This window comes from Mesocricetus auratus, unplaced genomic scaffold (genome assembly GCF_017639785.1).
Source record: "Mesocricetus auratus isolate SY011 unplaced genomic scaffold, BCM_Maur_2.0 Super-Scaffold_100009, whole genome shotgun sequence".
In the NCBI taxonomy this organism is placed as follows: domain Eukaryota; kingdom Metazoa; phylum Chordata; class Mammalia; order Rodentia; family Cricetidae; genus Mesocricetus; species Mesocricetus auratus.
The window spans coordinates 61263080-61365321 of NW_024429193.1; the positions used below are offsets into that span (position 1 = coordinate 61263080).

The 102242-nt window shown below is 47.3% G+C and overlaps 4 protein-coding genes and 2 long non-coding RNA genes across 15 annotated transcripts in view; 4 read left to right on the plus strand and 2 right to left on the minus strand.

Annotated features, from left to right (window-relative positions):
- The window catches only part of Psmd4 (proteasome 26S subunit ubiquitin receptor, non-ATPase 4), an 8416-nt gene extending 1904 nt beyond the window's left edge, over positions 1-6512 (plus strand). Inside the window, exons 2-10 of one of the 2 annotated variants that reach the window (XM_040752261.1) lie at positions 2287-2427; positions 3595-3709; positions 4251-4337; positions 4515-4583; positions 4727-4942; positions 5238-5355; positions 5455-5586; positions 5672-5739; positions 6224-6512. In XM_040752261.1, coding sequence (XP_040608195.1) covers positions 2287-2427; positions 3595-3709; positions 4251-4337; positions 4515-4583; positions 4727-4942; positions 5238-5355; positions 5455-5586; positions 5672-5739; positions 6224-6394 — 1117 coding nt within the window. In that variant the 3' untranslated portion in view covers positions 6395-6512. The remainder of the gene's footprint in view (positions 1-2286; positions 2428-3594; positions 3710-4250; positions 4338-4514; positions 4584-4726; positions 4943-5237; positions 5356-5454; positions 5587-5671; positions 5740-6223) is intronic. The other variant, XM_040752262.1, reaches the window with a different exon arrangement.
- A 20746-nt stretch (positions 6513-27258) lies between these two features.
- Znf687 (zinc finger protein 687) lies at positions 27259-36159 on the plus strand. Of its 5 annotated transcripts, XM_013123794.3 has the most exons (10): positions 28169-28287; positions 29439-29534; positions 30725-32850; positions 32993-33171; positions 33496-33672; positions 33767-33929; positions 34088-34417; positions 34499-34611; positions 34796-34940; positions 35051-36159. In XM_013123794.3, exons 3-10 carry the CDS (start codon positions 30742-30744, stop codon positions 35543-35545), a joined length of 3711 nt encoding a protein of 1236 aa, XP_012979248.1. In that variant the 5' UTR covers positions 28169-28287; positions 29439-29534; positions 30725-30741; the 3' UTR covers positions 35546-36159. The 5 variants fall into 5 exon arrangements, with proteins under 5 accessions (XP_012979250.1, XP_012979249.1, XP_012979246.1 ...); XM_013123796.3 differs by lacking the exons at positions 28169-28287; positions 29439-29534 and adding an exon at positions 27259-27828; XM_013123795.3 differs by lacking the exons at positions 28169-28287; positions 29439-29534 and adding an exon at positions 27259-27794.
- Positions 36160-36369: 210 nt separating this feature from the next.
- Positions 36370-71065, minus strand: Pi4kb (phosphatidylinositol 4-kinase beta). Of its 4 annotated transcripts, XM_021235445.2 has the most exons (13): positions 70928-71065; positions 60405-61341; positions 55886-55930; positions 51883-52110; positions 50852-51079; positions 48469-48578; positions 47754-47858; positions 47485-47608; positions 45072-45337; positions 38570-38702; positions 38205-38325; positions 37586-37648; positions 36370-37206 (listed from the first exon to the last, which is right to left on the minus strand). In XM_021235445.2, the coding sequence occupies exons 2-13, from the start codon at positions 61311-61313 to the stop codon at positions 37025-37027; spliced, it is 2514 nt and encodes an 837-aa protein (XP_021091104.1). In that variant the 5' UTR covers positions 61314-61341; positions 70928-71065; the 3' UTR covers positions 36370-37024. The 4 variants fall into 4 exon arrangements, with proteins under 4 accessions (XP_021091104.1, XP_021091105.1, XP_005084351.1 ...); XM_021235446.2 differs by lacking the exon at positions 55886-55930; XM_005084294.4 differs by lacking the exon at positions 37586-37648.
- On the plus strand, positions 45216-51562 carry LOC121142408. Its single transcript, XR_005879425.1, has 3 exons — positions 45216-45355; positions 45570-45678; positions 47491-51562. It is a non-coding gene; the product is annotated as an uncharacterized LOC121142408 (long non-coding RNA).
- A 79-nt stretch (positions 71066-71144) lies between the features above and the next one.
- LOC121142407 lies at positions 71145-72411 on the plus strand. The gene is made up of 2 exons (XR_005879424.1): positions 71145-71276; positions 71607-72411. It is a non-coding gene; the product is annotated as an uncharacterized LOC121142407 (long non-coding RNA).
- An 11364-nt stretch (positions 72412-83775) lies between these two features.
- On the minus strand, positions 83776-91258 carry Rfx5 (regulatory factor X5). 2 transcript variants are annotated; one of them, XM_005084298.4, is made up of 11 exons: positions 91079-91255; positions 90444-90558; positions 90182-90313; positions 89955-89988; positions 89542-89624; positions 88860-88979; positions 88561-88680; positions 88356-88437; positions 87901-88102; positions 87312-87415; positions 83776-86935 (listed from the first exon to the last, which is right to left on the minus strand). In XM_005084298.4, exons 3-11 carry the CDS (start codon positions 90292-90294, stop codon positions 85754-85756), a joined length of 2040 nt encoding a protein of 679 aa, XP_005084355.1. In that variant the 5' UTR covers positions 90295-90313; positions 90444-90558; positions 91079-91255; the 3' UTR covers positions 83776-85753. The 2 variants fall into 2 exon arrangements, with proteins under 2 accessions (XP_005084355.1, XP_040608199.1); XM_040752265.1 differs by lacking the exon at positions 90444-90558 and having other exon boundaries at positions 91079-91258.
- Positions 91259-102242: the final 10984 nt, after the last annotated feature.

Sequence of the window (102242 nt, forward strand, 5' to 3'; positions counted from 1 at the left end):
CTCAATATGATGATTTTTTTAGTTCTGGCCTTTAACCTGCAAAGTTCATGAGTGAATTCACTTTACAGCCAAAAAGTATCCCACAGTGTGTATGTACTACATTTTCACTGTCCAGCCTGAAGGGCATTCAGGTCGTTTGCCTTTCCTAGCTGTTGTGAATAGAGCAGCAGTGTACATGGCTGAGCAAGGGCTGGTATAGCTGAGGCCTGTGGTAGATCTGCTTTTATCTTTTTTTTTTTTTTTTGGTTTTTCGAGACAGGGTTTCTCTGTATTGTCTTGGAGACTGTCCTGGAACTCACTCTGTAGACCAGGCTGGCCTCGAACTCACAGAGATCCGCCTGCCTCTGCCTCCCGAGTGCTGGGATTAAAGGCGTGCGCCACCAACGCCCGGCTCCAAATGTTGCTCTTAAAAGTTACTTGTTGGGCCGGGCGGTGGTGGCTCACACCTTTAACCCCAGCACTCGGGAGGCAGGGGCAGGTGGGTCTCTGTGGGTCTGGTGAGTCAGCTCAGAAGTTAAGAGCACTTGCTGTGCCTCAGAGAAACGGGAGTTCAGTTGACAGCACCCACATTGTAGTGTTCACAGCTGCCTTCTTGACAGGTTCAGAAGATCCAAGGCCTTTGACTTCTGTAGGCACACCCCCCCACACACACACAGTTAAAAACAATAAGAATATATCTTAAAAGTTACTTGTTGCCGGGCGGTGGTGGCACACGCCTTTAATCCCAACACTCGGGAGCCAGAGGCAGGCGGATCTCTGTGAGTTCGAGGCCAGGCTGGACCGACAGCCTCCAAAACAATACAGAGAAACCCTGTCTCGTAAAACCAAAAAAAAAAAAAAAAAAGTTACTTGTTAATCGTATGAAATTAAAATTTAATCTCAAGTCCTGTATTTTTGTTTTCTGAGTTTGTTCACGTCTAGGAGAGAGCATGTTAGAGTAGAGAGAAGACAGATTTGGAATCTTGTACATTCTGGGAGAATTGTAGTAACTTGTGTGTGTCTTGGAATAAGTGGGTAGGGTGGATACGGTGTGCACTGTGAAGTAGAGAGAGCTGTCGTGTCATGACGTGTGGGGAGTCCTCAGAAGTTAGGAGCTGTGAAGAGGCGGAGATGCTGAAGTGCCCCATGTTGGGGAAGTGCAGCTTTAACATAGATGGTTACTTTAAGGTAGAAGGGATCACTGTAGGAAGAAGTCACGACTGAAGAGCTTGCGTTCTGTCCTGTGTCTCGGAGAGTGATGGGGACAGCCCTTTATACAGACTGGCCTTGATTTAAAATGTTGCTCTTACCCGGTGTTGTGTTACACACCTGTCATGGCTCAGGAGAGGTGTGGATCATGAGTTTGAGGCCAGCTTGGAGTACGTAATAAGGTTCTGTTTCCACCCTCCTCCCCCCATACATACATACATAGATTGCTATGTAAAAGGAAAGGTTAGGACTACAGACATCAGCATCAGTGTAATTGCCCAGGCACAGAGTGATGAGAGCACTCCTGTTTTCCGCGGGGGCTCCCTCATTTCTGGGCATCAGTTTTCTGTAGGGGCTATTTAAAATGCACGTGTGTTGATGTTTGTCTTGTCAGACTCTATTCCCTCCCTTTCTGTGTTTTTTCTTTTTTCTTTTTTTGAGACAATGGTTTCTCTGTGTGGCTTTGGAGGCTGTCCTGGCACTCACTCTGTAGACCAGGCTGGCCTCGAACTCAGCTCTGCCTGCTTCTGCTTCCTGGGTGCTGGGATTGAAGGTGTGCGCTGCCACCACCCAGCTGCTCTGTTGTTTTTGTTGTGTTATCTCAAGCACAGGTAGTGTAACCGTCTGGAAGACCTCTCCTAGACCTTAAGGGTCTTCACGAGTTGGCCCCGGGCCAGGGATGGGGCTCAGTGGTAGATTGTGTGACTAGTCTCCTGCCCACACCCCAAAATGGAAAGGCAGAGAAGTTGACGTCTGTATTTCATATTATCTAGATTCTGGGTTTTTTGTTTTGTTTGGTTTTAGGTCTCATAGCCCAGGCTGGCTTAAACTTACTATGTAGTTGAGGCTGGCCCATTAACTCTTGATCCTCCTAGCTGGATCTCCAGAGTTTAGGATTATGGCTTTGTGCTTCCACACCTGACTTGTATACTCTATTGAGACAGAGGGAGTTCCTGGTGATTCTGTGTTTAAGCCTGGAACCTGTGCTGTTCCACAGCATGTCTGGTAGGGGGTGTTGAGGGTCCCCTATCTGTATGTTTCAGGGGAATCCTCCAGTGTTGGTTCCCCTTCCCCTCATCTCCTTTCCCAATCTGACAGCGTGGACAACAGCGAGTACATGCGGAATGGAGACTTCCTTCCCACCCGGCTGCAGGCCCAGCAGGATGCCGTCAATATCGTATGTCACTCAAAGACCCGAAGCAACCCTGAGAATAACGTGGGCCTCATCACACTGGCCAAGTACGTGGGACCCAGGAGTGGGGCTCTGAAGGTGGGTGGTGCCCCCTCTTGGGTTTTCAGGTGGCTGCCCTTGTCTTCATAGCGCAGGCTGTTTTACCTACCTGAGGTTCCCTTCCTTCAGCCGTCAGTGCAGCTGGTCAGGATTTGTTGACTTTTTTCTTCTCCACACAGGTTTTTCACGTTGCCCTGACTAACTTCAAACTTGCTATGTATCTCAGGCTGCCCTGGACTTGGGTAGACTCTCCTGCCCCTGTCTCCCACAGGCCCCACCACCATGCTCAACTTTTAACTGTTTCTTGTCCTTTCTGCTAAGGGTGACCCTGGGCCTCCTGTGTGTTAGGCGAGTGCTCTACCACTCAGCTCCAGCCCTGACCTTTTGGATTTTCTTTCTTTTTTAAACTTATTTTGCATTTCATTGTATGAATATTTTTCTTGCATCTATGTATGTATATGCAACATGGGCATGCATGGTGCCCACAGAGGTCAGGAAAGGGGTTCAGATCCTCTGGAACTGGAGTTACAGCTGATTGAGAGTCACCATGAAGCCAGGGCCTCTACAAGAGTAGTGAGTACCCTTCACCACTGAGCTCAACTCTTCAGCTCCCCTCTTTTTTTTTGAGACAGTCACATATAGCCTTGACTGGCATATTCAGATCTGCTACCTCTGCCTCCCCAGGGCAACTTAAAGGCTTGCACCATCTTGTCCTTTTTTTTTTTTTTATTTTTTTTATTTTTTTTTTTTTATTTTGAGGCATGGTTTCTCTGGCTTTGGAGGCAAACTGAAAAAAGTTGAACTGGGCGTTGGTGGCGCGCGGTGGTGGCGCACACCTTTAATCCCAGCACTCTGGAGGCAGAGGCAGGCGGATCTCTGTGAGTTCGAGGCCGGGCTGGACCGATAGCCTCCAAAACAATACAGAGAAACCCTGTCTCGAAAAACCAAAAAAAAAAAAAGAAAAGAAAAGAAAAGACGAATAGCCAGACAGTGGTGGTGCACACCTTTAATCAGTACTTGGGAGACAGAGGTCAGCCTCGTCTACAGAACAAGTTCTAGGACAGCCAGGGTTATACAGAAGAACCCTGTCGAATGCCCCCCCAAAAAGAGAAGATGAATGGGAGCGGTGGGGAGGCACTGGTGTGACCCGAACTCACTGCTTTCCTCACACCTAGTGACTGTGAAGTGCTGACCACACTCACCCCTGACACCGGCCGCATCCTCTCCAAGCTGCACACTGTCCAACCCAAGGGCAAGATCACCTTCTGCACCGGCATTCGAGTGGCCCATGTGAGTCCTGCTGGCTCCCTGCTGTGAGGACCAGTGATCTCTTTTTTTTTTCCCCAGAACTGTAATCTAGAGCTAGATAGGGCAAGACGAGAGTTGGCCGAGAGCAGTTGTTCTCAACCCTCCTAACACTGACCCTTTAATATACTTCTTGTGTTATGCTGACCCCCAATCATAAAATTGTTATTGTTGCTACTTCATAACTGTAATTTTGCTATTGTTATGAACTGTATTGTAAATAAGTGACCCCTGTGAAAGAGTTATTTGGCCCTCAAACCGTGTCATGACCCACAGGTTGAGAACCACTGACCTAGATAGAGGACGCTTACTCAGTATAGAAAGGATGGAACGGAGGAATGTGAGGGGAAAGGCCTTAGACTTGAGATTGGTCTCACGCTTGGATCTACTTGAGGCACAGCAGGAGTGGAGGGCATGTCTCTGAGCGTGGGGACTTGAGGTTCATAGATACGTAAGCAAGGGAAGGAGCGGGGTGGCCCAGGAGGAACATGGCGTTTCCTGGGGTTGACTTCTGTTCCTTTCCAAGCTGGCTCTGAAGCACCGGCAGGGCAAGAATCACAAGATGCGCATCATCGCCTTCGTGGGTAGCCCCGTGGAGGACAACGAGAAAGATGTGAGTCCACAGACAGCCCTCCAGGCAGAGCTGCATTTGGAAATGTCCTGAAGTACTTGGAACTGGGCAGAGGTGTTGGTCATCTGGGGGAAAGGGAATGTGTGATTTCAGTGTCTCTGTGAGCCTACTTAGTGCTTACTATATAGAGTCAATTTCTTGATATTTCTCCCTTCCTAGCTGGTAAAACTAGCCAAACGCCTCAAGAAAGAAAAAGTGAATGTTGACATCATCAATTTTGGGGAGGAGGTAAGTCAGGATTCCAGGCATGGGATCTGATCCATTTGGTTCTGAACAGGGCAGTCCTCTCCTAGAGCAGAGGCCCCCTGGCACTCGGAGGCAGCTTCAGCTGTAGACAGTGAAGGAGGGGTCTTGTGCTCTCTGCTCTGCAGGAGGTGAACACAGAGAAGCTGACGTCCTTTGTGAACACACTGAATGGCAAGGATGGAACCGGATCACATCTGGTGACAGTGCCTCCCGGGCCCAGCTTGGCTGATGCCCTCATCAGTTCTCCTATTCTGGCTGGTGAAGGCGGTGCCATGCTGGGTCTCGGTGCCAGTGACTTCGAGTTTGGAGTAGACCCCAGTGCTGATCCTGAATTGGCCCTAGTAAGTAAAGACTGACCCTGGGGTTCATTCTCTCTCCAGATATCAGCTGGTAGGACTGGACAATGCTAAACACTTCCATACCGTGGTTTTCTGAGCCCCTTTCTCTGTAGTTGTGTCTGCAGGACTCGAGCTTGTTCATTTCCCAGTTAAACACCAGACCCTGTCCGCTGCTTCCATTGCCCTTCCCACTCCTCAGCTCTGAAACTTCTTCCCCATTATGAAAACCAGAGGGTGCCCTCCTGTGCTCTCTGAGCCACGGCATCACCGGTAGTCCATCTTGTCTTGCTCTCACCAGGCTCTGCGTGTTTCTATGGAAGAGCAGCGGCAGCGGCAGGAGGAGGAGGCACGGCGGGCGGCGGCAGCCTCTGCAGCTGAGGCTGGGATTGCTGCGTCTGGGGCTGAAGGTGAAAGAGGTGGATTCTGAAGCCCGGCCTGGGGGTGGGGAAGGCTGGGCTGAGCTTGAGTAGTGGCATGGTCTTTTCTGCCTTCTGTCCTTTTTCTGTCCTTTCCAGACTCAGACGATGCCCTACTGAAGATGACCATCAGCCAGCAGGAGTTTGGCCGTGCTGGGCTTCCTGACCTAAGCAGCATGACTGAGGAGGAGCAGATTGCCTATGCCATGCAGATGTCCCTGCAGGGAGCAGGTGAGTGCCTGTGTGGCAGGGCGGGGCAGAGGGTGGGGTGAGGAGATAGATGGTACTGAGCACACTGCTGTTCTCCTTCCCTCAGAGTTTGGCCAAGCAGAGGCAGCTGACATGGATGCCAGCTCAGCTATGGACACATCTGAGCCAGTAAAGGTGAGAGCCAGCATGATCCTCTGGTGCATTCAGGGTTGAGATCCCTTTGGATTTAGATCCTCAGCCTTTTAGGGCTGGGGCCATTCCTCCCTAGCATTTCATAGATGAAGCCTCTGAGGGACAGAAGGACACACACAGATGTGTATTAATCTTCTCTGTAAACCTTGCCAGGGTAACAGTAAATTGAAGAAGTGTTGTATTCTGGAACTTTCTAGTGGGTCTGGGGGAAGGAGTGCTGAGTTTCCCAGCAGGAAAGCTGCACGTGGGGCTGTCTGGTTTTACCCTCTGAGCTCAGCCAGAGTTCTGTGTTATCAGCAAAGCTCACACGTTTTCGGGCACCCTTGCTTGTCCCTCCTCTTCCCTTGGTGGGACATCTCACCCCTGCAGGCAGGAGTGGGCAGCATCATATGCCTGTCCCTTACACTGCGCTCCCTGCTGCCCCACTCACTGCCCCATGTGCCCAGCTCATGCTGCCCTTTTTTAGGAGGAGGATGACTACGATGTGATGCAAGACCCAGAGTTCCTGCAGAGCGTCCTAGAGAACCTTCCGGGTGTGGATCCCAACAATGAAGCCATTCGAAATGCAATGGGCTCCCTAGCCTCCCAGGCCACCAAGGATGGCAAGAAGGACAAGAAAGACGAGGACAAGAAGTGAGACTGCGGGGGAGGGTGGCTGAGTCGGCCCAGGGAAGTGAAGACTGGGTTGGGTGTAGACTTGATGTGCTGTCTGCAGCTTTACAACCAAATAAAACTTGGCAAGTTTTTCCCCTTCACTTCAAATAGCGCGTGTAAGGAGCCGACCGGAAGGACTGGGGGGGGGGCGCGAGACACACACACACACACACACACACACACACACACACACACACACACACACACACACACACACACACACACACACACCGCACACCATGGTCTAGGGACAAGCTGATTATTAATGAACAGCCCATGTCATGCATTCATTCATTCATTCACTTACTTTGGTTTTTCAGAACGGGGTTTCTCTGTGTAGCTCTGGCTGTCCTGGCACCCGCTCTGTAGACCAGGCTGGCCTTGAACTCACAGAGATCCACCTGCCTCTGCCTCCCCCAAGTGCTGAGATTAAAGGCATGCTCCACCACTGCCCAGCGTGTTTATGTATTTCTGAGACAGGGTCTCACTATGTAGTCCTGGCTGGGCTGTACTCATTAAGTATACTAAATTGACCTCAAACTCACAGAGATCCATTAGTCTCTGCCTCCCCTTTGTGCGATTAAAGGTATGGACTCAAAACAGATGCTTATTTAAGAGAGAATTATGAGGGGTCTGGTAAGATGGCTGAGCAGGTAAGGGCACTTGCCATGAAAATCTGGTAAAAAAAAAATTTTTTTTTTTTTTTTTTTTTTTTTGGTTTTTCGAGACAGGGTTTCTCTGTATTACTTTGAAGCCTGTCCTGGAACTCGCTCTGTAGACCAGGCTGGCCTCAAACTCCCAGAGATCCCCCTGCCTCTGCCTCCCGAGAGCTGGAATTAAAGGCGTGCGCCCCCACTGCCAGGCTTAGACAGGGTTTTCCTATGCAGCTCTTGGGATTTGTTATGCTGGCGTCCAGGTTAGAGATATTACTGTCTATGCCTCTAACAAATGCTGGGATTAGTGGTTTTCTTTCCATATCATAAGAAATGCATACTACAGGAAGACTATAAAATGGTCTATACTATGAAAATATAGATTAAGCCTTTATATAAAGCCAGCCTCAAGTGCACTGTAAGTTTTGGAATCCTTACCTATTGTTAGCTTCTCAAAGAATCACAGGAGATAACCTAGGAGGAAATGATCACTTATGTATATTGTGTGTGTGAATGAGTACACTCTCATGGCAGTGATGCGAATGTGGGGCTCAGAACAATTTGTGAATGTTGGTTCTCTCCTACCGCATGGGTCCCAGGAAATGAACTCAGGTTGTTGGGCTTGGTAGCGGTGCCTTTACCAGCCAAATCATTTTTATCACCTGGCCCTGCAAAGATTAATTCTTGCCTAAATTAAATCACTATTGAAATTAGGTGTCTGGCCCACCTGGCCTTGAACTCGCTGCACCTGTTTTAGCCTTCCAAGGCTGAGGTATGAGCACAAGCCATCTGCTTCTTGAAATCCTAGAAGTAACCCTTTTTATGCACCAGGAGCTACTAGGAGGACATAACGTACTATCCTGAAAGAATAAATTCAATGTAGGATAAATGATTATGACTGGAAACAGTCATCCAGGATTTATTTTCAAATTTATTTCATTAATATGCTAAGAATTCACTGCTTGTTGTTTGTGACATCCTGGTTTGGTATATGAGGGATATGGTTAGGAAGCTGTCTATTGATTAACTGGTTGCCCAGGGTCTGTGTGCACCTGGCAAATGCTCTGCCACTGGTCTACATTCCCAGCCCAGGATCTGAACAGTCGTATTGTGGGCTGAGGCTTGGAAAGTGGGCCTTTTTAAACAGTGCCAAACCAGTCACTGGCTGCAGCTCAGGGAAGGTGTGTGATGTGGTGAGGTTTCCAGCGGAGGCAGTGCTGTGGGAGAGGCCTGGCAGCTTAGCCTCACACTCCCATCGGTGCCTACTCTAGTCCACGCCTGGTGCTGGGTACAGTTGGAGTGCTAGAAACACAACAGCAAGAGTAAAGGGAGAGGGGGCTGGAGAGATGGCTCAGAGGTTAAGAGCACTGACTGTTCTTCCAGAGGTCCTGAGTTCAATTCCTGGCAACCACATGGTGGCTCACAACCACCTTGAATGAGATCTGGTGCCCTCTGCTGGCATGCAGGCAGAAGGCTGTACACACAAAAAATAAATAAAATAAAAATTAAAAAAAGAGTAAAGGGAGAAACGATTGCTCTGGTGAGTGGGGCTCACGGGGCTCAAGAGGCCGTGGCTGAGCTTCTACCAAGGGAGGAGGAGGGCAGCTGGCTGGCTTAGCCGCTTGCCCCATGCACATTATATCTGGTCTTGGAGACCAAGGTGAGTTTCTGCTGCATTAACAGCCACACTGCTAACTACTGAACTACTGAGAAGTCATACTCTCTGTATAATTTTTTTAAGATTTATTTATTTATTACATATACAGTGTTCTGCCTACATGCCAGAAGGGAGCACCAGATTAAATTGTAGATGGTTGTGAGCCACCATGTGTTTGCTGGGAATTGAACTCATGACCTCTGGAAGAGCAGTCAGTGCTCTTAACTTCTGAGCCATCTCTCCAGCCCTCTCTGTGATAAAGCATTCTACACCCACTCTCTTTACCTTTTCTTCAGAAATGTACACCGCACAAATGGTTGCCTAGTTTCCACAGAGGCCAGAAGGGATTGGCTCCCTTGGAGCAGGATTCACAGGCAGTTGTGAGCCACCTTGTGTAATGCTGGGAACTGGACTAGGTCTGCTGGAAAAGCAGCTGCCGCTTTTTTTTTTATTTTTATTGCTTTAGTTTTCTTTTTTTGTTTTGTTTCTTTGAGACAGGGTTTCTCTGTGTAGCTTTGGAGCCTATCCTGGCACTCACTTAGTAAACCAGGCTGGCCTCGAACTCACGGAGATCCACCTGCCTCTGCCTCCCTAGTGCTGGGATTAAAGGCGTGTGCCACCAACGCCTGGCTGCAGCTGCCACTTTTAACCCTAACCCTGAGCTATCTCCCCAGTCCCCAAAACTGGCTTCTTTCTTTTCCCCAATAAATAAATAAGTATATTTATTTATTTTAAAAGATGGCATCTTGGGGCTGGAGAGATGGCTCAGTAGCTCAGGGCATTTGATGCCCTTGCAGAGGACTCAGGATCTTTCCCCAGTACCCTCATGGTGATTCACAAACATTTATGACTCCAGTTCCAGGGGATCTGATGCCCCTTCTGACTTCTGAGGATACCAGGCATGCACTTGGTACATAGACATATGTGAAGGTGAACACTCATATCATAAAAAATAAATGTTTAAGAGGACACAGTCAGGCCAGGATGGAAGTACATGGCTATAATCCCAGTTACTCGGTAGGTGGAGGCAGGAGGGTTGTTGAGACCAGGAGTTCAAGGCTACCTGGGTAACAGTCCTGGTGATGAATGCCTGCAACCCCAGCACTTACAAGGTGGAGGCAGGAGGCTCAGGAGCTCCAGGTCATCGTCAGATTCTAATGCTAGCCAGGCCCACATGACTCTGTGTCTCAGCTGAAGGGACGAGGCTGGGGGTTCAGCTCAGTAGGTGGGAGGGCGCCTCCTCCTATGCACAGACTTTTCAGTCCTGATGACTGGAGGAAGGAGAAGCAGCCTGTTTGCCAGAGCTCGACACTGGGCTGTTTCCCATAGGATTCCCTTGACCCTGGTTAGTAAATCACTGTGTTAAGTGTTTACTAAATCCAGACAAGGCCTACCCTGGTTTCTGATGAGAGAGAAGTCTTCCAGAAGATGCCTTCACCATCAGGAAGTGAAGACGCAGCAAGGCTTCATGGCACCCTGAGGTTACCCAGCAAAGGTGTGGTAGGCAGGCTCAAGTCAGAGGGTCACCTCTACTCAGCTGAAATGACTGACCCTGCCTGTCTCCAAAGGCCCAAAACCAGCTTCTTTTTTTTTTTTTTTTTTTTTTTTTTTCCGGTTTTTCGAGACAGGGTTTCTCTGTGGCTTTGGAGGCTGTCCTGGAACTCGCTCGGTAGTCCAGGCTGGTCTCGAACTCACAGAGATCCGCCTGCCTCTGCCTCCCGAGTGCTGGGATTAAAGGCGTGCGCCACCAACGCCCGGCTAAAACCAGCTTCTTAAGAACTACATTTGCTGGGTGTTGGTGGCGCACGCCTTTAATCCCAGCACTCGGGAGGCAGAGACAGGCGGATCTCTGTGAGTTCGAGACCAGCCTGGTCTACAGAGTGAGTTCCAGGACAGCCTCCAAAACAATACAAAGAAAACCTGTCTTCAAAAAACAAAAAAACCAACTACATTCAAGTTGCCTTTAATCCCAGCACTTGCAAGGCAAAGGTAGGTAGTCTCAGTTTAAGGCTTGCCTGGTCTACAGGTGGAGTTCCAGGACAGCCAGGAATACACAGAGAAACCACCACCTTGGAAAAACAACACAAAACTACATTCAAGCAGGGAGTGGTGACACATGTCTTTAATCCCAGTACTACAGATTCAGAGGCATGTAGATCTCCGAGTTCAAGGCTAGCCTCGTCTGTGAATTGTGTTCCAGGCTAGCTAGGGTGCCACAGTGATACACTGAACTTTTTTTTTTTTTAAAGATTTTATTTATTTATTACATATACACCAGATTGAATTGTAGATGGTTGTCAGCCACCATGTGGTTGCTGGGAATTGAACTCAAGACCTTTGGAAGAGCAGTCAGTGCTCTTAACCTCTGAGCCATCTCTCCAGCCCCTTTTCTTTTTTTTTTTTTTTTTTTTTGAGACAGGCCTTGAACTTAAATCTGCCTGCTTCTGCCACCTGAGCGCTAGGTTTAAAGACATTATCTTTGAGGAAAAAAAATCAGTTTGGCTGGAGAGATGGCTCTGAAAGTGTTGTGGGAATCTACCAGAGAACACTGCTTGAACATGGATTTAAGCTAACAGAAAGTCTATTAGCCAGCCAGTGACTACACTGTGTGTTTGGGATCTCAATGTAGCCATGAGCCTTTCTCAGGGTGAGATTTTAAGCACAAAAACCATGTCCTGATTTGACATACTTTAGTCAACAAGAGCAGTTAGACATAAGCACAACCACAGAAGGCAAAAAACAGGGTTAGTACATTGTCCAGAGCTGTGCACTTGATGGGTTAAGCCTTTGTTTTAGTTTTGGCAGTCCGAGTGGTACTTCCATCATGAAGTCCATAGTGCTAAGTTCTACACCACTGTCAAAAGAGGAGCATTTGATGTTCTTTTTTGTTGTTGTTGTTGTTGTTTGTTTTTCAAAACAGGGTTTCTCTGAAGCCGGGCGGTGGTGTCACACGCCTTTAATCCCAGCACTCGGGAGGCAGAGGCAGGCAGATCACTGTGAGTTCGAGACCAGCCTGGTCTACAGAGCTAGTTCCAGGACAGCCTCCAAAGCCACAGGGAAACCCTGTCTCGAAAAACAAAAACAAACAAACAAAAAAAAAAAAAAAAAAACAGGGTTTCTCTGTATTGTTTTGGAACCTGCTCGGTAGACTAGGCTGGCCTCGAACTCATAGAGATCTACCTGCCTCTGCCTCCTGAGTGCTGAGATTAAAGGTGTTCACCACCAATGCTCAGGTGCATTTGACGTTCTTACAGAGGACCTGAGTTCAGTTCCTAGCACCCATATGATAGTTCACAACCATCTGTAGGCCCTTATGTGATGCATGTGTAGGGTAAAACTCTCTCTCTCTCTCTCTCTCAATATATTTATCCTTTACCTCCCTAATATATTTTCTGTTTTTTCATCCCTTTAAGTAAAATGTGTTTACTGTAGGTTTCTTTTTCTTTCTTTCTCTTTCCTTCTCTCTCATTCATTCATTATTTAGCGTATGTATGTGTACCTGAATGAGTTTTTGTGTACCACACATGTGCAGGAACCAGACTGCTCAGTAGTTAAGAGCACTAACTGCTTTTCCCCAGGGTCTGATACTTTCTTCTGTTGGCTCCAGGCATCATGCGGGACACAGATAAACGTGCTTTACAAGAACCTCCCCAAGGCACCCAACAATAAGCAGTTGTTGGGTGAGAAACAGCTGCCCTGTAGCCTGTGGAGCATGCGGCATGCATGCTAGCTCCAGAGAGGCAGACTCTGTGAGGTAGCTTCGTCTCAAACGGGCTTTCTGTACCTCTGTAAGTAACTCCAATAAAGTCATTGAATCTTTAAGCTAGACTTTGGATGGAATCATTTCTGTGATCTATGGTTGGTGTCTTTAAAAAAATGTTTGTATGTATGGGTGTTTTGTGTGTACGTCTGTGCACAGAGTGCATATACTGTGCCTACAGAGGCCCAAAGGCATCGGATCCTCTGGGATGAGATCACAAAGCCATTGGTTTGCTGTTTCTTAGGCTGGCAGGGAGAAGAAAGTACAAATAAAGCTGCTGTCTTGTTAACCCTTCCCGGGACGCTGAGCGTTGGCACCCACAGAAGAGTCAGATACAGCCTCAGATGCTGGTTTGCACAGCTGCGTATGGACAGCCGTGCTCACTGAAGTGAACATGCAACAAGAACCAAGTGGATGACGTCAAGGAGGCTTGAGACAAGCTGGAGACTCGTAAAAGTAGCTCTGAGAACACCAGGTTAGGGTCAGGGTAATGCTGCAGGCTTTGATGAAGTCAAGGCGGGGCTCATGGAGCCCCGCCCCTCCTTGATGATCTGTAGTTAGTGTAGGCTGGGAGGGGACATTTTTCTTCAGTGGTGTAGCAATTGGTAAGGTGCTGTGTTCCTGTAAATATCCTCGTATTTAATGCAGCTTGAAATTCATTGAGGCACAACAAACAAACAAAAAAGGGAAAACAGACACGAATGTTATTGCAGCCTGGGAGGAACCAGCCTTTAGGCTGCACAGGGCTCAAAGGGAAAATCTACAGCATTGGCACCAACTGAGACTTTTCTATGTTTTTCTACAGCTTATATACCCCAACAGAATGTTTCAGGCAATACAGGAGTCACAAAGGGGCTACATTCCATTTCTCAAGTGAATTATTGTAGGTAAAAACATGATTAAAAACAGTCATCCCAACAACCCACATGTAATACATCTAGATCATGAGCAAGCAAGGAGCATTTTTCTCAACAACTCTTTTGTTGGCAGGCTGCAAATTGTGGTTACAAAGGAAGAATCAATCACTAAATTATCTGTCTTGAAAGGTAATCTTAGAAGGATTTTTTTTTTGGGTTTACGAGACAGGGTTTCTCTGTATTGTTTTGGAGGCTGTGGGTTCAGCCCAGCCTCAACTCACAGAGATCCTCCTGCCTCTGCCTCCGGAGTGCTGGGATTAAAGGCGTGTGCCACCACCGCCCGGCTTCTTAGAAGGAATTTTAAGGGAGTCATAAACTTCAATTTTTATACATAAAAAACAGCTGAACTTTGAATCCTTAGAGTATACACCCATTCATCAATAGTTTCTTGTATCAGAAAGTTGATGTCATAAACAGGTGTGAGGAAGTAATCATTACTTTTGATTATCAACCAGACCTAGCAAACAAAGCTAGGAACAATCAGGCTGTTTTGCCTTCTTGACCCTTAATGAAGCAGGCAGCTCAACGATGTGTCCTTGTGACCTTTAGATCGTTTTCTGGGGTTATTTATCTTAAAACCATTAGGAAGGCATCTGGTTAAACCTGAGGTTATTTTTGCCCAAGTTGCAAAAGTCCCCAGAGACCACCAGGAAGACAGACCCACCAAACTGTAAAAGTAAGGTTTTAATTGTATTGATTGTTCATCCAACCATGACAGGGACCTCGTCTAGCAAGCTAACACAGCAGCCTCCAGAGGGAGTGAAGTTCCCTCCCTACTTTTAGGTTTTAAAAACAAAAGTTACGGGATTATATCAGTAGGTACAGGTTGGTTTCTGATTGGTTGACATTTGGGAACAATTGGGAGAATTTCTCAAAGTCCTACCCTTTTCAATTTTGAAGCTTTGTTTCAGGTAATGGTGCATGTAAAACCTGTGACTGCACTTTTTCTGCATTAAGAGAACTAGAGCCAGCCTGGTCCTGGACTCAAATGTTTTCCTTAATCACCAACCTGAGCAACTAAGGTGAACTCATAGGCCTTGGCTGTGAAACAGATCCTTGTATTTATTTTTATTCATCAAAACTCTGTATAAGCTATCATTATTATTATCAATCTAGACAGTATAGTTTAGGGACAATCCACAGATAAAATGCCCAGAAGATCAGTGTGTATTCATGAGATGAATACGCCACATTACAGGCCGTGGAGATCTCCCCACATCCACTCATACCATGCTAAACACCAGAGAAATATTTTAGTAGCAAACATTTAAAGGTACATCAGAAGCAAAAAACATTCCTGGGTCTAGCTGAGATTGACCCATCAGAGAGTTTCCTCCTGGTGGGCTGACACCTTGAATTTCAATTGCTACCTGCTGCTCTGACATGGCCACCGGCCAGAAAGTAAAAGGAAATCAGTTGGGAAGAGAAAATACGTACTTGTATGTGGTGATATACTATTTATGATTTAGTAAAGCTTGCCTGAGGGTACAGAAAACAAAGCCAGCCATAAGTCATAGAGTCAGGCATTGGTGATACTCACCTTTAATCCCAGCAGGCATATTAGCTAGCCATAGAGCCAAGCAGTGGTGGCACCAGCCTTTAAACCCAGGACTCAAGAGATAAGCAGATGGATCCCTGTTAGTTCAAGGGCACACTGAGCTACATGAAATTTATCCAGTCCTAAAGAGAAATAGCTCACACAAAGGCAATCTCAGCACTTGGGATCACATGCCTTTAATCCCAGGATTTGGGAGGCATAAAAGGAAGAGGCAGCGGTCTGGGATTGTTTGTGGGAGATGACAAGCCACTTGTTTTCACCCCCCTAAATAAGTTTGTTTGACCCATTTGCAGCAGATGTGCTTGATGGCGTATGGGTGGGAGGTATGGTGGGCAGGGAATATGTCAGGATGTGCCCTTGTCCCTGATTGGACCTCATGGGATATGTGGTTAATTCTGAAGCCCCTGTAAAATGTGACTCGGGGCCATTTCCTGGGAACTCTAGACTGGACCTGGCCAGAGCCCATCCACCTGGCCAGTGTTTTATTAAAGCTTGCTTCAAATTTAGTTTTAAACTGTGGTAGTGGTCTTATCTTCACCACTGGGATTAGCAACACTACAAGGTTAGGAAGCCACAGTAGAGACCCCACTCCCAGTACTAATTTTCTGCGTTAGTTATTTTTCTTGTTGCTATAATGAAATGCCTGAAAGAAGCAACTTGAGACTGGTTTGGCTTGCCTTGTGGCTCAGGGCATGCAGCCCATACTGGTGGGGAAGGCATGGGAGCAGAAGACTGTTGGCTCCTGTCTCAGAGATCAGAAAGCAGAGGAAAGGCAATGGTGCACTCAGTTGGCTTCTTTCTCCCTTTTTCTTCAGCCCAGAGCCCCGTCCCCACTGGATGAGATGCTGCCTTACACATCCCTCAGTTCTCTCTGGATGCCCCACCCACTCATCCAAAGGCCTGCATCACTGACGCCCCAGGGCTTTCCTAATCTAGGTATACTGACAGTCAAAGGAACTCATCTACTAGACAGCTGGGTTACATCTCGAGTACCTGTGACACATCTGAAAACGACGTGTGGATAAAGTGCATGGAAACTCACAACTCAGTGGCAGAAAACCAAGCATCTCAAGCCAGGACATGACACACACCTGTGTCTCCAGGGCTTGGGAAGCTGAGGCAGGTAAACTGAGTTCCAGGCTAGCCTGGACTACATTACCAAAAACCAAAAACCAAATCAAAACCTTGGTTTTCTTAGCTTGTTTCTTATAAAACCCAAGACCACCTTCCCGGGGTAGCACCACCCACAGTGAGCTAGGTACCACCACATCAACCATTAACTCAAGGAAACATCTCGCAGACAGGCCCACAATACAGGAAATCCCTCAACTGAGGCCCCTCTTCCCAGGTAAGTTTTGCTTGTGCCAAGCAGACAAAATCTAACCAGTGCAGTGTGTGTGTGTGTGTTTACATGAACATACACCATGGTTCAGGTATCTCTTCCATCTACCATATGAGTCCTGGGATTTGAACTCAGATCATCAGTCTTGGCAGCAGTTTTTTGCCCACTAAGCCATCTTACCAGCCCAATAATAACACATACACACACAAAGAAACTTATTTTTTCATATGTGTGTATGTGTATATAAAATGATTCTGATTATAAAACATTCTCAAAGGACAAAATCATGTAACCAGAGAACAGGTTAATGGTTGCCAGGGGTTAAGGGTAACATCGGGTATACTGTGGTGATGACTCTTCAGTCTCACGACCTAAGTGGTGGTCACACAAATCTACCATGTGATAAAAATCACAGAGATCTAAATATGAACGCACAAATGAGCATGTGTAAAACTGGTGAAATCTAGATAAGTTTGGCTGTTGTGTCGGTGCCAATTTCCTGTTTATATTGTACTATGGTTATGTGAGATGTGCCAGTGAGTAAAATGGGCTGAAGGGCACATGAAAGCTTTCTGGATTATTGCTCACAACTGTATATGAACCTACGATTCTCTCAAAATAAAGAGTAATGCAAGTGACAGCTTGAAAGAGCATCCACTGGAACCCTGAGTGCAATCCAGAGAGACGGCTCAGCGGGTAAAGCCACCAAGCAAGCATAATGGCCTGAGTCAGATTCCAGGACCCATAGGGTGAGAGGAGAGAACCGACTCCAGCAAGTTGTCCTCTGACCGTCACCCAAGTGCTGTGACTTGTGTGCATGCGCACACACACTGTTTAAGTTCTTTGCATCTTCATGGCTTCATCTTGGGAGATGATGGGAGGTGAGGAAATTTCCTCTGAGTTGTCCAGCATTTCAGAGTACAGTTGTTCACAGTAATTTCTAATACACTCTGATTTCAGTGCGACACCCTTGACCTCTAATTTTATTAACTTCTGTCTTCTTGTCACATTAGCTAAAATTTGTCTGTCTCACTAACTTTCAAAGAACAACTCTTTGATTTTGTACTGTCATTTAAAAAAATTTATTTATTATGTATATAGTATTATGTCTACATGTATCCCTGCAGGTCAGAAGAGGGCACCAGATCTCATTACAAATGGTTGTGAGCCATCATGTGGTTGCTGGGAATTGAACTCAGGACCTCTGGAAGATCAGCCAGTGCTCTTAACCTCTGAGCCATCTCTCCAGCCCCTTGTACTGTCATTTTAATCTCAGTTTCATTACTTTCTCCCCTGATCTGTATTACTTCTTGATGTCTACTATGTTTAGGGGTGGCTGCTTGTTTTCTGACGGTTCATCATTACATTATTTCATATCTCTTGAGTTTGTTTGATTTGGTTTTTGTTTGTTTTTTTGGGGGGGGGGTCAGGGTTTCTCTGTATTGTTTTGGAGGCTGTCCTGGAACTCTCTCTGTAGACCAGGCTGGCCTGGAACTCACAGAGATCCTCCTGCCTCTGCCTCCCAAATGCTGGGACTAAAGGTGTGTGCCACCAACGCCCTGCTTTTTTTTGTTTTTTTTAAGACAGGGTTTGTCTGTAGCTTTGGAGTCTGTCCTGCACTAGGGAGGCAGAGGCAGGTGGATCTCTGTGTAGAGGCTAGCCTGGTCTACAGAGTGAGTTCCAGGACAGCCAGGACTACAGAAAAACTGACTGAAAAGAAACAAACAAAAATTTACATTCATTGATTAATCGGTGTGTCTGTATGTGTATGTTCTAGTGGTACATGTGGAGGTCAGAGGTCAACTTGTGGGAGTCATTTCTCTCCCTCCATCATGTAGGTGCCACAGTTAAAATTCAGCTTGTCAGGCTTGATTTTAAGCTCCTACTTGCTGAGCCATCGCTCTGGTCCTTAATATAATTTTCTAGTCAAGGAAATATACATAAAACAATGAGAGCCCCAAAATATCTACTTGAAGATCTAAAGAGCCCAAATAGAAGTAGCCAATGTTGGTGTGGATCCTGGAACTCAGATAGCTTCTTCTATCAAAATATATGTGTCTGTTGTTGTTTACTCTTAAAATTATCCCACGTCAGTAACAAACAACAAGTTATTGTCAAGGAACTGTTAGCTCTTACAAATAAAATGGTGAAAGAGGCTAGACACACAAAAACTCATACCCTGTATGATTCTTCATATGAACCTCAAAATGGTAAACAGTGGTAACTATTGCCTGAGAGGAGGAAAAGGGACACACACACACCCACAGACATAACCACAGACACACACACAGACACAGACACATACAGACACACACACATCCACAGACACACACTCCACACAGACACAGACACACACAGACATAACCACATCCACAGACACACACTCACACAGACACTCACAGACATAACCACATCCACAGACACACACTCACACAGACACAGACACACACAGACATAACCACATCCACAGACACACACTCACAGACACACACACACACAGACATAACCACATCCACAGACACACACTCACACAGACACAGACATAACCACATCCACAGACACACACTCACACAGACACAGACACACACACATACCCACATTCACAGACGCGCGCGTTCACACACACACACAGACACACACACACAGACACACACAGACATAACCACATCCACAGACACACACTCACACAGACACAGACACACACACACTCACACAGACATAACCACATCCACAGACACACACTCACACAGACACAGACACAGACAACACACACACACACACACACACACACGTTCTAACTCTCCCTTATCTTTCCTTGTTTTGGTTGTCCACTTGCTTCTACTGGCCCTGTCGTTCCTGTGGTAACCAGAGTACCGCCTGCTTCACAGTGCTTTCTGGGAGCTGGCAGTCTGAGAAGGCAGTGGATTAACACCCTAACGATGTGTATTCTCAATGATCCGAACTCCTGGAACCCAGCTGCAGAGAGGGAGGAGTGATGAGCAAAGGGGTCAAGACCAGGCTGGAGAAACCCATAGAAGCAGCTGACCTGAACAAGGGGGAGCTCATGGACCTCAAACTGATGACTGAGAGGCCAGAATGGGACTGATCCAGACTCCCTAAATTTGAGTGTCAGTGAGGAAGCCTTGGCATTCTTTGGAGCCTTGGGTAGTAGATCAGTATTTATCCCTGGCATCCAAATGAACTTTGGGGGCTCATCTCAAGTGGAGGGATGCTCTCTCATCCTGGACACATGGGGGAGGGCCTAGGCCCTGCCACAGATGAAATGACAGACTCTGGAGATCTCCCATGGGCCTCAACCCCTGGGGAGCAAAGTGGGGACTGGGTGGGAGGTTGAGGGAATTGGAGGGGGGGAAGGGGATGAGGGGAGGGAGAGGGAGCTGGGACTAACATGTGAAGCAAGTTTGTTTCTAACTTAAAATTAAAAAAAAAAAGATGTATATTTTGTCTCAGCTCCAGTCAGCAGATAAATTAGACAGGGAAATGGGAACTAAGGCAGCAGTCACCCTGGAGCTCAGTCTTGTCCCTCTAGTCAGGTGGTGATCATTATCAAGCCCAGCACTCCCTCCTGTGGCTCTCAGGGCTCAGGCCCTTCCTGAAGTGCCAAGTCTTATTAGTTTCTGCTGGGATCAAGGTGGCGGTCCTCCAGGAGTAGGAGGGGTTTACTAAGAACACCAACCATCACCGGTGTGTTCCGCTAAGTTGTTAGCAATGTGAAGGAGCAGATCCTTACGATATGGAGTGCAAACGTCTTCACAATACAAATAGAAGAGTGCTCCTGTCTGTCCCAGAGACTGTCTTCTTCTGAGAGACAGTCTGGCCTCTAATTCTCTGTCCCCCTGCTTCAATCTCTTAAGTGCTGGAATCGTAGGTACAAGTCACCATGCCCAATGATTTCTTTCCTTCCTTGTTAAATTAAAAACAAAAACAATTAATTAAAATTTAATCATCTTATTCCCATCTTCCTCCAACCTTCCCCATACCCATTTAAAATTCATGGCCTCTTTTGTTATTGTTACACACACACACACACACACACACACACACACACACGTAAATAAATTTATAAATGCAACCTGCTGGGTCCTTGTAGTGTTGCTTGTATGCATATTTTCTAGTGCTGACCACTGGGATTGGATAACTATTTTTAGGGAGCTCATCTCATTGCTTGTAACTCTCCATGTAGGGGTGAGGCCTCATGACATTACCCCACACCTGTTGTCCTAGCAACCGGTGTTTTGTTCAGGTCCTGTTTAAGCAGTCTGCTGCTGAGATCTCATGGGTGTAATTTTCCCCATCACATCTAGAAGACAGTCTTATAGCAGTCTTCCTGGTCCCCTGGCTTTCCCAGTCCTTCTGCCCTCTTCTGAGATGCTCCCTGAGCTTACATAGGGTTATACTGTAGATTTATTTACTCTTGCACTGGCAGTTGAACCCTCAGCTTGGGGAGTGCCAGGGAAGCACTCCCTCTACCAGCTGAGTCCTGTCCCCAGCCCCCCCCTTTTTTTTTGGTTTTTTGAGACAGGGTTTCTCTGTATTGTTTTGGAGGCTGTCCTGGAACTCACTCTGTAGACCAGGCTGGCCTCGAACTCACAGAGATCCACCTGCCTCTGCCTCCTGAGTGCTGGGATTAAAGGCGTGCGCCACCAACGCCCTGCACATGTAAATAACTTTTTTAAAGTTATATTTTAGGTTGTGGATATAGCTCAGTGGTAATGTATGTGTCTAATCTGTGAGGACCTGAAGTCAGTCTACAGCATTGCAAACAGTCCCTCATCGTCCAAAAACTGCTTCTTCATCGTTCTTTATCGTTTGGGTACCTGTTCTCTCTCCTGGTCAACGTCCTTATTTGCTTTCTGCCTCCAATCTTTAAAAGTAAGTGTGTGTGTGTGTGTGTGTGTGTGTGTGTGTGTGTGTGTGTGTGTAATCACCCATGTGCCACAGAGCATATGTGGTAAGAGAAAAGCTCTTTTTTTTTTTTTTTTTTTGGTTTTTCAAGACAGGGTTTCTCTGTGGCTTTGGAGCCTGTCCTGGAACTCACTTGGTAGTCCAGGCTGGTCTCGAACTCACAGAGATCCGCCTGCCTCTGCCTCCCGAGTGCTGGGATTAAAGGCGTGCGCCACCAACGCCCGGCCAGAGAAAAGCTCTTAGTTGGTTCTCTCCTGCTACCTTGTGGGATTACAGGATTTATCAGAGCTATCTTGACAGACCTTTCTCCATTTGTTTTGTTTTGTTTTGTTTTTGAGGCAGGGCCTCATTATGTAGACCAGGTTGGCATGGCCTCACAAATACTGGTTTTTTTTTAAAGATTTATTTATTTATTACATATACACTGTTCTGCCTACATGACAGAAGAGGGCATCAGATCTCATTACAGATGGTTGTGAGCCACCATGTGGTTGCTGGGAATTGAATTCAGGACACCCTGGAAGAGCAGTCAGTACTTTTAACCTCTGAGCCATCTCTCCAGCTCCCAAATACTGGGATTACAGGGTTATGCACCATGCCCCAGTATCCCTCCTCCATTTCCCACCAGTGCCGTGTGTGTGTGTGTGTGTGTGTGTGTGTGTGTGTGTGTGTGTGTGTGTGTGTGTGTGTGTAGCCCTGGCTGTCCTAGAACTCACTTTGTACACCAGACCAGGCTGACCTTGAACTCAAAGATCCTCCTGCCTGCCTCCCAAGTGCTGGGATCAAAGTCAAGCTCCGCCACTGCCCAGCCTCCACTTCACTCTTCACTTTTTATTAACCCCCCATCTACCCCTCTCCCCATCCACCACTCCTCCTCTGTCTCCATCCAGAAAGAGGCAGGCTTCCCATGGGCTTGAGCATAGCACAGCACATCGAGATGAGGTAGGACCAAGCTCTTCCAGCTGGACAAGGAGGATGGAGAGATGGCTCAGCAGTCAAGAGCACTGCTCTTCCAGAGGACCTGGGTTCAATTCCTAGCAACCACATGGCAGCTCACAACTGTCTGTAACTCTAAGATCTGACACCCTCACACAGACACACATGCAGGCAGAACACCAATGTACATAAAATAAGAATAAATAAACTCTTCATTATTGTCTACATCTTCTGAGACGAGGTCTAATGCAACCCAGGCTGTCCTAGAACTCACTTCTTTTTTTTTGTTTGTTTGTTTTTTTTTGTTTTTTGAGACAAGGTTTCTCTATATTGTTTTGGAGGCTGTCCTGGAGCTAGCTCTGTAGACCAGGCTGGCCTCGAACTCACAGAGATCCGCCTGTCTCTGCCTCCCAGTGCTGGGATTAAAGGCGTGCTCCACCAACGCCGGCTGGAACTCACTTCTGATCCTCCTGCAGCCTCCTTCCATGCACTGGGAAAACAGGCATCTACTGCTATATTCAGCTCCCTTTTCTTCTTACGGTGCAGAATTGAAGCCAGGGCCTTTTACGTACTCAGGAAAGCTCCACTGCCGAGCTACATGTCCGTATCAATCTATCTCTGCGTATGTCTCTTTTTAAAATTTATTATTAGCTTTGAGTGTTTTGTCTGCAAGTGTGCATGTGCACTGTATGTGTGTCTGGTGCATGAGGTCAGAAGAGGGTGCTGAATCCCCGGAACTGGAACTACAGACAGTTGCGAGCCACCATGTAGGTGCTGGGAACCAAACCTGGGTCCTCTACAAAAGCAGCAAGTGCTCTTAAGCACTGAGCCATCTCTCCAGCTCTTTTTTAAACTTAAGAGACAGGGTTTCACTGGATAGCCCAGGCTAGACTAAACCTTGCGATTTTCCTTCCTCAGCCTTTCCAGTGTGGGCTTACAGGTGTGTGCCACCACATTCATCTCCTCTGCTTTTAGCTTTCCCAGGCAGGGTGTCTCCGTGTAGCCCTGGCTGTCCTGGAACTCTCTGTGGCCTCTGCCTCCTGAGAGCTGGGATTAAAGGTGTGTACCACCACATCCGGCAGGCAGGAAAGACCCTTCAAACAGCCTTCAAATCCCACCTGACTCATCCCTCCTATCTGCTGACCCCTCTGTTTCACACTCCCACCTAAGAGCCTTCTATACTTCCTTCCTGGAATGTTCTTGACCCAGATAGCTGCACAGTTAGTCTGGGGACCATTTAATTGCAATCTTATCAGAAAAGTCTTCACTCATCTATCCTATCCAGAGCTACAACCCTCAAACATTTCCTGGCTTCTTTCCATGCTTTAAAATTTTGTTTTTGAATTAAAAATGTTCCTGGTTTTAATTTTTTAAAAATGGTTTATTGATAGCCAGGCATTGTTGGCATATGCCTTTAATCCCAGCACTCGGGAGGCAGAGGCAGAGGCAAAAGCAGGTAGACCTGTGAATTCGAGACCAGCCTGGTCTACAAGAGCGAGTTCCAGGACAGCCTCCAAAGCCACAGAGAAACCCTGTCTCGAAAAAAACAAAACAAAAAAAAGTTTATTGAGACAGGGTTTTTCTATGTAGCCCTGGCCATGCTGTAACTTGCTCTGTAGACCAGGCTGGCTCCAAACTCAAGAGATTCTTCTGCCTCTACTTCTGGGATTAAAAGGTGTGTGTCACTACTGCACAGCTGAAATTTTTAAATATACTTTACTTAGAGATGTTTATAGAAAAACTAGGCAAAAAAATACAGATAGTATCCATCCGTATAGTCCCTGTCATGAATTTTCCATATTATCCTGAATCATTGTATATTTCTTTTAACTGACCAACCACATTGGTGCATTACTATTATAATGAATTATTTATTGTATTATATTTATTGGTGTTTTGCCTGTATGTATGTCTGTGTCAAGTTGTCAGATCCCCTGGAACAGGAGTTGCAGACAGTTGTGAGCTGCCATGTGGTTGCTGGGAATTGAACCCAGGAACTCTGGAAGAGTAGCCAGTGCTCTTCACTGCTGAGCCATTTCTCTTGCCCCATATATCAATGCATTATTATTAACTAGAATTAGCTAATTAATTTCTATTAACCTTCACCTATGGATTTTGACAAATGCAGAATGTCATGTGTCATTATAGTGTCTTACCTAGAAGTCTCAGTGCCCTGTGCACTATCTAGTCATCTGTCCCTGCACCTAACCCTTGGCAACCACTGATTTATTGGTGTTTCTGTTGTTTTGCCTTGTCTAGAGTCTCATATAGTTTGAACTATACAGCGGGTACCTTCAGATTGGTTCAATTATTAATGGCAATATGCATTTAAAGGAAACACACTAATGTTCACTGCTTTGACACCCCCCTTCTCCTGACAAATATTGTTTCTAATATGTTTCTATCTATTTTACTTATTATTCAACCTCACTGTGTTGACCAGGCTGGATAGGACAACTGGGTCCAAGTGAGCCTGCCTGTCTCAGCCTTTGGAGGAGTTGAGACCTCGGATTTGTAAGAGTGCCTAGGTCATACCAGGGGTTCTATTTTTTCTTTCATTTTATGTTTATGGATGTTTGTCTGCATGTATATCTATGTACCACATGTACAGTGCCCATGGAGACCAGAAGAAGGTGTTAGAACCCCTGGGTTTGCAGTTATAGATGGTTGTGAGCTTCCATGTGGATGCTGGGAACTGAACTTGGTCTTCAGCAAAAGCAGCCTGTGCTCTTAACTGCTGAGCTATCTCTCCAGCTCCAACACACCAGAGACTCTTGTCCACCATGTTCCCTGCTGAAGCTCTAGTGCCCTAATTAGTGCTTAACTCACAAATGGTGCTTATGAAATATTAGCTGAATTAAAATATTTTTCTCGCCGGGCGGTGGTGATGCATGCCTTTAATCCCAGCACTTGGGAGGCAGAGGCAGGCGGATCTCTGTGAATTTGAGGCTGGGCTGGACCGACAGCCTCCAAAACAATACAGAGAAACCCTGTCTCGTAAAAACCAATATATGTATGTATATATATATATATACACACACACACACACATATATATATTTTTCCTTCTCTTTCTCTCTCATTTTGGTCACAGGATCTCATGCGAGTCTCAGGCACTTAAATATTTGATTCCCCATTTGAAGAGATGTTTGGGAGGTCCAGGAAGTGTGGTCTTGCTGGATTAAGTATTCACTGGGGGTAGGATTTGAGGGTTTAAAGACTCCTACCATTCCCAGTTCCCTTTCTGCTTCCTGTCTGTAGATGAATGTGAACTTTCAGTTTCTGTGCCTGACACTTGCTGCTGTCAGATGCTAACTCTGAAACTGTAAACCAAATAAACTCTCTGTAAGCTGTCATGATCATGGCGTTTTACCACAGCAACAGAAAGTAACTAACACAATCTGGGACTTGCTATGTAGCCTTGACCTCTGGCTCCTCCTGCCTCTGCCTCCCAGATGTTGGGATTACAAGGTTTCTCCTACTACACCTAGTTTGGAAAGTATTTCCTAAACATATGATTAATACATCTAATTGAAGAGCAAACTTCTAAGCAGAACTCTCTTGGCAAGGCAATCTGTAATTCAGCGCTTACCTTTCTGGGCTCTCAAAATTTCACTTCCACTGCTTTTGACTTTGTGTGAGTCAGTTAATCTAGCCTGTGTGTGCTTGTTTCCCTCTCAATAAAATGGACATAACAATACTTTCCTCTAGAGCTGTGGTAAGGATTAGATGAGTTGACATAAAATTCTAATTACAATCCACGTATGTGAGTAGTAATTATTAAACCTACAGGGAGACCCAGAGGAGGGTGTGAGAATGGAATGCAGGTTGGCGACATCCAGTAGGGGACTTCTTTTTCCTGTTGGACTCAAGTGTTGCAAGCACTCCGCAGACTCCCTAAGTAGCAGCGGCAAGCTTTGATACCTCTGCCTCCACCTCCCAAGTGCTGGGATTGTAAGTATGAGCCACGATGCTGGGCTTATAAAGTACAAGCACTTTGTATTTATAAAGCACCAACTGAGCCACATCCTTAGCTCTCCAGTAGAGAACTCTCAGTTGTTACTCAGAGAGGTGAGCTGTGGCACCTGCAGAGAAAGATGGCCGGTGAGGTGGGGGCTGGATTCGTCTGCTTGCTATCATTTCACAAATAGTACTTCTGCATCCTAAGCTTTTCATCCTTGCAAAACTAATCTTGGCCGGTGGATATTATAATTTCCATTTTATTCATGAGACAATAGGCTCAGGGAAGTAGAAGGGCTTGCCTAATGCCATCATGTGGAATGTGGTGGTTCCAAGATTCCCGTTGTAGCCTTAATAGTCACAAGCAGCTCCCAGGCGGCGCCTGAGATTTCTAGGACCAATGCTTCGAGACCCAAGGGCAGGTAATAGTCTCCTTTTAAAAGCTTTACCAAACTCTGGGCCTGGCGGCGCAGCAGTGTACCCCAGTTACTAGGCAGGTAGGACATCCCTGGTGAAAAGCCTATCTCAAAAAGTGAGAGACGGGGTACAGATTCCGTATTAGTGCATTTGCCGAGCATGTGCGACTCTCTAGGTTCATTCCTCGGCATCGCTAAAACGAACAAAAAACTTGACACGTTGCTAAGTTGGTGGGTTGCTCGCATGGGATGGGTGAAGACGCGGGTTAAAATAACACACACTCTTTAGAAACCCTCGCCGTCTGGAGCGGCTGCGCTCGCGGTGGGCGGTGGCGGCGCGTGGCCAGGCTAGAGTGCGCGCCAGGTGGCACACGGGGCTCGCAGACGGACCCAGCGAAAGCGTGCAGATGGGAGGGCGGCGAGGCAATCCGTCTCCCCAGCAACTCCACCCCTTCCCCGCCCCCGGGGGCGGGGCGGCAAAGCGCGGGAAAGCTCAACCTGAACGGCAGCGCCAGCTCGTGCCGGGGCGGGGAGAAAGAGCGTCTCTTAAATGGGAAACCGATCTGGGCTCCCTCCTCCTCTCGTCTGCGGGACCTATCAGCGTACTACCTTAAGCTCTCTGGCTGCGGCCCAGGCCACGCCAGCACTCCCAACGTCACCTCCCCCACTTCCGGTCCGCAGCGCGTCTCAGGTCCCTGGTCCCGGGTTCCGGTTTCTTCTGCACTCGGAATCCCACGGCCTGTCCGGCTCTCCCGGAGCGGGAGGAGCTGTGCGTGGCGCGCACGCCCAGAGGCCGAGCCACGCGAGCGCCACTTCCACCCGGATTAGATAAAGCAGTTTAGACACTGCCAGGACCGCGAGGGAAGGGTCACCCCGATGACGTAATGTTTGGGGGTGGCGCCCCATTTTGCGAACCCTACACCGCATCCCTGAGGTCGCGGCTTAGCCTGAGGGAACGGCGCGAACGCTTGAAGCACGCACGTTCCACACGGAGCGCCGCCACACAGCTAGGGTTCCTAAGTTTGCACACAGGCGGCGCGGCGTGCAGCCGCGAGCGAGCGAGCGATAGCGAGGGGACCGCCGCGCTCCCGGGCTAGTCTCCCCTCGCGTCCCAAAGCGGAGCCTGAGGCAGGCGTCCTGCTTAAGCGACAGCGGCGGCGCCCAATGGCTTTCGAGCTACGCAGACGGGGCAGGTGGACTCCGAGACAGCCAATGAGGAGAGGCTTCGCCACAGAGCCCGGGGCCTTCGTCCAATGGCGGTGAGAAGACTATGAGGGGCCAGTTCCGAGCTGGGTACGGAGGGCCAACCCCGTGCGGGGCTGGGTGGGGCTCAGGGCTGATGGACGGGGCCACTGGCCAATGGCGAGTATGAAAGCGGGCAGCCCGGTCCAGGAGCGCGGAGGGAGCTGAGGGAGAGGGGAGGCCGAAGCGGAGAGAAGCAGGAAGTAGTGGCGGCCGCGGGGAGGGCGGCGGCGACGGCAGCAGCGGTGGCGCCTGGAACCGGGTGGAGGCCGCGGGGGTCTCAGCCCGCACTAGGATCGGAACAAGTAAGCGTGCTCGCTGCAAATACCCGCCCTTGGCTCCGCCCCCCGGGGGGGCGGGTAGATGCCCCTGCCCCTCCCCCACTTGGTCAACTACCCCCTTCTCCGCGCCGCCCCCCTGGGGCGGCTGCTTGCCCGGCGGGGTCGCAGCCTGCATCCTCGAGGACCGCTGTGGGAACTCAAGTCTGTTGAAAGCACTGCCCCTAGCCTGGTAACGTGGGAGGGGGGTCCGGGACCCCTAAGTCCTGGCTCCCCTAGACCGAGAGGCAATCGGAGTGCGACCGGGGGACTGGAGGCTGCGGGATGTCGCGACCTAAAATGGTGTCCGTGCTGGGCGGTGGGGGCGGGGGACTGGGGCCCAGCCACAGCGGAGCCTACCTCCCGACCGGGTGCGGGTCAGCGTCCGGGGCCCTGCAGGACTCAGGCCGGCGCCCCGAGCCCGCTGCGCGCCTTGCAGGCACTCGGGTCTCGAGAGGGCATCTGAGGATCGGAGCCGGGGCAGGCTGCGCGCTGCGCAGAGGGGAAGGGGACCGGGTGCGAGTGGGGTATGACCTGGCTGCAGCGCTTAGAGTCTCAGGGACCGCCCCCTCTCGTGTCTCCACTCCCCTCGTGCCACTCCCCACTGCCGGGGAGCCCTGGCCCCCGAGGCGCAGCGCCGCAGATCCAAGAGGGCCTGGCCTGGCCAAGGCCCTGCCGTGAGTTCATAGCCGATGAAAGTGAAAGAAGCACCGCTCGCCTCAGTTTACCCTCCAGTTTTTTAATGTACTTCTTGTCCCCTACCCGAAACCCCGGACTTGCTTCCCGTGCCAGACCCTGGCAGATGGCAGGCACTTAATGCAGCCCGCTGCCCAGCTTGGCCGCAACCTAATCGCCCCCGGCGCAGCAGGCCTTGGGCAAAGGGCAGTGGAGCCCCCACCCGACCCGGCTCTGTTCACCGTCTTCTGATTAAGCCCCTTCCTTTTGCTTTTTGGGAACAGAGGGAAAAGGGGGTAGGGAGACGGTAGCTCCGGAGGCCTGGCGGCTGAGCGGAGGATCTTCATCGGCGTTAAGCCTCTCTGCGTGGCCCACTGTCTGCTCCAGGTGGCTATCGGATGACCTCCAAGTCACTTGCAGGCCCGAGGGAGGAGGTTGGGAGAGGCCAGCTCGCAGGTGTTTCCCAAGTCCCCGTAGGTTTGCACTCCACCTACCCACTCTGCTGGGAGGTTGAGTGGGAAGGTGCCCAGGTCTCCCCACCTGAGGCAGTCGAATTGAAGAGGGACCTGGCAGTTCATCTGGGCGGAACTAAGGGCTTCGTTAAACCCAGAAGGTGCAGAATTAAGTAAAGGGGTGAAGTGCTAGGAGGCCTCCCCTTTCTTCCTCTAGTGGGTACCCTTGCCCCCCACCCCCACCCTGGTCCGCGCAATGCCAGCCGCCACCTGCTGGGACCATCTCCACTTACAGTCTGAAGGCTGGAAAGAGGTGAGAGAATTGGCCCTGGGAAATGGCTTGCATCCTGGGCAGGGAGCATGTGAGGGGGAGCGAATTTGGCCTTCTTCCTACAGAAATACTATGGTTAGGAACTGATGGAGGTTAGAGCTTGGGTCTCCACAGCCTCTGAGCTGGCCTTGTTGCCCCCCCCACATCTCTTCTGAGCCTGGTTAAGGTTGGGGGAGACTTCCTAGGCTACTGTTGCCCAGGAAGTTGGAGTTTGAGTTAGGAGACAGCGTCGGTGAGGAGCTCAGTGGAAATGACAGTGGGAAGGAGGAGCTTTTCCCCATTGTGTCAGCTATGTGATCAGCGTGTACCCTGGAGTTTTAGCCCTGGGAGAGCAAGGTGGAGGAGAGAGGAGGAAGGCTCTGGGGAAGGGAGGCCAGCCAGCAGCAGGTGTTTGTGACAGTCGCGGACCCAGCTGGGGCCCTGTGGCTGTGCCCCTCCCTTTCTTGGCCTCTTTCTGCATCCTACTCTCTCTCCCTTGACTCTGTTTCTCCCTGCTGACCATGCTGGAGCTCCAGGTGCCAGGAGTGGCTCCGGGTCTTGGCATGTGACTTTAGATGACCTCTGACCCTGGCTCTAGGTGGCCAGTGCATATGCCTTCCCAGTCCTCCTTGCCCTCGCATGTCCTTAATTTGGCCCAGCTGCAGTAACAAATTGTCTTCTGGGTTGGACACTCGTGCATACAATTTTATGTTTCTAGAACTTTGATAAATGGGTTACTTGTTCCCTCTTTGAAACAGCAGAAGTGAGGCAGTGAAGTAACTTGCTTGAACAGCAGTGATAACGCTGAAGGTAGAGCAGTTTAAGTCTTAGCTTTCATCACCGCTCCTTTGTGTAATGGCCTTGCAGATCTCTGTGGACCCCCAATTGGTATTCCATGAAGAATACTGATCCCATCCTGACACAAATAAGCCCAGACACCTATAGCACTGTGTCTGTCGCCCTTAATATTCCTGTTGGTTAACTGGTTCCGTGCCCGATGTGGTCTCATCCAAGATGCTCTCTGAGAACCCTTGACTCTTTGTGTTTCTGAGAGTCTCTTTCTGGTTTTCTCTACATTTTTATGGTGGAGATTACCAAAGTTGGAGGAGATCAGCACAGTTACTGAGAGAAGGAGGTTCAATGTCTCGATTTCAGATACCCCAGTTTCTCCTCACTCTTACTGTTTTTATTAGGTCTGGGACCTGTCGCTATGGGGGACATGAAAACCCCTGATTTTGATGACCTACTTGCTGCTTTTGACATCCCTGACATTGATGCAAATGAAGCCATTCACTCTGGGCCAGAAGGAAACGAGGGACCAGGAGGCCCTGGGAAGCCGGAACCCAGTGTAGGAGGTGACTCTGGAGACAGAGCAGCGACAGCAACTGCTGAGCATGACCCTGAGAGTCCAGCCGAGGCCTCTGAACATGGCCTTCCACCACCAGACACTTCCACGGTCAGCGTCATCGTCAAGAACACAGTGTGTCCGGAGCAGTCTGAGACCCTGCCTGGAAACTCAGGAGAAGAAGAGCCCAAGGCTGGGCTTGTGACTAAGGAAAGATCTGTGGGGTCTTGTCTGATGCAAAATGGATTTGGGGGTCCTGAGCCTTCTCTCTCAGAAACCCCCCATTCACCAGCTCCTGCCAATGGGGATGCCTGGAAAGAAAAAGCTTTGGAAGGCAAAACACCCTTGGACCTCTTTGCTCATTTTGGGTCTGAACCAGGGGAGCACCCAGGTCCCTTACCTCCTGGACCTTCCCCACCTCAGGGTGGGGACATGATCCCACCGCCTCTCTCCACTCCTTTTGAGCTGGCCCCAGAAAACAGCTCAACCCTGCTGCCTCCTGGTTCTCTCCTGCCAGAAGGGGCCTTGAAACAGGAAAACTGCAGTCCCCCCCATTCCCAGGGCCTAACTCAGAGAAGCTCAGGTTCCAGCCCTGAGGCGGCAGGCGTTCCTGCCAGCGCCTCACCTCCCCAGGTGGCTGGGATGTCCTTCAAGCAGTCTCCAGGGCACCAGAGCCCTCCTGCTTCCCCTGAGAAGGCACCCAGCGGTAAGCCTCTCAAGGAAGAGAATGAGGGAACAGTGGACAAGTCTCCCCCAGGAAGTCCCCAAAGCCCTTCTAGTGGAGCTGAGGCTGCAGACGAGGACAGCAATGACTCCCCTACCTCCTCCAGCTCGTCTAGGCCCCTCAAGGTGCGGATCAAGACTATTAAAACATCTTGTGGGAATATCACAAGAACTGTAACCAGGGTTCCCTCAGAACCCGATCCCCCTGCCCCTTTGCCAGAGGGAGCTTTCCTGGCTGAGGCTAGCTTCCTGAAACTGTCTCCTGTAACTCCAACCCCTGAGGGTCCAAAGGTGGTGAGTGTCCAACTGGGCGATGGCACAAGGCTGAAGGGCACAGTGTTGCCTGTGGCTACCATCCAGAATGCTAGCACTGCCATGCTAATGGCGGCTAGTGTTGCCCGCAAAGCTGTGGTTCTACCAGGGGGGAGTGCCACCAGCCCTAAGACTGTGACTAAGAGCGTGTTAGGTCTGGTACCCCAAACTCTTCCCAAGGCTGAGGTGCGGACAGGGCTAGGTCTTGGGGGACAGAAGGTAAATGGTGCCTCAGTGGTGATGGTACAGCCTTCTAAGTCTGCTACTGGGCCAGGCACAGCAGGTGGATCAGTGATCTCTCGGACCCAGTCCAGCCTGGTAGAGGCCTTCAACAAGATCCTCAACAGCAAGAACCTGCTGCCTGCTTATCGACCGAACCTGAGTCCACCGGCCGAAGCAGGGCTGGCCCTGCCGCCCACAGGCTACCGCTGCCTTGAGTGTGGGGATGCCTTTTCCCTGGAGAAGAGCCTGGCACGGCACTATGACCGCAGAAGCATGCGCATAGAGGTCACCTGTAACCACTGTGCCCGTCGCCTGGTCTTCTTCAACAAGTGTAGCCTACTCTTGCATGCCCGTGAGCACAAGGACAAGGGGCTTGTCATGCAGTGCTCACATTTGGTCATGCGGCCTGTAGCCCTTGACCAGATGGTGGGGCAGCCAGACATCACACCCCTGCTGCCTGTGGCTGTCCCACCTGTCCCTGGAACTCTGGCCTTGCCTATTTTGGGCAAGGGGGAGGGGGCTGTCACCTCTACCATTACTACAGTCGCCACTGAAGCCCCTGTGCTACCACTCCCGACAGAGCCCCCCACTCCCCCCACTGCCTCTGTTTACACGTGCTTCCGCTGTCTGGAGTGTAAGGAGCAGTGCCGGGACAAGGCCGGCATGGCAGCCCACTTTCAACAGCTGGGCCCTCCCGCGCTTGGGTCTACCAGCAACGTGAGTTGTCGTTCATTTCTCTTGGGGAAGGGACCACCAGACACTGGAGGTGAAGTCCAGGAAGGTACTGGCAGCTTGCTTAGGCAAATAATGGGGTGCAGGGCACCCCTTATCCACTTAACCTTGCTTAACCTCTTGACAGGTGTGCCCATCCTGCCCCATGATGCTCCCCAATCGTTGCAGCTTCAGTGCCCACCAGCGCACACATAAGAACCGACCCCCCCATGTCTGTCCTGAGTGTGGGGGCAACTTTCTACAAGCCAGTTTTCAGACCCATCTTCGAGAGGCCTGTCTGCATTTCTCTCGCCGTGTGGGATACAGGTGCCTCATACTCATCTCCCCATAGACCCTGAGGATCTCTTTCTTAGCAGCACCCTTGTAGATGGCTCTCAAGGAGAACCATCATTTTTCTTGTCCCTCTCAGCGCTATTGTATTGACACATGTCATGCCCTGCCGTCAAGCCACGTACTGTGAGAGCAGTGGAGAGCAGGGCTCTGTGGAACTCCAACTCTGCCTCCTCAGGCCTCCCCCCCTCGCTTATGCCCCTTTGCTGATGTCCTTTTGAAGTCCACCCAGTCCTCAAGAGTAAGCGGGGTGCTGGAGATCCCCCTACCTCACTGCGGTACCTCCCACTCCTCTCCTAGGTGCCCCAGCTGTGCAGTGGTGTTTGGGGGTGTGAACTCCATCAAGTCCCACATACAGGCATCACACTGCGAAGTTTTCCACAAGTGCCCCATCTGCCCCATGGCCTTCAAGTCAGCACCCAGCGCCCATGCCCACCTCTACTCCCAGCATCCCAGCTTCCTCAGCCAGCAAGCCAAGTGAGACCTGGGGAGGCAGGGGTGGACTGGGGTGGCTGCAGGGTAGGGTTTCGCTGCCCTAGCATGGTGTTTGCACTGACCTTTCTGCACCCAGGCTGATCTACAAGTGTGCCATGTGTGACACGGTCTTCACTCACAAACCTCTCCTCTCCTCACACTTCGACCAGCACTTGCTGCCCCAGCGAGTCAGCGTCTTCAAGTGTCCATCTTGTCCTCTGCTTTTTGCCCAAAAAAGGACCATGCTGGAACATCTCAAGGTACAGAAGGAGCAGAGTGCTGGGGAGTAGAAACTTGGCTAGCTGTGTGGACCCGAACTAGAGCCCCATAGCCCTCTGGCAGTGGGAGCAGAGGGAAGCGAGGCCTTTGGCAAAGCCAGGCTCTCCTCACAGAGCCTCCTCTTGTCTTCCTCCTGTAGAACACTCACCAGTCTGGACGCCTGGGGGAGGAGGCAGGTGGCAAAGGGGTTGGAGGTGCCCTTCTGACCCCCAAGACTGAGCCTGAGGAGCTGGCTGTGTCTCGGGCGGAGGCAGCCCCTGCTACTGAGGAATCTTCCTCATCCGAAGAGGAGCTGCCCAGCTCCCCTGAGCCTCCCCGCCCAAGCAAACGACCCCCCCGACGGGACCTGGGAAGCAAAGGCATCAAAGGTGGGGGTGGGGGGCCTGGGGGCTGGACCTGTGGCCTTTGCCATTCCTGGTTTCCTGAGCGTGATGATTATGTGACTCACATGAAGAAGGAACATGGCAAGGTGAGCTAGCCTTCCTCTGGGAAAGGTAGGCTGGAGGGTTGACCTGTGTGACTGAAATTTCCCTTGCTCCTTGCTCTCTAGTCAGTGAAAAAGTTCCCCTGTCGTCTATGTGAGCGGTCCTTCTGCTCTGCCCCCAGCCTGAGACGCCATGTGAGGGTCAACCATGAGGGAATCAAGAGAGTTTACCCATGCAGGTAACCCCGACTCATTCCCTCTTCCTACCTGCTGGATGACCCTTCCTCCCAGGGTACCTGTCACCTGCTCCTGCTTGAGGGATCCAAAGGTTGAGGCCTCTGTCTGCTCTGGCAGCCTCCTCTCAGGAGCTGTGGGCTGTGGTCTTTTCCTCCTGTGCTACCCTGCCCGCTTTACCTCTGCTAGGTATTGCACAGAGGGAAAGCGCACCTTCAGTAGTCGCCTGATCCTGGAGAAGCATGTCCAAGTCCGGCATGGCTTGCCCCTGGGGACCCAGTCCCCTTCTGGCAGAGGAGGCACTCTGGTGCGAGGCTCTGGTGGCAGATCCCAGGTGAGAAGGGGCCCTCCTGATACTATGTCACGGGAGTGAGAAACTAGTGAGCCCCTGGTCTCAGGAAGCCAGGGTGATGGTGAGGCCCAGTTTCTTGCACTTTTCTCCAGGGGCCAGGACGGAAACGCCGCCAGTCTTCTGACTCATGCAGTGAGGAGCCAGACAGCACGACACCCCCAGCCAAGTCCCTGAGGGGTGGCCCTGGGTCAGGAGGCCACGGTCCTCTTCACTGTAGGAGCAGTGGCTCGGCGGAACAGAGCATTGTGGTGGGGCTGAGGGTGGATGGTGGCACGCAGCAGTGCCTCGACTGTGGCTTGTGCTTTGCTTCCCCTGGCTCCTTGAGCCGCCACCGCTTCATTAGCCACAAGAAGAGACGGGCCGGGGGTAAAGCCAGTGCTCTGGGGATGGGGGATGGGGAAGAAGACGTTCCTCCATTTCGGTCTGACCCAGAGGGTGGAGAGTCACCTTTGCCTGTTTCTGGAGGCCCCCTGACTTGTAAGGTCTGTGGCAAGAGCTGTGATAGCCCTCTGAATCTCAAGACCCATTTTCGCACACATGGCATGGCATTCATCAGGGCCCGGCAGGGAGGCAGTGGGGACAACTAGGTCCCAGGCCTAGGATTAGCCAGTCCTCTTCCCTGGAACTTGGGTTTCACTGCTGCTGTCACCTCCCTGGGCTGGGAAGTTTAACACTTACTTTGTTTGATTCTTCTCTTTTTGGCCCCAAGGGAAAGCTTTTTTTGGATTCTAGTGACTTGCACCCCACTCCCTCTTGGGTTTGGTCCTTGGGTCCTGCTTAAGCGGGCTCTCCTTCCTTTCTGAACCCAACACTAATGTTCCTGCTGCAGGCCCCAGTGTGTAGCTGTGGGAGGACAGAAGTCTGCTAGACAGGCACTGGGGAGACCTAGGACGTACAGGGTCCAGCTTCTGCCCCTCTGCTAGATGGCTTCCTCTGGGCTGGGTGCTGCCCTAGTATTCCCTCCTCTAACACTCATCGCACTAACACCCCGCCCCAATCCCTGCAGTGCCTTCCATTCGTCTTTTCCTCCAGAAATCTAGGGGTGGGGGGGCTGGTGGGGATGAGTCCTGTCAAATGGGGTCCAGGGAGAGGAGAGGACAGGCTCTCAGGAATCCTTTATTCTTGTAGTAATAATACTAACAGTGGGAGAAACAAGAGGGAGAAAGCCAGACCATTAAAACTGCTTGTGGTTTAATCCCCACTCAGGCTTTTCTCTTTATGTGAGTTGGACAATGTATACTGCTAGGGAGGGGGAGTCAGAACTGGGGGAAGCCCTTCTCAGGGAAGAGGCAGTGTTGACCAAGACAGATGGAAAAGTCAGCTTTGTCTTGTGTGTTTGGTGCCTTTTGTATGCTGGATTTAGCCTCTTCTTCCACCCACCCCCACCCCCAGAAGCAACTCAAACAAGACAGATGGCTAACTAAGGACTTTATTTCAAACAAAAATTAAAAATAAAAAAATTGAGAGCTATTTCCCTGGGTGTCAGGAAAGGAATTCCCCATGGCTAGGCCATTGCCCTCAATGCATTAGAGGGCTTGTGGCAGTTCCCTTCCTTAGCCCATGATGGGGAACCTCAGCAAGTGCAGGGCCCTGTGGCAGGGAATGTGGGCTAGGGGTCAGCCCCTGGGAGGGTAGAGTTGGGCAGCAGCATGGTCAGACATAGGATTACATCCTAAGTACCAAGAACCCACTCCTTCCCATCTTGCTGGGACCCAGAGAAACCAAGACTGTAGAAAGAACCTCTGAGACTCTGGAGAGGGGAAAAAGGCCCCCATCCTTGCGTTCATCACTTCTCTGGAGGGCAGCGAGTCCTGGGATCTGTCAGGTGGTAATACTGACACAGCAGGAGGTGGGGAAGCCCCAGCAAGTCTGGACCCCATGGTTGGCTCTCCTACTCTCTGGCAGCTCTCATGGTTACCACATGATCCTTTGTATTTCTTGCCTTCCGTTTCCCTTGGGTAGGTGGTTAGGTAGGTAGGGTTTTGTGATTTGGGGTTTCTTAGGCAAGGGTCCTCCAAGGGAGGAGGGTGCCTTCAATCCCACCACTTGTAGGCCCGAGCAGGGTATCACATGATGCCATTGGTGAGGTACTGGAAGCCGTCGTAGAGTTTGGTGGTGATAGACCTCATGCTGCCATCCACCATCTGCTCCACCAGCAGCTGTAGCTGCTCCTCGGTCATGCTCATGTGGAACCTCTCTTTGAGGTTGCGAATGGTGCTGGAGCCATGGAAGCAAGGGAGCTGAGAACCTGGGGGAAAGCAGTAGCAATTAAGGCTCGTGGGCAGTTAGGAAAGCAGGCTAGTAGTCAGTAGTCAAAGGGAAGAGAGCTGGAAGTATATATAGAGCCCACCTTCCCTCCAGCCACAGGGACCCATGGGAGGTATAGAACAACTCTGCTTGTGCAGAGAAAGGCAGTCTGGAGGCCTTCAGTCCATCCTCACCCCATATTCCTTAGTTCCTCTATATGTGGGAGTATGTGGGCAGAGCAGGGAAAGGAAGCCCACAGTACCCCCAGAAGCCTCGGAGAGAAGTCTCAGAGCCCAGAGGGGAGGCTGGGGAAAGTTCTGGGAATGGGCCCTGCACTTATCTGGTTGCAGGCCTCTGCCTACGCTAGGTCTGACACTCACAGATGACCTGGGCCACCGTCACCACGGGGCCAGACAGAGATGCTCCTGAGCAACGGCGGCAACCTGTGGGTATGGGCAAGGATGGGGAGGAGACTGGCAGCTTAGGTAGGGTAAATGTTTGGAGGTTTTTTTGGGGAGGGGTAAGAGGGGGCCCAGAGGAATTGTGTGAGGGAGGATCCTGTGCAAAGGACCGGGGAAGCAGCAGAGTGAAAGGTAAAGGAGGCAGGAAGAACTCCATTCAGAGCTAAGGATTAGTTAGTAGGGAAAGGAAGGTGGCTTGAGGTGGTGGCCAAGGCCAGGGCAGTCAGTCAAGTGTGGTGGGAGAGAAGTGGGTAGAAGCACCAGAGTTAGCAGAGGAGACTGAGAAATAAGAGTGGATGACCAGGAGGCTGAAGATGGGTGTTTTCCCCATGAGGGTACCCAAGTGCTTTCTGCTGCTCCTTTAGTCTTGCGTCCCCCACCCCCTGTGTTAGGGTGAAGAAGAGTGTTCTAAAGGGAAAATGGAACCCCGTAAGAAACCCTCCCCAGCCTGAGTTGACATGGGATTCACCTCCTAAAAGTTCTAAGTTCTGGGCAACCCAACCCAAGGCAGCCCAAGCCCTGGGGTCCGCAGCCGCACCTTGCTGCATGATCTCCACGATCTGCACCACCTTGTCCATATGCTTCCGGGCAGCAATCAGTCCCTGCAGCATGAGCATCTTGTAATAGTTGAACATGTCACCATTCAGGCCACCCATTACCTGGAAGCGAGGAGAGGGTATGCATAAAGGGATTCTGGTGGGTCCTTTCCCATGGGCCTCCCACAACTTCGTTAAGGCAATCACGGTAGATTTCACCATTTGCACAAGAATGCTCCTAAGAAATCCTGCCTCATCCTGATTTACTGCATTTCTGTTCTGTTCCTTCCTGATTTGGGGGAGCCCATCACCTCTTCCTATCAGGAAGAGCACGATGACCCTTGGAGGCACCTCTTTTTTGACTTACATCCACAAATTCAGTGGTCAGCTTAAAGGCTGATGTCTCAAAGCCCAGGTTTCGGGGTGAGCTGGAGAGGATGAAGCCAAAGTCGATGTGGATGATGTGACCTTCTGCATCCAGAAGGATGTTCCCATTGTGCCTGAGGAAGGGCAAGAGGAAGAGGCAACACTAAGTTTGGCTTAGGTGGATCTCAAGCTGCAACAGTGGCCTCACCATACCGGACAGGGGAGGCCCCAGCCATGTTTCCTGTTGCTTACAAGTCTGGGTCAATTTCCTAGGACCTAAAACTTGCAACGAAAAGGAAGTCTGAAAACTACAAAGACTGGGGTATAAAATTCAATTATGAGCTTAATAAAAATAGTTTAAAGATTATCACAGGGCTAGGATGTAGCTTGGTTGGTAGAGTGCTTGCCTGTCATGCAGGAAGCCCTGGGTTCTTAGCTTTGTTCCCTAATACAACATAAACTGAATGTGAATAATAGCAATTGTCTGTAATTCTAGAACTTGGGAGATGGAGGCTGGAGGATCCTAAATTGAGGGTAATCCTCAAATACAAAGAGTTTGAGGTCAGACTGCAAATACATGTTCATTTCCCAAAAATTGTACTTCTAGTACCCAAGCTTGAGCTTGATTTAGTAGTAAACACGGATGTAAAGAAAGAAGGTGCCTGAGTCTCCAGTAGCTAGCTGTCTAAATGTGGGGGATGGGGTGGGGAGGGACCCTCATTCAGCATCAATTTACCTATACCTATTTTTTTTTTTTGAGATAGGGTCTCACTGTGTAGCTCCAGCTGGTACTATGTAGACCAAGTTGGCCTCAAACCCTCACAGTCACCTGCCTCTGTCTCCTGAGTGCTGGGATTATTTTAATTTTTAATCACCCCACTGTAGAACCAAAGCCCTATCAGTATAGAACAACAATTAGAAGCAAGCAGACTGAGCATAATTATTTTGTATTGTGTGTATCAATATTCATGCACTCTCAGGTCAACTTAAGGCATTGTTCCTTAGAAACTGTCTACTTTTTTTTTTTTTGGTTTTGTTTTTGTTTTTTCGAGACAGGGTTTCTCTGTGTAGCTTTGGAGCCTGTCCTGGACCTCTGTAGACCAGGCTGGTCTCGAACTCACAGAGATCCACCTGTCTCTGCCTCCCGAGTGCTGGGATTAAAGGTGTGCACCACCAAAGCCCAGCTCCGTCTACTTTTTTTTTTTTAAGTGAAAGATGGAGGTCTTACTATGTAGCCCCTGACCGACCTCAAACTTTTCAGACTCACTTGCCTCTGCCTCCTGAATACTGGGCTTCCTAGAGCAGCTTGCCTAGGGAATCCTTTGGTTTCTGCTTGTGCTACCACACCTGGCTTTTTAATGTGGGTTCTGGGGATTGAACCCAGGTCCTCATGGTTTTATAGCAGTAACTTTATGGACTGAACTATCTCCCCAGCCTCCACCCCCATCCTCCTTAAAGATATGTTACACTGTAGCCTAGCTGGCCTGTGGCCCAAGTCAGTTCAAACTCATGGCAGTCCTTCTGCCTCCCAAGTGCTAAGATTATGTGAGTGAGCCATCATATCTGGCTGAGAAGAGTTTAAGTATACACTCACATAAACAAACAAACAAAGAAACCTTAGGAGAGGTATAATACAGGAAGATAGGAAGGAGAGTTACAGGGAAGTAAATCCAGGTCCTTGTGATTCCCACATTAATGGCTACGAAGAACAATTAACATGCTAAGCATGTGAGGTCTGGCCTATTCAGCACAACTAGCCTTTTCACTGTTAATAGAAGCTTTATTAGGCTGAGCACTCATGCCCCATCTGAGAGCCACCTTGTCTGAGCTGGTCAGGCTGGCTGAAAGAGGATGCATGCAGACAGCAAGACCTACTTCCAGTTGTGGAAAAGCACTAATGTAGTAGTGCCTGCACAATCTAGAGTCAGAGCCGAAAAATGACCACCCCCAGCCCCAGTGTCCTGAAGCCAGTGATAGGCATTTTCATTCTTTTAACTAACTACCCAGGATAGCTTCTACCTGGAAAGCTGCCTTAGGACTCTTTTTTTTTTTTAAATGGGGTTTTGTTTTTAATTGTCCTAATTTACTGTTTTCTTTTTTTTTAAATATTTTATTATGTATACAATCTTCTGCCATCATGCCAGCAGAGGGCATCAGATCTCATTCAAGGTGGTTGTAAGCCACCATGTGGTTGCCGGGAATTGAACTCAGGACCTTTGGAAGAACAGTCAGTGCTCTTAGCGGCTGAGCCATCTCTCCAGCCCACTGTTTTCTTATTTGTCTTTACAGTGACATTATTGGGGATAAATTAAAAAAATATATTCATATTTCACCTTTTAAAACTCAGAACATGACAAATTGCACTTACTGGAAATTCACACTATTAGAAATCCCTGAAGTGTACTTCATAAAAGAAGGTAAGTTTCTTGGTTGTACCAGTGCAATGGACATGCTCTTTTTAGTTCCCCCAAGTGACAGTTTTGTCAGATTTCCCTCAAGACCTTCTACTAAGATATTAATGCAGAGATACCAGAGTGAATGTTTTCTATAAACAAAAAGGAAGGAGTAAATCTTAACATTGGATCTGTCCAAGTAATAATAAATAAAAATTATTTTGTCCCAAAATATTTGGGTCCCATCTTTGTCAAGCTAACTTTCCCCTGATAAGCAGAGAGAGACCCACACAGTGCACCCGTGCCAAAAGCTGGTTATCCCTTTGTAGTCCCAGCTATGAACGAGAAAAACTTGAGTCCATATGCCTTTGCTAGTTTTTGTTTTTCTGAGACAATCTCATGTACCCCAAGCTGGCTTAGAACATATGAGGGTAACCTTGAACTTGTGGTCTTCTTTCTGCTATCTCCCTAGTGTGTGTCAGTATAAGCAATGGTCATATCGGATGTTGGAGACTGATTCTAGATAAACTCCACCCACTGAGCTATATCCTCAGTCTTTCCCACCCCACCCCCTTTTTAAAAAGCAGTGTTGGGGAGATGGCTCAGCAGTAAAGAACACTGGTTGCTCTTCCAAAGGACCAAGGTTTGATTCCCAGCACCCACATGGCAGAACTTCAGTTCTGGGGTATTTGATACCTTCTTCTGGCCTTTGTGGATGTCAAACACAAACATGGTGTGCAGACACACTTGCAAGCAAAACATACACATAAAAATGCAATAAAAAAATCAGCTCCAGCAAATTCTGTTAAAAAATTTGAATGATTTACTCTTCCTGGGCTTGTTCTAGTGTTAAAATCTGATCATGACAGCACACATACTCTGTAGCATATCCTGAATGCTGTGCTATTTGATATTATTGCCACTGTAGTGGCAGGCAACAGTTTTGACCAACATGACACACTCCTCTATTTCAGACTTGTTTAAAGCAGGATAGTTGTTGGTGAGGATAACGAATTTTACTTGGCCTTACGTGACCATGATGAGTGTGTGACTTTTTTTTTTTTTTTTTTTTGGTTTTTATGAGACAGGGTTTCTCTGTATTGTTTTGGAGGCTATTGGTCCAGCCCAGCCTCGAACTCACAGAGATCTGCCTGCCTCTGCCTCACGAGTGCTGGGATTAAAGGTGTATGCCACCACCGCCCGGCGATTTTTTTTTTTGAGACAGGGTTTCTCTGTGTCCTGGAACTCACTTTGTAGACCAGGCTAGCCTCAAATTCATAGAGATCTGCTTGCCTCTGCCTCCCAAATACTGGGATTAAAGGTGTACACCACCGCTGCCTGGCAAGTATATGTGATTTTATAACAAGTTGGAGCCTAGACCTACAGGTGATCAACATCAACAACTTTCTTTTCTTTGTAGCCAACATCTTGTGAAATGGTTCCCAGTAGTCTTTTACTGTTTTTTTTTTTTTTTGAGAGCATGAGCCATAGTTTATTATAGCGAGACCAAAAAGGGGTGGGGGCTGGGGGACGGGGGACAACAACAGACATGACAGAGAAGATGAGAGACGATGAGATAGAAAGACGAGAGTAAGAGGATGAGGTGATGAGAGGAAGACGAGAGTAAAAAAGTTACTTTTTTTTTTTTTTAATTTCCTATGTAGCTAGGATGATCTTGGACTTCCTGCCTCTACCTCCCAGTGTTAATAGGGAGCATTGTGCATGGTAAGGAAAGCACTCTTCAAACAGCTGCATCATCAACTCACATCTATTCTTTAAGTTATCAGGACTATTTCATCAGGGGCTGGAGAGATGGCTCAGCAGTGAAGAGCACTGGTTGTTCTTCTGGAAGACCCAGGTTCAGTTTGCAGCACCACACAGTGGCTCACAACCATCTGTAACTACTCCCAAGGGATCTGGTGCTATCTGGGTCTGTTGGGCACACTATGCAGGTGGTGCGCACAGACAAACATGCAGGTAAAACTCATATATTAAAAAAAAATGGCAGACAGCTCCTTGCCACACCAAAAAGGACAGACTTTCATCTTCTAAATATTTTCTTTTGGTAGTTTCATATATTACCCATTTTAATATTTTTACATATCAGTTTCTCAAATAAAATTCCTGGGGTTTAACTAGTACTAGCCTCCCCATTTCTCATTCACTCAATCATGTAGCTGAGCTGTGTTTGAAAACCCTGAAGCTCAGGGACAGTCTAAAGCTTGCAATCAAGACCCTTACAGTAGCTGGGCATTGGTGGTGCACACCTTTAGTCCCAGCACTCGGGAGGCAGAGGCAGGTGGATCTCTGTGAGTTTGAGACCAGCCTGGTCTACAGAGTGAATTATAGGACAGCCTCCAAAGCCACAGAGAAACCCTGTCTGGAAAAACAACAACAACAAAAAGACCCTTAACAGTTGCTCTCCCACAAAGAGAGAGCCCTTGCTATTGTGGTAGGCCTGGCAGGGAGGAATGACCATAGGCTCCTAAAGCTACTACTGAACCTTACCTTCCTCAAGAGGGAGCACTCACTTGACAGGGTTTTCACTTGATGTAGTGATGCCATATGAATATGTGGTACATAGTCACTACACTAAATAGATGATGCTGGATTCTGAGAAGCTGCTAGACTGACTAATGTTAATGGGTTGTCATGTCACTGGGAGCCCTGGAAGCATAGGCTATCACATTTCTTCTTAAAAATCTATTTTTTAGTGTTACTACCTGTATATGTATATGCGTACATATACTACAGCACGTGCCGGGGGTGTGTGGAGGTTAGATGATAACTGAACAATAGCTTTGATCTCCTGAGCCAACTTGCCACGCCCCAGCCACTGTATGTTCAGGAAGAGGAGCAACCAACAGGAGCATTCAAGCTACAGATCTCAAGCCACTTGCCTGAGATGTGCTTAAGATGGCAGGGCATAGGCGACGCCATCACCAGTGCTTCACGTATGTGAAGTTAGGCTCCATAAAATCATGTGATATTGAGAAAAGTGACACTCTAGGCAACAAAAGACTTAAAATTTGTGGAAACTGCCAGGTGTTGGTGGCGCACGCCTTTAATCCCATCACTCGGGAGGCAGAGGCAGGCGGATCTCTGAGTTCGAGGCCAGCCTGGTCTACAAAGTGAGTTCTAGGACAGCCTCCAAAGCTACAGAGAAACCCTGTCTTGAAAAACCAAAAAAAAAAAAAAAAAAGAAAAGAAAGGAGTCCTAGCTACTCTTCCAGATGATGAGGAGCTACTTTTTAGGACATATGGAGGCTTACAGCTGCCTACAACCCCAGTCCTAGAGGACCCAATGTCTTCTTAAGCCTCCACTGGCACTAGGCACACACAGACATACAGGCAGGAAAAGACAGCCATACACATTAAAAACAAACATTTGGGAAATCATGTTGGAATGAGAAGAAAGGAAAGCTTGTGACTGGGAATTTCAAGTTGATCTCCATGGTAACCCTTATCCACTTCCTTTCCTTTCTGTTTTCAGTCACTGACACTGCCTTGGTGTCAGGCTCCATTATCTCTTGCTTTCTTGCTAAGGACTCAAGTCACACTCACCTACACCTGTGGAACCACATGGCATCTACAGATCAGAACATATCATTCCTATCCTGCAAAATACAATTCTTGCTGATTGTGGTGGCAAAGGCCTTTAATCCTAGCACTCAGGAGGCAGAGGCAGAGGCAGGAAGACCTCTGTGAGTTTGAGGCCAGCCTGGTTTACAGAGTGAGTTCCAGGACAGTCAGGGTCACATTAAAAAAAAACCCTCAAAAAACAAAAACAAAGTCTACAAACTCTTCAGCCTCATAATAAAGGACTGATGTGCTACCCACGTTTTGATCCCAATGGAACATCTCATCTTTGTCCCACAGCTTTATCTGTCCTCACTCTGCTTTATTCTCTCAGCTTTCCTCATTCAAATCCTTACCTGTGTGTCCTGTTTCTGTCCTTATTTCCTCCAGCATGTGTCAAGCTGCCTCTCTGGCTTAATGTCACACAAGCAAATCTTTCCTAAAAACACGTTGTTTCATCAACTGAGAACTATGTGAAGGGACACAGAAGACCCTTGTGAAAGATTAGGATGAAGGGCATAAGTCACTTACCTGTCCTTTACTTGCAATAGGTAGCAGACCAAGCAGTAGCCAGCACAACTTTGCACAAAATTGCGCTGGGCACTGAGGAATGCCTCAGTGGTATAACTGCCATGTTCCTGTAGGAAGTAATCGAGCAAGGAGAGCTGTGACTGTTTCTTCACCTGATGAATGGACACAGCGTTGACTACTGGTTCAATCATGCCACTGTCGGCAGAAATCACAAGAATCTTATATGGCTTGATCCAAAGAGGCACTCGTTCCTGCTCCCAAATGGACTGTGAAGAGACACAAAGGTACCGAGAGTGGCTCATCTTTCTCCAAACTAGAGAGTAATAAAACTTCCCTCTTCTCAACCTCTCTCCCTTGGTATCTTGGATTGAAGGACATTAAACAAACACGACTCACTGACCTATTAAGAACCAGGAAATTTTCTGTTTGAGACAGGGACTCATAAAGCTCAGGCTAGGCTTGAATTCCTGAACCCTGTCTCCATTTTTCAAATTCTAGGATTACATGTGTATACAATCACGAATAACAGAACCAGGAAGTTTGAAAAGGAAGTCCAAGCTGGGCAGTGGTGGTACACGTCTTTAATCCCAGCACTCGGGAGGCAGAGGTAAGTGGATCTCTGTGAGTTTGAGACCAGCCTGGTCTACAGAGGTCCAGGACAGACTCCAAAGCCACAGAGAAACCCTGTCTGGAGAAACCAAAAAAAGAAAAAAAAAGAAAAAAAAAAAAAAAAGAAAAAGGAAGCCTAAGGCCTGGCAAAGGGAGGAAACTGCATAATGCAGAGGTAGGAAAAAGCAGAAAGAACAGGAAATTTTATTGATTGTCACTTCCTAAGTAGGAAGAGCAGGAGCTATTAATGTAAGTTTGGATAATAAAAAGTCAGGGTTTTAGGGGTTGGAGAGATGGCCTAGTGATGAAGAGCACGGCTGCTCTTCTACAGCACCCAGCACCCACAGGGCAGCTCACACCTGTCTGTAACTACAGTTCCAGAGCTTCTGACCCCCACCCCACATGCAGGCAAAGCACCAATGAACAAAATAAAAGTAAATTATAAAAAGAAAATGAAAATACTACTGGATGTGACAGCATAAGCCTATATTCCCAGCATGTAGAAGTAAGAGGCAGGAGGACCAGGAATTTGAAGCCAACATTGTTTGCAAGCAAAAGTCAGAGGTCAGCCTGAGCTACAAGAGATCCTGTCTCAAAACCAAAACCAAATGCAAGTCCTTAAGCCACGAGTCACACATTCTAACCCTGGAGTTTGGGCAGCCGAGGGGGGAAGTAGTGGCGTGTGGCACCAGGACAGCACTGACACTGACAGTGCAGAGGGTATAATCAAGCAACATGTGGCCGAGGCTACTGAGTGCGGTCTTTCTACAACCCAAAACAAAAACAGAGTTCAAGCCACCTCTACACCTAAAAACCTACAAACAAGCTAGTCAGTGGTGGTGGTGCACACCTTTAATCCCAGCACTTGGGAGGCAGAGGCAGGTGGATCTCTGTGAGTTCAAGGCCAGCCTGATCTACAGAGCGAGTTCCAGGACAGCCAAGGCTGTGTAGAGAAACCCTGTCTCGAAAAACCAAAACAAACAAACCAAAAAATAACCAAAGCAAAAATACAAACAAATATTATAAAGCGCTGGACTGAACAGGTGAAGCCTCTTGCAGGCCACCAACCCAGGGAGATGATGTGGCCAATATCTCAGCACAGTACAGCCAGGGACAGCAGTTCACACCTGCAGTCCTAGTACCCAAGCTGAGGCATGAGGACTGCCATGGATTCAAGGCTAGCCTGAACTACAGAGTGACACTCTGTCTCAGAAAGACAAAGTAAGAGCTAGATAGCTTAGGGTTAAGAGCACTTTCTGCTCTTGCACAGGATTTGGATTAGATCCTAACACTCACAACTATAACTCCAGTTCCAGGGGATCTGATACCCTTTTCTGTCCTCTTATGGACACTGTACATATACATGCACAGAAAACACCCATACACATAAATAAAAATGAATAAATCTTTAAAAACAAAGCTAAACCCCAAATACTTCAGTACAGAGTAAACCCATCTACCTCAGGTCATTTAGGAAGCTCTGATTTAAAGGACAAACCCAAAGCCAGGTGGTGCACACGTACAATCCTAGCACGTGGGAGGTGAGGGCAGAAGATTAGGAGTGCAAGACTACCTTTGGTTATAACGGTTTAAGGCTAGACCCTGTGTGAAATCACACTCTTCAATCATTCAGCAGTCAGCCTAGGGCAGATGTAGTTCCACAAAGGACCAACAGAGTCCACCATAGAGCTGCTCTCACGTGGCTGTCTAACCTCTCCACTGAACCCTGGTAGCAGGCCCCGCAGAGCTCCCGAAGAGAGCTGGTGTGGCCCCTTTCCCCATGTGCTCTGCTCCCTTTCCTCACCTGCAGCTGCTTCAACACCTGGAAAGCCAGCAGCTCCTGCCGAAGGTCATCTCCACACTTGACAATGACTGACAGGAGTCGCCAATTGGGAAGATGGCCATAGGGGGAGCCCTCTCTGATCCTCCTGTGAAGAAAGAAGTCATGTGGTGATGCCCTAGGGCTAAGGACTCCAGACAGCAATGGAAGTCTGATGAAGTGAGCACCTCAAAATGCCTTGGAGCTCTGAGGGGAGAGCCAAGACCACCCTCCTCCCCCTCTACACTCCTCACCGCACTTTCTCCTGCCAGGGCTCTTTGAGGGCGACTGCAGAAGGGTCTTCAGGGTCTCGTTTGAAGGCTGTGGGCGTGTGAGCCAGCTGTTCTGAAAGGCGCCGTCTAGCAGGAAGAAATGTTGCAAGAGTTATCTCAGAGCATCAATGGCTGTGCCCCCTCTTGCCACTGCACCTAGATTCTGGCCCTAGGAAAGCCAGAGGAAAAAGCATCATCAATGGCACTATTTAGCTAACCTGGCAGTTTGTGACCATGCAAAGAACCTGGCTTTCCTCACTCCTCTATCCCAATATTGATTTGGAATGGGTATGATTCTGGAATCTGCACATCCAACAAGGTCTCCTCTCTCCCCTCAAAGTGAAGGATACAATTCTGAGATCTCACTTTGATTCTTGGTTTTGGGTTCGCTCATGGTGCTGGGAACTGAACCCAGGGCCTTGCACATGCTAGTCAAGTGCACCTTTGAGAAATGATGCTCAAATGCCCTCTGAGGCATTTCTTCTTGTTGGAACTCCCTTAAAATGGCATTTCTTTCTGTAGTAGCTCGAGCTATTGCACCTTCACTGTCTCATGTATGGTGACCTCAGGACAGAATATGAGATAAAGGAAAAAGACACAAGACTGACAGATGGTGACTAGGCACAGGAAAGGGATAAAGAGGCAGGCAAAGTCTGGAAAAGAGATGGAAATTAGGGATGATGTGATCTGGCCATACCGGATGTCCCCTGCTGCAATGAACACAGGCTCCTTGCTCTCCTGGCTGGTGATGCTGTCCACCGAGAACTGGGAGATGTTGTCACAGCTGTTGGTGTGCACTTCAGGGAGCTGAGGAGAGCAGGTCAGAGGTGCTAAACACAGATCTCCCTCTTTCCCCCTGCTCACTTGCCACTACCTGTGGCATGCTGGCCTACCACTTCCAGACTGCTCCAAAGCCACCATGGCTACACACCAGTGTGGCCTTCTTGAGTTATGGATCCCACAGTGGTGTTCTTAAAGTATGAACTACTCCATCAGAATTCATGGAGATGCGTAGGAAATGCAGATTCTCAGATCTCACCATCAGTCTAAGATGGAACTGCTGGACATGAAAACTAGAAGCTAAATTTTAGAAAACTTTCCAGAATACCCCCACACCTTAAAGTTTGTACATCACTGACCTCATATTGAAAGCCCCCTATGATTAGGGATGTATTATTCTCCCCTAGATCCTTCCAGACTAGATTTCTTTGACTATATCTTTAATTTTTTTGTTTTGTTTTTTCAAGGCAGGGTTTCTCTGGTTGTCCTGGAACTTGCTCTGTAGACAAGGCTGGCCTGTAACTCTGATGTACATCAGGCTGGCTTGGAACTTACAGATTTCCTGCCTCTGCCTCCCAAGTGCTGGGATTAAAGTTGTGTACTATTAACACCTGGCTTTTTCTTTCTTTTCTTTTCTGTTTGTTTGTTTGAGACGGGGACTCATGTATCTCAGCCTGACCTCAAGTGTACTCGGTAGCTGAGAATGGCCTTAACTTCCTGCTCTCCCTGCTTCCATTTGAGTGCGGGCGCCATAGGTGAGCTGCCACATCCAGCTTCACCTCTTCCGTTTAACCCTCCTCATTTGTCACTAACAGACTCTGGTCTCCTGACCTTCCTTGTAGCAAAGCCGCCTCAGCTCCATCTAACGCACACCGACTTGTGCATCTCCCATTTTCTTCTTAAATGGCGATTTCTAGCCTCAACTTGACTGTAAATAAGATAGAGATCTATCTTTTTCACCAAATGCTGCTACATAAGATCCTGCTTGAGCTTTTTCCCCAGAGCTAGCAGGACTGAATGAGTGCATGGCCTGTCTGTCAGTCAGGGCGTGCCAACCTCTCCAGCCTCATCTGTCACTGCTTCTCACCTCACACGTGCATTCAATGCACAAAGATTTCTTTCACTTCCTGTCACAGGCCATGTTCCGTTTCTCTTCCAGTCTTTGTACACAGTCCTCTGAATGTTCTTTGTTCTGCTAATTCCAGCCATGCTTCAGGCCTTGGCTGAAAGATTACTTCCTCCAGGAAATCTTTTGACTCCCACCCCAAGTCTGGAGTAAATACCAACTTTGGGTGCTTCCATAATGTCCCATGTCCCCACCACAATGTAGGTCACACCATACTACAGCTGCCAGCTGTTTGGTCTGATTCTCTGTTAGGTCGTAAATTCCTTGCAGGTATAAGCCAAGTGTTGTTCACCAGCATACAGTACTCAGGTGTGACACACAGAAAGCCCTCCATGAACATTTTTTTTTTAGTTTTTCAAGAAAGGTACAGACTGGCCTCAAATTCTCTATATAGCTGAGGCTGACCTTGAACCCCAAATCCTGCTTCAACCATTCATGTGCTGGGATTAGAGCTGTGAGTCACTACACACAGACATTAATATTTCTTTTTATATTTATTTTATATATATGAGTGTTTGCCTGTATGTGCACCACGTACATACAATATCGGAAGAGGCCATAAAAGGGCAGCAAGTTTCTCTAAAATTGGAGTTACAGACAGGTGCTGGGGAACTGACCCAATTCTCTACAGGGGGGGGCCAGTGCTCATACTGTGAGCCATGTATCCAGCCCCTTTATGTATATAATTTACTTTTGGTTTTTCAGACAGGGTTTCTCTGTATTGTTTTGGAGGCTGTCCTGGAACTCACTCTGTAGGTCAGGTTGGCCTAGAACTCACAGAGATCCACCTGCCTCTGCCTCCTGAGTGCTGGGATTAAAGGTTTGAGTCACCACCACTCCTTTATTTATTTATTTGACTGAATGCATGCATGGCTTATCAGTCTCTGCTGTCCTAAATGAACTTTACATAGCAGATGTTCCATATATTTTTTATTACATTTCCCTCCTCCTCCTCTAGTCTAGATATTCCTCTTTACATTCCATCTGAATCTCTGTTGCAGGAGAGCAAGCTTGAGCCTATTCCAACCAGCTGTTCAGAGCTGCTCCTTCTCATAACCCTCACTACCTACAATACTCATCTGGGTGCTTGTCACCCTCTGCTACTTATTCCAAGTATTAAAGCTCCCAGAGAACAGGTGCTGCACCCCAGCACGGTGTCCTTGGTGTCCCTCACCTCCACCTGTAGCTCGCCTATATCATCCACCGACCAGGCTTCATCATCATTGTCATAATTGGGCACTGTGCTGAAGCTGCCAGCCCGCTGCTCGTGAGTCATGCCACATTCAGGAAGGTTCTCCACGGACCGTGTGCTCCGAATTCGGTTCTCAGGAATCCGGGCAGGAACGCTAGTTGTGTCGAAGTTTTCACATTCAAGAACTTCCACGTAGATCAGGTAGGGAGCCTGGGGGGGAGTGGGGGAAGAGACAGCTACGACCGCCTCCTAAGTTCCACTGACACAGTTCTTCTGTTCCATCCCTCAACAGCAGCCCTTATTACCGTGAGTGACATGCACAAGTAGGAACATGTGCTATCACCCGCATAAAACATTTGCGGAGGGGCAGAGGCTTCCAAGCTGTCATCAGGGCTTCAAACGTATACATGCAACTGGGAAAAACTATTCCAACTATCAACGGCAGTTGAGGGTCTGTGGGCTTATGCTAAAGTCAGGGCCCAGGGACATAGACACAAACTGGATAAAGCAAGACATGTCCCACGGAGAATCCTAATTTCCAATTTCCTGAGAGGAGAATCTGAACCATGAGGACAATCATTCCTATAAACATACAAACAGTTTCTTTTCTCTAGTGTGTACTGGGCATATTTCTTCCCTTTCTTCCCACTTTGATCAAAAAAGTCTTAATAAAAGTGTCCCTTTACTCACTCACATGGTGCTTGTACCTGGATAGCCTGAAAGTCAGAGGAAGGCCACAAGAGTCACCCAAGGAGGGTGAGTAGTGGGTGGAAAGCCACTTTCCTTAAGTACGGCACAAGGTAAACTGAAATTATTAGGCTACTTTGGCCCATAAAAGCAAAACCCAAGAAAGTCAGGCAGGAGGTTTCTCAGGTTCTGAGCACTGTAAGAGCAATGAGGAGGCAGAGTAAGGGTGAACACATGTGCCATAAACTACATGCTGGCAGGGAACAGCCTGAGTAATCATGGAATGCAGTCAGATGAGGGAAGGGACTGGGCCAGAGCTCACTTACCTTGTCCTTGGAATTGAGGACAACAGCTTGTGTGTGGGGCACACGGACCACGTGGTGGTCAAAGCCAGCAGTGGGCAGCCAGACTCGGGCAGGGAGTTTATGGTTGAGCAGGGAGAGCTCTGAGATCAGCCTTTGTGTTTTCTGTTCCTTAGTGGGGAGCGTGGCCAGTCGTTTGCCAATGGCCATCAAGGACTTGATGAATTCTCGCTCAGGGGCCAGCCGGACAGGCTACAGAGGGTTGGGATGAAACAAAAGACGGTAAAGAAGACATTGAAAAATGTAGCCTATCCCTCTTCTTTGCTCCTGGCCAGGGCCTCAGTATTTGAAGAACCTCAGGAAAGAGACTACCTTTGGCCATGGTAGGAGTTTCCACCCTACCTCTCTCAGCTTGAACTGGGAAGGACCAACAACACATGCCTTCTCTGAAAGCTGCTTCCTGGGGACTCAAGATGGCCTGAACTCAGCTCACTGGGACAGAACTCTTTTCTTCTTGGACCTGACCTCAAAGACTGCCCCAAGTCCTTAGTATGATCTAGAAAGGCCACCCAGGACCTCAGACATTAGAGCTCACACCTTTACTTATCTCAAGAACAGGGTTATCCCTTCTCTTATCTGGGCCCTCAGGTTGGCTCTATGCTGAAGGGCTCTGCCAGGCCCCACAAGACTAGGGGAAGAGGCTTGCATTAGTATTTCCCCTTTCAAAGAAGGAAGATGCTCATCTCCAAACTTCTGTTGTTCTCCATGGCACACCCCTGACTGCTCCCCATTCTCGTATGGGCTAAGTACACAAGCAGGAGATGAGAAGAGAATGAGCAAACTATATACAGTGAGCACATAACCATGGAGAAAAGGCAGGTAGAGGGCAGTGCACAGGGGTGGATGGAGAAGCAATAGCCTCTTTTAGCCTTTAGCCCTCTGAAGGCCTGTCTCTAGCAAGCCCTCCGTGGGTCCTCTTCCCCTGCCTTCTAGAGACTAGACTCCCCATTTTAGTTCCCCGTGGTAAGCTTGGTTCCGTATGCCAGGTATTTGAGCAGTTCCCAGAAAGGGCAAGGTAGGATGGGGAGAAGGATGGACTCAGACATGATTAAGAGCTCTACTAGTCTAAGCCTGCCTACCACAGGGAGCCTGTGTCAAGACAGCCACAAAGCTGGGCAGAGAGGCGAACATCTCTAATCCTAGCACCTTGAAAGGCACGGCAAGGAAGATTACAAGTTGGAGGCCAGCTTGGGCTATAGCAAAGAACCTGACTCAAACAAAACTTCCATATGCTGGGCATAGTGACTCACATTCTAGCACTTGGGAGGCTTAGGTAGGAGGATTGTCACAGATTCCAAGCCAGCCTGGGTTAGTGATTACTAGGTCAGCCAGGACTATATACCAAGATCCTGAAAAATGAAGATATTTACTACACAATTCCATATCTCATGTCTCCTCACCTGTGCAAAACAATCTTTCTTCTTATTGGAATAGGATTTCATTTACCAGGCTCCCCCACCCCTTGCTTTTTTTTTTTTTTCCAAGATAGGGCTTCTCTGAGTAATAGCTCTTGCTGTCCTAGAACTCTCTCTGTAGACCAGGTTGGCTTCAAACTCACACAGATCCGCCTGCCTCTGCCTCCCAAGTGCTGGGACTAAAGGCGTGCGCCACCACTGCCTGGCTTCTCTCCCTTTCTATTTGCTTTTTTATTTTTGGAGATGGTCTTGCTCTGTAGCCCTGTCTGGCCTGGCGCTCACTATAGACCAGGCTGGCTTTCAGCTTACAGAAACCCTCCTGCTTCTACCTTCTCAGTCTGGGATTAAAGATGTGCACCACTATACCATGCCTGCTTATTTTTCTGATTGGCAATTCTACCCTTACTGCTCATACCACAAGAAAGAAAAAGAAAAAAAAAAAAGAAAAAGAAAGAACAACATATTTTGTTTCTTTTCTTTTTTTTTACAAAATTTATTTGAGCCTTCTTTTGTTAATGAAAAAAATGTTTTGAGAATTTCATACATGAATATAGTATACTTATATCATTTCTACCCTTCTCATGTCCCTCCTACTCTTTTTGAATTCATGATCTCTTCTATAATGAAAATTATTTTTTGAAAGTAGATTTATTCAGAGTTTGGAAACACTGGGAGCAGAAAGACCCAGTTTCTTTCCACCTTTTCTGTAATAGTGTTACAATATTATAAAAAAGATGAAACTACTGGGCATGGAAATTAATTTTGTTTTTGAGACAAGGTCTAACTGTGTACAGTTGGCCTACACCTTTGCTCTGTAGATCAGGTTGGCCTCAAACTCACAGAGATCCGCCTGCCTCTGCCTTCCAAGTGCTGGGACTAAAGGCGCACATCACCACACCTAACTAATGGTTTAGGGAATTACTTTATGTGTGTGGATGTTCTGTCTACATGCCTGTGCACCATACGTGTGCCTTGCCCATGGAGGACAGAAGAACACCGGTATCAGTCCTCTGAGACTGGACTTACAGGTGGTTAGGAGTCATCATGTAGGTGTTGGAAGAGCTCTCAACCACTGAGCCATTTTCCCAGACTCTTCCTATTGTTTATCCACCTTTTACTAAGTCCAATTAGTGTTGTACATACATAAAAGTTTTCATGGCTGACAATTTAGGATTGGGAGACCTGTCATGGGGCTCATTCCTAGCGAAAATGGATTCTCTCTTCCCTAGCAGCTACTGATGGCTGTAGCATTTCATCTAGGGATGGGGCCTGGTGAAGTTTTCCCCGTCCAGAAACTTCTTGAGAACTGGGCAACACCATGTTCACCTGCACGTGTGGGGAGTCAGGCCCAAAGGAGCCACACAGCCTCTGCTTCATGATGGGAGGAGGAGCACTGGCTTAGCGCCCTGCACAGCAGCAAGGAAGGGAGCTTTAGGGCAGGGTTCAGGGAGAAAAAGAAAAGGGAATTGAACTTCAAGGACCTCTAAAATATCCTGGGGGCCTAACACACCAAAAAAAAGAATGAGGCCGGTGGGTGGGGGATTGAGATCTGGAGACTCATGCCTCTATCCTGATCCCTGAATTCATCCACTCAGGTGGCAGAGGGTCACTGTCCAAAGGACCCTCCACCCAACCAATTCAGCCGTCTCATGTTAGCAAAGGCAGGACGCTTTTCCAGCCTCCAGCCAGCCTTCCAGTTGTAGACCCCTATGTTACCTAACCACACTGGATACGACCCCAGGCCTCCAAAAACGAGGCTCTGCCACATGGGAGGAGAAGGGATCATGATTAAAAGGAGATCAGCACAGAAAATAGAAAACAGAGTGGGTAGGTAGACAAAGAATAAAATGTAAAAAAAGTTTTTTTTTAATTATCCAAACTCCCAGAGGGTCCAGCATTTCCTCTCACGTCTTTGCCCAGGAACAAGGTCTAAGACCCTGCAGCACCAGAGGGTCGTGGGTTAGTCCAGAGGGAATAAGAAAGGAGAACAGGGATGAAGGGACATCCTGGGCCGTGGGCTGGGGAAAGGAAGAACTCAGACTTGGAAGAAATGAAGTTAAAAAGCACAACCAGTTGTGGGAAGGTGACACTTTCCCTCAGGCTAGCTCCTGTTTGGTTTTGGAGTTGGCTCAGCCAGCATAGAGCCTAACTTTTAGAACCCTGAAAAAGTATTTGATGGGCTGTTGGCAGAAGTCGTGGGGAAAGGTTTCTCGGTGGGAGAAATGGGATCCTGGAGGTTTCTGCCCAGCAGTCCTTGGCTCTAATCCAGGAATAAATTCTACCTGTCCCAGCTGTTTGCTCCAGAGACTAGGAGCAGAGTAACATTCCAGCTGCTGTCTTTGAGTAAAGAATCAGCTGAGCCTGTCTGGGCCAGAGCTCAGGGCACTGGCAGCAAAGCTCAGAGGGAGTGCCTCCAGGTCTGGAAGCCTGGTAAGGAGAGGCAAATCTCCTGGAATTAAAGGGGCCTTCACTGGTCATAGAAGACATGGGACGGAGAGGAAATGCGGCCACATGGGGAGCCTGCCACCCAGTCCCAGCCTGGCCCCACTTACGGAACTGAATGAATTATCAATACTCTCGGTGCTGGAGGAGAGCTCCTGGGAAAGGGCCAGAGGGCAAGGGGAAAAAGGGGTGGGGTTGGGGGGAAGGGAAAGAGACAAAGGCAAAGAATTTAGCTCCAACTTGGATCATAACTGCTTCTCTTGTGCAGCTATATCTTTCTGCTTTAGTGAGAGATGGTCAGCCTGGAAATGCCACTTGCCAGAGTCTATCTGTGGGATGCTGGAAGGCTAGCTCAGACCTTGAGATCAAGCGTTGAAGGCCAAGACACCTTGTTTTCTATTTTATCTCCTATTCTAGCCTGAACAAACCTTCCTTTTAGATCAAAACCCTAGAGCTGGCTCCCTAGTGCAATGACTGCCTGGCCAAGGTTCATTTCTTTCCTATCACCCACTCACATTCTCTTAACCCCTTCTCCACAGGAGCAACCACTAGCTGCATGACCCCTGTACTAGAAAGTCTGTTCCCCTAGTTTCTTGGCAATCTCAGGAAGAGCTAACCTTTCAGGTGTACTGAAAGGGATCAAGATAGAGGCATCTTAGTCAGCCTCATGATCACCCTAGGAAGCCTAATCCCAACCTTGAACCTGTGTGGCAAAGGGCATCCCAGACCCATGAACCTGAAACCTGTGACCTGGACGGATGCTCACATATGTGTTAGTTTCATAAACATCCAACCTCCCGCTTCCAGTCACTGAATACATTATGATTTTGGATGATGTTGGGACAATTAGGTCCTAGCTAAATCTATCCAAGAGAGCTAATTAGCAGGGCAGTAGCAGTCTTGATACCAGCCCAAAGTCTGGATCCTAGTAATCTAAACTTTACCCCTGTTGAGTACAGTGACACACACCTGTAATCTCAGTACTTGGGAAGTCGAGGCAGAAAGCTCAAGAAAGAGTTCAAGGCTGACCCAGGCTACATACTGAGAGTTTTTCTTAGGAAACAAACAGAAAACTAAAAAAAAATACACTTCACCCTTCCCTTTCAGTCAGTCGATATCTAGGAAAAAGGAGGGGCAGCTCACTCAGCAGTTGAGGAGCAGTGTTCATACACTGGTCTTCCTGGGTTCTGTCCAACACAGTCTACCAGGACAGGCAGCAGATACAGAACGTGTGCATAACGCAGGACGGGAGGGGAATGGACTAAGAGGCAGTCTTAGCGTTTCCAGAGCGAGAAGGCAGCGGGCACTGTACTTCTTCTCTACAGTCAGCATTTCAAACATCTGCTTAATTCAGTTCAATGGCTGAAGTTCTTCTCGCTAAGGTGCTACTGCTGGGTTTTCCTTTATGAGACTGGGCAGGAGAGCATTTACAGTATATAGCTGCACTTGGAAACACCCCACTGAGATCACAACTCTTCTACTTTGGGTAGAAGTAGGAGGGAGGGTTGAGACAGCGAGGATGGCAGAATGTGTTATAACCTACAGGCTCAATTCTACACCTAAGCTAGTTGGGGAAGAGTAACAGGCAGGAGGATGGCTCTAGTTGATCCTCTCCCAGACAGGACCGACTGGACTCATTAATGTCCATGGCAGGCAGGAGGATATCATGATCTGTTTCTCCTCCTACTCCCTAGGCCTGAGTCACTTGTACTGAGTCAGCTTCAGGGAGTAAAGCTGAAGCCAAGAGCTGACATCACACCCTTATCAGGCTGGAAGGGCTTCCATGTGACGTGCAGCAGATTTCTCTGTACAAAGGCTACACCCCTGAAAAGACAAAGCTATCTATTTGGAATGACATTATGTAGGGAGATGGAACTAGGGGGTGGTACCTAAACTACTCTCTGATCCTTGTGCTCCACCCCCCACTCTATGCCAAAATATTTATCATTTGGCTACAAATAGGAAGGAAAATTGACTGACAAGGAGTGCTCTGAAGGTTGGGCTTGGGTGTGTGTGTGGCAGATGTGAGAAATCAATGCTGGAACCCTTTATGGGAAGCATGAAGGAATCCTCATAAGAAATGGAAACTTCTGAGATCTGACCAGTGAAAAAGAGCTTTGTAGGGAGGCTCCAGACAGAAAGTAGCCCTGGGCCTCTTCCCTAAGGTCTCACCTCACTTCTCTGGAGCTTCTCCACAGTGGGGATGGGGGGAGCATGGGGATTAACTAGAACCCAAAGGAAAACAGACTGTGAACAGAGTGTGTCAGGCCCCACCCAGAAACTCTCCTTCTTTACAAGGTCTTGCTTGGGCTCTAGAAAAATTTGTGGTTTACTTTTAATAAGATATGTATATACTTAGTGCTTCTGGAAAGAACTTTTCAAGAAAGACACACACTGACTAGTTCCTCATATTGGAGCTTTGGTATTAAACGTTATCAGTTCCTAGTCTAAGGACAGTGTTTTATCCTCCATTTTCTGCTGCCTTTGGGACAGAACTCTGCACATTGCACAAGCAACCAGTTATTTAGTGAACCAATGTTTCATGACAAGGGAGGAAGACCAATTCCCCTGGTACCTCAAGCATAAAAGGACTGGCAGAAACTCCACACCTAGAAACCTAGTGGTATTTATGTTTGTGTTTTGTGTTCTCTGTTTCTCTTTCATGCTCACACGTTTCCCAAGGAGCCTCAGTGGATTCAAGTGTCTCACTCTACCAGTATCAGATAACCCAGGAGGGCCTGGGGAAATGCTATCGCCTTTCTTCCCTGGATCCAGTGACCCACGATGAGCCAGGTGGGGAAGAATGGCAACTGGAAAACCCACCCTAGAGATTTAAACACTCACAGAATACCTGCCTCTCAGAGCCATCCATAATCCTGCAGCAGAAGTTAGATGCATAGAAGAGGGACCCCAGACCAGCATAGGGTAAGAGAAACCCTAAGGCCTCTGCTTTTCTGGTCCTAAGATGCAGACTAAAAAATAGATACAGGGAAAAGTCAAGCTAGACAAGAGGCACCAATGAATTCCCTCCCAGATGTTCACACTCACTCTGACCAGATCTGATCTTAGACGAGGCATCTCTCTCAGATAAGCTCAAGCCCTTCAGGACCTCAGTTCTACCAAAATCTGGAGGATTCTTTTTGCTCTGCAATGCCCTCCCTTCCTAGACCCTGGACTCTGCTTCAGAGCAAAACAGAAATGAAGACAGTCCACTCAGTTCCCATAATAGCTTGGGCTTTGGCTATACATGGGTGTGGAAATGTAGACCGACACATCCTGGGCTCCTCCCCGTTAACTTTCTTACAGCTGGATCTAGGGAACTAGAGGCAGCTCAGGTGAGTGACTATGAGCATGAACTATGGACTGGGTTCCTGGCCTAACAGTCACTAGTTGAGTGACCTTAGTAAAGTTATTTAACTTCTCTAATCCCAGTTTCTCACGGGTAAAATCACACCAGTTAGAGTTGTGAGGATTCTACATACATTACTTAGCATGCTGTCTACCATATCAATGGTCAATTAACATTGGCACATTTAACTTCAGTATTGAAACACATTTCCAGGGAGAGCAGGCTCTGAATTTCCCTTGCCTACTGCTTTTCCATTCTCTAGTCACTCTGACTTCCCTCCACTTGAAAGAAACTTTACTGTAGCAAAAATGTGGGTGGTTTGCACTCTACAGAGTCAGATGCCAAGACTATGGGCATATATATTCCAACAGTGCAAATTCTTCGTTTTTTTTAATACCTTCTTTTCTAGGCTTGGCTAGCAGCCAGGATGGGAGCTTGCCAACAGTGAATCAGAGATGAAAACTGGAGTACCATTAGTCTGAAAGGGACACCAGGCCATGGAACTTGGTCATCCACTGGGCACCTTTCCCCACTATCTGCCCAGATGTATAGTAGATGGTGGCACTAAGCTACTGACCACTCTCTTCCTGCTCAGTATCAACATTAGACAGCCTGATGCTGCTGAGTTTCCTTTTCTCAGCTCCAGCTCCTCAACCAGGCATTAGACTTACTCTGCCAAGCTTATTTCTCTCATCCCTTTTTGTTGATCTCAAATGAAGGCAGTATATTCTGCTGAGGCCCCACTGATAGAGAATAAACTTTACCCTATGTTAACAAAAAGTAGAATCTTTGGGGAGTGAGGGAAAGGAATTATGAGGAACGGCCAGGAGAAGCAGCTAACGTGCTAGTGAGCATCCTTTCTCTTCCAGCAAGAAGAGCACAGCCTGTTCCTTCTCTGTGGCTGGCTACTGCGACCTCAGCTAGGTCAGGTCTCAAGCAGGGTCATCAGACCTGTGTCACAGTTCTTAGTATGTGGCTAATGGAATGACAACACAGTAGTGAAAGCCAACTCTCGGACAAAGTCAAGAGTATCAGCCCTACCATTAGCTAGATGACCTGTGGCAAGTCACTTTATCTCTTCTAGTCTCTGTGTTTTTCCTCTGTAAGATGAGGCCATTGGAATACATGAATTCTAAGGTCTTTTTCCATTCTAACATTCCATGCTTCTATCAGTGAAATGAAGCAGAAGGGAGGACAGAAAGTAGAGTAACCCCACGTAAGACATCCTGTCTCCATGCAACCCTCAGACACCTTGCCAATCTGCCCCTCTCCCAATTTACCTCATCCTCATTCTCCACTTTAGGGTTGCTGGCTGTTCGTTTCAGGTTGCTGCTGAGACTTATGCTGGCCGTAGCATCTGATTTAGAGCGCTGGTGAGTCCTTTTGGAGGGAGACAGCCCTGTGTCAGGGGCTGGGCTCAAAGACGGCAGTTCCCTCTTTCGGTGAGCTGGCTTCAGCTCATCTGAGAGGATTAGCTTCCGTAACTTGGTCCCTCGAGAGTGTCGTTGAGTGGAAATGTGCATGTCTGAAGAGTAGGCCCCAAGCAACAGGGCACACTGGAGGGAAAAGTTGATGCTCTGGCGACATCGGTGGACTATGTAGGGTTTAATGGCATCACCCACGTCCTCATCCATGTGAATATACATATTTAGCAACTGGGGCAAATAGAAGTCCACATCCTCATTGCGAAAGCAGAAGAGGCGGTTGCCAATGTAGGCTTGCACTCCAGGCTCCTTGGAGTTATACAAGTATGAAATGGCCATAGAGATGTCAAATAGTTTTGACTCAAACAGTCTCAGGAGCCAAGACTGTTTGGCTGAGTTGTTCTGTCGTCGTCTTCTTGCTCCTTTGGCTGTGCCAGAGGCCACAGTGGCCCCCATCTCATCTTCTTCCTCCCTGATCTGGGCTGGTGGATCATCTAGGCAACGGATCTCATTGTCCACACCATCCCCATTAACCAACTCCAGCGAGGTGCCTTTGCTAGAGATGGCTACACCCCCATGCAAAAGCTTGACTTTCTCCAGCACCTCCTGGCAGGCCTTCTGGGCCACCTCAGGGTCAATCACTGATAGTTCCCCGACCCCCTCCGTGATGACGCTTAGCAAGGTGCCCCCGTTATTCCCTGATGGACTAGGAGTAGGGTCAGAAGTTGGTTTCAGGGTGGCAGGCTCCACTACCATGTCTCCCATGGCTACAGCCAGACTTGGAGCTTCCAAGCTAGAGGAGGGGGAGACAAGAACAGAAAGGGACACACACACACACTGGTTAGTGGTGCCACATTCGGGTCTTCCTGAAGCTTGCCCAAGCACCTCCTCCTCCTGTCTTCCTGCACTCAACAGAAATTTGCCCTCACTACCTCCAATTCTGATCACTGCACACTCTTCATTCCTTCTGTACTTACTCAAACTAGCCTTGGTGCTTAGCTTATATGTGCAAAATGCTGTTTCACATGTGATATGGTTATACAGTCTTATACATTTTTCAGTATACTGGGGAGCAACTCGGGTCTTATTCCCTTTAACTCTAAATACTTTTTACTTGTTCTTCCTGTATCACCTTCAGATGCCTGTGGTGATACTTTTCCCTTTCCTATTTAAACTATTATCTCTTTATTCATAACATATTTCACACACAAGTTCTCTGCCTCTCTGTTTAGTATCAAAGCTGTTACTGTCTTCTGAGATAATCTTACACTATAGCCCAGGCTGGCCTTAAACTTGTAACAATCCTCTGGCCCCAGCCTTCCAAGTACTGGAATTACAGGCACTAGTTACCACTCCTGCCTTTGGTTACAGAAACTCTTCCTTTCAGACACGTAGTGCCCGGGGAATAAGAGCCAGCAATACTATACTATGCTTCACTTAGTGGAGAACACCTCTCAAACAGCCATCATCAACCTTGCAGAAGCTGCACCATTTTTCTGCGTGTCTGCTTCCTGACACCATACCCTTGCTCTATGTTTATAAGCCATAAAAATTTAAATACACCATGTATCTTCTGTTTCAGTTTCTTCAACTGCAAATTGAGAAAAAAAATAATTACTTCACATTGCTGCTGAATAGAAGAAAAACATAAACTTATGTGGATGAAATGATTTAATAGTTCCTGGCACGAGGTAGTATTCAATAATGCTAGCTGAATTCTAACCCTGAAAAAAGTTACTAAACAGTGTATGCATATATACTATTATTTTATAAAGGATGTGAATTGCATTAGTCATTTGGGATTCTTTAAAAATTTATGACCACCTTTCCCTACCCCTTACCATGTAACTTCCCCACTATTATGTACAAACTCTAGGACTGGAAGGCTGTAATAAGACAAGAAGAAATCAGGGTTCATGGGTCTATGATTTCTAAAAAAAAAAAAAAAAAACAGGGATACACAGGAATTGAAACCCAGATCCCTCTGAATGGACTTGTGGACATAGTCAGAGAACAATGATGGTAAAAATCATTGCCTCCAAGCCTTGAGTATCACCAAACCAGATGAGGAGAGTCAGCAAAAAGCAGAAGGGATTTCAGGGTGATACAGATTAGGAGAGGTAAGTCTAGAATATTTTGTCAGATGATTCTGGTTTCAGAATCTGGAGACAGCCATCAGTAGACTCAGAGGCCTCTTCCTAAATAAAGAGAGCATCTAATGTACGCTCTAGCTGGGCATGGTGGTGCACACCTTTGATTCCAGCACTCAGGAGGCAGAGGCAGGTGGATCTCTGTGAGTTGGAGGTCAGCCTAGTCCACAGAGCAAATTCCAGGACAGCCAGAGCTACACAAGAGAAATCCTGTCTCCAAATAAACAAAGAACAACAACAAAAAAAGGGAAAGTAAGTCATTTCCAAGTGTTTTAGAACATTAATCTTTGTTCTAATGAGGGTAGAAAAACAGGTCCCTGGTATATGTTTTTCTGGTCACTCTGAAGAACTTTTATTTCTTTTTTCCCCAGACAGGAGTTTCATAAATTTCACTATATAGCTCAGGATGGTTTAAACTTTTGATACTTTTGCCTTCATATCCCAAGTGCTAGGGTTAGAGGCATGGGCCACTATGCCTGGTTGGACTGAACCCAGGGCTTCATACATGTTAGTCATGCAGTCTACCACTTAAGCTACATCTCCAGCTGCAGAAGGCCTAACTTTCTACCACCTTCCTTCCATTGATGCTTTCACCTCTCAAGTGTTAAGTGTTAAGATTACTTTCATTTGCCCAATATCACACAGTCCAGTATTTTGCCTCCCAGCAGTTAGTACCAAAGCTTTGCAGAGACTCTTAGATACCAACAAAAAGGGATGCTGTAGTTAGTGCATCTTTCTCCCAACTCCATTGAGTAAGAAAAAATCCCTGCACTTCCTGATGAAGTCTGGGCTTGGTATCGGTGGCAAAGTGGCAGCCTTTCTTTCCCTCTGCTCTCCTGAGCAGCAGAACCAGCATAGCTGCCTCTGTGGGTCTGCCTCTAATGGCAGCTGTGCACTGCACAGGATAGTAACACAGCAGCTCTGATCACTCCCTGCCACACCTCTGTAGGGCATTCTCATGATTGGGACCTTTGCCTTTTGGGTCTTCTAGCCTCCACCAACTCTGTTCATGCCCGACTCATCCTTTTCTTTCCTATCCCAAAGGCTTCTAAGCCACAGAGCTCCTAAAAGTCTGCTTTTCAAAGCCTTAAAGGGGATGTGGTATAGGGTGCAGAGCTGTAACCCTGAGAGGCAGAGGCAGGAGGATCAAGAACACACGGCCATCCTCAGTTATATATCAAGTCCAAAGCCCAGATTACATGGATAATCTAAAAAGGAAGCAAAAAAATTTAAAGGGATACTGAGAGTATAAGCTTGGAAGCAGAGGAGTGTTTAACAAAGCCCTGTGTTTGATCCCAGGCACCATTAAAACAAAGACAACCACTGGCCTGTTTAATCGAGAGGCAGAGTTCAAGGCCAGCCTAGTCTACAAAGTGAGTTCTAGGACAGTCAGAGCTCAAAAAACAAAGCAAAACAAGCCGGGCGTTGGTGGCGCACGCCTTTAATCCCAGCACTCGGGAGGCAGAGACAGGCGGATCACTGTGGGTTCGAGACCAGCCTGGTCTACCGAGTGAGTTCCAGGACAGGCTCCAAAACAATACAGAGAAACCCTGTCTCGAAAAACCAAAAAAACAAAACAAAAACAAAAAAAACAAAGCAAAACAAAACAAAAACACCATCCCCCCAAACTTCCAAGGAAGATGAAGTTCAGTCACCCTCATACATGGGAGCATTTTGGACTTCAAAGGAAATAATTTTCCTGTCCCAATTAATTGGAATTGTGTTCATTGCTGGCACCAGGAAGGCAGGTAAAGATACCATTATCCCATAAGCAAAAGAAGATGATCTTTCATGGCTCAACAAGGAATCCCACAGTGAGCAGACTCCCCCACCTGCCCAAGAAACCAGATGCTATCAACAGGAGCAGAAAAAGCCAAGCACAGGGCAGGTAATAGGCTCAAGGGATAGAAGCACTTTCCACACAAGCCTGGTGGCCTGAGTTCCATCCCCTGAACCTAAGGCAGAAGGAAAGAGTCAAGTCATCAAAGTTTTCCTCTCACCTTCACACGCATGATGTGGTGTGTGTGCACCTCCCTCCCCACCACACACGTATTTTTTTTTAAAGGCAGGGCATGGTGTTGTATGCCTGTAATCTCAGCCCTTGGGGAGTAGAGGTAAGAGGATCAAGAGTTCAAAGTCATCTTCAGCTACTTAGTTGAGTTGAGCCCAGCTTGGGCTTTAAGAGACTACTGTCAAAACCAAACTATATATATATATAAATAAAACAAGCCGGGTGTTTGTGGTGCACGCCTTTAAAAAATCCCAGCACTCAGGAGGCAGAGGCAGGTGGATCTTTGTGAGTTCAAGGCCAGCCTGGTCTACAGAGCGAGTGTCAGGATAGGCTCCAAAGTTACACAGGGAAACCCTGTCTCGAAAAAAACCAAACCAAACCAACCCCTCTCCCAAACTAAACCAAATAAAAAAATCAGGGCAGATAAGCCCAACTTCTGTTTATATAAAAGCATCTCTACTTGGCTATATAAGCATACCACCTGGCTCGTGGGTACTCAGGGACCACAAGTCAGAATAGAGTTAGATCATATCGGCAATTAAGATAATAGAAACAGAGACTGAAAAGATTATCCAGATGGGAAAATGCATGTTCTTCAAGCACAAGGACCTGAGTTTGATCTCCAGAACCTATGTCAAAATGCCTAGCAGAGTAGCATACACTTGTGATCTCCAGTGCTGGGGAAACAAAGACAGGCAGATCCCTAGGATTTGCTGTCCAGTCAGTTTATTGTACTTAGCCAGGTGCAAGCTAAGGAACTCCTGTCTTTTAGAAAAAGTTGTTGGGGTGGTGGTGGTGGTGCACGCTTTTAATCCCAGCATTCAGGAGGTAGAGGCAGGAGGATCTCTGTGAGTTCGAGTCCAGTCTGTTCTACAGAGATAGTTCTAGGACACCCAGGGCTATAAAGAAACTCTGTCCCTGAGAAAAAAAAAGAAAAGTTGTTGGTCAGCATTTGATGAACAACCTGAAGTTGTCTTCTGGCCTCCACATATATGTACGTACACACAAATAAGCATATATGGACAGAGACACATATACATGAGTAGCAGAAATAAGGTATTCTCCAAAATCTAATTCAAATATTATTTCCAACATTAATTTCTTCATCTATAACTGCAATAAAAGTAAACCTTGGAACATGAACTATTCTGAAGAAAGTAAAAGGATTAACATAGAGCAACAAAAAAAGGAGGAGAAAAAAAGTCTTGCATTTATCACTCTTCTTCCTACAAGCCATAGCATCCATACAGCTGAGGATCTACGTCACACTGGGAGTCTAAACTCTGTTAAGATAGACTGGAGGGAAAAAGAAGAGGCCTCCTTGTCTGAGCCTCGCAGCCTGGCTACTAGGAAAGGAGGAGAGGCCTGTGTTGGCAACTGTGCCCCATGGAACAGGTCAAGGTAAGCATGATGGGTAATCTTAAATCAACTTCATAGGATTTAGAGTTACCATGGAAACAGCTTGTCTTGAGGGACTTTCTAGATGAGGTTAATTGAGGTGGGAAGACCCAAAATATTGGAGGTTGCATTCCATGGGCTGTGGCCCCAGACTGGATCAAAGGCAGACAGTAAGCTACCTCTGACCATTCATGGCTTTCTCTGTCCTTACTGCAGACACAAAGTAACCAGCCGACTCACTGCTGATGGCTCCACCCACTGTGAGGGACGGCAACCTCAAACTGTAAGCCCAAAGGAACTCTCCTAGAAGGTGCTTTTGTCAGGCATTTTGTACTAGCAATGAGAAAAGTAACTAATACAGTAGAGAAAGTCTAAATACCAGGGTACAGAGCACCTTCTGAAGCGGCAGAGAGGGTAGACACATATGTGCTTGTGGGCCTGAGCAGTTATGTCTACAGAGGACTCTAGAGGGGACATTATCTCTTTTTTTTTTTTTTTAAGATTTTATTTATTTATTATGAATACAACATCCTGCCTCCATGTATGTCTGCACACCAGAAGAGGGCACCAGATCTCATTATGGATGGTTGTGAGCCACCATGTGGTTGCTGGGAATTGAACTCAGGACCTCTGGAAGAGCAGTCGGTGCTCTTAACCTCTGAGCCATCTCTCCAGCCCGGGACATTATCTCTTAACCAGGCTGTCTTCAACAGAGTGCCTCAAAAACTCTGTGCAGGCAACTTTCCAAAAGTTAATGAAGAAGGTCTTCATGAAAAGACTTACTGGACTGGCCTTTCAAGAAAGATGGCACCAAGCCAGGTGGTGGTGGTGCACGCCTTTAATCCCAGCACTTGGGAAGCAGAGGCAGGCGGATCTCTGTGAGTTCGAGACCAGCCTGGTCTACAAAGCGAGTTCCAGGACAGCCTCCAAAGCCACAGAAAAACCCTGTCTCGAAAAACAAAACAGAAATTAAGGCAGGCAGGCAGGCAGGCAGGCAGGCAGGCAGGCAGGCAGACACCAAGTCCCAAATCAGTTCCTTACTCAGTCACCATTACTTCTTCAAATCTTTTACTATGCATGATAAATGTGAACTGCTTCACACCAATCCTGATGCTTTAACATACTCAGAATTTTCACAGAATGACTTGCTATGTTTTGTTTGTTTGTTTGTTTGAGACAGGGTTTCTCTGTGTAACAGCTCTGGCTGTCCTGGTATTCACTCTGTAGCCGGGCTGGCCTCGAATTCATCTGCCTGCCTCTATCTTCCGAGTGTGGGATTAAAGGTGAGCACCACCACCACCTGGCACACAGAATGACTTCTTAGAACTCATCTTGTGTAGGGCTCTTCTTCCAGGCATGCAGGCCAGCTCAATTTCCTTTCTTTTAAGATCCTCTGAGATGGGTCACCAAAGTGGAAAAGAAGATAAAGGAGCTAATATCTTACTGTATGAGGTGTAGTTAAAGTTCATGGAAAAAGAAGGTTTACCTAACATGAGTAAGATTCTGGGTTTCAATCCCCAGCAAACCCAATCCAAGTTACTGGAAAAAGAAAGGCTCAGATGGAAACAAAAATAATGTCATAATTACCCAAACAAGTATAAATCCTCTATAATCAAACCTCTAGAGTTAAGAAACAAGCATTTAAGTGCTACGATAATAAGCTCTGAATAGAACTTTATGCTGAGACAATTAAAGAGGCTAGCTCTGATTTGAGGGAGTATGAGTACAGATGAAGGGAAAGGGACTGTAAGTTTTGATCATAAATTCCTACACTCCTATTGAATATTACCAAGTACATGTACTCCTTTAACGGCAATTTTTAAAAATAGGCTGCTCTTCAAAAGGGGCCCTATCTCATCCTAGGCTGTTTGTTCTGCTGTTAAGAAGTTCCTTGCTGGGACTGGAGAGGCGGCTAAGCAGTTACAAGCAGTACGTGCTCTTGCAGATGACCTGGGTTGAGTCCCAGCACCCACATGGTGGCTTACAACAATCTTTAACTCCAGTTCTAAGGGAACAAACATCCTCTTCTGGCCTTCACAGGCAATAGGTACATATGTGGTCCATGGACACACAGGCAGGCAAAACATCCATCAAATAAAAGTTTCCCCCCCAAAAAGTTCCTTTCCATGTCTTAAGGTCTATTATAATCTTTAAGGACTCAGGCTCATCTTTCCCCTTTGACCTTAATGGTCTACTTTTTTTTTTTTTTTTTTTTTTGCAGACACTCTGGATTGAGCAGTCTAGCAAGCTCAAGCCCCACCAGGATCCAAGTATGCTTGCCCAAGGTCTCAAAGAGGGTGGCATCAGGGAAGAGGGCATTCTCAACTACAGCCTTGGGGGAAGGGCAGTGGTCTCACAGTAGTTAGGTCAATATTGATCAAGCTGAGAACTCTGTACAAGGCCAGAGAGCAGGTATAAGCAGATTCCAGCCAGACAGCCCAAGCCTGCTCCAGGAGCCCCTGATGAGACTGACAGACGGGAAAGGAAGCACCCTGTATTGCTCACCTGTCTCTGAACCAGTCCTCCTTGTTTAAGTCCCAAATGTGCTTTAGACTTTGTACTCTTTTATCCCATGCCAATTATTAAAGGATCCTCCCAAACCTCTTTCCCAAACCAAAGCAGCTCTCAGTTTGCTATGTGAGTGTTCAGCAAACATGCTCTTATGCAGTGTGGAACAGATGAGAAGCAAGGAAAACTAGAGGTATGATTTCTGGTTAAGGGTGCATCTAAGGAGGGATGGTCTCCCATAAATGGGGAACATTACCAGATTGTACTTCAAGTAACTTCGAGGTAAGAAGTGGGTCAATATGGTATAACCATTTTCTTTTCTTTTTTTTGGGGGGGGGGCGCAGTTTGAGACAGGGTTTCTCTATATAACAGCTCTGGCTGTCCTGAAACTCCATTTGTAGACCAGGTTGGCCTGGAACTCAGATCCAAATTCTGCCTCGAGTGCTAGCATTACAGGCATGCACCGCCACTGCCTAGCTTGTGTAACTATTTTCAGACCTGAGCAGTCTAGAGTTGGAAGAGGAATGGAGTGCCTGTGCTGTCTTCATTATCTCAGGCCGGAAGAGATGTGGAAGACAAAGCAGCATCTAGTTAGCTGCTAAGTCCAGCATGCTCCTACCTTCCTAGGGCTTTTCTACAAACACATTTTCTGACCACAAAACTTGGAGTTATGGATCAGGTACAGAAGGAAAGGCACAGGTGGTCAACGACAATGTGGTGGAAGGAAAAAAAAGGCAGGATTGAAAAGTAGCAGGCCAGGAGCTTGTGTTTCAAACTGACTTTAGAGATCAGAGAGGTCAAAAGAAAGGGAAATTCTCAAGATGACAAAATCATTAGCAATAAATACCTTCTGCCTGAGAACCTGCAGTGTTTTATAAATTTAAAAAGCATAATTCTCTCCCAACAGACATTCTGCTACTAGCCTATATTGCACTGGTGCTTACCAAATGGGCCATTTTTCTCCAAAGAGAATTTTCAAGTTAAGTGAGGCAGTTCCACGTAGAACCAAGGGCCCTGAACATGCCAGCGCCCTACACCATCTCATGTTCCTTTCCCAGACACACACAACTTCACCCCTCAGGCCAGTGCTTATGAAACTAACCAACACTATTCCACTAGACTTCAGCCAGTAATGATTTGGTCTAGACAGTAGTAGATACTAGATACTATCCTGTGACCTAACCAAGTCCAAAATAAATAATCTGAGGCAAAATTTCTCACAACCTCATTCAGCTTCCACGAAGGCCTGCTCATCTCTGCTAGTGGTTGCTCCTAAACAGTCAACGAAATGTAACATGATTGACAGGGACTTCTTTAAAAGTTGCTCCATCTTTCAGAAACACATCTGTCCACAAAAGCCCGAGACAGCTGAGGCTCCCCTCCTCCCAGCCTTTTCTTCTTAGTTCAATGTTTAGTTGATCTGAAATAAGCGATGTGTGTAGATAAAGAATGAGATAGAGAACACAGGGAAAACAGAACTCAGGGAGACAAAGATCGGCAAAATCCTGGAAAGAGGGTTTGTGTGTGTGTGTGTGTGTGTGTGTGTGTGTGTGTGTGTGTGTGTGTCAAAAGTTGGAAATCCCTACTCCGAAGGGCTGTTCACATCAGCTGTCTCTCCTACAGGAACCATCCTCCGGAGGATTGAGAAGGGGTACAGGGAAGCCAAGGACAGCTCCACGTATCATCAGGCACCCCAGAGAAGGGCTGAGCACTAAGGTCAAAGTAGATGGGATCTTGGACTTGATGACAACGGTTTGAGATCCTTTAAGAAGGGAATAGGAAACTCTTGGAAGCCAGCAGCTGGGGGAGTGGGTTACGGTGAGGTAATGGAATCGGAAGCACAAGAGAGGGATAGGATCTCTAGCTGAGGGGATGGGAACTCTGTGCTGAGGTTGCACAGACTACGAGGAGTGGGGAAAAATAGGAAAAGGGATACAGCGGACTCCCTGGGAAAGATTTGGGCGCAGAAACACCAACGGCGGATGGACATTGTAGAAGGGGTCTAATGTGGAAAGGGTTCAGGCTTAGAGAAATAGTTAAGGGACAGAGGCAACAGGGGTAAGAAGTGTGTGTGGTGGTGGGGGGAGGTGGAATCCACGGGACAGAGGGAGGGGCTAAACAGAAGAGGAAGCCAGAAAGCAGAGAAGACGACCCGGGCCCGAGAGGAAGGAGTGAAGGACCCCAGGGTGCAGCTCCCACTGGGAGGGCAGTTTTGTAGTCGAACCCGGGTCGCGGTAGGCTGTGCGGGACAGGGTGGCAGAAGGACCCTCCCCCCCCAGGCAAAGGCGACTCATGGGGGAGGAGTCGCTTACCTCTGGGGGACCCTCGCGGAGAGGGTGCAGGCGGTCGGGGTCGGACTGCCGACACCGCCGCCTCAGCAGCAGCGGCCGCTCCCGGGTTCCATTGGCCGCCTTGCGCTTCCCTGACAGCGGCCGCGGCGTCTGCACCAGGCCCCGGCTGCGGGGCTGCCCGCGGCGCCGCCTGAAGGGGCCTTCACGCTGCCTCAAGTTGGAGCGGACCTCACAAGCAGGACCCAAAATAACAATTCTTCTGCGGAGGTCGATGTAAGAGTCTCCTGGGCCCGAGTTCTTCTTCCCGGGATTTGGCTTCCTACTTCCCGGACTGTCAGGACACTACCGATGCCATAGTAATCTGAGCCGGGTGAGCTGCCCGAGTCACGCCTGTTCAGAAATAAAAAGGGGGCGGGGAAGGGCTATTTGGAAGCGAGGGAAGGGGCGGGGGAGCAGGGAGGAGCTTCTCTGCGGAAGGAGGGCCCAGGGTTTGAGGGCCGATCCAAGAGGCAGGCTTGCTAAGGAAGCCGAGAGGGAAGTGCTGTGGGCTGGATAAGTGGCGCGATGTGGATGGACTGATATTTTATGTACTTCCACAAGTACACCAACATGCAAATTATATGCAAATTATTCGTTTGTATAAGCCACTGAGTTACTGTAATTGCCATCAGTGACTTTTTCTCCTTCTCCTGCCTTGCAGGATATCCCTTCTTAAATCAGCCGGTGGGACCCATGATGGAAGGCCAGAAAACAGATGAGAAGGGACCAGAGAGGACAGTCGTCCTCACTTTCCTTTTCCTACTCATCTTTAAGGACGACGCCAAAAGTATGCCCCTGTAGCGTCAGGAATGGCGCAGTCCAACCGCCTCAGTCTTGCACCGTTAGCAGCAACACTCTGGGCCAAGGTTCTGCTTCCGAGGTCACCCCCGCTTGGGCAGCCTCTGGCCTCCGGCGTCCAGTCACCTAAACCTCAAACAGGCTGGACTAGCCAGGTTAGGAGAGGTGAGTGAAATGACAAAAGCTTAGAGGACATATTACTTTTTCTAAACAAAACCACGAGAGACTAAACAGACATAAGCAGGCATTGTAGATAGGCCTCCGGTGTTGGTTTTGTGTTGTTTGTTCGTTACTATTATTGAAAGCCCTCCCCTTCCTCAGAATCTCTGCCCCAACTCAGTCTTTTACTGAGACTTTTCCTAGTATCCAAGGCCCCTACTAGGAGTAAGGATCTTAAAATTCTACTGGAAGCTGGTTGACCCTACATCTTGGATGCCATCTTCACTGTACTTACGAGTTGATTTCAGATCGTTTTGTTCCCTTCTTATCTTTCTTCCCCTTTCCCCCCTTTTTTGAGACAGTATATTTTTTCCCTGGCCGCTGTTATATTCCTTGGTTCAAGCCACTGGCCTGTGGAGTAAGTAGGAATATATCCATGTGCCCTCCATGCTAGACTAAACCTCAGCTTCTGTATAATAATGACTATTATTATAATAATATAGTAACAATAATGTCTGATGTAATATCATTTTCCAAGGTTTGGGAGGTTGGGGAATATCACGAAAGCGCTATAATACTACATGTCTGTTGTTAGAACATTAATACAAGTGATGAATGTCCCTGCTTCAGTATTCAGCTGGGAGGCAGAGAAAAAGCTGTAGCTTGAGGAGGCTGAAAAGATGGCTCAGCAGTTTCGAGCACTTGTTACTCTTTCAGAGGACCCAGGTTCAATTCTCAGCACCTACAGGGTGGCTCACACCATCCATGACTCCGCTTCCAAGGGGTTCAATGCCCTCTTCTACCCTTGTGGGCACCAGATACATACATACATAATATATACATAATACATACATACAAGCAAAACATTCATACAGATTAGAGCTATAGCTTGAAATGCCTGCTTAACACCTGCAGCAGGTACAAAAGTAGGACGATGGAGTTCTTACTTGCTGTAGACACAGGACAGAACCTTGTTAAGCTGACACAGAAGGTCTGGCTGCATACTATATGGTGAGTGAATGGAAGGCTTCTTATGAATACTGCAAGGCAGAGCTTAGGAGAGATACTAGATAGTATCCAGTGGGATAGAAAAGAAAGAACATTCTAAGAGTAGAAAAATTGCACACTGAACAGTAGGAATGGGAATTTTTTCAGATTACAAGGACAGGACAAGCATAAACTAGGCTCAAGGGGGGCATAGTAATGGAAGATAAGCACAGCAGAGTAACAGGGTGCCAAGGCCAGCTCAGATCTGCCACTGCAGTGGGTAGTCACCGTTCCACCTGTCAGGACCCATCATCAGCTGTATCAAGAGGTGGTGAGCCTGTGCTAGCCTGGAGTTTAAATGCAACACATTCCTTAAGGACTGGGATTCCATGGGGGTGGCAACACAAGTCTTTATTTTATTTGGTTTTTGGAGATGGTCTCTCTACATAGCCATGGCTGTCCTGGAACTCACTATGTAAACCAGGCTGGCCTCAAACTCAGAGATCTGCCTGTCTCTGCCTCCTAAATGCTTGGATTAAAGATATGTGCCACCATCCTGGGCTAAAATTATTCTTTAAATATTGTAAAAAGAGGTATGGCAGGCTGGATAAACAATACAAAGTGAGGTATGAAAGCCCTTTTGTTTTAATTTAAATTAGAAACAAGGTTGCTTACATGCCAATCCCAGCTCCCTCTCCCTCCCCTCCTTTTTGTTTTTTTGTCTTGTTTTTTGGGACAGGGTTTCTCTGTGTAGTCCTGGCTGTCCTGGAACTCTATTTCTAGACCCGGCTGGCCTTGAACTCAGAGATTCACCTGCCTCTTCACCCCAAATGCTGGGATTAGACGTGTGCATCACCACAGCCAGGCTGAAAGCCCTTTTTATAGTAGGGTTTTTCTTAACTTGTGTTTGTTTTCTGAATTGGGGTCTCACTATAGCCTGGGTTAGTCTTTAACTATATATATCCCATATTGACTCTAAACTTGCATCCAGTTCAACCTTGCAAATGCTAGGATAATAGGCCTGAACCAGTACTTTTGGCAGGAAATTTTGTTTTTTTAATACAGGTCTCACTATATAGCACTGCATGATCTGGAACTCACTGTGTAGACCAGGATAGTCTCAAGCTCACAGAGCTCGACCTGCCTATTCCTCCAAGTGCTGGGATTAAAGGTGTGTACCACCCTACACAGGTGAGTTATGTTTTGTTTTTAGTAATGTATTTGTTACATTTTAGTATACAAAATAATGGGTTTATTTATGAGAGTTTAGTTTTGTTGCTTGTTTTGGTTTTTTGAGACAGGTTTCTCTATGTAGCCCTGGCTGTTCTGGAACTCCATCTGTAGACCAGGCTGGCCTCAAACTCACAGAGATCCACCTGCCCCTGTGCCCTGCCCACCTATGACATTTTTATGAACACGCAGAGACACAAGCACATGTGTGCGCACGTTTACAGTTTTACTCTGCTCATGCTCCCATGGCCGCCCCTCCTTTTCACTTGCCTGCTTTTGAGACAGGGCCTCGTGTGTCTGGCATTGGCCCAAACTCCCGTTTCCTTTCTTTGCCTCCTTAGGACTGAAATTAGAGCCACATGCCACCACAACCAGCTTGCACCTCCCTTTATCATTTGTTTTTTGAGGGACTTAGGTAGACCAGACTATGTGTATAGTGATCCTCCTTCCTCAACCTCCTGGGATTTTTCCACTGACAGAAAAACAAGACTTCAGGAATAGAATATCTCTGTTCAAACTGAGGATTTTATTTCAAAGGTTGCAACTTTTTTGAGCTGGCGAGTGGCTCGGTGGGCAGAGTGCTTGCTATCAACTCTGATTGCCTGAGTGGGTACCAGACTTATATGGTGGGAGGAGAGGAACTGACTCCTGGAAGTTGTCCTCTGACTTCATTGTGTGCTCTGTAGCAGAGACACACACACACACACACACACACACACACACACACACACACACACACACACACACACACACACACTGACTCCTGGAAGTTGTCCTCTGACCTCATTGTGTGCTCTGTAGCAGACAGACAGACAGACAGCACACACACACACACACACACACACACACGTGCGCATACGTAAAAAGATGTAGCACTTGTTTATAGCTATAGTCAGTGGTAAATTCTTAACCAAATGAGACCATTCTCTCATGTACATACATACTCACATAGAATTTAGTCATGAGTAAGTAGAAAGTGTGCGACATGTTTTCTGTTTAGCTCTACAGGCTCAGAGTTGTCAGTTTGTTTGCATTTATACCTTTGTCTTTCTGCTTTTATCTGGAGAGTTTGGATTTTTTGTTGTTTTGTTTTCTTTCTGCTCATATATTCTAGCCTTGTTTCTGCCTATATTTTGACACTTTTATTTATTTATGCAGTATTGGGGATTGAATCTAGAGTCTCTTGCATGCTAAGCAAGTGCTCTACCACTGGGCTGTATCCCCAGCCCTGCTCCCTTTTGGAGTTAGGTTCTCAATAAGTTGCCCAGGCACGCATTGAACCTACAACCCTGTTTCAGCCTCCCAGGTAGCTAGGATTACAGGCCTAATTTTCAGTCAGTCCTTAGTATCTTCAAGTCTGAGCTCCTAAAGCAGTGCATCTCAATCTTCCTAATACCACGACCCTTTAATACAGTTCTTCATGTTCGGGGACCACTAGCCATAGCTATGTTTGTTGTTACTTCATTACTGTAATTTGCTACTGTTATGAATTGTAATGTAAATATTTTTGGAGACAGTGTTGTCTAAGGGGTCATGAACCACAGGTTGATAACTGCTGTCCTATAGGAAAGGAAAGATTTGCCTTTGCATTCTAAGCATCAATGTTTCACCACAGGAACAGTTTGTATTTGTTGATTGATTTTAGAAGCAGACATAGAATTCAGTAGTGCATAAAGGAGACTTATGAAATTGTAAAACAAAGTGAAGTGTCTCACTGGTGTTTTATTTGGAAAACTATATTTTTTCAAAAGTGAGTTTAAAGGCAAGGCAGTGGTGGCGCATGCCTTTAATCCCAGCACTCTGGAGGCAGAGGCAGGCGGATCTCTGTGAGTTCGAGACCAACCTGGTCTATAGAGTGAGTGCCAGGATAGGCTCCAAAGCTACACAGAGAAACCCTGTCTCGAAAAACCAAACCAATCCAAAATAAGAAACCAAATCAAAAGTGAATTTAAAATATTTTAAATCCATAGGTCTGACTAAATTTTCTATATTCATATTTTTCTTTATTTTTAAAGCCTTAGTCTTATTTTGTTCTATTTGGGGAAAAAATAAACAAGATTTCAGCTGGGTATGGTACCCTCCCAGCAGAGGCAGGCAGATTTTTGTGAGTTCAAGGCCATTCTGGTCTTTATGAGTTTCAGGATAGGCAGAGTTACATAAAGAGACCCTGTCTCAACAAAACAGGATCTTATTGTGTATGTAGCTTAGCCTGGCCTCAAACCTAAGACCCTCCTACCCCTGCCTCCTGAATGCCAGAATCATAGGCAGGCTGCTGCTTAGCTTCCCCACAGTCTCTAAGTGTCAATCATAAAACCATGAAAAGCATAGTACATTATATTCAAATAGCAAAACCACTGAAGTATCATGTTGCACTAGTCTCTAAATCCCTCATCGCTGAACCGCTTTTGTGTGCATGTGTTTGCTAGTGTGCAAGTATATGTGTGTACATGTACAAGCTTGTAGCGGCTAGAGGATAACTTTTGGTGGTATTGCCTCAGGTGCCATCCACTTTGGGTTTTGTTATATATATTTTTGAGACAAGATTTCACTGTCCTGGCTGGCCAGCTTGCCCCAGGGATCCTCTTGTCTTTGCCTCCCCAGTATTGGGGTTATAAACAATACCATGTACCTGGCTTTTTACACTTTATTTGCTTTTCTTTCTTTCTTTTTAAAGATTTATTTATTATGTACAGTATCCTACCTGCCTATATGCCTGAATGCCAGAAGAGGGCACCAGATCTCATTATGGATTTGTGTATTGCTGGGAATTGAACTCTTAACCTCTGAGCTATCTCTCCAGCTCTGAACCTGGCTTTTTAAATGTGGATTCTGGATCTGGAGAGATAGATTAGTGGTTAAGAGCACTCAATGCTATTATAAAGGACCCAGGTTCAATTCCCACTATCCACATAGTGGCTCACAACTGCAAGTAACTCTAGTGCCAGGGGAATCTGATGTCCTCTTCTGGCACTTGCACACACACAGTACACATAAATATGTACAGGCAAAACACACATAACATTTAAAACAACCTTTTTAAAAAAGCAAATGCATTTTATTCTGTGATCACTGAAAAACAAATGAGCATTATTTAATACGCAGTAAGACTTTCGTGAACTAATACCTAACTGTATGCAGCACTCTCATACTTTGGGGCTTATTTTATTTCCCTTTTAGAAACAATGTTTTGCATTCTTCTAAATAGATTTCATACTTCACTAATGGGTTGCAATATAAAATTTGAAAAAACCAGACAGTAAATGTTCAAAATCCTATGGTGGAGCTGGACAGATGGCTCAGCAGTTAAGAGCACAGGCTACTCTTTGGTTTTTTATGAGACAAGGTTTCTTTGTATTGTTTTGGAGGCTGTTGGTCCAGCCCAACCTCGAACTCACAGAGATCCGCCTGCCTCTGCCTTCCCGAGTGCTGGGATTAAAGGTGTGTGCCACCACCGCCCGGCTACCCTTTTTTTTTGGTTGTTTTTTCTGTATTGTTTTATAGGCTGGCCTGGAATTTGCTTTGTAGACCAGGCTGACCTCAAACTCACAGAGATCCTCCTGCCTCTGCCTCCCGAGTGCTGGGATTAAAGGCATGTGCCACCATTGCCCGGCGCAGGCTACTCTTTCAAAGGATCTGGGTTCAATTTCCAGAACCTGTAGGGCAGCTCATAAGTCTTTGTAACTCCAGTCCCAGGGGATTCAGTACCTTCTGGCTTCTGCAGGCAACAGCATGCATACTGTGCACAAACATACAGACAGACACAACATCCTTGTTCACGAAACAAAACAAAACACAAACAAAAAAACACCATGTGCTGAGGATCTGGAGAGTCAGCTCAGTGGTTGAAAGTTCTTGCTATTCTTATGGTGGACCAGAATTCAGTTCCTATCACTGACTTCAGATGTCAGGTGGCTTAAAAGCACATGCAACTTCAACTCCAGAGGGAATCTGACATCCTTGTTTTGCATCCACAGTCACCTGCACACACACACACACACACACACACACACACACACACACACACACACACACACACACACACGAAATCCATATGGTAAGTGGTAAAACTAAGGTTGGCATTCATGATCTTTTCAGTAAACAAGTATCTCATTTTACTAAGTAAATGTGCCACCACCGTCTGACACATCTATCTTTGAGACAGGATCTATGTCAGTCCTGGAACTCACTTGGTAGTATGCTAGTATTTTTGAGTAACTTCTATACTGATTTACACAGTGGTAGTTTCCCCTTTACTTTTTTTTTGTGGTATTAGGGCCTGTGCAAATCATGTAAGTGCTCTCCCACCACCACTAAGCTGTATTTCAGCCCTACCCTCCATTCTTAAGAGATATTGTTGGAGATAGGTGGGATCTCTCTATCGAATCTCTTCCCTCAAACCTCAGGACTCTATGCAGAAGATGGGGCAGAAAGACTGTAAGAACCAGAGGTGGCGGGTGACTTTTGGGATGCACAAACAAACTCAGAGAGTGTGGCAGTACACACAAGACCTGCCCAGCCAGAGGCGATGACAGCATGGAGGTGGGGAAGTAGGCAAAGTCTCATTCTTAGCCAAGAAGCCGTTCTCAAGTGGTAGCTGTTGGCAGAGGGAGAGTCTGTTTTCCTCAAAGGAGTGACACTGATTATCAGCTGCACTTCTGGACGGGCCCTATCCTCAGCAGTAATCAGTCAAAACAAACTGGGCCGCCATGTGGCTTTGTTTATGAAAGGACGTGAAGTTGGGTGAGTAGCAAGGTATGGGAGGAGCTAAGGGCAAAGAGTAGTATATTATATGAAATTAACAAAGAATAAAAACATTTGTTTAAAACAAAGCTGGTCAACAGTGGTGGCACATGCCTTTAATCCCAGCCCTCGGGAGACAGGTGGCTCTCTGAGTTCAAGGCCAGCCTAGTCTCAGAAAGTTCCAGGACAGCTAAGGCTACACAGAGAAACGCTGTTGCGAGAGAGAGAGAAGAAATACTGTCAGGACACAGATGGCTCAGTGGGTCGCATTTGATACCATGCCTGGTTATTAAGTTTGATTCCTAGGACCCACATGGTGAAAGGGGAGAACTGATTCCACCAAGTTTCCCCCTGACCTGAACTCAAGCACTGTGGTATGCATGCACAGACACATAACTAAAATACAATTTAAAAAATAATATGGAGCGGGGCATTGGTGGCGCACGCCTTTAATCCCAGCACTGGGGAGGTAGAGGCAGGCAGATCTCTGTGAGTTCAAGACCAGCTTGGTCTACAGAGTGAGTTCCAGGACAGCTTCCAAAACAATACAGAGAAACCCTGTCTCGAAAAACCAAAAACACATAAATAAATATAGTGTCCCAGCACTTGGGAGGTGGGGGCAGGCAGATCTCTGTGAATTTGAGGCCAGCCTGCTCTACAGAGCGAGTTCAATGGCAGAAGTCCACTTTGGGTTTGTTTCTCAATTGCTTTCCTTCTCACTTATGAAGGTGGTCTCTAATTGAACCAGGTGGTCACCAATCCAGCTAGGCTGGCCAGCCAGTGAGCTTCTCTTACCTTTGCCCAATGTCCTAGCAGTGAAGTTAGAGGTAGGCTACATTGCCTGGCTTCTAGGTAGATGCTGGGGATCTAAACACAGGCCCTTATGCTGTACCATGAGCACTTTACTGAATGAACCATCTCTCCAGCCCCCAAGTTACATCTGAAAATAGGATAGACAAAGCTATTTTTAATAATCCACACAGATTAGGCTAGTAAGCTGGCTCAGTGGGTAAAGGCACTTGCCACCAAGTCTAATGACCTTAATTCATAACCTCTTGTGGTTTCACTCCCAGGCTATACTGCCATGCCACACACCCACAACTTTGCCTCTCCTGGAATGCTTCCGGGTTCTCACCTCTTCACCTTTATAGACTTGAATAGCTCATGCTTGCTTGCCCTTTCCACGCTGCCTCCCAGATTACTCAGCCCCACTGACATCCCTATACCTGCCATCAGGAGCTTGGTTTCTGGTCCCACTATGCTTCATGCTGTCCATGCGGTCCCTGCTTGGTGAATTAGAATCATCTCACTGTTTCCTGCTGACCTCTTCTAGGAAGTCCCCTCTGACCTGTCTGATCTACATGTGCTGCTTGGGCTTTTAGGGTTCTCTGTGCTAACCATTCAGAAAATGACTGACACTGTGCTGTTGAGATAATTATTTGTCTGAAGACAGTCTAGATGACCAGCACTGTGAGTGCCTAGCACTTCGAGAAACAAGGGGAAATAGCAGAATCATATTTGTAGACACATACATGATAGCATAGATAAAATCAAGAGCTCTCTCACCAAAAGGCAGTGAGATCTGGGTCTGTTATAGTTATCATATAATTTTTGAATGTTGTCCAGTTCATTAGAAAGTAAGGGAGAACACTAAAGGAGAAACATGTAAGACATTATGCTGAAAGGTACATAACATATGAGCAACATGCAGGAGAACCAGACACCCAAATTACCATTGTGAACTGATGTGGAATAATGCTCTTGTACTGTAAAGATTTGTTACTCATATTGATGTAATAAAACGCTGATTGGCCAGTAGCCAGACAGGAAGTATAGGTGGGACTAGCAGACTAGGAGGATTCTGAGAAGAAGAAGGCAGAGATAGAGTTGCCAGCTAGACACAGGGGAAGCAAGATGAGAATGCCACACTGAGAAAAGGTACCCAGTCATGTGGCTAAACACAGATATGGGTTAATTATGGGTTAATTTAAGTTGTAAGAGTTAGTTAGTAATAAGCCTGAGCAATAGGCCAAACAGTTTATAATTAATATAAGCCTCTGTGTGTTTATTTGGGACTGAAGGGCTGCAGGATGCGGCAAGACAGAAATTTCTGTCTACAAGGAACAGTTATAACCATTGGTCTAAGCCAGGCAGTGGTGGCACACACCTTTAATCCCAACACTCGGGAGGCAGAGGCAGGCAGATCTCTGTGAGTTCAATCAAGATCATCCTGGTCTACAAGAGCTAGTTCTAGGACAGCCTCCAAAGCCACAGAGAAACCCTGTCTCGAAACCTCCTCCCCCCAAAAATAAAACCATAGGTCTAGTTAAAGACCGGGACTACAAGTAAGCCTCACTTGAACCCTGAGCCTCCCACGTATCACAGATTTAGATACCCAAGTAAAGTCAGAAAACAAAAATCCCAAGAAATTTCTAAGAATTGATACCAAAGACACTGTGTGTGTGTGTGAGAAGAGGTTGTGTTTTTAAAATTATATATCAGATTATTCTCTTAAATACTCTTATTTTTAATTACGTGTGTGTGCATATGCAGATACCTAAAGGGCCTAGAGGTGTTGGATCCTCTGGAGCTAGATTTAAGCCAGTTGTGAACCACCGATGTGGGTGCTGGGAACTGAACTTACTCCTGAAACATCCCTCTGTCACTCACCTTGCACCGTCCCCAAACCCTTGCTTTGTGTGTGTACAGGTTCTCTTCTAGCTCCGGCTGGCCTAAAATTCACCATGTGGCCGAGACTGGCCTTAAATTTCTGATCTTTCTGTTTCTACATCCTAAGCATGGGATTACAGGCCTGGACCCATACCTGGCTTTGTTTGGTTAGTTTTCTCAAGTGGTCTCACACCTGCAACTTTTGATATAGCCCATAGGAGTTTGTACCACTCCTGCCTTGACTTCCCCAGTGCTGGGGTTACAGGCATGAAGGCATTATATATACTCTGCTTAGAGATATATTATTTGAATACTAATGACAACGTTGAAAACCAGTATCAAAAAAGATTTTAAAAATGTAAATTGTTGGTTATTTGGAAACTTATAAAATTTTTTAAATAACTTATAAAGTGTGAGGGTTATAGCTAGTGGTAGAGCATTCACAAAGTCTTGGGTTTGATTGCCCCCACCACAGACACCAAAAAACAAGTCATAAAGGGCGCTGTAGAGATGGGGGAAGTGCTTGTTTGTGAGAACTGGAGTAATCAAAGCTTGGTGGGCATGACAGCCTGCCTGTAATGTAGGAGGCAGAGTCAGGGATTCCTAGGCTAGCTCAAACAGGGAATGCTGGGTTCAACAGATACTCTTCTTTGATATATATGTATGTATGTATATATATATGGTGAGAGCCATTGAGGAAGACACCTAATTTCAAACTCAGCCCTCTACATGTGTCTACATATAAAATACATATACATACATAATATACAAAGTCATGAAGGCAATTTAAATATTTTTAAAAGTAAATAATGATGAAAATATTATATAATCTAGAAAGCCTCATGGGTTGTGGAAAAGTAGAGTTAGTTTGATTTGTGACATATACCTATAATCCCAGCACTTTAGAGGCTGAGGCAAGAGGATCTCAAGTTAGAGGCTAGTCTGGGCTATAGACTTTCAAGGTCATCCTGAGATATGTACCATCCCCAGACCCTGTCTGAAAACAAAACAAAGCCTGAGCATGTACTCCAGCACTCTGAGTGCCTGCCTACCATGTGACCTTAGCTAAGGGTGGAGGTCTATAACATAGAAGCCAGAAGCCACACCTGCAGTTTCAACACTCAGGAAGCTCATGACGGAAGACTGGCTTGAGTTCTCTCAAAAACCCTGCAGCTATAACCAGCTGTCTAATTAGGATACGATAAAAGGCAGGGTACGTAGCTCAGTTGGTAGAGTGTTTGCCTAGCATGCAGGAAGCCCTGAGTTCCAGCCCAGCACCGCATAGGTGGGGCATGGCGACACATGTCTGTAATCCTAGGACTTGGAACGCAGAGCAGGTGGATCAGAAGCTCAAGGTGATTTTCAGCACAGAGTGATTTAGAGGCAGCCTGGGCTACTAAAAGCAAACAAGAATATAAATGTTTCTTTAAAAAGAAGAAGAGAGCCGGGCGTTGGTGGCGCTCGCCTTTAATCCCAGCACTCGGGAGGCAGAGACAGGCGGATCACTGTGAGTTCGAGACCAGCCTGGTTCTACCGAGTGAGTTCCAGGACAGGCTCCAAAACAATACAGAGAAACCCTGTCTCGAAAAACCAAAAAAATAAAAAAAAATAAAAAGAAGAAGAGAATACTAACTATATGGAAACACAAAATCAAACCTTAAGAAAGTAGGAATCAGTATGGATAATTAATGAAATGGAAAACAAATGAGAAGGTCAACAAAGCCCATGGTAGCATCTGAAAATTTACAACTAAAATCTCTGGTTCATTGATCACGGGGCAGTGGTGTTACACAAGTAAATAGCAGACATGAAAATGAAAGTAGAATACATTAACTTCATGTTTGAAAAGAACAATGAGCTGGGCATGGTGGTGCTACCTTCAATCCCAGCACTTGGAGATCTGTAGGAGGATCTCTGTGAATTTGAGGCCAACCTTATCTGCATAGTGAGTTCCAGGCCAGCCAGGGCTATATAGTGAGATTCTGTTCCAAAAAAAGAAAAAGATATGAAATGCACATTAAGCTGGAAAAATGACTCAGGAGCCCAAATAGTTTATAGTTACTAAATAGCTGGAACCAGCAGTTAAAATTATGTCTACAAAGAGTTGGGCACAGTGGTGCACATCTTTAATCGCAGCAGTGTGGAGGCAGAGGCAGGCGGTCTACACAGTGAGCAGGGCAGCAGAGCTATGTAGTAGACCCTGTCTTGTACAAAAGATATGCCCACAAAAAAACAGAAGGCTCAGATGGCTTTATAGGTGAGTTTTATCAAACATTCAAGAACAGTTCATTTCAATACGATGTAAACTCTTCCATAAAGTAAGACAAGAGGCAACAGTCCCCTACTCGGAGGGTACACAGACCAAAAGGACTGTCTAGGACCATCTTAGAAACCTCTTTAGAAATCTTACTGAAAACAAAGGCACTCATATACAAGAATGTTCATAGCAGCATTGTGTATAATAACAAAAACTGGAAACAGCCCAATGTTATTCAATAGGTGAATGGCTAGATAACTTGTGTTCTATGTGCTTGCCGCAGTATTATACAGATGAAAATGAATGAACCATAGCTATTACAACATAGGTGAATCTTAGAAACAATGGTAAGTGCAAAAGAGCAAACCTCAAGGGCTAACAGCACAGTTTTGTAAAGCTAAAACACAAGCAAAAGAAATAATACATTCTTAAAGAATATATACACACATGGCCAGTATACATAAACAAACGATTAATGAGCATAAAATTAAAGACAGTGGTTACCTCTAAGCAGAGGCAGGGAAGGGAGGCATAAACCTAATAGTATTTTTAATGTATAAATTGAATGATGGGTCATAGGTACTCATTCCATTTCATAATTTATAGTACATATTTTTATAGATATCAAATACTATAATTTAAAAAAAATCTGCTCTCATGGAAATAAATGGAGAAATGGGTGATATCTCCCTGAAAAAAAAATCTGTATTTCTTGGGGGAAAAAAACCAAGATTCCCTGACAAGAAGCTATCCTGTGGAGAGGACAAAGTAGGAGGTCCTCAGTTAATATGGGTTTGTTTCCTGCTGTCCCCAAGGATACATCTTGAGTGTCTGGATCCTTCCTGCTGGTGCTCCCTGACTTGCAGAATCGGTACCACCTCCTCTGTTAATCTAGCCCAACCCCCACAGTCCTGGCTAGGACCTGACACATGCATGACAAGAGACTGACACCTGGTGGATGCAGAATGAATATAATGAATGACTACCGGGGTATCTCATATACTCCAAGAAAGTGGTACTAGATTTGTGGCAGGATTGAGAAAGTAAAATTCAGACCTTTAAAGGAGCTGTGTATGAGGCAGAGGTGGGAAAGTTGTCGTGTGAGATTAAAGAGACTCTAAAGAGAATGGCTTCCTTCTCTGTCCTTCCCAGGCTACAACAATAATAAGTTACAGCTGTAGTGAGAGAAATGTCACACTTGGGGAGCCTTAAGGCAGCAGTCTAGCTCACCTCAGCCTACCAAACTAAAACACACTTCTGGCTGCTCCCCACCCTCCACCCCAAGTCTCCCATCTGTGGAGTCTGTGGTGTGAGAAGGCCAATTCCAATTCCGCCCTTTGTTCCAAAGCTGGTCCATGGTGTATAGTAAACACATTATATAAACATCTTCCTGGCTACACTAGTTGGTCAAGGATAGACGTGACCCAGGCTGGTTAATCACAGTAACTCTTTGGGCTTTGGCTAGGATTCCTTTCTGCTTGGATATAATGGTCACACACAACCCTGGGAGTGCTGGCAGCTGTGCAGGGGTCTAAACTAAGGATGCCTGCACGTTCGGTGAAGCAGTGACAAACACTGGGCAATCGAGCAAGTCTCACCCGGAGCCAGCACCGCCTCAACTTCCCAATTTCAGAAGCCAATGAATAGCTTTTATGTTAAGTGTGAGTTCTAAATTTTCTATGAGTAGAAGCCAGAATATCCCTAACCTATATTCACGTTTACCCTATCTCTGTTTCCCCCAGGAGAGCACAGGGATCTAGGTGGGAAGGCCATTACAGATTTACGGGTTGTATTAAAGCCAAGGTGTTGGACTGGAAGCGTCTGAAGCAGCCACCAGGCACTATAGAAGCCAAGCAATGGGCTCCTTTAGGGACAGACTGGCTGAATGCAAAGCGGGTGCAGTGAGGGGCCTCTACCAGGCAGGCAGGTGAGCTAGCAGCCATTCTTCCCACAGACCTGTCTGTCTATCATGGGGGCGTTGCTTTGGGGTCCTTATGCTCATAGGTTAGAGAACTTTGAAGTACACGCCCCTTTAACCCTTTGTTACCCTGTGTTGCAGCGTCAACCTCTCCCCTTACCAATGGTGGAGCCTCCCTTTGAATTCTGCCCTTGATCACACTCACTTTTGAGGCGATGAGAGGAATTTTATCTTCTGCTTCTTTGGCTTGCTGGGAACTCAGGCTCCTTTCTCCTTTGGAAACAGCACACTCTTTCTGACCTTCAGTAGGCACCGGTTCCTGCTCGGCTTCACCCATTGGCCCTAGTCTTTCTCTTCTCCCAGCTAAGTTGTTTTCCCCCTTTGAGCCCCAAGTCTCCCAGAGTACCCTGGGGCATCGGGGAGAGTTCACAGCAGCTGCGGCTGCAGCCTTCTCGGGAGCAGTGTGCCGCTCCCCACTCGCACCTGGCTTTTTCCGAGGACGTCCCCGCTTCCTCTTGGCTTCGCTGACAGTGTCCTCTGTGTCTTGTTTCACTTCTTTAGCTGGGGGGTCCTGCCCACTGGCCTCACTCAGAGGCCCTTCAGCTGTCCTTTTCATACCCTTGTCATGAGGTCGTGGGTCACCACTTATGCCTGCCTCCCTGATCTCTGTGCCTCTAGGCAGAATGAGTGCCCTAGGTGGAACTCGCCCAGGCCCAGCCCCAGCCCCAGCCCCAGGCCCAGGCCCAGGCCCAGCCCCAGTCCCAGCCCCAGGTCCAGGCCCAGGCCCAGCTCCAGCCCCAGCCCCAGGCCCAGCTCCAGCCCCAGGCCCAGCCCCAGCCCCAGGCCCAACTCCAGCCCCAGGCCCAACTCCAGGCCCTGGCCCAAGCCCAGGCCCAACTCCAGCCCCAGGCCCGAGTCCAGCCCCAGGACCTGATAAAGTAGGAACAGGTGGTAAGATCATGTTAATGATGGGCACAGCTGCCTGGGGTCCCCCAACCCTAGTGGGCAGAGGCAACGTAGCTACTTTCAGAGTGCCTGAAGGAAGCTTAGGGGCCAGAATAGGTGGCATAAGTGATCGTGGTGCTCGGGGAAGGAGCACAGGCAGCCGGGCCACAAGGGCATTAACTTGTGGCTTACTGGCTGCTGGACCTGAGCTGTCAATTATACTCTTCTTCCGTTCTCCATGTCCTGCAAGGTCAGTTCCAGCTCGGGCTTCCAGCTCCTTAGGAGGCTAAAAGGCAAACACAGTCATAATAAGGCACAGGGGCTGGAGAGATGGCTCAGGGATGAAAAGGATTTGTTGTTCTGCAGAGGATCCAGGTTCAGTTCCCAGTACCCACATGGTGGCTCCCAGTAGTAAGTCTAGTTCCAGGGGATCTGAAGTTCTCTTCTCCCCTTAGGCACCAGGTACCTATGTGGTACACATACATGCATCCAAGCAAACCATTCATACACATAAAATGAACCTAAAAATAACTAATAAAGATTGAATACAGGAGGAAAAGAAGGAGCTGGTGTACCGGAAGTGAAAAAGCAGGAGGTTCACTGCTGGAAGGGTACCCTAAAACCCAAGCCCTAGGCCACAAAGTCAGAGGCACCAGCCTAACCTGGACAGGTCTCTCAGGCTTCTTAGGGCCGCCACCTTCCAGGTTCTCTACACCATTCTTGGATTTACACGATGGCCGTTCTCGAGGGCTTCTTTCATCTTCCTCTGCAAAGGTACCCAACAGTAATGACACAAGAGTGAGCAGAAAGCAAGGTATGGAGAGTGAAGCGAACCTGCCTGCCTAACTGCCGGGGACAGACGGGAGTGCCCGTGTTTAAAGCATGTCTAAGAAGCAGCTCCAGGAGGGGCTGGGCTGATAATTCACTTGTTACATGCTTGCCACAAAAGCATGACTTGAGTTCCACCTGGCCTGCACACCTGTCCACCCACACAAGAAGGATCATTGGGAAGAGAAGGAAACCCAAGGTGTGTCTACTCTTGTATTCACAAGGCCTGTAGAGCTGAAAAGGGAATCAGTGTACGACGGTGTGTGTCTGTCTGTTGGGACGTTGAGGCAGGAGGACTACTAGAGCCCAGGAGTTCTAGTCCATCTTTGACAACATAGTGAGACTCTGCACCTCCCTTCCCCCAAAAAAAGCTAAGCTAAAAGTGTCTGAAGATTTCTCGGACATAAGAGCGGGTCCACCCACCAGCAAGGCCCCCAGCCTTAAGCACATGAGCATGTGCAGAGCGGGCAGAGATGAGATGCTGCTGCAGCAGGTAGCGGGCCACCTGCACAATGGAGCTGAAGGACCGCTTCAGGATCCGCTCTGCCCAGTCACAAGTCAGGGCACAGGCTGCCTCCACTAGTTCATCCCGAGGTGCTGGGCTTACTTCCGGGCCCATCTCTGGCTGCAGTGGAGAAAGACAAGCTCAGTCAGATTATCAAGTAAATTACTTGTCACTCCTCTGTTACTGACTAGAAAGACAGAAGTAGCTCCTACCCATTAAGACCCAGAAAGTCAAATACACCCCCCCCCCGTGCTTCTGCCACAGAGAAGGCAGACAGTCCGCCAGAAGCAATGTATGAATGACTGGTTTTCACAGCCATCGAAACAAGTCCTGAAGACCTGTCTTTTACGTGGGAGAGAGAATCATTACTTACACTCTCAGATCCCTTCAGGTCAAGTCCAGGCAATGGTGGCATAGATACCAAGGTCTTCCTTCGGATGCCACTGTAGCAGTATCTGATGCAAGTTAAGGAGCAGCCAAAATCTGGGGCTCTTCCAGCCTCGTAGGCAGGTTAGGCTGTTTCTATATCACACCTTTTCCTCCCGGTCCTCCAGTCCTAATCTTTCAGTCAAGGATACTTGGATTGGCCCCGACCACCCAGTCTTCGGGCCTTGATGTCAGGGAAGATCTCTCTGATGATTTTACCAAAGTTGGCTGTGCTGAGTGGGCGGCAACAGGCAAGACTCTCGCAGTACTTTCTGTGAGGAGGGTAGGGTGAGAAGACATTCAGAGAAGGCTACTGGTGGGCTCAGAGGGCTCCTAGGGACCAAGTATGGGGAACCCTTTAAGAGGTCACACTCTAGCAAGGCAGGATGAAGTTGAGGGGTAAGGATCTAGTCCTGTACCCAACAACCCGTGCAGCACCTTCGTTACATACCGATAGGCATCATAGACGCTCTGTTTTGGTAGACAGGTATCCATGTGCTCTTCCAGGTGGTTTCGGATCCACCTATAGGCATACATATACTCCTCATTGCTGAGTATACTTGGCTCTGAGCTGTAAGACACGAAAAAGGGACACACATACTTCAATGGTGCTGGACCATATCACTTAGTCCCAAACCCATCTTTCTCTGCTAAACCAAGCCTGGGCAGGACACCAGCTATGCATCTCCTACTTTTTTTTTTTTTTGGTTTTTCGAGGCAGGGTTTCTCTGTGGCTTTGGAGGCTGTCCTGGAACTCGCTTGGTAGTCCAGGCTGGTCTCGAACTCACAGAGATCCGCCTGCCTCTGCCTCCCGAGTGCTGGGATTAAAGGTGTGCGCCACCAACGCCCGGCTCCTTTTTTTTTTAAAGATTGTGTGTATGTGTGTTTTGTCTGCGCATGTGTGTCTGGTGCCCTTGGAGGTCAGAAAGCAGTGTCACAGTTCCCAGAACTGGAGTTACAGATGGTTGTGAGCTACCATGGGGGTCCTGGGAACTGAACCTGGGTCCTATGCAAGAGCAGTCAGTGCTCTTAACCCCTGAGCTATCTCTCCAACCCCTCCCTCCACCTTTTGACTCATCACAATGAGACTGAAAATCAGAACCTGTGACATTCAAAACACCACCACTAAGTACCTTTTGTCTCCAATGCTGGGCCCTGAAGGGAGCTGGAGGTAGAGATACAGCTTGTCATTGTCCGAGAACTTCTGTACTTCTTGCTGAGGCAGAAGGGAACAGAGGTAGGAGAAATGAAGCCAAGGCCCCAGTGAGCAATCTTTTGATCTTGACCATAAAGTCCTACTGACTCTACGTCAGGCTGTCAGAATGAAACGGGACCTGAGAGATGGCTTGAGGTGCAGGGTTTGCTGTGCTGAGGAACCTTATGGGCTTCCATGGAGAGAGAGGGAGACAGGGGAGGGGACTGGGTCTGATTTTACCTCTTTCTACAATGGCCACAGAAGGATGAAGCCTCTCCCACATAACCCTTTATTACTTTCTCCCCCATCAGCACCACCCCCAGGTCTGTTGTCCCTTCCCAACATGCTTACCAGAATTCCCTCTACTTTGTTCTGCACGGCCTTGCTGTGGAGAAGAAGAAAAGCTGGAGGTCACAAGGTTTCCCCATCCCTTTGTCTGATTGCTAGATACAGAAAAAGGACTGAACTGCTACCCAGACCACAGACCTCGGCCTGCTCTTGAACACTTGCCTGAGGGGGGAGTGAAGGGCAACCAGGACCTGCAGGCGGTTTAGAGGCAGAGCAGATGGAGTACTTACGAAATGGTACCTCGGAGCCTCTGAAGAAGGGTGGTGGGCTCCCCAGCCTCAGCACCACCTTGGGGCCTTGCCCCAGCCTTGGGGCTCTTAGCATCAGGGTTATCTTCTGCCATCCCAGCATGAGGGCTGAAGCTGAGAGGAGACAGGACGCCAGGATTTAACTCCCACCAAGCCTCCTTTCCCCAGACCCCAGGGCAATCCTGCTTCCACCAGAAATACAACAGAAGCAAAGCTTCCCCCAGTGGTTTTCCTCACCACTTGCCTTCTCTAAAATTAGAATTATTCCGTTACTTTGTCAGGCCCTTCTAGACCCAAAGAGATCTCTGACATCTCCATTCTAGATGTCCCAGCTTTTGAAGTCTCTCAAATCTGGAAAACTGTTATGGGAAGCGATAGGGGTAGGGAAATTCACGGTTTACGGTTAGAAAGAAACATTATTTCTCACAGTGCTGTAACCGCCCCCCCGGAAAAAAAAACCGATAACGACAAATCAAAGTTCTCCGATATTCTAATAGGTTCCCCGCTATTGATTTTGCCTGGGAGGTCGGAAGGGATACGAACAGACTCAGCCCTTCCAGGTTTGAAAAAAAAAATGGGCCCAAGTTCTCATTACTGAGTCTCGCCACGGCTTCCCCCCCGCTGCCCCCCTCGCCGCGGCGCGGACCCTACGTCATCCCATGACATCCCACCCCGTGGCGTCCCCACTCCCCTCGGTGCCCTCCACCCCATCCCTTGGTGCTGGCCCCGGGCGGGGGGCGGGGGTCGGTCTCCGAACTCCGGAGACTAGGCGCAGAAAACGCTGCGGGGAACCGGGTCCCAGATTCGGGCACGTGCGCATGGGTGAGGAGCTGCGGAAAGCTGGCCCTGCTGGCACCCGAGTCCTGTCGCCCCTCCTACCTCGGAATCGTCACCTTCCAGCACGGACATTAGAAAGGTAAGAGAGAAAGAGAAACTAGCCCCTTGGCTACCTCCGCTTCAGCCCAGCCCCACGGTGCCCGGCCGGCGGGCTCGTGCGTTGCTTTTATTTTCCTTTTTCTGAATGGTTGTGCCAGCCGCGATCTGCCTGGATACAAGCACAGCCTACTCTGTGATTGGTCGTTGCTGCCACCAAGACGAAGGCAGTGAAAGTCTGCCTGGTAACAGAATCTGATTGGTCGAGAGGGGAGGGAAAATCCAAAGTTAGTCTTATTTGAGTCAAGAAGGGGAAGTCCAGGTTAGGTTTCGGTTAAAACTGGGGTCGGTTGGGCCTGCGGGTCCCGAGAGGGTTCTTTTCTTAAAGGGGCCGCAGGGTGAAAGCCCGAGCGCCCCGCTGCCTCGGGAGCGTCTGCTCTTTTGCCCTCTGATCCTGTGCTATAAGGTCATCGAGAAGGCGATGAGGAAACGAACCCGGGCTTTACCCTGGGAAAGACCTGCATAGGTGCCCTGTAGGGTCCGAGAACCACCGAAGGGAGTTGCGGGGTAGGAAAGTGCTTGTCTAGGGGTAGCTGGGAAATAAGGTGAGTTTAAAATGTCAGGAGGTTGATAAACATCCTCATTACTGGGGGGTCGATAGGACGTGGAGGGCAAGAATCTGGAAAAGCAAGTTACTTTGGTTGTGGGCACTAAATTTCTTTGGTTTCAGGAATTCACATTATTTTACCAAAATGGGGGAGCTTTACAAAATAGAGCGGCCACAGCTACCGTGTTTGGTTTTTGCTTTGGTTGTTAGAGCTGCCCAAAGGAAAGAACAGTGGGTGACTTTTTGTCTAAAGAACTAGAAAACAATGGCTAGTGATGCAAGTCATTATAAAATCCCGTAACTCCTATTCGGTGTAAAGCAAGCTGAACCATTCCACCTTTGCCTCTTTTTTCCCCATCCCCTGTGGCCAAAAACCTCTCAACAGCAGGCTCCCTTTCCTTCCACAAATAAGCTTCAAATCCTTAGCAGCTGTACCACATTAAGTGAAAAATTCTCAATTGCTAGCCATGCTCATGCCATTTTATAAAGTGCCTCCATTTTACTTAAGCAATGACAACTCCCAGAACTAAAGTAACTTAATGCCAACTCACTTTCCAGATTCTTGCCTCATCACCCCATCTACCCAGTACCCCATAAGAGATGTTTATTGGCTGTCTGACTCACCCACTACACACCCTGCCCCCCTAGCTACCCTAGTAACTACTGACCATTGGCCACAAAAGGAAACTGTATCGGCCCTTCCTCCTTTCCATTTTCTCTCCTGTAATTGGTTCTGTCCTTACACTAGAGACGCCTCACCCGAGACGCCTCACCCTACCCCTTTGTGGTCGTTCCAGAATAAAGTCTGTGGAGGCACTGCTCCTTTCTGTGTTCCCTCCATGCTCTTTCCCTCTGCCTCTTCCTACCCTGGTCTCCTGTGTACCTCAACTCCTTCCTAGGAGCTGCATTCCTGTAGTTCCCTACTTGGTGAACCTGGGGACCTTAACTGGGTCCCACATGAATAAATTTGGTAGTGTGGCAACTTTTCCCTTCAGAGAAGATTGTATTTGATAGGTTACGGGTGCTTAACCCCCTTCAGGTTTGTGGAGACCCTGATGAAAGATGCCCCTGCTAAGTTCTGCACCTGTCTTATGTGGTCATGGACTCCTGCTCAACAGTCTCTTAAACAGATGCATTTTGTTCTGCACAGCAGAGATGTGGCACTCCAAGAATTATTTCCAGTCCTGACCTGAGTGTTTTGTAAAGGAGGTGGTGCTTTTGGTCTCATCCCCAGAGTCCTATGAGGCCCCCGCTTCCCCACTGTGGGAAATGGGGATGAAATAATCTTTTGTATGGAAGAAGTCTTGAGACCTAGTCAATTCTGTCTTTGAAGGAATTGGTAAAGGTGCCATCAGACAGAACCCCTCCCCGTCAGTATCGTCCTAAGACTGAAGTAATGTACTGAGGATTGCTCTCTCTGTTAAAGGTTGACTCGGATCCTGTGTTCAGAAGTTGCATTTTGCTAATCAACTGTTCTGCCAGCCACTAAGTCCATGAGGCAGGCACAGGACTCTTTAGGGATAAACCAGAATAAGGCACAGGACTCTTTAGGGATAAACATGTAACATCACTCTCCCTATACAATATGCTTGCTTATGTGCGGCTAAACTCCCTTCTGCAGAAGTCAACCATCTTGCCTTGCTCAAACACTTCGGATTGTATGGTTTCCCAGTTAAACTCAGCTGTTGGTTGGACACAGCCTAGAGTTATTGAGGGAGTTTCTGTTGAGGTTGCCCTATGGGGCTCTCAGTTGCTAACTGATGAAGAGTTCAGCCCTCTGTAAACAGTGCCTGGGCTGTGGGAGAAAGGCAGCTCAAGCAGGTAGGGAGTGAGCCAGTGAGTGCCTGTCCTGCATGGTTCTGGCCTCTGCAACAGAAAGCAAGCTAGAACATGTGGTGTAGCCATTTTCTTGAGACACCCCCCCCCCAGACCCATTTAAACACTACTACTAGCATTTGTTAGTCCTGGGGAAAAGAACTGTTGTAGAATTTGCTGGCAGAAGGCTTTTGTTTGGTTTTCATGGTAAAATTTACACCACTCTTAGCTTTAGGGTTGGTGAGGCTGAATGTCGCCTAACTTAGTGAATATATTTTGAGATGTTTACTATTAGTTAGGCCAGAGAGAAAGTTGAGGAAATTGACTTAAGATAGCTCAAGATAATTTTGGTGACCCTTTGTTTGTTTGTTTGATTTTTGAGACATGGTTTCTCTGTGTAGCTTTGTAGACCAGGCTAGCCTCAGACTCAGAGATCTACCTGCCTCTGCCTCTTGAGTGATGGAACCATGCCCGACTGGTGACCCTTTTTTTTGCAACTGTGATTTTTGTTTTCCTTTCTTTTTAAATACATGGTTTTGGGGCTGGAGAGATGGCTCAGTGGCTAAAAGCACTGGCCACTCTGATTGCTCTTCCAAAGGACCAGGGTTCAATTCCTGCCACCCACGTGGCAGTTCACAACTGTCTAACTCCAGTTCCAGGGGATCTGGCCTCTTACCCAGACACACACACAGACAAAACCACAATGTATATAGGGAAAAAAACTTTACATGGTTTTACTCTAGTCAAGTCTGACCTTGGGTCCTCCATGTACCACATGTTCATCGTGAACTCACTGCAATCCTCCTGCTTTAATCTCAGAGTAGTTTTAATTTGTATTTCCTTGATGTCTAGGGATATTGAACACTGTTTAAAATAGTTATTGTGTTGCAGGTATCATGGCACACACCTTGAGGCTGAGGTGATGGGGAAGTCTTATGTATATATCAATAAAGCACTGTTGGCCAATAGGGAAGCAAGATAGGTGGGACAAGGAGTTGAGGAGGATTCTGAGAAAGAGAAACACAGAGAGAGGATGTAGCCCTGCCAGAGAAGTGAGATGTCCGGATCCTTTTCTCAGGTAAGAGAAATACTTAGATTAATTATGGAGTAAATACTTAAGTCAGAGATAGCCAGTAAGAAACAAGCAAATGGCCAGGTGTTGGTGGCGCATGCCTTTAATCCCAGCACTCGGGAGGCAGAGGCAGGCGGATCTCTGTGAGTTTGAGACCAGCCTGGTCTACAGAGTGAGTTCCAGGACAGCCTCCAAAGCCACAGAGAAACCCTGTCTCGAAAAACCAAAAAAAAAAAAAAAAAAAAGAAAGAAAAGAAAAGAAAAGAAAAGAAACAAGCAAACGGCCAACAGCTTCATAATTAACATAGCCTCCTGTGTGTTATTTGGGGACTGCAACTGTGGCAGAGTCCAAGCGGCTGGCGGAGGAAAACTACACTTTACACTGAGGCAAGTGAAACTTCAGGCCAGCCAGTGCTACACAGAGAGACCTTTTGGAAACTGTCTGCTTTTGGAAACTGAATACTTACTCTTTGGTGATTGGCAGTTCTATTTCATTGTTAATTAACTTCTGCAATTCTTGGTAAATTCTGAATATCAACGCCTTGTCTGAATTGTGGCTGGTAAAGATTTTCCTCCATTCTGGGGGCTGTCTATCTCTTAATTCTGAGAATTGTTTGCTCTGCTGTACAGAAACTTCATTTTCCTGTAGTTCTGTCTGTTACTACTTGGGATTGGTTCCTGTACAGCTGGTGGCATTTGAAAGAACTCTGGCTATACAGCCCTGGATGACCTGGAACTTGCTGTGTAGACCAGGCTGGCCTCAAACTCACAAGAGATCCACCTGCCTCTGCTTCTAGGATTAGAGGTGTGGTCAGTTTTGCCAGCACCATTTATTGAATAGGTTATCTTTTCTCCAAATTATGTTTCTGTCTTCTTTGCCAAATATTATGTGAGTTTTGTCATTTTAGTGCTGGTTCTCTGTTCCATTTCATTCGCCTGTCTGTCTCTTTCATCCCAGGACTGGGCTGTCTTTATCATTATAGCTCAAGGATGTAGCTTGAGGTCAGGTGTTTCAATATCTCTAACAGCGTTAGTACTCCCTAGGAATACTTATCTACTTGTGGTCTTCTGTGGTTCCATGTAGCTCTTGTATTGTTTTTTCTAACTCATGGAAAATGGCTTGGAATTTGGATAGGTATACATTCATTCTTTATCTTAAGTTTTCAGTACAGGTATTTTCACAATACTAATTCTGCCTATTCAGGAAAATGTAATAATTTCCCACTATTTGATATCTCCTGCAATCCTTTTTCAGAATCTTGAAGTTTTCATTGTATTCAGTTAAATATATCCCTAAATGTTTAATTTGGGGGCAGAGTTATTTTGAATGGAATTTGTTTCCTAATTTCCTCCTCCAGGAGTAGACTGTTAGTACAAATGAGTATGACCCTAGAGACAAATGAAATTGAAAGCACATCCCATCACAGCCTCTGGGATGAAGCCAGGGAAGCCCTAAGAGGGAAGTTCATAGCTTTAAGCCCTCAAATTAAAATCTGAGAGATAGCGGTGATGGCATTCACCTTTAATCCCAGAACTTGGGGGGCAGAGGCAGGTGGATGTCTGTGAGTCTGAGGTCAGCCTGGTCTACAGAGTGAGTTCCAGGACAACCAGGGCTACACAGAGAAACCCTGACTCAGAAAACGAAAACCAAAACAAACAAACAAAGTCAAGAGATATGAAATAATGTAATGATGAACCGTCAGAAATCGAGCAGCCACCCCTAAACATAGTAGACATCAAGAAATGATACAGATCAGGGGAGAATAATGAAATTGAGATTAAAATGACAGTACAAAATCAAAGAGTTGGTTCTTTGAAAAAGTGAGACAGACAACTTTTAGCTAATGTGACAAGAAGACAGACGTTAATAAAATTAGAGGTCAAGGGTGTCGCACTGAAATCAGAGCGTATTAGAAATTACTGTGAACAACTGTACTCTGAAATGCTGGACAACTCAGAGGAAATTTTCTCACCTCCCATCATCTCCCAAGATGGGACCTGAAGATGCAAAGAACTTAAACAGACCCTGTTTGTAAACACATGAGATTAAGCTGTTTATAAAAACCTTTCCTCGAGCTGGGCGTTGGTGGCGCACGCCTTTAATCCCAGCACTCGGGAGGCAGAGGCAGGCGAATTTCTGTGAGTTCGAGGCCAGTCTGGTCTACAAAGCGAGTTCCAGGATAGCCTCCAGAACAATACAGAGAAGCCCTGTCTCGAAAAACCAAAAAAAAAAAAAAAAAAAAAAAAAAACTTTCCTCGAAGAAAAGCCAGGATCAGACAGATTCACTGTTGAATTGTATCAAACTTCCAAGGAAGACCTCATACCAATGGTTTTTTTTTTAAAGATTTAGTTATTTATTATGTATAATGTTCTGTTTGCCTATATCCCTTCAGGCCAGAAGAGGGCACAAGATCTCATTACAGATGGTTGTGAACCTCTGAAAGAGCAGGCAGTGCTCTTAAACTCTGAGCCATCTCTCCTGTCCCCTATACCAATTCTTCTTAACTTGTCCCATAAAATAGAAATCGAAAGCCTGCTATGGTGGCACATGCCTTTAGTCCCAGCATTCAGAAGCAAACAGGATTCTGTGAATTTGAGGCCCAGCTTAGTCTATATAGTGAGTTCCAGGACAGCCATGGATACATAAAGAGGCCTTATGTCAAAAAATGAAACAAAAATACAAAGTGAAGGCACGCTTCTGATTTCATTCTGTGAAGCTAATGTGGTCTTGTTACTAAAACCAGATAAGGACGCTACAGAATAGAAAAGTCAAAGTATGTTTAAACTTGTTCTCCAAGTCCCATATTTCCTCTTAGCTGGCTGAAATCTAGAGGTGGTATCAAGCTTATGTTAATTTTTCAAGCAGAATATTTTAGGTAGTATTGTATGTTTTCTATTGCATCTTTATTGGGACGCTTATAAGCTATAATGATCCTCCCTTTGTAATTTAAAACATTATTCTTTTATTTTGAGATAGACTCTTACATAGCCCAGGTTAACCTAGAACTCTGTGCATTGTCCCGATCTGCTTGCCTACAACACCCAAGTGCTGGGTTCACAGTCGCATGATATAGGAGAGGCGTAAGTATTAGTCTCAGTGTGTGTGTGCGCATGCACACAAGTCACAGCACTTGGGTGACGGTCAGAGGACAACTTGCTGGAGTCGGTTCTTTCCTCTCACCCTATGGGTCCTGGAATCTGACTCAGGCCATTATGCTTGCTTGGTGGCTTTACCCGCTGAGCCGTCTCTCTGGATTGCACTCAGGGTTCCAGTGGATGCTCTTTCAAGCTGTCACTTGCATTACTCTTTATTTTGAGAGAATCGTAGGTTCATATACAGTTGTGAGCAATAATCCAGAAAGCTTTCATGTGCCCTTCAGCCCATTTTACTCACTGGCACATCTTACGTAACCATAGTACAATATAATAACCAGGAAATTGGCACTGACACAACAGCCAAGCTTATCTAGATTTCACCAGCTTTACACGTGCTCATTTGTGCGTTCATATTTAGATCTCTGTGATTTTATCACGTGGTAGATTTGTGTGACCACCACTTAGGTCATGAGACTGAAGAGTCATCACCACAGTATACCCGATGTTACCCTTAACCCCTGGCAACCATTAACCTGTTCTCTGGTTACATGATTTTGTCCTTTGAGAATGTTTTATAATCAGAATCATTTTATATACACATATAAAAAATAAGTTTCTTTGTGTGTGTATGTGTTTTCATTGGGCTGGTAAGATGGCTTAGTGGGCAAAAAACTGCTGCCAAGACTGATGATCTGAGTTCAAATCCCAGGACTCATATGGTAGATAGAGGAGATACCTGAACCATGGAGTATGTTCATGTAAACACACACACACACACACTGCACTGGTTAGATTTTGTCTGCTTGGCACAAGCAAAACTTACCTGGGAAGAGGGGCCTCAGTTGAGGGATTCCCTGTCTGTGAGATGTTCTCTTGAGTTAATGGTTGATGTGGTGGTACCTAGCTCACTGTGGGTGGTGCCACCCAGGGAAGGTGGTCTTGAGTCTCCTAAACTGAGCAAGCCATGGAGAGCAAGCCAGTAAGCAGTTCTCCTGTTCCTGCCTTGGATCTTTTTGAGTTTCTGCCCTGACTTCCCTCTGCACCCCCACCTTTGTGATGGTGTCTGTCTTAGTTAGGGTCTCTCTTGCTGTGAAGAGACACCATGACAGCATCAACTCTTATAAAGGAGAACATTAAATTGTGGTGGCTCACTTACTGTTCAGAGGTTCAGTCCATGTCATCATGGTGGGACATGGCAGAACACAGGCAGACTCGTGCTGGAGGATCAGCTGAGACCTTTACACCTTGTAGTCAATAGAGAGTGAACTCTCTCTCTGGGTGATGGCTTGAGCACATACCAGACCTCAAAGCCCACCCCACAGTGACACACTTCCTCCAACAAGACCACACCTATTCCAACAAGGCCACACCTCTTAAGAGTGCCACTCCCTTTGGGGGCCATTTTCTTTTAAACTATCAAAATGCCTATCACAGCAATAGAAAGAAAACTTGGCTGCACACACATGCACACACTCTCTAACACCTGAGTTGTATTCCATGGTACGGATATAATATAATTTGTTTAGCTATCCCCTTGATTTTGGTGAATCTGATGAAGGACATTTGGGCTGTTTCTAGTTTGGGGTTATTGCCAGAAGAGCTACCATGAACAGTTGTGTACTTGTTTTTATATGAATATACATTTTCAATAGCTCTCCAGAAATAAATGCACAAAGGCCAGTTGCTCGTATAGAACCATACTTAATTTTCAAAAGATCTGCCAAACTTTTTTTAATGTGCATCAGTGTTTTGCCTGCATGTTTGTGTGACTGTGTAGGATTCCTTGGACCTGGAGTTACAGATGTGAGCTGCCATATGGGTGCTGGGAATTGAACCTGGATCCTTTGGAAGAGCAGCCAGTGCTCTTAACTGCTGAGTAATCTCTCCATCCCCTGCCAGTGAGTGGCACACCCATTTAATCCTGCATTCAGGAGTCACAGGTAGGCAAATCTCTGTGACTTCAAGGCCAGTCTGGGCCACAGATCCAGTTTCAGGACAGCCAGAGCTGTTAAACAGAGAAACTCTGCCTCAAAAAACAACAAACAACTAACCCTAAAGGCATGTTGGCCCACACCTTTAGTCCCAGCACTCAGGAGGCAGGGACAGGTGGATCTGTGAGTTCAAGGCCACACTGTTCCCCAGAGCGAGTTCCAGGACAGGCTCCAAAGCAATACAGAGAAACCCCCTCACTCCCCGCAAAAAACAAACAAACAAACAAACAAACAAACAAAAAAACCCACAAAAATTAATTCAGTTCAACCTAAAAAGTCCCCATAGTCTATCACAGTATCACCAGTGTTTAAAAGCCTACAGTTCAAAGTCTCTTCTGAGATTCATGTAATCTCTTAACTGTAATTTCCCTATAAAATCAAAATAAAAAAGCAGATCACATACTTTCAACATATAATGGCACAGGATATACATATTACCATTGCAAAATGTACAGAAGGGTGCATAGTAAAGAAATACTGGACTAAAGCAAATCCAAAAACTAGCTGGGAAAACTCCAAACTGCCTCTCCATGTCAGATGTCAAAACACTCTCCAGATCTCCAGCTCCATTCAGGTTTGACTGCAACACACCTCTTTCTCTTGGGCTGAGTCCACTCAGTGTTAGCAGCTCTCCTTGGAAGGTATCCCATGACTCTGGCATCATGGGGTCTCCAAGGCAATCCGGGATTCAACTTCACAGCTTCATGCAATGGCCTGTCTAGGCCTGCATTCAGGGAAACCCCTGGTACATGCTGGGCCTCAGCAGCTTTCCTTAGTCCCAAGGACAAATTCCACTGCCCCTTTCTTCCATCCTTAACTCGAGAACCACGTGGCTGAAGATGCCAATTTCATCTGCTACTAGGACTGGAACATGGCCCCTTGTTCAATGAAATCTTCACCAGCTTTCTTTCTTTCACTGCCTAACCTTGGCTGTGCTGAAACTGGATCTGTGGACCAGGCTGGCCTCAGATTCAGAGGTCTGCCAGCCTTTGCCTTCCCGGTGCTAGGACTGAAGGTGTGCACCACCACACCTGGCTCTAATCTCTTCTTTAGTTCCTTTGCACAAGTTACAAACTTAGCTGGGTGGACTCTTGCCCTCAGGTCACCACTCCCTTTGTTCCATTTCTTAATCTGTTTATCTCTTTGAACACAGGGCCTAAGCCCATTCCATTTAACTCCATTCCGGTTTTCCTCAAAGTTTTTATTTTATCACTCATTTTCATTATAAATCTTCACTAGAGTTCCCACTAATACCCACACAACAGAGTCTATACTAGGCTGTTGTGAGATTTCCTCTGCCAGTGGAATTAATCCAAATCTCTTCATTTTAGCTTCAGGCAGACTCTTCAGACAAGGGCAAAAAGCAGCCACATTCTTCACCAAAACAGTCACAAGAAAGATGTCTAGGTTACATACTAACATTCTTCCCCTCTGAAACCTCTGGAGTGAACCCCCAACAGTTCAAGTAGCTCTCTGCATCACTCACTGTCTTCCATGCCCCTAAAGTATGGCCCATTAAGCAGTGCCAAAACATTCCACTGCTTTCCTAACCCAAACTCCCGAAGTACATATTTCTCCCAAGAAAAACACAGTCCAGCCTATTAGAGCAATACCTCGATCCTTGGTACCACCTTCTTTCTGTCTTAGGGGTTTTATCCCTGTGACCAGGGCAACTCATAAAGGAAAAACATTTAATTGGGGTAGCTTACATTTCAGAAGTTCAGTCCATCACCATCATGATGGGAGCATGGTCTCAGTGTCAAACTGACCAAAGCCAGGGCAAACAGACCTCAAAGACTGCCATCACAGTGACATACTTCTCCACAAGACCACACCTACTCTCCAAGGCCACACCCCCCAATAGCGCCACTCCCTTTTGGGGCCATTTTCTTTCAAACCACCACAGTGGGACCATGCTAGCAGGAACATGGAAGACAGTGGTGCTGAAAGTAATGTAAGTTACAATGGCCTGGCTCAAGAGGTTTCAGAAGAGAAGAAATATCAGTAATGGGCCTAGAGACTGTCCCTGTGATATTTTGGTCAAGGCTATGGTGTTTTGGCCCATGTCCTAAAAATCTTCCTGAGGCTAAATCCAAGACTTTTGGATTGACAGCATTGGCAGAGGAGATTTCAAGATAGCCAAGTATTGACTGTGTTGCTTGGTTATTAATCGCCACTCCTAGGCAGATCTATAATGAAAAGGAGCAGGCCAGTAAGCAGCCGTCTTCCATGGCCTCTGCATCAGTTCCTGCCTCCAGGTTCCTGTCCTTACTGCTGTGGATGATTAAATGGAACTGTGGATAAAATGAACCCTTTCTTGCCCAAGTGGCTATGGTCATGGTGTTTCATCTCAGCAATAGTAACACTAAGACAAAGCCCCAGGATGCTAGACATGTCAGGATCATGAATCTTGTACCAAGAAAATCTACAAACCCAGAGCAGCTGCTACCCAAGAGAGAGGCTGTGTATGCCACAGGTAACGGGATGTGAGGGGTGGGGCCGAGTCTGTTGTAGCTCATATAAGGCCACATAAGCCCTGTGAGCTCTTGATAATGGCTCAGGAGTTGTGTCTTCCCTGCTGCCTCTGG

Excerpts from the sequence above, each read along its gene's own strand:
- Znf687 (XM_013123796.3), top strand. The coding sequence starts at position 30,742 with ATGGGGGACATGAAAACCCCTGATTTTGATGACCTACTTGCTGCTTTT. Across the intron at positions 33,673-33,766 it reads TTCCTCAGCCAGCAAGCCAA|GCTGATCTACAAGTGTGCCA; the intron begins GTGAGACCTGGG and ends TTCTGCACCCAG. Across the intron at positions 34,418-34,498 it reads TGAAGAAGGAACATGGCAAG|TCAGTGAAAAAGTTCCCCTG; the intron begins GTGAGCTAGCCT and ends CTTGCTCTCTAG.
- Pi4kb (XM_021235445.2), bottom strand. The coding sequence starts at position 61,313 with ATGGGAGACATGGTAGTGGAGCCTGCCACCCTGAAACCAACTTCTGAC. Across the intron at positions 48,579-50,851 it reads TAGGCGAGCTACAGGTGGAG|CTCCCTGAAGTGCACACCAA; the intron begins GTGAGGGACACC and ends TGCTCTCCTCAG. Across the intron at positions 47,859-48,468 it reads ATTGCAGCAGGGGACATCCG|ACGGCGCCTTTCAGAACAGC; the intron begins GTATGGCCAGAT and ends TCTTCCTGCTAG.
- Rfx5 (XM_040752265.1), bottom strand. The coding sequence starts at position 90,294 with ATGGCAGAAGATAACCCTGATGCTAAGAGCCCCAAGGCTGGGGCAAGG. Across the intron at positions 88,980-89,541 it reads CCCAGCATTGGAGACAAAAG|CTCAGAGCCAAGTATACTCA; the intron begins GTACTTAGTGGT and ends CGTGTCTTACAG. Across the intron at positions 88,103-88,355 it reads ACCTGAAGGGATCTGAGAGT|CCAGAGATGGGCCCGGAAGT; the intron begins GTAAGTAATGAT and ends TCTCCACTGCAG.